General features: G+C 47.6%; 10 protein-coding genes and 1 long non-coding RNA gene across 28 annotated transcripts; 5 read left to right on the forward strand and 6 right to left on the reverse strand.

Annotated features, from left to right (window-relative positions):
* Positions 1–2,157: 2,157 nt before the first annotated feature.
* Mapk8ip3 (mitogen-activated protein kinase 8 interacting protein 3) lies at positions 2,158–40,204 on the forward strand. Of its 7 annotated transcripts, none has more exons than XM_029471686.2 (33): positions 2,158–2,605; positions 9,640–9,760; positions 13,342–13,412; positions 13,655–13,746; positions 17,189–17,212; positions 19,561–19,705; positions 23,101–23,347; positions 24,183–24,285; positions 24,938–25,056; positions 28,494–28,505; positions 29,228–29,245; positions 30,282–30,339; positions 30,707–30,859; positions 31,421–31,502; positions 32,345–32,475; positions 32,680–32,736; positions 32,824–32,994; positions 33,597–33,723; positions 34,266–34,361; positions 34,488–34,646; positions 35,207–35,372; positions 35,941–36,123; positions 36,210–36,399; positions 36,514–36,633; positions 36,720–36,800; positions 36,884–36,951; positions 37,093–37,241; positions 37,406–37,577; positions 37,790–37,903; positions 38,025–38,063; positions 38,163–38,342; positions 38,445–38,594; positions 38,670–40,204. In XM_029471686.2, the coding sequence occupies exons 1-33, from the start codon at positions 2,288–2,290 to the stop codon at positions 38,789–38,791; spliced, it is 4,038 nt and encodes a 1,345-aa protein (XP_029327546.1). In that variant the 5' UTR covers positions 2,158–2,287; the 3' UTR covers positions 38,792–40,204. The 7 variants fall into 7 exon arrangements, with proteins under 7 accessions (XP_029327546.1, XP_029327556.1, XP_029327550.1 ...); XM_029471696.2 differs by having other exon boundaries at positions 19,561–19,612; XM_029471690.2 differs by lacking the exon at positions 17,189–17,212.
* A 10-nt stretch (positions 40,205–40,214) lies between these two features.
* Nme3 (NME/NM23 nucleoside diphosphate kinase 3) lies at positions 40,215–41,252 on the reverse strand. The gene is made up of 5 exons (XM_021149372.3): positions 41,165–41,252; positions 40,966–41,096; positions 40,771–40,872; positions 40,584–40,696; positions 40,215–40,511 (listed from the first exon to the last, which is right to left on the reverse strand). Exons 1-5 carry the CDS (start codon positions 41,208–41,210, stop codon positions 40,394–40,396), a joined length of 510 nt encoding a protein of 169 aa, XP_021005031.1. The 5' UTR covers positions 41,211–41,252; the 3' UTR covers positions 40,215–40,393.
* Positions 41,253–41,441: 189 nt separating this feature from the next.
* Mrps34 (mitochondrial ribosomal protein S34) lies at positions 41,442–42,629 on the reverse strand. The gene is made up of 3 exons (XM_021150105.3): positions 42,241–42,629; positions 42,027–42,069; positions 41,442–41,943 (listed from the first exon to the last, which is right to left on the reverse strand). The coding sequence occupies exons 1-3, from the start codon at positions 42,559–42,561 to the stop codon at positions 41,651–41,653; spliced, it is 657 nt and encodes a 218-aa protein (XP_021005764.1). The 5' UTR covers positions 42,562–42,629; the 3' UTR covers positions 41,442–41,650.
* Eme2 (essential meiotic structure-specific endonuclease subunit 2) lies at positions 42,008–45,616 on the forward strand. The gene is made up of 9 exons (XM_021150101.3): positions 42,008–42,125; positions 42,583–42,908; positions 43,023–43,159; positions 43,506–43,598; positions 44,092–44,183; positions 44,336–44,429; positions 44,580–44,695; positions 44,790–44,979; positions 45,051–45,616. Exons 2-9 carry the CDS (start codon positions 42,680–42,682, stop codon positions 45,219–45,221), a joined length of 1,122 nt encoding a protein of 373 aa, XP_021005760.2. The 5' UTR covers positions 42,008–42,125; positions 42,583–42,679; the 3' UTR covers positions 45,222–45,616.
* A 2-nt stretch (positions 45,617–45,618) lies between these two features.
* Positions 45,619–50,965, reverse strand: Spsb3 (splA/ryanodine receptor domain and SOCS box containing 3). 6 transcript variants are annotated; one of them, XM_085833324.1, is made up of 8 exons: positions 50,868–50,965; positions 49,708–49,845; positions 48,614–48,760; positions 47,296–47,473; positions 47,001–47,188; positions 46,821–46,923; positions 46,620–46,745; positions 45,619–46,393 (listed from the first exon to the last, which is right to left on the reverse strand). In XM_085833324.1, exons 1-8 carry the CDS (start codon positions 50,946–50,948, stop codon positions 46,050–46,052), a joined length of 1,305 nt encoding a protein of 434 aa, XP_085689450.1. In that variant the 5' UTR covers positions 50,949–50,965; the 3' UTR covers positions 45,619–46,049. The 6 variants fall into 6 exon arrangements, with proteins under 6 accessions (XP_085689450.1, XP_021005758.1, XP_021005755.1 ...); XM_021150099.3 differs by lacking the exon at positions 48,614–48,760; XM_021150096.3 differs by lacking the exon at positions 48,614–48,760 and having other exon boundaries at positions 50,523–50,963.
* A 101-nt stretch (positions 50,966–51,066) lies between these two features.
* Positions 51,067–54,959, forward strand: Nubp2 (NUBP iron-sulfur cluster assembly factor 2, cytosolic). 3 transcript variants are annotated; one of them, XM_021150104.3, is made up of 7 exons: positions 51,067–51,358; positions 51,786–51,904; positions 51,988–52,203; positions 53,036–53,190; positions 53,364–53,474; positions 53,705–53,774; positions 54,264–54,959. In XM_021150104.3, exons 3-7 carry the CDS (start codon positions 52,050–52,052, stop codon positions 54,407–54,409), a joined length of 636 nt encoding a protein of 211 aa, XP_021005763.1. In that variant the 5' UTR covers positions 51,067–51,358; positions 51,786–51,904; positions 51,988–52,049; the 3' UTR covers positions 54,410–54,959. The 3 variants fall into 3 exon arrangements, with proteins under 3 accessions (XP_021005763.1, XP_021005761.2, XP_085689453.1); XM_021150102.3 differs by having other exon boundaries at positions 52,005–52,203; XM_085833327.1 differs by having other exon boundaries at positions 51,151–51,346; positions 52,005–52,203.
* Positions 54,960–55,575: 616 nt separating this feature from the next.
* Igfals (insulin like growth factor binding protein acid labile subunit) lies at positions 55,576–59,677 on the reverse strand. 3 transcript variants are annotated; one of them, XM_029471706.2, is made up of 2 exons: positions 59,594–59,677; positions 55,576–57,628 (listed from the first exon to the last, which is right to left on the reverse strand). In XM_029471706.2, exons 1-2 carry the CDS (start codon positions 59,607–59,609, stop codon positions 55,833–55,835), a joined length of 1,812 nt encoding a protein of 603 aa, XP_029327566.1. In that variant the 5' UTR covers positions 59,610–59,677; the 3' UTR covers positions 55,576–55,832. The 3 variants fall into 3 exon arrangements, with proteins under 3 accessions (XP_029327566.1, XP_029327567.1, XP_021042121.1); XM_029471707.2 differs by lacking the exon at positions 59,594–59,677 and adding an exon at positions 59,122–59,331; XM_021186462.3 differs by lacking the exon at positions 59,594–59,677 and adding an exon at positions 58,699–58,933.
* On the forward strand, positions 59,468–60,762 carry LOC147000471 (uncharacterized). Its single transcript, XR_015045876.1, has 2 exons — positions 59,468–59,520; positions 60,308–60,762. It is a non-coding gene; the product is annotated as an uncharacterized LOC147000471 (long non-coding RNA).
* A 10,813-nt stretch (positions 60,763–71,575) lies between these two features.
* On the reverse strand, positions 71,576–85,583 carry Hagh (hydroxyacylglutathione hydrolase). Of its 2 annotated transcripts, none has more exons than XM_021186152.2 (9): positions 85,302–85,583; positions 82,897–83,072; positions 82,142–82,206; positions 79,178–79,295; positions 78,731–78,839; positions 75,225–75,328; positions 74,852–74,953; positions 72,271–72,350; positions 71,576–71,833 (listed from the first exon to the last, which is right to left on the reverse strand). In XM_021186152.2, the coding sequence occupies exons 1-9, from the start codon at positions 85,375–85,377 to the stop codon at positions 71,734–71,736; spliced, it is 930 nt and encodes a 309-aa protein (XP_021041811.1). In that variant the 5' UTR covers positions 85,378–85,583; the 3' UTR covers positions 71,576–71,733. The 2 variants fall into 2 exon arrangements, with proteins under 2 accessions (XP_021041811.1, XP_021041812.1); XM_021186153.2 differs by lacking the exon at positions 85,302–85,583 and adding an exon at positions 85,215–85,264.
* Positions 85,584–85,622: 39 nt separating this feature from the next.
* Fahd1 (FAH domain containing oxaloacetate decarboxylase 1) lies at positions 85,623–87,092 on the forward strand. The gene has a single exon (XM_021186154.3). The coding sequence runs from the start codon at positions 85,871–85,873 to the stop codon at positions 86,552–86,554; it is 684 nt and encodes a 227-aa protein (XP_021041813.1). The 5' UTR covers positions 85,623–85,870; the 3' UTR covers positions 86,555–87,092.
* Positions 87,093–96,676: 9,584 nt separating this feature from the next.
* On the reverse strand, positions 96,677–124,890 carry Meiob (meiosis specific with OB-fold). Of its 2 annotated transcripts, XM_021149016.3 has the most exons (14): positions 124,651–124,890; positions 118,056–118,137; positions 116,636–116,693; positions 114,827–114,958; positions 113,323–113,395; positions 109,540–109,735; positions 108,560–108,660; positions 107,612–107,664; positions 107,431–107,526; positions 104,102–104,200; positions 102,595–102,748; positions 101,468–101,651; positions 99,905–99,991; positions 96,677–97,039 (listed from the first exon to the last, which is right to left on the reverse strand). In XM_021149016.3, the coding sequence occupies exons 2-14, from the start codon at positions 118,122–118,124 to the stop codon at positions 96,929–96,931; spliced, it is 1,413 nt and encodes a 470-aa protein (XP_021004675.1). In that variant the 5' UTR covers positions 118,125–118,137; positions 124,651–124,890; the 3' UTR covers positions 96,677–96,928. The 2 variants fall into 2 exon arrangements, with proteins under 2 accessions (XP_021004675.1, XP_029327539.1); XM_029471679.2 differs by lacking the exon at positions 104,102–104,200.
* Positions 124,891–137,662: the final 12,772 nt, after the last annotated feature.

A 137,662-nucleotide genomic window follows, 5' to 3' on the forward strand; every position in this document is an offset into this window, starting at 1 on the left:
TAAAATTGCTGAGACCCTAAAACAAAATACTCAGATAACCCCTAAACACAATCTGTTTACCAGGGGCCTGGAGAGATGGCTCGGTGCTTAAGAGAACTTGCTATGATAGCAGAGGACCTGGGTTCAGTTCTCAGGACCCACATGGTGACTCACAAACTGTAATTCCAGTTTTGGGAGATCCAATGATTCTGGCCTCTATGGGCACTAGGCATCCATGTGATATATACATAGGCAGGCAAAACACTCGTACCATACAAAGTTAATCTCTCTAAAAAAATTCTTAAAGAATTAATCATTTTATCAATTTGTTCTGATTCCTAATTTGGGCAATTTAAAACTAACTCAGGTGGGACTGGACCTGTGGGGAGACCACTGGCTGCTCTAACAGAGGATCTAGGTGCTATTTCCAGAGCCCACGTGACACTCAAAACCCCTAGTTAACTCCAGCTCCAGAGCGTCCAGCACCCTCTTCTGGTTTCTGTGGGCACAGGGCACATACAAATGAAATGCCATCTACAGTAAATACTAATAGCTGGCCTGGGTCACAGTCACTGCAAGTGCTACTGCAGTATTGCCCCTTTCACGCTAGCCCGCTTCCCTAGTTGGTTGATAATATAATACGTAGGCTCATTTTTGCAGGCCTGAAAAATTAAATCAGTATCAAAATTCAGGCAACCTGAAAATGTTGTGGGGTGTTCACCGTGGAAGAATGCGCTGACATAGTTTTAAGCCAATAGGAAAGACTTTATTAGCTGGCTGGTGAGTACACTGGGTGTTTAGGATCTCAAACAAGAAAGGCCTTGAGCCTTTCTCAGGATGAGCTTTTAAGGGCAAAGCCATGTTCTGGGTTGGCATGCTTCAGTTAACAAGAACAGGTAGTCAGAGGCAGAACTACAGAAGCCAAAAAGCAAAGTTAGGAATTTAGAGACTTTCTCAGAACTATCCACACTGAGGGATTGGGTCTGTTTTCATTCTTTTGGCAGGTGGTGCTATCTACATGCCGAGTTTTACAGCCTGAATTGGACTTCCATCATGGAGTGAGTTGTGCTAAGGTCTGAGGCACGTTACAAAACAATCTCTTAGAGTAGGTATTTGTCTATGTGTTTGGAAAGATGAGGGAAGTATAGCCCCAGGTAATGGTGTATACTGAGTGGCAGAAGCCAGGCATAGCAAGTTCCAGGTCAGCCAGTGCTACACAGTAAGACTTTGTACATGAAATTGTGAGGAATGGTTTAAGTGTTCTGGACTTCAGCTACAAGAAGGACTGTGTTGGTTAAGAGTAAGATCTGGTGGCTTGAGAGAGCTCAGCAGTTGAGAGTACTTGCTCTTAGTACTTCCTCTGTTCAGTTCTGGCCATCCATATGGCTGCTCACAACTGACCTTAACTCCAATTCAGATGCCCTCTTCTGGCCTTCACAGGCACCAGGAATGTGTGTGATGCACAAGTCTACATACAACCAAACACATACACATAAAATAACAAGTAACTTTTTAAGAGGATGTGAATCTGAGCTGCCCCGGAAGGCTTTGGGGACCGGGAAAACCACGTTAGCAAGAAAGTAGTGCAAGGGCTGGAGAGATGGCTCAGTGGTTAAGAGCACTACTGGCTGTTGTTCCAGAAGACCTAGGTTCAATTCCCAGCAACCACATGTTGGCTCACAACCATCTGCAATGGGTTCTGACGCCCTCTTCTGGTGTGTCTGAAGAGAGCAACGGTGAATACATTAAATCTTTTTTTAAAAGAAAAAAAAGCAAGCAAGCAGTTCAAAGTCAGGTTCATGGTCTCCCCAGCAAATGTCCACATATAGATCGACTCGATTTATATTTCTGTCTCAAAGTACCGCCACACATAAGGATCTTCGAACCTGGCGTCCTGTGCAAAATGAAGCACTGCATGGAACTAAGCGACCAGCAGAGCGGGAAACAACCAGAAACAGGGCAAGCGACACATGTCGCGTGAACGTTGAGGGTGGCCAGAGTATGTATGACAAAGGTCTGAAGACAAACAGGACAGAGATAGAGAAGCATCCAGGTCACTCCAATCAGACTGAGCTACGTCCTCAAGAGCCACCAGCAACGCAGCCGGAAACGTTCCTTTAGCGTCAAGGCGCTCGGGGCGGGGCTGGACGGGGCTCCACCCCGGCAGCCAGGCGGGACTTCCGGCAAGGGAGTGACGGGCGCGGCCTGGGCGGCGGCACATCCTAAAGTAGCGGCTGCCTGAGGTGACAGCGGCCCGTGGATTCGGGCCCCGGAACGAGCCGCGCTGGCGGCGGCGGCGGTAGCCGCGATGATGGAGATCCAGATGGACGAGGGAGGAGGTGTGGTGGTGTACCAAGACGACTACTGCTCGGGCTCGGTCATGTCGGAGCGTGTGTCGGGCCTGGCGGGCTCCATCTACCGCGAGTTCGAGCGCCTCATTCACTGCTATGACGAGGAGGTGGTCAAGGAGCTCATGCCGCTGGTGGTGAACGTGCTGGAGAACCTTGACTCGGTGCTGAGCGAGAACCAGGAGCACGAAGTGGAGCTGGAGCTCCTACGCGAGGACAACGAGCAGCTGCTCACGCAATACGAGCGCGAGAAGGCGCTGCGCAAACAGGCCGAGGAGGTGCGTGGGCCCCGGCCGCCGCGGAGAGGGACGGTGTGGGTAGCGTGGAGCAGCCCGCTCGGCTCAGCCGGCAGTATGATGCTGATGCTGATGCTGATGCTGCTGGGAAGTGCCACTTTCTCCATCCAATTGGGACCCAGAGCACAGCCTGTGCAGAGTCCGGGAGACATGGGCCCCCATTCCTGCTGTCCTCTGACCTTGGCTGCCGCCTGCTGGCTCTGGGTTTTATTCCTTCCCGTCTTTGGAGCAAGTTGCCCTAGAATCACAAAGCCCAGAATTCTACAATTCTAGAAATAAATGCTCTTCGGTTTATGATGGGAAGTGCCTTCTTATATGAGGTTAAATTCCATTTAGGTGAAGTTGACTTGACACAGTCTTAGAGACTACTATTGAAAATAAGAGTCGATCTTGATATTTTGGCTTCTTATTAAATTAGTGACCCCGTAGCACGGTTAGGATAAAAGCTTTGCTTATCTTGAATCATTCCCACTTCCTGTGGTGTGCCTTTTGATTGTCAAGATTTTGCTGTGAATGCACGGGCACCACATGACTGGCTTCATCAAGTTCTCTACATATGGGGGGATTCAAAAGCTCTTAGGATGTGAGGAGGGCTCTAGGTGACCTCAGAAATAGGGAACTGGCTCCAGAAACTGTCTGGGCTAGATCAAGGTCACACACTGACCACAGACAAAAGGACAGGCCAAGTTACAGGGTAGACCTTGGCAACAGCTTAAGCCTTACCTTCTGGGGTCATATTGCTGCCTAGTGGGGCAGTACCCCAGAAGTCTGCAGTGTTTGGTCCTTCTAGACCTGCCCTGGAGTTGTGTCTTGTGCCTGATACCACTCTCCATAGCCCTGACTCTCTGGGGACTTTTGATACATTGACAAAGGATTGGGTGTTATTTCTTCCCCTTACCTCCATACTTACATAGTCAAGATCACTAATGTGGAGGGAAAGAAAAAAATGAAGGTGAACCGTGGTAAGGCAGAGTTACAACCTTGTAACTTAAAATGGGCTCTGTCTTAAATGGTTTCTGCTTGATGTGTTGACACTGCCCCCGGGGAGGATGCCTCTGCCTTCCAGCTTAATAACAAGCTGGACGGAGCAGTGAGTGTACTTGGGGCTTAGGTTGTGCAGAAGACCCAGCTTTTGAAAGAAGCTGAGCAATGCAATAAGTAAATAGATGCCGAACTGGCCCAGTGGAAGCCGGGGTTAAATGCCCATTTATGCCCTTGGAGGGACCTCCAGTGAGGGTAAAGCTGAAGGGGGACTAAACACTGTAAACAGCATTCTAGCTCCTGTGGGAAGACCTTCATGCTTATCTTCAGTTCTGTAAAAAGACTACAGTTTCCTTTTCTAAACGGGGATGGGCGATGAGATGGTGTAATCGCCCGGAGCGATGCATCTCTGCATGCAGAGTTGTGCTGCAGAATTGCTGTCCCAGGCACTTTGCTTGTTTAAGCTTAGTCAGAGATGGGTAATCTGAGCTGCCAGCAGCTTTCTGGGAAGACAGAATCTTAGGTTTTTTAAAATTTTTAAATAGAGACAACATCACAGCCCTTTCCTTCTTTCCTGATACCAGTATGTTTTAATACCAGGTGGTTCCCTCTCTGGGACTCAGAACCTGAGAGGAGGGGCTCAGCTGTAGTGTTTACAGAAACCAGCCTGGCCGTCCTGCCCCCAGGGACCACACACCTTACCCAGCCTCTCCCTCTTTCTCTCAGACCTTCAGTTGTGGCTGTTTTATAAAATGAGTGGGTTGCCAAAAGTAGTGAATCAGGCCCACTACAAGTATCACTGTTGACCACTGGTTACCTAGAAAGAAAACTGTGGCAAGGTGGATTTAGAAGCGAGGGCAGGGTCCCTAACGTTTCAGCTCAGACTTGGGCCTTGTAATCTGTTGAGTTGTTACCGATTGGTACTGTTCTAATGTAAAGTGATTTTTATCCCTTGGTCATTTTCCTCTGGAAGAGAAAAGGACTAGAAAGAGGCAGCTAACTGTCCTAGCCTTTTTCCTTCCAAGCACTTAGATCAAGAAGAAAGACAGGGTATTGGCGTTACTGTTGCCGTTATCTTTCTTAGCCCTAAGGATGTGGTGGAAGCGCCCTTCAGGTTATCTCAAGACACTCCAGTGGGTTCTCTGGACATTTGCTGATGCTGTGGCATTTGCTGCTACACAAACAGAATCCAAACGCAGAATATGACCCAAGATTTATTTTTTCCTGAAAGACCCAGTATGATACCCTTTTCTCACATTTCTACTTGAAGTGGTTAGAGGCCCATTCTTCTATACTCAAATGCCCTCCTACCTTCCCAAGTGCCACTTCTATTGCTTTGTCCTGGAAAGGTTTATCAGGCTACTTCTGTCCCCCAACCTCAACTTCTAGCATACAACCATGTACTAAAGGGAGCACGAATGATCCTTACCACGCAGGAGCTCTGAAGAGTTTAGTATCTTTTGGCTTGCTACACCCAGAGTTATTCTCTTTTCCCTGCTGGTACCCGCAAAGAGATTCTAGCTGGTGTGATGAGAAGGGAAGCTGGCTTTTTGTTTCTCTGCACATCTATCCACACTGATGCTTCAGTTCCTGAGGCCCAAGGACCCCCTTTGGAGCAACCATTCTGCCCAGTGAACTTTGTGTGACAATGGGCCTGCTCTGTTTTATACTATCTAGTTCAGTAGCTGCTGGGTACAGTGGCCTTTAAGCATTTTCACTGTCGCCCATGAATTTGTGGAAATAGGACTTTGTTTTTCCTTTTTCCTTCTCTAGTGCTGGCAATGAAAACCAGAGTCTCAGAACATGCTAGGCAAGTTTTCACCACTGAGCCACGATCTCAGCCTCTGCTTTTCATGTCGTTTAATACATGTGGCCAGGACAACCATGCCAGTGCATCTGTCTATGTGAGCAGTCTGGCTGAGTTGATTTTATATAAAAGCAGGTGACTGATATTTTTAAATTAACATCAGGCAAGAAAGGAAAATGCTTAGAACATAGGCTTGCATTTTTCAGTGGACATTTTCCAGTTAGAGGGAGCTACCTCAGGCAGTTAAGGAGGAGACCTGGCGGAAGAAAACACTGTGGTGATGGGAGGAGGGGTGCCAGCTGTCTAGGAAACAGTACAGGAGGTGAGGAATTCTCACTGGGCTGAGAAGAGGACAGCTGGGAAATCCCTAGTGCCCGGAAGTCAGCTGTGCTGTTGGCCACAGGACTGAACCTTCAATCCTGACCCTCATCTTTTAGTCTTTCCTTCTGGGGGGAAAGGGGTACCAAGGTCTCATTGGTGTACACAGACTGCACATGCTTAGTGTCACATGCTCATGTAAGCCCCGGAAGCCTTGCCCCTGCTTTGGAGTTCTCACAGAGTGATCTTGTTCTCTGCTTTTCTCTGCCTCATCCCCAGGTGACTGTTCTTTTTAACTTTCATCTTCTAGAACTTTAACTAAGCCGGGCACTAATCCCAGCACTTGGGAGACAGAGGCAGGGAGATTTCTGAGTTCCAGGACAGCCAGGGCTACATCCTGGCTGAGAAACCCTGTCTTGAAAAAAAAAAAAAGAACTTTAACTAAATGGAATTATTCCGGGTATACTACTATCTAGCTTTTCACTGAGCTTCGTGATTTTGAGATTTGTTGAGGTTGTTGTCTGTGACACTTTGAGTATTTTGTATATAGACAAGAGACATGGGGGCTAACGAGTTAAATATGAACCAACTGTGACAGATTCAAAACTGTGCCTATTATGAAAATGTTTGGCACATTCTTTCTCACCAAGCCTCTTAGGTAGTGTTACCTCTTCCATTCTCTGCCTCCTTTGGGACTCTTGCCCGGTTTTGTCCTAGCTAACCTTTGTCTTACCTAGCCTCCCTCTCAGCAAATACCCAGAAAAGCACACACTTCTACAGACACACACTTAGCCAAGGCTCTGTCTCGCTCATATTTAGAATGCTGCCAATTTTTAAATGCGTTTTGGGGTGGGCAGTTATATCTGGTTAGAAGTCTCTTATTAGGATAAACCTTAATTCAGATGTTGATGTCATGTCATTTTGTGACCTGAACTAAAGTACCATCTATCTGTCCACAAGATGTGTGTGTGTTTGTGTGTGTGTGTGTAAATGAATGAATGAATGAGGTTTTTATGAGGGTGGGTAAGTATGTACCACGCAAGGCATGCATGTAGGTCAGACAGTTTTCCAGAGATGCTTTCACCATCTACCTGTTGAGCGAGGGTCTCTCTTATTCCTACTGCTGTCTTACATATTCAGGATGGCCAGTGCAACAGCTTTCAGGACACTCTCCTGTTTGTGTCTCACATCTCACCTGAGATGCATACCATAATATCCAGCTTACTAATGGGTTACAGGGATCGAACCCAGGTGGTGTTGGGCTTTTATGAGTAGTGCGTTACCCATGAGCCATCTCTCTGGCTCTAAAATGCAGAGACCTGTGTCAACTGAGGTACTGTAACATCTTCCTAGTAGGTCATCACACATTTTTATTTTGGAAAGTCTTTCCCTTTCTTTTCCCCTATCAATAATGCAAAAGAACCTGATTTTTTGATTCCTCTTGGTGGTGACTTCTAACAAACTAGCTGAGTTCCTATGGCCATTCCTGGCCATAAAACTGTGAGAGAAGAGGTTTACCTTCCGGTAAAGCACGCTTGGTTAGGAAGCTCTAACAGCCCCGTGAGTCCACTGGACGAGATTACATAGCCAGCACTCTGCATCCAGGGTCCTGGATCCTGACCCCCATTGTTACCTTTTTTAATTAATTAATTTTTTTTTTTTTTTTTTTTTGGTTTTTTGAGACAGGGTTTCTCTGTATAGCCCTGGCTGTCCTGGAACTCACTTTGTAGACCAGGCTGGCCTCGAACTCAGAAATCCACCTGCCTCTGCCTCCCGAGTGCTGGGATTAAAGGCATGCGCCACCACACCTGGCTCCATTGTTACCTTTTATGTTGACAAGTTTATAACGTTGACTTTTTCACTTTATATTTTATGTGAAATGGGAAGAGTCATCTCATTCCATGAAATTCCCTTAAAAAGGCTGACTGATCCATATGTAGTCTTCGTGTGGTAATTGTGTCTAGTTGATTCAGAATCACTTGTTTTCATTGTACATCTGCATATACACACAAAACCTCCTGCATTTTGCTGGCTCTAGGGTATTCTTACTTGAGTGCAGTGTCTTTAATCCTGTATAGATTTCCTTCTGGCTGCAGTCTCTTCCCTCCCAACTTATCCCCACCCCAACACTCACACACACCCTGGGGTATTCCCCTCCTGCTGCCTAGACAGGATGAGTCAGCCTTTCATCCTTCCCTGGAGCTCTGTGCTCCAGCACGAAGACCTTGGACAGGCTGCAGCAGGAGGGACTGCTGGGGAGTGGGTGGAGGTGGGTTACTATATGAAGCATGGCCCTAGCCAGAAACTGCAGTCTGAAGCCCGCTGTTGCCACCTGTGAAAAGCTTTTTATGCCTTTAAAGTCCACCTTGTGTTCATGTTTCCTACAGATGGGATTTCCTGTCACATTCCAGCTTCCTGTTCAGTACTTGCGCACACTTCCTTCCTCAACTCTTACTACTGTAGGGATTACAAAACGTCACTCACTTAGCTTGACCTTCTGCTGCAGAGGCAATGTCTATACCCAGGGTCCACACCATGGGTGCTGCCTCCTCTCTCGGCCTCATTAGTGTCTGTTTTGCAGAGTGATTTCTTTTCACTTGGTTTGATGATGATCATTTTGCTCAGAAACTTTCCCAGCTGGGGCTTTTCAGAGACAGTGCTTGTAGTTTTTAGTCTAGTAATAATGGATCTTGAGCTAAGAGGTGACTGAAATGCAGATTAGTGGGGATGGAGAGATAGCACAGTGGTTAAGAACACTGGCTGCTCTTCCAGAGGACCAGGGTTCGATTCCCAGCAACCACATGGCAGCTCACAACCACCTGTAACTCCAGTTCTGCAGAATATGATGCCCTCTTCTGCTCAGCACATCCTGCATGCCTGTGGGACTTGTAAACTCACACAACCATGCACACTTATAAAAATAAAAGCGACAACACACGTGGGAAGCAGAGACAGAGTGATCTATGTGAGTTCCAGGCCAGCCTGGTCTGTAGTGAGTTCCACAAGAGGGAGTTTTTTCCCTGTCTCGAAAAACCAAGCGTACCGGGCGTGGTGGCGCACGCCTTTAATCCCAGCACTAGGGAGGCAGAGGCAGGCGGATTTCTGAGTTCGAGGCCAGCCTGGTCTACAAAGTGAGTTCCAGGACAGCCAGAGCTATACAGAGAAACCCTGTCTTGAAAAAGCAAAACAAAAACAAAAACAAAAAAAAAAAAAGAAAAAACAAGCAATGGAAAATAAACAGTGAAGTAGAGATAAGGAGAGGCATTGTCTTCCTTCATCCCGTGTTTAGTACTGACAGGGGTAATCTGTAGTCTATTGCAAGTAACATGATCCACATCATTGTGGATCCCAATTAACTGATCACGGACGGGCCTTCCTACTGCTCTTGAGGCCCTGGAAAGGTATGTGAAAGCTGAGTTCACAGGCCATCAGGAATGGTATCAGTTAGCCAAAGGTTTGGTTCGCTAATTCTTGGACTAGTTGTGTATATGTGTGTCTTTTTTTTTTTTTTTTTTTTTTTTTTTTGGTTTTTCGAGACAGATTTCTCTATGTAGTCCTAGCTGTCCTGGAACTCACTCTGTAGACCAGGCTGGCCTCGAACTCAGAAATCTGTCTGACTCTGCCTTCCAAGTGCTGGGATTAAAGGTGTGCGCCACCACGCCCGGCAGACTATTCTCGTATTATTACCAGGGTTTATCTGCAGTGTCTCTTTATAGATGGGGAAGGGCAGGTAGTAGCATGAAGGGAAAGGAACCGAGGACCTAGTGGAGACCCTAGCTCTGGTGCTGGCTTGTGGCCTTAAGGTGTCTGGATTCTTGGGCTCTTGAACTTGTGCTTTTCCTTATGAAAGGCTGCTGTCAAACCTTCTGACCAACACACACCAAGCTTATCTTTATCCTTCCATGCATAGAAATTCATCGAATTTGAAGATGCCTTGGAACAAGAGAAGAAAGAACTCCAGATCCAGGTAGAACATTATGAGTTTCAGACACGCCAGCTGGAGCTAAAGGCCAAGAACTATGCAGATCAGAGTAAGTAGCTAGCAGAAGCCATACGTTGGGATTGCATGTATTGTCTACAACTGATCTGGGGAGGAGGACATAAGTTGTTGATCAAAGGGAGTGGGTGATTCTCAACTACTTGTTCTGTCTCGTCACACAACTGTGTATTTCCATGGTGAGCTTTGGGTGGAAATAAAGTCCTGTGGCACAGCACACTTTACTTCATAATCTGACTATAAGATAGCAAACCCTCAAACCCTCAGGCCTGCTGTGCTTCTAGGGAAAAGTGCCATGGCCTTGAGTCCTGCCTGACCTTTGTGGAGCTCACTGTTTTAGTTTCTAGGAGATCTTTAGGTTTTCTTCTTGTTTGCAAATACTAGTCATTTGTCTACTACTCACCTCAAACATTGATCCTCAGCATAAGAGTCCCTAAGTTTCAGCCTTACAGTAAGTCAGGACCAACTTATTAAGCCAGTTTTCCCCTTTCCAGAATCCTGGCCAGCTGTATCTGTAGGGAAAGGTAAAAAGGTGCTTTTGAAAATTAAGAAATAGGGACTGGAAAGATGGCTCAGTGATAAAGAACACTGGCTGCTCTTCAAGAGGAACAAGGTTCAATTCCCAGCAACCACATGGTGGCTCACAACCACCTATTATGGGATCTGATGCCCTCTTCTGTCATACATGTGTGCATACAGATAGAGTAGTCATATACGTAAATCTTTTGAAAAATTTGTGCAAAAATTAAAAATAAATATGCCAGTTGTGGTAGTTCACACCTTTTATTTCAGCACTGTGGAGACAGAAATAGGTAGGTCTCTGTGAGTTCAAGGCCAGCCTAGACTACAGAGTGTATTCTAGGACAGTCAGGGCTACACAGAGAAACCCTATCTTGGAAAACTAGATGATAATAATAATAATAACAGTAACAATTATAGAAACATAGCTTGTAAGGCTGTGCCTAAGGGACTGGAGATTAGCTAAGAACATGTATGGTCCTTCAGAGGACTGAGTGGTTCCCAGGCAGCTCACAACTGCCTGTAACTCAAGCTGCAGCAGGCTCTGCTGTCCAGCTTCCTCAGGCCCCTGCACTAGTGTACACAGCCCACCCACCCCACCCCACCCACTCATAATTTAAAATAATACAAATAAATCTTTAAACTGTACTTAAACTATAGTGTTGCTGTTACAGCTATCATTCGATTTTTTGTTTTTATGCTTTAGTATTTCAGTAACTAAAACACATTTGTCACTTTATGTGGTTACCTTGAGAAATAGCTACCTTCATCACCTTCCTGCTGAGGACCGGGGTCTGAGGGTGAGCAGTGGGCAGGGGCTTCTGTATGTGCTAGTATTGCAAACAAGAAGCAAACCTCAATGCCTGTTACGGTTTTTTGTTTGTTTGGTTTTGGCTTTTTTTTTTTTTTTTTTTTTTTTTTTTTGGTTTTTCTGAGACAGGGTTTCTCTGTGTTGCCCTGGCTGTCCTGGAACTCACTCTGTAGACCAGGCTGGCCTCGAACTCAGAAATCCGCCTGCCTCTGCCTCCCAAGTGCTGGGATTAAAGCCGTGAGCCAACACTGCTCAGCAGTGCCTGTTTTAATATAAATAAATATATATAATGTATATATATATATGTATATATATATGTATATATAATAAACCTCATTTTATACAGGTACTGTGACTTACTGGCTCTTTTCTTAGACAGGAAAAAAATGCAAAATAAGATTACTGACTGGTGAATCTCCAGGCTAGCTTGAAGCTGAAGCCTGAGGGCCCATTGGGAAGCTCTCAGTGAGGCAGTACCTGTACATGCACCCAAGCAGTGGCCTGTAGGGAGGCCCTCACTAACCCTGGCTCCTCCAGGTACACGTGGACAGCCAAAAGACAGCCTTCCCAAGGGACAGATAGGCTGAGTTTGAACACACCTGACATGGGTAGACTTGTTGTTTCTTGGGCAGCCACATAAGTGTGTGCTATTTTAGTTTGTGAAGTCATGCATATAGTGCGCCAATGCCTATAACTCAAGTATATAAGTCACATGTGTTCTGTGTTTTATACACATGTATAAGTCATGTGTAGGTTGGGAACTAGTATCTATAAGTCACATGTGTGCTAGCTACTAAAGTCTTGTAAGTTATGGGCTTTGGATGTTGGTATCTGTGTTGGGTGCTAGTGTCCCTAGGTCCCATCTTTGTTGAGTTTTGGTGTCCCTAGGCCCCATATGCAATGGGTACTGCTATTCTTGGGCTCCATGTGTGGTGTGTCCTGGTGCCCCTGGTTCCATGTGCATTGGGTACTTGTTTCTTTGGGTCTAGTGTTCGTTAGCTGCTGGTGTCTATGCTTTAAACTCCTTCAAGAAAAAAAAAAATGCAGCTGATTTTGCCTTGCACTGATGCTTATACTGAGCTTCAAAAAAGGGTTCCTACACTACTCCCAGTTGTCGGATACAGGATGAGCAGCAGTGGTCTCCACAGATCCTACCTGGCCCTTTTCCAGAACAGAGAGCCCAGCGTGGTCTGAGATGAGGTGTAGAGCCATGTAATTTGTTAGATCAGTCTAGAGAAGACATCGGGAGACCACGAGGAGCTGAGGGAAGCCTCTCACTGAGGACAGATGAAAACAAGTGAAGAACCATACCACCTAGTGTCCAGGACACACGACTTGTACATGTCCTGCCTTGCTTTGTTCATCATCGTCACTCAGTGGGCTACAGAGATAGAGGTACAGAGGGAGGCACACAGGGCAGTGGCATGCTGGCTCCATTAGCAGGACCCAGGAGCAGGCTGCCTGGCCAGTATTGCCATTTAGCTTGTTTTAGACAGGAACAGCCATGGATGGGACCGCTCTAGGTGTCAACAGGGACTACCAGTTTTGGGTGGTAGCCTAGAGAGAACAATTTCAGCTCTTGATGTATATAAGGAGTGCAGCGATTCACTTCATCGATTGCTTCTGAGCTCGGTCAATATTTTTGTTTTGTTTTGTTTTGTTTTTGAGACAGGGTTTCTCTGTGTAGCCCTGGCTGTCATAGAACTCACTCTGTAGACCAGGCTGGCCTCGAACTCAGAAACCCGCCTGCCTCTGCTTCCCAGGTGCTGGGATTAAAGGCATGTGCCACCACTGCCCGGCTTGGTCAGTCTGCCCGGCTTGGTCATGACTCAGATTATTTACTTGAATTTTCTCTTTTCATGAGCTTCTCACTTCTTTTGTTTAAAATTTTTTATTTAGTTATTTATTTGTTTTATGGGTTTGGAGGATGGAGCCCAAAGCCATGTTCATCATACTAGGCAAGTGGTCTGCCACTGAGTCCTCACCTCCATTTTCTGTCAGTACATGCTATGAGACTTGCCTGAGTTTGGAAGCTTCTGGCTACCCTGAGCAGATGATTCTGTCAGTCCCACCCATCCTGGGTTCTCTTACATCAGGATTGAGCATTCTCACATGTGACGCTCACACCATGTGCACATGCCACTCACCTTCTCCATCTAGTGCTCTCATCTTTCTGAGCAGAGTGCTGCTCTGCTGTACCGTGTGTCAGGGCTGTTACAGTCCAGAGCACATGGACTGAGCAGCAGAAGGTAGACTGCAGCTGACACGGTGGTTGTGTTTTCTAGTTTCCCGACTGGAGGAACGAGAATCGGAGATGAAGAAGGAATACAATGCCCTGCACCAGCGGCACACAGAGGTAGGTGCTGGCGGGTACCCTGCAGGCCTGAGAGTGGGTGGTAACTGCTACAGCTACACTTTACCATTTGCTGCTGATCTTTGGTCACTTGTTCTCATACCTTCGTTGTTTAATAGAAAGCTGTCTGCCATGTTCTTTAGATGCTTGGTCCCTAAAAGAATTGTCTTATCCAGGCACACCACTTCAGAATTGTAGCATTGAATGTTTAGTGGGTGACACTAACAGGGAACCCCTCTTGACAGATGATCCAGACCTATGTGGAACACATTGAAAGATCTAAGATGCAGCAAGTCGGGGGTAGCGGCCAAACAGAAAGCAGCCTGCCCGGGCGGAGGTAGGTGGGTTTGGTGGGTAGGGCCTGGTGGGCAGGAAGGGGAAGTGGTAGGGACACTGAGCAGGAATGTGCATGAAAGTGGATTTGACTTTGCTGTAACTGCTTTGCCTTCTGCTCTGAGGCTCTGGGAAATTGTGTACAGTCTGTCCTTGTTCTATATGGATTCTAATTTTGCAAAATTTACTACTTATTAAAATATATTTGAAACTTTGCCAGTCAGTATTCACGGTGCTTTCATAGCTATATGAGCATATTGTGGGGGTGTGGCGTTTAAACCAAAGGCTCTTGACCAAGATTTTACCCAGTGGTGCTCTAATTCCCCATCTGAACCCCTACCTAGATGCCAATGGGAGGGGCAGGAGGATCTGCACAGCAGTCTGACAGAAAGAAGTACATGGAGGCCTTGGCCCAATAAGACGGCTTTGAAGCAAATGGGACTTGAATCAGTCACCCAACCTTTTTTTTTTCTTCAGTCACCCAACCTTATTTGACCTTATTTTCTTGTTTATACTGAGTGTATATGTATCATCTGGTAGGGTCAGTTCAGATGAGCTGTGGGATCTAAAACTGAGATCTTTGTAAAATATGTACAGATCCCAACTTGGGGCAGTAGCTTAATGTTCTTCATCTGTGTTCTAAAACTGGCACTTCTAGTCTTTGGTCCATAGATCACATGGGTGCTAAGATAGCTATGTATGCAGTCCAACACATTAGAGATAACAGTGTCAAAGAGTTGGACACCTCTACTCTATGACCGGCCTCCTTGCACAGCCCCATCCCTGTACCTCATGCAGGGAAGGATGAGGTCCAGACCCCTAGGTCCCTGTTAATGGCCATGTTCAGGATTTGGTGCTAGTTTTGCTCAAACATCAAGAAGAACCCTGCTGAGCATGGTTCTGTACCACTTTGTGTCTGAGTCAGGGTATCTAGAGAGCAAGTATCAGAGGTCTCATGGGGTGTCATCACCAGCTCTAGAGATGAGCGATTAGAGACATTAGTCAAGTGTGTGGAGGGTAGGAGACAGACACACAGCCACATATTTTTGAATCAGGCATCACCTTATTGCTTTGTGGTTCCAAATTCCTGCAACTAAGCCTTTTGAAGTCAGGTCTGGACCAGAAAAAGCCTCAGGCTGCTGTATGATAAGGCTGCATATTCCTCCTCCTTGCTGTTCTGTACACTGTATCTACAAATGGAATGGTTCAGGATAGACAGCTCTGGGCTGAGTGTGGCAAAGCTATCCTCTTCGGCATGCCAGAATCTTTGACATGAAAATAAGATGCATGCCTGAGGAAGGTAGGGAGGGTCTGGGGGTGTGCTCAGGCATGGTGCTGCTGCTTGTAGCAGGAAGTAGGCAGCATACACGACTCTGAAGAGATCCCAAGCACTATAAGAACTAGCAAGACAATATGGATTGTTTTGGTGAGCTGTGACACTGAGTTCACTATAGCTGTCAGCTGCTGGCACAGGAAGACTCCTTCCTTGCACACTGTGATGTTGTTCCCTTAGAGGATCTCCAAATGACCAGGCTGATCTTGTAATCAGTGATCTTTAAGGAGGTATTTGAGTCTTGTGTAGAGGTTGGGGGTGGGGGGGAGTTGACATCTTCAGCATTCTAGAACCTTCTAGCAATCTCCTGCCAGCATATCCTTCAGGAGAACATTTTGGAGCAAGACATGATGGCTCAAGTCTGTAATCTGGGCACTTAAGAGTTGAGGTAGGAGGAAAACCCACAGATTTTTCCATACAGCTAGAACTACATAGTAAGTTCCTGGGTAGCTTAGGCTACAGAATATAAAAACGCTGTCTTAGAGAGGGAGAATTCCTTAGCAGCTTTGTAGTTGAAAATGTGGGAGAAGCCGGGCGTGGTGGCACACGCCTTTAATCCCAGCACTCGGGAGGCAGAGGCCAGCCTGGTCTACAGAGTGAGTTCCAGGACAGCCAGGGCTATACAGAGAAACCCTGTCTCGGAAAAAAAAAAGAAAGAAAGAAAGAAAATGTGGGAGAAACATGCCTAACATATCACAGGAGCCCGGGCAGTGTAACCTAAACCCAGGATTGCAGATAGCGTGTACCCAATCTCTTGTGTCACAGGCGGATACTCCAGGCCCTGCGGTGCTGAAGAAATAGATAATCTAGGATCCTCTGAGCTAAGCCAGAACCAAAGCTGGGTTGGGTTCAGAACCGTGTAGGCTGTGAAGCTTACCTCTGATGGCTCTGATCATCACCATGAGCCAAGTTAGGTTACCTGCTTTTCCTTGGAAAAGCAACACCTCATCTTCAGGCAGGATGTGCTCTTCTACGGTATCCGCTTAGTGAAGGGATGGAGGCCCGTCCAGGAGCTTGCTACCAAGGTATTCCTGTGGGCTCCATAGTTTTACACCTGCAAGGTATCCAGAGCCTCTACTTCTACCTCGGTTTTTCTCCTACTCTTAGATTTTTTTCTCCATCTCCAGGCAACCAGGCTGTAGGAAGCATGCTTCCTACCTGAAAGGAGTTTAGGGCCCTTAGTCTGGTGCTGCCTCCTATCTTCTCTTCCCTAAGAGAACCAGTATGCCCTTGACATGTTTCATGAGAAGTGGATCTATGAGTGTCCTCAGCCCATACACTCCATTCTCCCTGCCATTATTGAGTAGTTAAATAGAAACTAGTTTGTCTCTCATGGTCTAAACCAAGCTGACAACAAGGTAGCACAGAGCCCCTGGCACGAACAGCAACTGTTTTGACCCAAAATAGTGGGCTAATTGAGGTGAAGAAAGAACCCTTCCTCCATCCCAAGTGTGTGCACTATCACAAGTAGGGACTATACTTCAGCATCGCTGATGCTCTGCCCTTGGAATGAGGTAGAAGGAAGCTGTGCCCTTTAGGTCAGATGTTTAAGTTGGTCCACTCAGAGCTCACACTTTGTCAGTTCCCCACAAGAACTTTATAAAGGCTTTCTTCCTCATGAGCCTGAGCTGCTGGCCACATGGAAAGCACGTGGCCTTTTCCTGCACTCCTTGCGTGGTTTTCAGAATCTGTATGTCTGGAATGAACTCAGTGAATGCTCCAACACTTACTGTTCTTAAGCCATTGCTGCAGATGTGCATGGGAGCTGTGTGTCTCTGTGCTCTTGTCCTATGTGCACATGGTATTTGTGATAAGTCCTGTGTTCGCCCACCTACCTGTTCAGTAGGCCACATCCTAGGGTCTTTTGTCAAAGCCATAAGGATCTGTACCTCATGTGTCTGTTCCTGTAGGTATTGTGTATAGCTACTGTTTGTGTAGAGGGGAAAACATGATGGGGTCCAGATAGCTCAACGTCATCATGCACACGCTTTCTCTGTGAGCACATGCATAGATAACAGCCAGTGTGCCCTTCATTCTCTAACGTGGTCTTCTTGTCCTGTCCTCTGTGCTGTCGCTGCTATATGCTGGCCATTGTGTCTGTTGCTGCTTGCAGTCCTCGCCAGTCGTGGAGGAAAAGGTAAAGCCTGCTGGTCTTTGTCCACTGCAGTGTTAAGGTCACTGTGAGGATTGGGGTTGTCTGAGGGAAGAATTAGGAGCGATTGCTTTGATTGAAACCACAGTTTTCTTGATGACCTTCTTCACAAGACTGAGAAGGTACAGACTTGTCACACCCTAGCATAGCCACATAGTAGTTGGCAGAGTTCCTTGAGTTTTTCAGGTTCCAGGTTCTACCCCACACTGAAGAACTGTCTGCCCTCATCACAGATGGAATCATGCCATTGACTGCAGTCACTGAGAGCAGCGTGTGGCTGAAGTTCCATTTCACCCTGACTTGGGTAGTAGGCCAGCAGAAACCTCTCAGCTGTGGATGTGATCAGCAGTGTGTGTGTCATTCCATCCTTTGAAACAAGAGCCACCTCTCCTTGTCATCCTGTAGCATCTGCAGGAGAGGAGCGGGAGCCGCATCATTGGCTTAGGGCCTAGGAACACATTATGTGCTTCCCACCCAGGTCAGGAGTAAAAGTGCTTAACGGGGTCAGAACTAGGCCCAAGGGGCTTCCCAATTGGAGGCAAAATGTGGTCAAGGAGGCTAGGAGCCTGCTGGGGCAGGCAGGGCTAGTGAGCTCTGCTGCCTTCTCAGTCCTTGGCTATGTTGCCCTCTCAGTGGCCCAGAGACTGGGCACTTGTGGGATTGTCAATACAGCTGAGCTAGGGAAGTTCAAGTAGACAAACTCTCCAACTCTTTTTAGGACGATACATCTGAATTATTTCTACTTGATGCTAAAAGGCCAAGTAAACCCTATCTATGTGAAGGAATGATGCAAGCCAGACACTGGAGAGTGCCTTCCAGAGAGGCCTCCGCCCTGAGCATTCCTCCACTAGCCCAATCAACCTATAGTCCCCACATGAAACACCCAGCTTCTTTGATTCTATCCTTGCCATGACAAGCCAGTAAGAAAGCAAACTCAAGTCCCAGCAAGTGTGAGGGGTCTTACTGCAGGAGACATTGTTGTTTTGGGCAGGACAGACTAATTGCTGGATTTCTACCAAGAGATCCTTGCCCAGACTCATGCTTTGTCAAGGTAAACTACTACCCTACAGGCAGTTCCTGAGTGTACTGCTACCCTCAGCCTTCCTCCTCACCCTTTGCATTCTTCATGAAGTAAGGAGAGAACGCACATTGCCTGCCTTCAGAGTCTGTGTGCTAGCCTCTGCACGTGATGCCTTGGCACTTCCACTCCCATGTCGCTAGGGGCTGAACACTTAGTGTTAGAACTATGGCAAAAACAGCTTGATCTGAACAGCTGTTGACATTTTAGACAGTCCAGGGATGGTGGTGTTGCCTAGACCTGTGTGTGGAAAAACCTGCTTGATTGGCAGCCTCTAGTTCTAGACCTGCCTTCTGTCAGCTATGACTGGGGAGATCTACAGATAGAAACATTGTCCTTTAACAGTCACAACAGCAGTGTTCACTGTTTTGACCATGTCCTGTTAAGAAGGATGAGGAGATGGTTCAGTGGAGTCAGATTCCAAAGAGCTTGCTGGCCAGGTAGTCTAGCCAATGAGTACATTCAATACAAGACCCTGTCTCAAAAGACAAGGTGAAGAGTCTCACACAAACCCAAGAGATCCGAGAGAACTGGTTGGTGAATGAAGAATAAAGGGTCTTGTTGAGGCTGGAGAAATGGCTCAGCAGTTAAGAGTACTTACTAGCCTTCCAGAGGACCTGAGTTCCGTTCTGAGCACATGCATGAGGCAGCTCACAGCTGCCTGTGCCTCTAGAATCTGACTCCCTTCTGGACTCAGGTGGCACCTATACTCACTCACGTACACCTGTCCATACACTACACACATATATTCAGAATTTAAAAACAATAAATATTGAAAAAGCTCTTGTTGGCATTGCTTTAGGATTACCAGCTCTGACACTGTTTCTGTTTAAAATAGGCAAGCTGGAGAGATGGCTGATAGGTTAAGAGTACTGTCTACTCTTAAGAGGACCTGGATTTGATTCCTAGTACCCACATGGTAGCTCACAACCATCTGTAACTCTAGTATCAGGGAATCCAGTGCCTTCTGACCTCTATTGCACCAGGCATGCATGTACACAGATGTACAGATAGGCAAAACTAATCATACACATAAAATTAAATTAAAATGTTAAATTAGAATATGATAGAAAGGGAAAATACATAAATCCTAGTTAAGGAACATTTCCTTAAATGTGTAGAGAATGATACTTAGTGGCTGGGTACAGGATGCTACTTTGAAGCATAGACAGTATCTCTGTGTCAGGAAATGGACTCTGACTCTCATAGCACCATCTAACCATGCCCTCTTGTGCTTACCTCTCTTCTTCTGCAGCAGGAAGGAGCGTCCTACCTCTCTGAATGTCTTCCCCCTGGCTGATGGCATGGTACGTGCACAGATGGGGGGCAAGCTCGTGCCTGCGGGGGACCACTGGCACCTGAGTGACCTCGGCCAGCTACAGTCCAGCTCCAGCTATCAGGTTTTGTAGCCGTGTGTGTAGTGAAGGTCCCCAAACTACTGGTGTCCCATGTCCACACAGGGGACTCCGTCCAGTCTTTGCTATTTTCCCTGAGTTAGTCTACCATCCCCTGACATGAGACAGAAACAGAGCTGGGATGTCAGAATGCATGAGCTGCCTGCTCTGTTTGACCTCACACTAGCACCTGTGAGTTTAGGATAGCCCCCTTAGTTTCCCAGGCCACTCTGCAGCCAAGGAAGTTGCCTATTAAGGCTGAACGACCAGAACTTATTCTCAAATAAATGCCTATCTCTGACTAGATGCCAGCTAGAATGCATTGAGTATCTAGAGTCTGAGACTTCTGTTTGGCAGAGGCATAGATAATGTGATGGCTCTTGCCTTGGACTCTTCTATTTGTCTTTGTAGTGGGCCTGATTCACTACTTTTGGCAACCCACTCATTTTATAAAACAGCCACAAGCTGAGAAGGGAGATACCACCACCCACAGATATGCTCCCTAGACATGGAACCCAGAAGAGGCCAGATCATTTGTTCAGGACTCTAGGTCACTTCCTGTACGGTGGGGGAGGGGTTGTACTTAGCTGCCTAGAAGCAGCTGCAGTATTGTCAGGTAAGGCAGACTGCCTTCCTGGGGTGGAGGAGATGCCCTTTGGTCTGTTGAAAACTTCCTCACAGAGAGAACTGGGGGGACATGCTTTTGAGCCTCTGGATGATCTTAAAGGACATGGGGTCCAGGACTTCTGAAATGTCCTGCTGTTGTTCTTGGCTTACTCTCCTTGCTGTGTCCAGCTTGCCTACATGGGCTGTTGTGTGTTGCGGGCTGCATCAGAAGGTGACGCACTACTTCTACTCTTGTTGTAGGCAATGAGTGTATCTCAAGACAGAGGTGCGGGTGCCTTGTCTCACTGTACTGCCAGTGTATGTGCCCTAAGAAGAAGGCACCAAGCTGCTCCTATCCCTGGCCATCTAGATATGGCCTTGCCGTTATGCCAGCTTTTCATGTTTGCTCGCTCAGTCTCCCTCACACCAGGCCTGTGAGAAGGCTTCCCTTTAAGCCATTTGTAGAGGCTACAAGAACTTGAGAATGCCATGGGAGCCTGTGCCTCACCCACCCTGGCTCTAGGCACCTACTTGGGCCCTTGCTTTATCAGCTTTTCTTCTTACCATGTCTTTTCTGTCGCTACTATGTTGTCTGAAATCGGCTTTTCCTCTCTTAAACCATGATGTTTTGTGTTTTAGTTTGTTGTATGTTTTATTTGACTTTTCTTATTTTTAAAAAGTAATTACACATTAAGTTCTTTTTATTTCATGTTTCATATTTTAAGGTTTTCCTAATTTCTTAATTTTTGTTTGTTTTTTGTTTTGTTTTTTGTTTTTATATACTGTAGTGTTTTAACCAAACAGTTGTGGCTACTCATGGTGAGGAATGACCGCTAAGAGTGTGGGTTCTTTGCAATACATTTGGAGGTCACTGCTCCCCGTTGATGTTTAGGAGGTTGAGAGGTTTGCCCTAGGTAAGTGGTGGCCAGGGGGGTGTCTCCCCTGGGTAAGTGTGGCCCTGTAGGATAACAGAGCTGGGGCACTGGGGGAGGCACAGCCAGAGGGCAAAATGCCCCCATTTTACCAAAGGGTCACGATAGGCAGCAGAACGTGAAGAGGTGTGGAAGTGAGTGGGACTCATACCCCTGGCTCCTTCCTGGCCTGCTTGGAATTTCTTTTTTGCCCTTTACTGGGTGGCAGCAGCAGACGTCTACATCTGGAAGGCACCTGGGTGACTCTGAAGAGAGGCAAACACAAGTGTTTTGAGAGCTACATCTCAAAGGCTCCATGTGAACCATGCTTGCCTCTTTTGGCACTCACAAGGAAAAGAAGAAAAAAATGTTTCTCCCTTGTCATACTGGGCAGAAGCTGCATCCAGATACAGAGCTACAATTTTGTTACAGAGCTGTTTTCAAGATGTCTGGACTGTGTGATGGTGTAAGAGTTCTTGCCTCTGCCTTGCTGGCTAGGACTGAATTGTGTTTGGCTATGGGCCATTGTGGCCACTGTAGGATACAGAGCTGCATCCTTGAGCTGCACTCACTTGATGCCAGGAACACCATCGAGTTCTGACAAGAAAGCTGTCCTTTGCCAAGCATCCCTGCACAATTGTTTATTTAGAAATAAAGCAGCTTGGTAGATGAAGCCAGAACCTTGTCCTTTGAAGACATGACTATGTCCAGTATTGAGAGACTCATGCTAGGGCCTGGCATCCACAGAACCAGTTCTGACCTCTGAGACCCAAGTGCACACTGTTGACTTGATAGTTCTGCATTTCCCCAGCTCTATACAGAGCCATGTGCTTCTTTTCCTCACTCCACCCTGGTGAACATCCTCAGCCACAGAGCTCGTCTGAAGGCATGCCTTCGCTCTGAAAGACAAAACTCTAGAAGCCAGGACAGTGCATATGTGAGATGTTTAGTCATTTTCCTCGACCTTCACAACAGAGAAGCAAAAGGACCTGAAGGGCAGCTGTTGCCTGGTATAACCAGGGCACCTCCTCAGAGTCACATGTCCTATACATGTGTCAATAGTAATTAATAGAGGGATGTTTGGGGACAGTTTTTATTGCGACTGTCTAGCTTTATCCGGAAAGGGCACAAGAATAAAATGTGTGCTTCTTGTTTTACACTCTTCAGTTGAGTGCCTTTTTTCTACTCACAAGATTTATAAGGTTAGCAGCTGGCTGCTCTAAGAGTCTAGATTTCCTCCAGAACACTTCCCATTTTATTAAAGCAGAATTTGCATTGCTGTTCAGGACTAACCTTTGGTTTTGTCGATGTGTGAAAGAAGCATTCAGGATCTCCTTAAGGGGGTCTCAGCCATAGAATCAGAGAAACACTGTCCCTCTCTACCACTGTCCTCAGCCAGGGTGGAGCGTTTGTGTCCTAGAAATGGTAAGAGGTGGCAGTAGTAAAGTAGCTTAGTATACAGCGCACCTGGCCACCCAGTGCCAGATAGCAACTTCCTGGGTAGAGCCCTTTGCCCCATGCTAGTCTGCCATTGGTTTCTGACTAGCCTACAACTGCAAAGGTCACCCACTGTGTCTTCCACCATGTCCTATGTGTAGCATCATGTCACTCACCATTGTGCTGGACTGTCCTATGGCAGGTGTAAGCTGAAAATTCCATTCTGTGAGGTGGTGGCTGCTTCTGGGAAGTCAGGCAGCTATGGGTGAGCATCATTGTTCAGAAGTAATTAGACCAAAAAGAGAGTGCCTGCCTCTACAGGTGGGCACAGTGCTGTTTGTTTGTAACTGTGTAGCAGAGACACAGAGCCATGGGGCCTCCCTTAGCAGCCTCTAACCATGGCACTGTGGCCTGCTGTGATATTCTTCCTTCTTTGTTTGGCTCTAGTGTCCAAACGATGAGATGTCTGAGTCAGGCCAGTCCTCAGCAGCTGCAACACCCAGTACCACAGGTACCAAGTCCAACACACCCACGTCCTCCGTGCCCTCAGCAGCGGTCACGCCACTCAACGAGAGCCTACAGCCCCTGGGAGACTATGGCAGTGTCACAAAGAACAACAAGCAGGCCCGAGAGAAGCGCAATAGCCGTAACATGGAGGTCCAGGTCACCCAAGAGATGCGGAACGTCAGTATCGGTGTGTAGTCTGTCCAGTGCCCTACCAACCATCGCATCCCTGGGGAGAGGCCATGTACCTGCTGCTCACTAGCGCCTCTCCTCTCCACACCTGAGAGGTGCTTCTTCCTCAGTGGATTTTAGCTTGAGCAGATACAATAGCTAAGGCTTCTAAGCAAGTACCACAGGTAGGTAGTTTAAATAGCTGTCTTGAAGATAGGAAGACAAGGACCAAGGTGCAGGAAGTCTCTCCTGAGGTCTTTCTTGCTGGGCTTATAGAGAGCCAACTCCCTGTCTTCTTACAGTTAGCCTGTGTTCTAATCTCATAGGGACCTCTGTAGAGTGAGGTGAGCCACATGGCCTCATTTTACTTGATCACTTCCTTAAAGACCATACTCCAAGCTGGTCATGGTGGTATACATCTATAATTTCCAGCTCTTAGGAGGTAGAGGCAGGAGGAAGAAGGAATTCAAGGAGTTCAAGGCTAGCCTAGGGTGTATGAGACTATCGAGAGAGACAAACAGACAGACAGACAGATAGATAGATAGACACAGAGAGAGAGACAGAGACAGACCCAGTTACCAAAAGAAAAAACCCAGTTTTGAAACTTACACAGGGCCACAGGGAGTGGGATCTCCCCTCAGCAGTGCATACCTATTTGTTATAGGCCTTCCTCCCTAGACTCCCATAGTACTGGAGTCTCCATCCACCTGGCCAATATGGAGAGAACTCTTTTGACAGTCATATCTGGTGGAAGCTAGTGTGGAGTCTATAGATGCAGGCCCTGGGAAGCCTTTGTGAATAGGGCAGGTTTTCAGGCTGTCTGCTGACACCAGGTTTCCTGTGTTCTGTACTAGGCATGGGCAGCAGTGACGAGTGGTCCGATGTTCAGGACATTATCGACTCCACCCCAGAGCTGGATGTGTGTCCTGAAACCCGTCTGGACCGCACAGGAAGCAGGTGCTCATTCAGCCAAGCTCTGGATGAGGGGTTCAGTGTGCTTTGTGCAGGGGGTGTATCACTGTCATACCCCAGCCATGTCTGTACCCACATTGCAGGGTTGTCACTGAACAGCTCCCTATCCCTGTGAAAAAATACCTGAAATCATCCATTAAAAAGTAAGATTAGCTAGACAGTAGTGACTCGAGCCTTTAATCACAGCTCTCGGGAGACAGAGGCAGGCGGTCTCTGAGTTCAAGACTACACAGAGAAACCCTGTCTCAAAAAACCTAAATAAATAAATATAAACAAATAGTAATGATAAAGAGGGGGGGTGGTTTCGACTCACAACTCTAGAAGTTTCAAGGCTTTAGCCTTTGGGCATGTGTTAACATGGAATATCATGAAGGAAGCAGATGGTGAGAGGATTGCTTACTTCATGGAGTTCCAGAACTGAGAAAGGGCTCGGGGCCTACTAGTACCTCTAAATGCATACCCTCTGCAACCTCCTTTCTCCCACTTAGGCCCACTTCCTAAAGTTGTACCATATGCTTTTAGTATCGGGGCTTTTGGAGACATTTCAGTTGCAGACCTCAACACAAGCCTGGAGGGCTGCTGTCGGGTAGGACAGCAGTGCTGTTCCTAACTGCTCTTTATGTATGCATGCCAACAGCCCAACCCAGGGAATTGTAAACAAAGCTTTTGGAATCAACACTGACTCCTTGTATCACGAACTCTCTACGGCGGGATCTGAGGTCATCGGGGATGTGGATGAGGGAGCTGATCTCCTAGGTAAGCACAACCCATGACTCTTGGACACTTGGACTCTGTGGTCTTTTTATTTAATTAGTTGTGATGAAGGAGAGGTTTTATGCTCCTTTGGGCCAAGGACTTTGATTTCATAGTATTACTAAAGTAAATTCTTCCTTTTTTGAACTTTCCCTAAAGTTTCCAGTTTACATTTTTAAATTTATTCACAGAGATACACTGCTAGCACTTGGTATCCACTGGGTGTCCCTTGTGGGCAGCTAAGTGCTAGAAGTAGGGCTCACACAGTGCTCTGGGAAAAGCTCTGGATTTTGAGCTGGTTCTAGCATACACCTATGGCAGCCATTCCTGGGTTTCTCCAGGGCCACAGCTCTACTTGCTGAGGAAAGGGTCAGGCTTCTCCCACAAGCCTCCATATTCAGTCATAAGCAGAATGCTGTAGTACTCTACTACTTCTTCTCATTGGTCCACAGGTCAAGTAGGGCAAGATCATCATCAAGTAAGTGAAGGGTGGGCAGGTTCAGATACACAGGAGCACAGGATGGCCTGTGAGGTGCCTTTAGTGTCTAGGTTATGAGTTTATGTGGCTGACACCACCGCTGCAGACAGGCAGTGATGGAGTATGTTCTGGGGAAATGAACATTAGAGTCATATTCTGGCACAACAAAGATGAATCCCTCTCTGTGTGTTGCTTTGCTATCATTTCTGTGGAACAGTGACCACCCTGAGCTAAGGTTACCATGAGACCCAGTCTTGGTAGCAGGTGTTCTAGGGCCCTTTTTTTTTTTTTTTTTTTTGGTGTGTGTGTGTGTGTGTGTGTGTGTGTGTGTGTGTGTGTGTGTGTGTGTGTATGTAAATAGGAAGTCAGATGGCCATAAGGAACTCAGGCAGGACCCACTACTATACAATCTGTGAATACAGTGACAAGTGACTTATTGTGGTGACCAAGTTCTGGAGCCATGAGCTGGGGTCTGTCTCCTCTGCTTAGATAGATGCCCACCTAAGGGCCCTGCTGCACTGTGGCCACAGCCACTCATGTGGTTGTAAAGATGATACGGCACAGACAGCAGGATACAGTGAGGAAGCACACCTGAGCAACCTGTGTAGATGTAGACATGAACACCTCATGGGCAGGAGAGAGAGAGAGAGAGAGAGATGCTGTATCCTCACAAGCACAGTCTTAAGTCAGGAGTGATCATGAGCTACAATTACAGTGGTGAGCCCCCTTCCCAGAAGACTTGGTTTTCAGCTTCACGTATCTCGAGAAGCTGTGACGGAAGTAAGAGGCATCTGCCCTTCACACAATGTATATATCAAACATTAGACACCAGCAAGAGCAGCATACGCTGTTTTAAGAAGCTCAGCTACAAAAGAGAGAGAAGTGGTGGAGAGAGCCTGGGAGGAGAGGGAGACGGGGAGGGCCAGCTACGGTGGGATGTGAAAGAACTAGGTAAGTGAATAAATTGCCAGTTATTGCACCCATGTAAGGCTTCAGAAATACTGAGGAAAACACACATTACAGAGTGGATGTTTTAGGAGTAGCAAGTATCATGCCTACCTCTGCCTGCACTGTCTGCTGGGAATGTCAGAGCACGCACCGGTGCTAAGGCAGTGTTCCCATGTTCAAGTAAGGAAGCGGATCCTCAAGAGAATCAAGCAGCTCCCTTGCTTGGGAGAATACAGACTGTGACATACAGATCCAACCTGTGTCACTAGGCAGTAGTTCACAGTAGACTGCTCCATGGAGTAACCAGTTCTAGATGTCTAGAGAAGACCTCCTTGAGAAGGAGGCACACTTGTGTACAAGGCTGATAAGTCAGAGCTGTCTGCACAAAAATGAGCTTCAGTCTATAGTGTAATAGGATGGTTGCTTGGTCGGTTTGTTTGTTTGTTTTTCGAGACAGGGTTTCTCTGTATAGTCCTGGCTGTCCTGGAACTCACTCTGTAGACCAGGCTGGCCTCGAACTCAGAGATCTGCTTGCCTCTGCCTCCCGAGGGCTGGGATTAAAGGCGTGCGCCACCACACCCGGCTTGGTTGCTTGATCTTAGAAAATAGAAATTAATTCTAGGTTGATCCAATATTTAAACAAAATTACAAGGGGAATGGAGCTGAGGAAGAATATTAAAGGATATTCCCATAAGCTGGGTCTCTACATTACCAAAACCATCAAAGAAAAATCCATACACATGACTGTGATAATTAATGAGTATGTGTGTGCTCTTAGTGTGTAGTTCAGTAGTAGAATTGTGCTTAGCAGAAGTCAGTTTGATCCCCAGAACTCAGAACCAAAGAAAAAGACAAGTATGTATGTGGGTGTTCTTTACCATTGAAGCAAATTGAGTACAATAGAAACCCAGCAAAGGATAAAGTAGAAAAGCGCAGATGCTACCTCCAACACATAAGAACCACTCAGCTTCATGGCTCATGAGGAGTGAGTGTGAAATGAGGCATCAGGCTGGCGTGCCTGCCCCCTCTGTGGAGCTCTGCAAGGGTCTCGGGTGGTCTGTAGAATAGGGGTAGATGGTGATGAGCAGTTACATACAGCACCCAAGGTGTTTAGAGTCCTGGTTACCAAGCTAGCTGCCTGGGAGGACGGATAGGATGCGTGCTCTCCAGAGGTGTGAGCAGAGGGGCGGGAGCTGCTCTGAGCTGTTGCTCTGCTTTACGAGGCTTTCCATGACAAACATTATTTTCTTATTTAAATCAAACGGGTTCTCATGCTGCTCTTCTTCCTGGGAAGCATACAGGCAAAACGGAATTCTTTCCTCTAACTTACTGGAGACAAAGTGTTTCCTTACTTTAGTCCCATTTTTTTCCCTAGCAGTCTGTACTAAAGAGGCCTATACCCAGTGAGATCTGTTCATAGCCCTCCATGTCCCCAGCCCCCACTACCTTTTGATTTATTTCTCTTCAGAGTAGAGTCCTTATTCCCTTCTTATTGTCTCCGTGTCCCTCACTCAGGTTATGTCCTCCTTCCCTGGACTCCCGTAAGTGCTGGGATGAACAAGAGACCCCTGAACCCATCTCCAGGTGCATATCTGTGACACGTTAGGGCCTCTTTGTATGCACTGCCATCATAGCTAGTTCACTCTGGAGGGCCTCCTTGGTATCGTTTGCTCACCAACACACACACACCCTTCTTTTTACAGGAATTGTTGAGGTCTGTTGGGCACAAGCCTACCACTGAGTGCTACAGATGTCTGTCAGAGCTTAACAAAAACTGGGTACTCTAGGACCCTTGGAGAGGAAGGAAGGGGCTCTCCCTTTAAGGTTATTGTATCCATGGGATGTGATGTATCCTGGACCTGCTGACGTGTTTTGGTTTTTGTGACCATCAACATAAGAATGGCTGAATCATTGTTGCTTATTTTTTTTTAATAATAATTTATTTGTTGGTTCCAGTCACTGATTGATCTTTGTTGCTTCCTTTCCTGTCTCTGCTTCACTGGACCTGGCCCAGGGGAGTTTTCAGGTGTGTATCTCTCCTATCTGTCTCCATGTGGTCCCCTCTTTCTACTATGGAAAGCAACTGAAGCAGGGAGTGGGACTCTTCCCTGCTGCTGACCATCACCAAGGGCTGTTCATTCTGACCACTGATTTCTGTCTAGCTGCTCTGGGCCACTTAACCCCTATAGCCATGTGCTTTGCTCCCAAGCTGCTACTGCCAAAAATGCCCAGATGGGATTGCTCCACTGACCACTGTCAGGCTCTTAATATATGACCCCCATCTTCAAGCCTAAAAAGGCCCCTGAGGGCCATTTCTGAAGGATCTACAGAGCCATGAGGAACATAAGACAGCACACCCCAGAAGTTAAAAGTGCCTTGAGGCCCCTGTCAGTTGTAGTCCACCTGGGTAGCCAGGCTGAACTGCTGTGCACAGAAGGCCTTGAGGCCCACCTCTGCCCGTATAATTATGGCACTTTAGTGTGTTCAATGGCAGCCAAGCCCCTGGGCACAGCTTCTCGTTGTGTGATTTCCTCTGACTGCGCTGTCGCCCACAGATAAAATTTCACAGGAATCTCTGGCTTTATCCCACCTTCTGCCCTTCTGTCCCCTCTGTTGCCAACTCTAACCCAACCAGAAGTGGCCCCCAATAGTCCCTACTTTGCTGTCTACATAGGCTTAACACGCTTCTTTTCTCTCCCTCCTCCTGCCCCGTTGCCCGTCTCCTGTGGGACTGGGATGCTCCCGTAGTGCGCGATGATTTTTTTGGTAAGGCCAAGGCCCTGCTTAAGTGTCTGTTTTTCCTCTTTCTGGCCTCTTCTCTCTATCCAACATCTTCTCATGCTTCATGAGCCCTTTGCTTTGTGGGCCAGTGGCAGTGAGTGGGGCTTCAGGGTTTCCAGGTACCTCAGGCCTAGGGTGAGGTGCCATCTTTCCATTCTGTTTCAGCTGGGGTGGGAGGTGGCCTTTCCTCCAAGCTGCTGGTCACCATGGATAAACCACTGTTAGTCGCTGAGAGAATCCACAGGCCCAGTACAGACCACACACCTGGTGTTCCGTCTTAGCTCACCAGGGAAAAGCAGGTCCTTGTTTGAAGCAAAGGAGGTCAAAGTGGGCATCAGGATGAACTGTGCCTTGGCTGTTTCAGGCAAAAATACAGATGAAGGCTACCCTGAGGATTCAATTTTGTACTTCGGAGATTATAAGAGAGAACTTAGTCTTTGCAGAGGGTCTGGTCAGTTCCCCATGAAAAGCTCCTGTCCTCACATCCACTCCCTCTACATACTTCCTGATCACACTCCAAGACCAGGTCCTACCAAACCCATTTGTAACCTCATGGTGGGCTGCAACTGCAATAACTCATCCTTGGGGCAAAGGTTCTCTCTGTGTCATCTCTGTCCTTTGTCACAGTGCCAGGATGGCATTGAAAGGCCTTGGCTCACCGTGAGGAAACCATAGAGCAGGAGTAAGGACATTGTTAAGGGTAGGGAGTGAAGTGGCTTCACAGGGCCTACTCCAGGGCCTGCTAGAAGGCTAAAATCTGTTGGAATTGAAAGGAATATTCTAGGCCTCTGAATGTGAACCCAGGGAAACACAGGGCTTCAATGAGACCAGGGACCTCTCCCAGTCTGACTGCCTCTCCTTTTGCAGCCAAGTATCCTGCAGGTGGGAGTACCAGACCCTCATCCCTTCCCATCTCAAGGCACAGGGCCAGGAAGGTTGCTACTCTCTGGCAAAGGCAGGTTCAATAGAACACAGTCCACTTAGAGAGGCTAAAGGGAAACTTCCCTACCTTTCGTTTCAGGAATGGGCAAAGAAGTGGGGAACCTGCTGCTGGAGAACTCACAGCTTCTAGAGACAAAGTAAGTGTCCTCTGTACCAGCAGGGCCCAACCCAGGCTTGGATGGCCCCTAAAACATGACTGTTACTATTGCTTGTAGTAGGAACCCATAGGACTCCTGAGTGGTTCCTCCAAAAGGAACCTTCCACCAGCATGACTACTCCATTCAATGCCCAGGTTAAACAGGCGTTCCCATTCTCGGCCAGGATGTACCTGCCAGGGTGTGTCTCGGGCCTGTACTCTTCATATTCAGAAGACAGACACAGAAGTACAAGTTTGAAGTTAGCTACGTAGCAAAGCTCTGTCTCACAATAAAACAAATAGAAGTCCTTGTCAAAAAAGTATGCACATTGGCTCTCGTTAAGCCCTCATCTTTCTTCCCTTTAAAGAAATGCTTTAAATGTAGTGAAGAATGACCTCATTGCTAAGGTTGACCAACTGTCAGGAGAACAGGAGGTGCTGAAGGGTGAGCTGGAAGCAGCCAAGCAAGCCAAAGTCAAGCTGGAGAACCGAATCAAAGAGCTTGAAGAAGAACTGAAGAGGTAAGAACACCAGAGACTTGGGCTTTGCACTGGGTGTCCAACCTGCCACCTCACTTCTCTGTCTTTAAGAAAGCCAGCCTCTACTTCTGACATCTAAGAGCCCCTGTTTCCCCTAGTAGCCAGCCACTAGGTAGGTCCGTTGTCTGACCGCCCTCTTGTCTCCTCTCAAGTCCTCTGTGCCCTTGCCAGGTACAGGGTCCTGCTTTATCTGTCCTTCTGGGAATGGTGGTGCCTCCTCAGCTACAGCTCTCACCCCATTGTTCACTCAGGAGTGCTGGGCTGATCAGGTACCTCTGATTACTTGAGCATCCCATACCTCTGCTCCTCAGCCCTCTGATCAGCCAAGGTCAAAGCCACAAGGTCTGATTCTAGCCCCTCTGAGATGGGAGGGGCAGTGTAGGGAAGGCCTGTGGAAACTGCCTGCTTGGACTTGCCTACCCACCAGGATAGCCCTCTTAGGCTTGGATCACCCTCATTTTGGTTAGAGCAGCCAAATGTCTGGGCTGTGAAGCACATTTGGCAGGGCTCTTACCCTGCCTGTTTTTCCCCCAAATCCTATAGAGTCAAGTCAGAGGCAGTAACTGCCCGCCGTGAGCCCAGAGAAGAGGTGGAGGATGTAAGCAGCTATCTCTGTACAGAATTGGTATATCCACTATTAACCTGTGGGCATGGGTGGGCTGGCATGGCGGGGCTTCCTAGACTTGCTTATTCTTCTGGGCCCTCCTTACCTTTCACTTGTGACCTCTAAAGCTACTGCATGTTCTCCCATTCCATCAAGTGACTTAACGGCATCAGACCACTCCTTTGGCAGATCCTTCCTCCCCCCACCCCCCACCCCCCACCTCCCAAACTGAGGAAGGGTCACATTTGTTCCCCTTCTTACTGATGCCTTCTGCAGTCCCAGCAGGGGTATTTTGTTACCAAAGAGGCTGCAGAAGCAGCACCAGATGTTACTGGTATGCACCTGCAGCCTGGGCAGTGCAGCCAAACCCTGAGCCTGCACTTCCTCTCACTTCCCAAAATGAGGTCTGGGCAGCACAGTTTGTCCCTCTGTACCAGAATAACTTAGAACATACTGGGTCCTTTGTGACAGCAGCAATCTGTTCAGTCCCTGGGACATAGTGTAGAGATTCCATAGTGTAGGATAGTCTAGCAGAGGTGGGAATGTGGATTGTGGCTTTCAGGCCTCCACCTTCTTTACTGTACATTGGCAGAAGCAGATTCCAGGTAGGTGAGGCCAGTGAGGCCGTGTGCACCCGTGCCCTGTGCACTTTCTCCCAACTCCCTTAAGCTCATTCTGTTCAGGCTTTGGAGAGAAGAGTGGCAAACCCCACGTGGGCTCCCCTGACACTCTAACCTGCCATTCCACCATCATTTGTCTCAACTATATCCCCACCTAGGTGGTAGACACCTCAGAAGGAAGCCACGTATGCTTGACTGTCCTCCTGTTTCTCATTGGAGGAACCACATTTCCCCCCTCTGCAGGACAAAATCCCCATGGCCCAGCGCCGACGCTTCACAAGGGTGGAGATGGCCCGAGTGCTCATGGAACGCAACCAGTACAAGGAACGCCTCATGGAGCTGCAGGAGGCTGTGAGGTGGACGGAGATGATCAGGTGTGCCCCTCTGCATTTCCTCTGACAGTTCTGAGCAAGTTCATGGCTCTGATTAGATCTATTTTTCCTGAGCTGGGGTTGTAGAATTTTAGCAGGCCTTGGGATTTGACTGCCCTCCACCACACTTCCTTTCCTCCATGTGTTGGCATGGTTTGGAGGCTCCAGGGTCACCTGGCACAGCGCCTCCTATACTCTTCCCTGCAGAGCATCAAGGGAACACCCGTCTGTCCAGGAGAAGAAGAAGTCCACCATCTGGCAGTTGTGAGTATGGTGCTCTATGGAAGGAGAGGCTTTCATCAGCCTGCTACTGTTCCACACTTGGCTCACTTATCTGTGTTTCCATGGCAGCTTTAGTCGCCTCTTCAGCTCCTCATCTAGCCCCCCTCCGGCCAAACGATCCTACCCATCTGTGAACATTCACTACAAGTCACCCACTGCGGCTGGCTTTAGCCAGCGTCGCAGCCATGCTTTGTGCCAGATCTCAGCTGGCAGCCGACCTCTGGAGTTCTTCCCTGATGAGTAAGTATCCCTAGCCCCAAGTGTCCTGAGTCTGTCCACTCTAGGCTTGAAGTTGGAGCAGACTTTTCATATACTGTACTGCGGGACAGAGGTTATCACGAGCAGGAAGGATGGCACCTTCTCTCTAGGTCCACTACCCACAGCAAAAACTAGTCCTCAGGTTCTGTCTGAATGCCTTTTAGCAGGGACTGCAGTTCCAAGAAACCATTCTCTTAGAGTTTGAAGACTGTGCTGGGTCCCACCATACTCTTCCCTCCTGTGTCTGACCTTAGGGTCTGAGCACTGCCCCAAACACTTAGTTAAGCTTCTTGGGGCCACTTTTGTGAGAACTCCTGGTATGCTCACCTAGGTTACATAGTTGCTGTCCAGCAAGAGAGCAGGCCCCAGAACATCTGGAAATGACCTCTTAAGCACTGGGTCACACCCCAGACATAATTGGGAAAAGCCACCTTCTGTCAAATAGTCCCAGAAAAGGCAAGGGTAAAATCAGGCAGGCTCTGAGGCACGGCACTCTACCAGGAAGACCACTGAGAGTCTGGGTGCCCCAGCCTCACCCAGACAGCTCACCTTGAACAGATGTAACCTGTCATTCTCTCACCCAGTGACTGCACCTCTTCTGCCCGGCGGGAGCAGAAGCGGGAGCAGTACCGCCAGGTTCGTGAACACGTGCGCAATGATGACGGGAGGCTGCAGGCCTGTGGGTGGAGCCTGCCTGCCAAGTATAAGCAGGTACTTGAGGCAGGGGGTGGTGTCTGGGTATGGAGAGGATCTTGTGAGAAGGGCACAGTGGTAGTGCAGAGCCAGGAGGCACCCATCTCCTACCTGGTGTTGGTGGATCTGTAACTCTGAGGGTATTCTAGTTTGCTTTCTGTTGCTATGATAAACACTGACCAGACCAGCCTGGGTGAAGAATGGGATTATTTGACTTAACTTCCATCATGAAGGGAAACTGAAGCAGAAATCACTGAGGAATATTATTTACTGGCTTGTTTTCCACTGCATATGCAACGTGCTTTCTTACACATCCCAGGATCACCTCCCACATACATGCCTATGGACCAGTCTGATGGAGGCAGTTCCTCAGTTGACGTTCCCTCTTCCCAGGTGGTTCTAGCTTATGTCATGTTGGCAAAAACTAACCAGCACAGAGGGCCAGCAGAGCCAGACCCAATGCACTGTGTACCAAAAGCCAACAGGCAACTAGTTGAGATTTCTGAAGGCTAAAGTATCTTCCTCGACCTCATACCACAGAACTTTCCACTCTGTTGCAGCTGAGCCCCAATGGAGGCCAGGAAGACACCCGGATGAAAAATGTGCCTGTCCCTGTGTACTGCCGCCCTCTGGTGGAGAAGGACCCTTCAACAAAGGTGAGCACCAAGGACCCTGCTCAGAGGCCCCCAAGGAAACCCTGGACAAAGGGTAGTCTCTACTGTAGCCCCTGGGAGGCCCCAGAGAAGCTGATGCACTGAGACCTCACAGCCCTGTCCCCGCAGCTGTGGTGTGCTGCTGGTGTCAATCTGAGTGGGTGGAAGCCACATGAAGAGGACTCTAGCAATGGACCCAAGCCTGTACCAGGTCGAGACCCTCTGACCTGCGACCGGGAAGGAGAAGGCGAACCCAAGAGCACACACCCGTCACCTGAGAAGAAGAAGGTCAGTATGCTGGTCAAGAGTGTGGCTTTATCCTACATAAAGTCTCTAGATAGTTTCCTGCAGGTTCTGGCAGTAAGTGACCGCACCCTGGTGACAGTGCATCTCTTTTCCCTATCAATCTGAGACAGGAGCAGGTGCTGCAGCATCTAAGATACCACTGCTGCCTCTCTATAGTCCAGGTTTCCTCCTGGCCTGTGGAGTGATGGGACTGTCTACTGCCCTTGGTAACAGAGGGCTTGGGAGAACCAGGCATACCTTTTATCATGTAGTAAATTAGGCAGCAGGAGGACTGCTCATAGGAGAGGCCCAGTGATTTGCCATGAATCCCAGAGCACAGTCACAGCTTGATTTATAGGCCATGAGAGTTGCCTCTCCAAGTTTGTAGTTTCCTCTTAGGAATGAACTATCATGATATGGATCTGCGGGCTATAGGGGAGGATAACTATCCATTGATGCCATATTCAAAGCTAGATCTTAGGAAGTCCTGGATACTCCCTGATTCATGTTGACACCAAGTTCAGGCACCGGCTTTGATTTCCCCCTGATATGCTCTGAAACAGGCAAAGGAAACCCCTGAGGCAGACGCTACCTCCAGTCGGGTATGGATCCTCACCAGCACCCTGACAACCAGCAAGGTGGTGATCATTGATGCCAACCAGCCAGGCACAATTGTGGATCAGTTCACAGTCTGCAATGCCCACGTCCTGTGTATCTCCAGCATTCCTGGTGAGCCGGGGCTCCCACTGCCAGGTGCTGTCCAACAGCAGGCACTGCTGCCTGTGGACTGCCCTGCAAAGCTGGTGCTCGAGGCGGGTAGCTCTTCCTTTTTAGCCAGGTAGGACTGACATGTGGAATAAGTAGGAATAAGTAGGGATTGGAGACCTGCTAGGAATGTAATCCAGAAGGAAGCTCTTCAGGGTACCGGCAAAGGCCCCCTGGCTTCACCCCTCAACAGCAGCCTCATGACCTTTTAGCCCAGCCCCAGGATAGCACTAAGAGCCATACATGTCTCTGCTTTGAAACCTATTTGCTGGGATAGCCTCTACTCCTTGAAATCTATTTGCTGGGATGGCCTCTACTCCTTGGAATCTATTTGCTGGGATGGCCTCTACTCCTTGGAGTTCTTCAGGACCTTTTGTATGATAGAGCAGAGCATTACTTCTTAGTTTCTTTTTGACCTATAAGCTTGACCCTAGGCCTGAGCGTCGCAGGCATGGCTGTGTGTGACCTCCCTGCCTTCACTGAGATGGAGCTTTGTGGTGTTGGACTGATGGACTGGAAATTTTTCCCGCAGCGGCCAGTGACAGTGACTATCCCCCTGGGGAGATGTTCCTAGACAGTGATGTGAACCCTGAAGATTCGGGTGCTGATGGTGTGCTGGCTGGCATCACCCTGGTGGGGTGTGCTACCCGCTGCAATGTTCCACGTAGCAACTGTTCCTCACGAGGAGACACCCCAGTACTGGACAAGGGGCAGGGTGAGTCCTGGATCATCATCTCCCTACTCCACACTCCTCTTCTTCCACTTACCAGGCTTACCCCAGGCTTACCCCTCTCTCCGCAGGGGATGTGGCGACCACTGCCAATGGGAAGGTCAACCCGTCCCAATCCACAGAAGAAGCCACAGAAGCCACAGAGGTGCCAGACCCTGGTCCCAGCGAGTCAGAAGCAACGACAGTCCGGCCGGGGCCTCTCACAGAGCATGTCTTTACTGACCCAGCACCCACCCCATCCTCCAGCACCCAGCCTGCCAGGTAGGCTCTCCTAGGCTGGGTTAGTTGAGTGAAGAGAAGGATGGTGAGGTGAACAGGAATCAGCATATGCTTCCATGACTTACTCTGCAGCTACAGCTACCATTCTTCTTGCAGTGAGAATGGGTCAGAGTCCAATGGCACCATTGTACAGCCTCAGGTGGAGCCCAGTGGGGAGCCCTCAGCAACAACCAGTAGTGCTGCACCCACCATGTGGCTAGGAGCCCAGAATGGCTGGTAGGTAAAGCCAAAGACACAAGACATGGGATGTGCTGGGAGGGCTCACTGAACCATGTAAGCTCAGCCCACCTGCCCTCTTGCAGGCTCTATGTGCATTCAGCAGTAGCCAACTGGAAGAAGTGTCTGCACTCCATCAAGCTAAAAGACTCTGTGCTGAGCCTGGTGTATGTGTTCCCCACTGAGGGGTGGGGTTAGGGACCCAAGGGCCCAGCAACCCCATCCTGCCTCACTGACTTAACCATTCCAGGCATGTCAAAGGCCGAGTGCTGGTAGCTCTTGCAGATGGGACCCTGGCTATCTTCCATCGTGGAGAGGGTAAGGCCTAGTGGCCCTTGCAGAGACAGGACTAGGGGCTCTTGGGTCCATCCTGAGCCTAGCAATGGGTCCTCCATACCAACCCTGTGAACAGAGATAGATCCTAGCCAGACCTGAACAGGTGTCCTGGACTCTTTCTAGATGGCCAGTGGGACCTGAGCAACTACCACCTAATGGACCTGGGCCACCCACACCACTCCATCCGCTGCATGGCTGTTGTGAATGACCGAGTTTGGTGTGGCTACAAGAACAAGGTGCATGTTATCCAGCCCAAGACAATGCAGATTGAGGCAAGTGCTAGCCAATAACCTCCAGAGTAGGGTGGGGCTTTTGCTAGATTAGAGATTGGGACAGGCTGTGTGCCGTTAAGGTGGAACCTGCATGAAATCACAGCAAGCACATGTCCCTTACTTTTTCATTACCCACCCGTTGACTGGCTGCCCTTACCTCACAGAAATCATTTGATGCCCACCCAAGGCGGGAAAGCCAGGTGCGTCAGCTGGCCTGGATCGGTGATGGAGTGTGGGTCTCTATTCGCTTGGATTCTACCCTTCGGCTCTACCATGCTCACACCCACCAGCACCTGCAGGATGTGGACATTGAGCCCTATGTTAGCAAGATGCTAGGTGAGTTGGACATGGTGCCACACGCCTGTGCTCTCAGCACTTGGGAGGTGGAAGCAGGAGGCTCATCTTTAGCTCCATAAAGGGTCTGAGTCAGCCCTTGGCTATATGAGAGCTTATCTCAATATAAATTAAATAAAGATGTAATGTTAGGGGATGTGCCAAGCAAAAGCACCCATCACTGACTGCACTGACCCTCTTCCTGTCCCACCCAGGAACCGGCAAGCTGGGCTTCTCCTTCGTGCGCATCACAGCCTTACTCATTGCAGGCAACCGTCTGTGGGTGGGCACTGGCAATGGGGTTGTCATCTCCATCCCCTTGACTGAGAGTAAGTTTCCAACCCTAGAGGGCACCTCTCAAGAAAGCAGCAGTTGTGCTAGACTCCCCGAGTAAGTGTACTGGGGAGCCGCCTGTCTGGACAAGCTCACCCTTCCTTTTTTCTTCCCCAGCTGTGGTCCTGCATAGAGGCCAGCTCCTAGGGCTCCGAGGTAAGTGCTGGGTACTTGCCCACTGGTGCCCCCAGTACTCACCATCTCCAGCTGCCTACTGAAAATAATGTGGTCCAATCTTCCTGTCTGTTTTCCCAGCCAACAAGACATCCCCAACATCTGGGGAGGGGACCCGCCCAGGGGGCATCATCCATGTGTATGGGGACGACAGCAGTGACAAGGCCGCCAGTAGTTTCATCCCCTATTGCTCCATGGCACAGGCTCAGCTTTGCTTCCACGGGCACCGTGATGCTGTCAAATTCTTTGTCTCTGTGCCAGGTACACAGCTGATCTTAACCCACTTTGCCCACTGTGCTACAGTGGCATAGCTTATGACCTTTTCAGGATGCCACAGTTCTGAGATTTCTCTGCCCGTAACAGGAAATGTGCTGGCCACTCTCAATGGTAGTGTGCTAGACAGCCCATCAGAGGGCCCTGGGCCTGCTGCACCCGCTGCGGATGCTGAGGGCCAGAAGTTGAAGAATGCACTGGTGCTGAGTGGTGGTGAAGGTTACATTGACTTCCGTATCGGTAAGTAGGCGTAGACTAGAGGCTGGCCCTGGTGTGGGCATGTGGGAGTCCTCCTCATGGCTGCCAATTCTCCAGGAGACGGAGAGGATGATGAAAGTGAGGAGTGTGCCGGGGACGTGAACCAGACAAAGCCCTCATTGTCCAAGGCTGAGCGCAGCCACATCATCGTGTGGCAGGTGTCCTACACCCCTGAGTGAGACCCTGTCCTACCTGATGCCAACTGTACATAGGACCCTACCTGCCTGCCTCCCCGCCTGTTCCCTGGGGCAGCCAGGTTTGTCCATCCCCTTTTACCTCTCAACTTGCAGCTTTTGCCTGAGGTCCAGCCCCTAGCTGTTAGAGGGGTGAAGCAGGGTGTGGGGAGTGAGGCAGGAACAGATGTCTTTCCCATCAGGGAGGAGAGAGCCTCTGAGACAATCTCTCCAGCAGCCCCTGGTCTTGACCCAATATGAAGTCCCAGGGGGCCCTCAGGGCAAGGCAGGACCAAAATGACTGGGCAGCCCCTACAGGTGGCCCTGGCTCCACTCCATCCTCACCAGTCCTGGCAGGAGCAAGAGCCTCATACTGCCAGTCTTCCCCAAGTCTACTTGCTTTGCATGCAGCCCTGAGGAAGGGATTCCTGATTTCCAACCCTTTGCTCTCTCTGAGAGACCCAGGCCTAGCCACCATCCTCTGCCCAGAAGCAAGGTTAGGACTACCCTGGTTCCTGGGGCCCCAGGCAGCCTTCTCTGGGCTTCCCCGTCTCCAAACTTACATTCCCTTGGCCCCTAGCCTGGGTCTTACCTGGGAACCTGGCATGAAAGCTCAGGGCCAGCCTCCCAAGGGCAGCTGCTTCAAAAGATGACAAATACCCGTCAACCCAAGGGAGCCCAAGATTGTCCAGCCCCTCACAGACCAGTTTCCCTAGGCTCTTCCTGGACACAGATTCACCTTGGAGGAGCAAGTGCCCTGCCCCTCCCAGAAGCCCCAAGGGTAGAATTTCTCAGGCTGCCAGGGCAGGCACAGGCCTCAGGAAGAAGGGTGGCCCTGGTCTCCCCAGAGTCAGTCCTAGATGCAGGCTTAGCCTCAGGTTAATGGACGATGGTGTGCTCCAAGGGCCTGCCTCCTGCACACGTACTAAGTGCCTAGGGTTGCCGGCTGTGGCCTGCTCCCTTGGAGAGCAGCTGACAAGAGGCTTCCAGGCAGAAGCTAGAAGAGCTGAGGACCAGCCAGGATGGGCACAATTCTAAGCAAGTGTGTGGGAGCAGGTGCTGCCCTGGCTCTGGCCTTGCTCTTCAGGGGCACTGGTAAGAGTCAGTTGGCCTCTACTGCACTCTTCCCACCAGAGAAGCACAGATCCAGGGGCACTGCCCCTGAGCCTGTCTGGCCACAACAAGCTGCAGCAATGTGCAGCTGCAGGCTTCTCCCCACCACCCTGCCACCTCTCCACTGTGATGTATGTCCCTTGTCTGTTCCCACATGAGTGTGACGGGACCGGGGTTAGTTGGGAGGGTGCAACTGGAGGGAAGGGGCCAGTGCAGCTTTCCTCAGGCTTTGGCCTTGCAAGTGAACTCACATATCTGCTCTGTATGTAATAAATGTCTTCACACTACTTTTGTCTTGGAAATGCACCAGCGCACAAAGGTTTTCTGCACTTTTATTATGAAAGGCAACACGGGGTGGGATGTGGGAATGGTTGTCCCTGGACCGACTAGGTTGGGTGGACCTGCACTCACACAGCACTGTCACTGCTGCTGAGCTCTGTGAAGATCACAGAAGACCAACAACCTCCAGATTGGTAATGCTGACTGCAATAACATCTACTCATATAGCCAATGTCCGGCGCTGTCCTCCCAGCACAGAAGCTCGGCCTCACGGAACCAAAGAGCGATTTCTCTGTGAGCACTTTCCACCGAGTCGCTGCCATGAATCACATTCCTGTGCGGGAATGGCAAGTGAGCAGGGGGAGGAGAAGAATGAGGGGTGGCCAGGGAAGATGGTAAGACTTACTTGCCAACCTCCACGCAGAAATCCCCACGGATCGTACCGGGCATGGCGTCCCCTGGGTCAGTGGCCCCTATGAGGGCTCGCGAAGCATGCACGACATCCAGCCCTTGCCACACCTGTAGAGGCTACTGTAAGCAATATAAGAGCTCCCAAGGCCTTGCTCTCCCCTTGCAGGTCATCGGAAACTTACCATGGCCACCACGGGACCAGAACTCATGTATTTAACTAGTCGGCTGTAGAAGGGTTTCTCGCGCAGCTCGACATAATGCTCCCGCAGTAGCTCTTCGGAGGCCTACGGGGAGGAGTAGCGACCTATACCAGGGCCCCAACCCTAGACCGTCCCGATTCCCTTCCCGGACCCACCTGCCCCTTTGTGCGCCCACACCTGCACTAGCTTCAGTGCCACCAGCTTGAAGCCCTTCCTCTCAAAGCGACGCACGATCTCGCCCACCAGCCGCCGCTGCACGCCGTCCGGCTTCACTGCCAAGAACGTGCGCTCGTTCACGCCGCTGTAGGCTGCGGGAGTAATGGCTTCAGGCATGCCCCACCGGGCGACCCCAGCCCGGCCCCGCCCGGGTGCTCACCTGAGGGGAAGAGGTTAGCGAAGATGGTCAGCACCAGACAGATCATGGCGGCGGATGGGGCGGGCCAAGCGGCAAGGGGGCGGGGCCTCCCTTAAAGGACCTCTCGGCGCGGGCTCTCCTGGGGCTCTGCAATCCCAGCACATTTGAGCCCAAAGCGCAGTCCAGGAGCCCAAGTCCTGCCTGAGTGTGCGGGAGCACCAGGTGCTCTGCTCCATACTGCCACCTGCCACCTTCCCTCCCTTGTCCTGCGGTACAAATGTAATGAAACCACAACACAGGCTGTTTCATGGCGTTTATTTCCAGACCGAGGAATCAGAGAGGGTCCCGCCTGAAAATGACACCAAGCAGCCTGTCATCTGCCCCATTATTCATTGCCTGATGTGTCAGGGCTGTAGGATATAACTCGATACCAAAGTGAAGATCTAGCACAGTCAAAGGCATTCGTCCATCAAATGACTCACAGGACCTCTCTACCAGTCCTGGCAGTTAGACTGGGGTGCCCTTGGCCCTCCCTTTCGTCTCCTGTTTTGCAGGGTAGTCCCAGGGGCGCATTCGAGTCCTCTCCAGGTTCAGGAGCGGCTCCTGGACGCTGGTATCCCCGTTTTTCTGCCGTTCAGCGAGAATCATGGCTCGCAGCAGAGGTGGGTAGGGGACAGAGTTCAATCTGTCCTCTGGTTTCGCAGTGAACGCAGTGAAGGCCTCCTCCTCGTGCTTGGGTACCAAACGCCAATCGTGGTACATGACTTGCTCGATTTCCCGAGCCTTATCCTCACTCTTCCCTGAAGGAAAGAAGACAAGCTGACTGCCTGCTGGCTGGATGATATGCGAACCATCCCAGGCTCCAACCAGCATCCAGCCTTACCTTTGAAAGTCAGGATGCCCCAGGCCCTCCCGTGGTCCAAGTTCTGCAGAACAAGAGGGAGGATTGTCAACATGCAGCCCCTGCCACTAAGTTACGTGGGTAAGGGAGACATACATGCCCAGGTGGCTCAGGGTGGGTGAAACCAGCCGATGTAGTCCAGGGTGGGCAAAATGAAAGTGTAAACAAGAACGGGCAGTACAGGAAGCTAGCGCACCTGCGCCGTGTAGTCGGGCCTCACACTCGTGAGGCGCCAGTAGCAAGGCTCGTCGTGCTGCCACAACCAGGACTTGCGGGTAACCAGACGGCCCAGGCCGAACAAGGGGAGGCGGGCGAGCAGCTGTAGGAGGCGGCTCTCGCGACGCACGTCGGCCCAGGCGCGTACCGGCAGCCGGCGACCGGAGTGCGGCCGGGTCAGCGTCTCGTAGTCTAGGGCGTAGAGCTGCGAATCTCGCGGCTGGTTCCGCTGCTCGCGCAAGGCGCGCACGCGGCGAGCCAGCTCAGCGATCAGCCGGGGTCTTACTTTCTTCCGCGCCATGTCGGTGTCCTTACTCCACAGGAAATCTGCGCTTCAGGAGCTCTCCCGTTCCGGAAGCGGCCGGTGTCCTGAACAAAAGCATCCGGGTACGTCCGGAAGCTTTAGGAACGGAGGACTTATGGCGGAGGTAGGTCTCGGGAAAGCTACGGTCTCGCGTCTCGGTCGGGGTCTGCGTCTCGGCCATCGGCGACCTCAAACCTGGGAGATCTCCGACTCCGACGGTGAAGGTGTCCCCGCTAGGGAGGTCGGCACGCAAGCCCCGAGTACAGCAGGAGAGCGCAGAGCTGCAGCCAAGGCTTTACGGGCAGATCAGGTTCTGGGGCGACTGGTGGTGTGCGTGGACCCAGGTGAGGGGACGGGGGCTGGGAATCTGGGGCCAGCCACCAGACAGGGTAGCGTTGTCACCCACTAGTCTGCACTGGAGATGGTGGAATAACTCAATGTTGCCTGCTGGGGCCCAGCTGTCCTGGAAGATGCAGGCTCCGACATCCTGATGGAGGCGCTGGGCACGCTAGGCTGTGAATGCCGCATCGAACCGCAGCACCAGACCCGCAGCCTGCGGTGGAACGTTGTGAGGCCCGACCCGGCCCCCAGCAATGTGAGTGTCTCCCTATGACCAGCCCAGTGCCAGTCCTAATCCATGTTTCACTTTTCCTTTGGCTAGCGAGGTAGCACAGGAGGCGAAAAAAACTGAAGGATGCCTAAGTCGAATTTCTTAACACAAGAAACCTGAACTCAGCTGCTGCCAGAGAACCTCCTGTTGGCAATGAGAATGGGAGTTGGGCTAGTTTTTGTATTCGGGGACTTCTAGGGAACAGTCCCAACTGGCCTGAACTTCACGGGAGCTGGAGGGTTATTGAAGTGCCTGGTGACTGATTGGCCAGCACTGGGAGAAGCCCTGGGCTCACTCTGGTGGTTAGCAGGGCAGGTGATATCCCCTCTAGGTGCCTCTGGAGGTGAAGGCTGAAAATGAGCAGGAACAATTGCTGCTGCTGGAACCCCAGGAATTTCTTCAGGGTGCTGCGCAGCTGACCCAGGTAATGGGGAAAAGCCCTCTCTTTATTTGGTGGGTCTCCTTTCCCAGTCTGGGATGGGGCTGGAGCTTCTGTCGAGGATCATCAAGGTGTGGAGGGTGAGATGAGGAAGGAAGCCTGCTTCGTACTCCAGACATCAGAGCGTTGAAGAGCCTTTAGGAGAATAATGACCTGACTGCAAACCGGCCAGACGTGGAGTAGGAACCGAGAATTCTAGCTGATAGTGTCTGTATAATGTAGGCGCTGGCTGTGGGCTCTGTCTACAAAAGCTAATAATCCCTCACTTGGCTGCTTATATTCCCTAGACTTAAAGGAAACAATGCCCAACTGGTATTTGCCTAGAGCACAGTTCCACTAAACGCTTTACAGGTGTCGCTGTCCAAGGGCCAACGTTTGTCAAACACATGCTGGGTAACATTCCCCTGGTACAACAGTGGCTATAGGCCTGCCGTCAAAGCCCTCCTGTGAACAAGTATGGGGATATTCTTGCTTTCAGATCACAGATCCACCTTGCTCCATCCCCTGGCTTTCTCCCAAGAGTCTCACCTGCTCCCATCTGGCTGTCATTGGACTGGACTCGTACTTGTGGTACCACTTAACCTCAGTAGGGCTGGCTTGGGTGGGATTCCAGGAAAGTGGCTTGCCTCTGGTGGCTCTGTCACAGCTAACCCCACTGGGCCTGAGTTGGCTCTGCAGAGGTAGGAGACTTGGGAGCCCAAAAGATCGTCCCCTCTGTTCAGGTCTCACCAGCTCAGTTCTCAGAAGACGTGGCAACTAAAGAAGTCAAAGGAGGCCCATACCAGGGGAGCCATCAGCTGGGCTGAGGTGGAGGAGGTGAGGGCTGCGTGGAGTTGTTAGGTACCTTGCCTTTGTCTCTGCACTTGGCTGTAGGCTGGCCTGTCAGAACTGGCCTTCGTTCCCAGGATCACTGGGCTGGCATTCCCCAGAGGTCATGTGGTCCATGCCCACTCTCACACTCCCCAGATCCTGGTGCTGCTGCAGCTCCATGCAAACCTGGATGTGCTGCTGATGGCCTCATGGCAGGAGCTGAGTCAGTACGTGTGCGCCTTCACCAGGGCCCTCTCACAGCTCCCCTCCAAGTATGCACCTCTGCAGGGGCCAAGTAGACACAGGCCAGGGCCGGAGGGCTGCACAGATGGGGTTCTCAAAGCGTCTGTCTGGGTGTCATTTCAGGCAGCTCCGGGACTCCCAGGCCTTTTCTTTCTGCACAGCAGGGCACTGGGCCTCAGGCCAGCAAGTGACCAGAGATGGCTCTGGGCTCAGAGGAGTGTGGTGGCGACAAATCAGACAGTTCAACCGGGTCAGCTCAGCTGTGGCTGACGCTGTTGTTACTGCCTTCCCATCACCCCGCCTTTTGCAACAGGTGAGTCCCCTAAATCCCTCCTTCCAGGACCAGGACTTACCGTCCACCACTCACACTTGTGCCTACTCCAGGCTCTCCTGGACTGCAGCACAGAGCAGGAACGCCTGAGCCTCCTAGCTGATCTCCCTGTGAAGACCCACAAAGGCAAGCAACCTCGCAGAGTGGGGCCTGACCTCTCACGCAGAATCTGTATCTTCTTGACAACCACCAACCCTGACCTCCTGCTGGACCTGAGCTCTTGACCTGTGCCATCCTGGGGTCACCTCCTGCCCATCAGTACAACAGGACAAGTCTGACCAAGAATCTAATTATCCTGAGGGGCAGGCAAGGAGGTTTGGGTCCAGCCCATACCTTTTTCAGACTGTGGTAGATAGACTCTGTTGCCTGATGGTCAAATGGAAATACCATGGGAGGTGGGGGAGAGGGTAAGGGAAGCTGAGGTGAATGGAAGAGTGGAGGGTAGTGGCCACAAGGGCCCTAGGGTGACTGGGGTCTCAAGTGGCTTTGGCCTAGCCACTTGTTGCAGGAAGCTTAGTAGCGGGTCTGAGTGCCCACCCTCAGAGAGAGGTACTCAGAGATCCAAGCCAGGCTCTCTCAAAGCTGCTGGACAGAGACAGATAAACAATAGACACAGGCAGCTTGGGCATTTGTGAAGGCTCTTTTAATGATATAACATAGAGGGACAAGACAAAACCCCTTCACAGGGCACCCACTGCCATCTCTGCAGCAGGAGCTGACAACATGCAGTGCAAGTCAGGAAAGCCCCATGGCCCCGTGGGTGGGGACTGGGATATGAATGCACTCCCCTTCGTCGGCCAGCCTCCCGGGCTTGGAATCTAGGTTCACACGTGTCTAGCTGCAGTTCCCAAGACACATGGCAACTCAAAGGACAAACAGGAGTACGGCCTCCCTACCAGCACAGGCAGTAGAATGACCTTCACTCCATGGTCAACGGAGAAGACTGTCCTGGCCTCAGGGAAATAGGGAAAAGCCTAGACCTCAGTTCTTCCCTCTCCTGCTGCCCTGGAAGGGCGAAAAAGAGGAAGGTATCTGCGTTCCCAGGGGAGAAGTCAGCTTCTTCGGCAGCGCTTCCTCTGACAGGGCCTGGTCTCGAGACTCTCGGCACCAGGTGTAGCTGTGCCAGGAGGGGGCACAGGGGATTTCCAGTGGTTGCAGTTCATGCTCAGAACCCAGCCCAGCTTGTTATGCAGCACTTGCTTGAGGCCAGGTGGCAAGGGCAGGCCCTCAAGGGTGTCCCCTGAATTTGGCCGCAGTTGGCGCAGGCGGTAGCAGCATAGGTACTGCAGGGATGTGGAGCTGGCACAGGAGCGGATGACTTTCATGCTGCTCTTGGCAGCCGTGGAGCAAACCATCGGGTAGAACCTTCTGTTTTGAAGCCGAGTAGCAGCCACTCCTGGAAGGAAGGCTTAGCCTGAGTGCCATGTGGGTTGGGAGCCAGGAAGCTCCTCCCACAAGGTACCACAGTGAGCAGCTCAAATAGTCTGAACACAGAAAACAGACTCTGGTCTGGCCTGGTAACCCCAATCTGGCTTCAGGCCTGCCCACCCTCCCTCATCTGTCAGGAGCCTCAAGTCAGACTGCCTGGCCCCACCCCTAAAGGCTCTACAAAGGCATCTCACCTATGCACTTCCTGTTCTTGAAGAAAGTCAGTGTCCCATGCCAGGTGTCCAAGTGCACACCAATAATGGAGCCCTGGCCAAAGCGTGAAGAGAAGCTCGTCTTGTCACCTTTGTGGTGGAGGAGCCCTGTGAGGAGCAATGGGGTGATCCTGGGAGGTCTGCTGTACTGCCAGCCCCACCCATGACCCAGGCAACACCTACCAGTGTAGGAGAGCCCCCAGCTGTCCTCATCCCTGCCCAGCAGGCTGCAGAACGTGTGGTGGTACTTGTCCAGGTCTACATCCGACGTCCCAATGCCCACCATCTGTAAACAGTGGGGCTGGACAGTTAGATGCCTAGCAGCAGGGCCCATGGCATCTACCCTCTTGCTTGGCCATTTACCATGTCAGTGCCATACACAGGAGAGGTCATCTTGATTTCCCAGAAGTGTTGGCCATCCCCTAGCTCCTTGGTGCCCCGAATGGCTGCAGTGCCACAGCTATACTCCATGTGAAAGCTGACCTTGCGATTATCACAGCTCAGCAAGGTGGCTGAGGACTTGTTCAGGTCATCCCAGACCCAATCAAAATCTGTAAGACAGAGGGCCTAAACTAGGGAGGGCTATAGCAAAAAGGTGCCTGCCTGGTCCCAGAGAACCTGCCCAGCCCTCCACACGTCCCAGTGGCAAGACACGCACCCTCATCCTCCTCACCACACCGGCAGTCCTTGCCACGGTGTGCTGTGTGCAGACTGTTGCAGAAGGTAGCCTCATTCTGGCTCTCGCAGTTACAGAAGGACTCTCCTGTCACAGGCACAGCACTGGGGATGGATGGTGGCAGGGAGGAGTACTCAGGGTCAGAGTCGGAGTCGCTGTGCTGGGAGGGAGGGAAAGGGCAGGTCCCTCTGTTTATGACAAAACCCTTCTCAAATCCACCAGAGAAGAAGCCAGACACCTGGCGCTCTCCAGTGCTCAACATCATCAACCTGAGTGCTAAGACTCCTTGGCTGAAAGACAACGAGATGGGAGGCGGCCCTAGGGGAGTGGCCTCTCACTTGGCTTCCTCTGCCCCATTTCCCCCCAGAAGGCCTGGCTGCCATAGGCCACACAGTGTCCGCCACCTGTCTTCCCTGGGTAGTTCATGGTCTCCTAAAGCCCAGGGCTGCTGCTGTCAACAAGGTCTAACATCTGGCTCCACTCAGGCTAAGACGTGGGATGTGTGTCTCTATCCCCTGCAAGGGCACTGGAAGAGGAGTTCCAACCACTGACTGACCAATCAACTCTTGCTATTCTGCTGCTCTGCAGGCCCTTGGATCCCTGTTTTGGTGCTAGGGTTCAGGCTAGCTGACTTGACAGTCCTTGAAGTTTTGTCCTCTACCTCCTGAGCTGCCTGCCCTGCTGTGCTCCACACAGTGAGTGGTCCAGGAGCCCCTATAATGGCAAGCACATCACAGTTCTGACACCCACCCTGAAGTCAGATCTATTTACAGCCATATAGCCGTCCTGCATTCAACCAAGAGGAGCTTGGACCACCCTCACTCTGTATTCTTTCTCTTCACAATACTCAGGGTGTCCACCATTCTGGTCTCTGATGCTTTTTCAAGTTCACCGGCTCCTCAGGAAGGGCCTCAAAAAGTCTAGAGATGGAGAACCATCATGGTGGATGTACAATATCATGAGAGGTGAGGAAATGTCCAGCAATAGGCAGCTGAGTCAGGACTGAAAACCAACATCCAATTCTGGGTACTGTGTGCTGAAATAGGGGCGTATAACCCACAAGGAGCCAGCCCCAGTTTGGTTAGTCAACGTTAACTAAGGCCACTCCGAAGCCAAACAGACTAGCTCCTTTGCCTGGAGGAAAGGCTCATACCTCAGAGCAGACCTTGTACCCCACTGGCAAAGATGGGATCTTCTAAAGCCAAGGCAGATCCACTGAGCAAGAAGCCAATCTGCCTAGGACAGGAGGGAGGGAGGAGGCTGCTCAACCCAACCCAGGCCCAGGAACACCCACAACTACCTGCCACATGACGGAGAGCAGGCATGCGTGTGTCACTGTGATGACTGAGGCTGTTTCGGGTGCATCATTAGGAACTGGAGGTGTAGCTGAAAATTTGGGCTGACTCAAACTCAAAAGCCCCCAAGAAGGGCCTGGGACACTGCTGACCTAGTAAGTAAATCAAGTTTTCTTTATAATCTGGTGATCCAATGGGCTTCTAGAAGGGAGCCTAACTGTAACCCTAACCTGGTTTCAGAGAGCTGTGACATCAGAGTAGAGGCAGTACAGGGCAGAGCCAGAACACCAGTCTGGCACCAGCAAGTCAGCAGCCACCTACCCCCAGGAGCCGAGTCAGGCACACTGGGCTGCGTATCTACCCTGTGTTCAGAGTCTCCAACAAAGGAAGTCTTAGGACATTTGAACTTCAAGAACTATAAATATCATAAAGAAAAAGCATGTACTGATGACCCCGGGGTGTCACATAGTAGAGAACTGACTCCAGCGACTCCTGACCTCTACACGTGTGCCCGCACACAATCAACTGCCTCAAGTCCAAGGTCTGCCTGTGTTACAGTGTGAGACCATTTCTGAAAATAAAACCAGCAGGGATAGTGACACATGCCTTTGATCCCAGCACTTGGGCAGATCTCTTGAGTACAAAGCCAGCCAGGGCTACACAGAGAAACCCTGTCTCAAAACCCCAAAAAAGATCACAGATCCTATCATATACAACACACATGAAATACAGCATTTGTGTGGCAAAAGAAACATCCAGGGTGATCCAAATGGCTCAGCATATGTATGTGTGCTACTGCACGTCACGGACAACCTAAGCTTGCTCCCCGGATACCAAATAAAGGTGGAAGATAGAACACACACACAAGGCTCCTGACATCCACCCATTCACTGTGGCACACTATAATAAAATTGGCAGGCCTGGTGAACAAGCACTATCCAGAACTTTCGATCCCCGTCTCTGTCCTGAGGCCTGACACACCTCAGGCTTTACCAGACCAAAAAGCACCACATACCAGGACACAGTTCAGCTGCCTGGCTCAGTGTCTTTTTCACCCAACATAGACACTGGTTATCCCCACCTTGCAACTGCGACCTACCTGCCCATCAGAGTCATAGCCCCAGTTAGAGCTGCCTGCCAGAGCCACAGCCCTGGCATCTGTATCTCGGCGGGCTGCGCTCAGGACGAAATGCCATGCCCTGCTACTCCGTGTACGCCGGGCCATAGTGAAGAGAACCTGGGAAAAAAAAAAAAAAACTGTGACTTTAAAGACATGTAATGTGTCAATGTCCAATCAAGGCCCAAATCTACACCCCACAACTCTGTCCCCTGCCACTTCTACCTGGCACCCTAAGCCATGGATCCACCAAAGGCTGGGGACTCCAAGCCCTCAACACTGAGCTCTGAGCTCCAGAAACTCCCACAACCTCGTACCTGGCTCGAGTATCTGAGCACCTCAATCAAGCCCAGGGCGATGGTGTGAAACACAACCCAGATACCCATGGCTTTGGAGGTGTCCCAGCCCATCTCTGCATTCTGTTCAGGAGCTGTTGCCCCTCAGGCATTTGACACCTAACTAGCTCCTCCTCCGCGGTCCACTTTGGCAAATGGCATCCACAGCATCCAGTTCCTCATGCCAGAAACACCGCTGTCATCCACTACTGACACCCCTCCTTGTCGTTGGAGACCCACCGCTTCCTGCACCACACAACTCCCTCTCACCCATCCCGCTCTGCACACAACAAACTCAGTCTTTGATACAACCTTAAACTCACTGGCTTGACATCGTTCTTGGGACAAAATGAAAGGCTTTGAGAGGTCTGGATCTCCTCTCCCGAGTGAACTGTCTTAGTCTAATAGTCGACTCTGTCCTAGCTGCCTCCTGTCCCCTGTAGACCCACTGTACTACCCTACCTCGCCCCGGCCATCCACAAAGAAGCCGGGCGGGGCCGCGCACAGCACTCCACAGCAGTTGGGTTGGCTGAGCGCCGTATAAGAGCACACAGTAGGAACCCAATGAATGAACCAGAGATGTCCCTGGACGTAGCCACGCTCGGCCTCCACGGGGCTGGAGGTTGCTTCCCTCGCCAGAGGCTCGCGGATCTCGCCACGGCGTTGCCGTCCCTGACGCCTGACTCCGAGGCCCCCGCCCAGACTCCCGAGCGCCACCGCCAGAGAACAACGGGTGGCCGGCTTGACCGCCTGCAAGGTCAACCCGCCGCCCGCCGGGCCTGACCGGGCTGGGCCGGCGCGGCTCACCTGCGGCCAAAAAGCTCCCCCGGCGCTGACCCACTTTCCGTTCCGGCCGCGACGCAAACAATCCCCGCCCCCGCCCTGCATTGGCCCGGCAGCCGAAGGCGGGCTCTATGGCAGCTTCGCGCGGGGGCGGGTCTCGCGAGACAGGACTGCTATCAAGAGGCTTGCACAAACTGTCAATCCTGAACCAAAGTTCCTATTGGTCCTCGCTAGAGCGGTCAAAAAAAAAAAAAAAAAAAAAAACTTTCGCATGACCATTGGACAAATATGAGGAAGTGTGTCCATGCCCGTGGCGTCATCATCAGTTGCCAGGATCGGGACCTCTTTGGGTGATCTGATTGGCTGGACGGTGAATGACTAACCTCTCAAAATGAGTAAGGGGCGGGCTCTTGTCGCCATTGGTTCAAAGGCTGCGAAAGTTTGGAGAGGAAGCGGAAGAGAGCCGCGAAAAGCAACTAGTAGCGGAATGGAGGCTGCTGCCGGTGAGCGTGCAGGTCGGTCAAACGTGAGGGGTTGGGAAAGTCTGAAGGCGAACCGCGTGCAGGCCCCCATGTCCCCTTGTTTACCGAGCCAGCCGAGTGTCGCGATGCACACATCGGCGGTTATATCTGCTCTAAGTCCTCAGCCTCACGCCTTTCCGAGAACTGGGGGCCCTGCTTCCCTAGAACTGGAAGTCTCTAGTGTGGAGTCTGCGTTTGTGCGCGGGTGTCGCTTAGCTGTCATCACCTACTCTGTTAGTTTCCTCTGTGTTTGTTAAAATTAACTGGCAGTTTGAAGTGAGCGTTCACGTGTGAACGTGCCTTCCTTGCTCCACTTCAGACAGAAGTGAGGCCGAGACAGGTCTGGGGCTTCTAGAAGACCTACCCGCGTGCCTTTGTCTTTGTCGCTCTCTCAGACACCCCAACTCCTGTTTCTCACCAGAGCCCGGGAACCTGGCCGGGGTGCGACACATCATCCTTGTTCTTTCTGGAAAGGGTGGCGTTGGGAAAAGCACCATCTCCACGGAGTTGGCCCTGGCTCTGCGCCACCAGGGCAAGAAGGTGAGGCCTGGACCAGGGTTGACACCTGTTTCATTGTTGTCCCTAGCTCCCAACAGGCTTGCAGACTTCTCTCCACCCCTCAGCATCCTCCTCCTTGCAGGTGGGAATCCTAGATGTGGACCTTTGCGGTCCCAGCATACCACACATGCTCCGTGCACAAGGCAAGGCCGTGCACCAGTGTGACAATGGCTGGGTGCCTGTCTTTGTGGATCAGGAGCAGAGCATCTCCCTTATGTCTGTGGGGTTCCTGCTGGAAAACCCTGATGAGGCCGTGGTGTGGAGAGGTCCCAAGAAACATGGTAAGAACTTAGTGAGAAGCAGTGCTCCCTCCCTTCCGCCAACTCCTCAGTGCCTCTTTACTGAGGCCGCTTTCCCCCATCTCGTGCCCACTGCCATTGGATAAAGCCAGAAGCTGGTCCTGGCCTGTATTGGAGTCTCTGTCCCATTGGAACGCTTCTAATGTGCATAGATGTCCACCCTTCAGGATATATATACCTCTGGGTTTCTCCCAGCCTCTGGATGGAGAGTATCTGACATGAGACCAAGATCAAGGGAGAAGCTGTGCTCTGCATTTGTTGTGAAGCCATCGGGCACTCCTTAGATAGGAAGGGATCTCTTCTGAGACCCCTCCCCACGGGCCCTCACTGAAGCCAAGGGTCTAAGGCCGCACAGTGTGCAGTGGATCCCAGTGCTGAGCTTTAAGTGGGCAGCATTAAACCATCCTAGCCACCATGAGAGACTGCCTGGGAAGAATAACACACTTAGATTTAATGGCTAGCTGTCCTGTACTGTCAAGGTGTTCGAGCCAGGGCATTTTCTCTGGGCTTGAGGGCACAGAGGCCCTTAGAGTTGCATCCTCACCTGGGGCCTCAATGGGAGTTGGCTACAACCCGCCAGGTGGAGTGTGCAGACAGTTGAGTGCTAGCAGGTGGTAAGGCTGCTGGCAAGCAGGGCGAGCTTGTGGGACCCCAGAAGATCAGCGGGCCCTGGCTGCCCTGTGTGGCACATGTCCCCAGGGTTCCCTGGGAGCCGCCCAGAAGCAACTGATGGAGACCCTGGGCTGGACAAGATGGGCCTTTCCTTTCCTAACCCTTTCTCAGGGATTACTGCTGGGCTTTGGGGTCTTTGCAGCACTGATAAAGCAGTTTGTGTCTGACGTGGCCTGGGGGCAGCTGGATTATCTGGTTGTGGACACACCTCCAGGGACCTCTGATGAGCACATGGCCACTATGGAAGCCCTGCGCCCTTACAGGCCCCTTGGGGCTCTTGTAGTCACCACACCACAGGTACTACTGGCATCTCTTACAACCCTACCTGGGCATGTGTGTGTGTGTGTGTGTCAGTGTGTGTGTTTCTGTCCACCCTGGTTGAGCTTGGAATGGACTATAGTGGGTCATGTTCCCTGCTTGATTCTCGCCTGATCTGTGGCTGACTGGCCCCTCCTCGCTCTGATCCACAGGCGGTGTCTATTGGGGATGTGAGGCGGGAGCTGACCTTCTGTAAGAAGACTGGGCTGCAGGTGATAGGGGTCATAGAGAACATGAGTGGCTTCACCTGCCCACACTGCGCTGTGAGTCTTAGAAGATGGGTGGGCATCTTTCAAGGTCTGAGGGAGGACAAGACAGGTCAGGTAGTCAGGGACTTTGAGAAAGTAGGTCTCTTGTCCCCAGGTCCCAGTGTCAGGTAAGTAACTTTGTGGATAGAGAAGACATTCTTACTGGGCATTCTTCCTGGACCACTTGTGGGTCTTACCCTAGCTACGGGTCTGCGAGCAGGACCCTCACAGCACTTGTCTTCTAGGAGTGCACCAATGTCTTCTCCAGCGGCAGTGGGGAGGAGCTGGCCCGGCTGGCTGGAGTTCCCTTTTTAGGTGAGTGTCAGGAGCAGGCCATCTGGGGCCCCAACTTCCACCTACGGGGCTTCTCCGTGAGTCTTGACTGGCGTGGTGGGCCTCCCTTCTATATAAATGCCCAATCTGAGGTTTCTCTGGGCTGCCCAACACCCAGCTACATTTCTGGGAGTGTGTGTATGTGTGTCAGGGATACCAGGCTCCTACCACTTGTCCCACATTGTTCCCTCTCCGAGGTCATGGAGAGCCAAGCTTGAGTTTCTGACAAATGAGTGGTCAGCTGACACTCCTTACCTGCTGCAGGCTCTTGCTAGGCCTCCTCTTGTTTGTGCACTGAGGAAGGGGTTATGGGTGTGCACATGCACAGTGTCCATGGGGAGATGAGATTGCGAGGTCTGCTATCTCCTACCATGTAGGTCCTGGATATGGAACCTGGCTTATCACACTTGGCCGAAGCACCTTTACCCAGTGAGCCATTTGTCAGCCTTTTCCTGGCCTTTGTCATTGCAGGTTCTGTCCCCCTGGATTCCCAGCTTACCAGGAGCTTGGAGGAAGGGCGTGACTTCATCCAGGAATTTCCCAAAAGCACTGCATATTCCGCACTCACGTCCATAGCCCAGAGAGTTGTGCACAGGATGTCTGCCCTGTGCTCCTGACCGCCTGGCAGCCTTCTGGCGCTGCGTGCCTGTAGGACCTTTGGGAGCAGAGGCCCTCAGGACTGTTTTGGGACCTGTAGTTGCTGGCCTGGGCAATGGCTTGACTATGCGATTACATCCATGCAGAGATCTGCAGGCCCCCATGTCCTTAGCTGACACTAGCTTCACCAAACTAGTCTATAGCTGAGGGGATAGCCTGCATCCTGATTCCTTGAGATAATAGCAGCCTTAACCTTTAGCCTATAGGCTTTCGTCCAGCCCTAGTCACTTCTGCCCCAGGTCAACAGGCTGCTCTCATAGCCACACCACACAGGAGCTGGCCAGTGCTTTCTTATCGAGACTGACCCACACATACTGTGTTGTGTGCCTTTTGTGACCCTGTGATTTACAGGCACATCTGGTAACTTTACAGAACTCTGCTATTAAACATACCGCCCCGTCTTATGAAGGACCCAGCATCCAAGCCCTTGTTCTCAGTGAGGTGACTCTTGATTCCCCTACATTTCATGTCTGGAGCAAGCAGTATTAGTAAAGATTATAAAGGGCCTGACGATGTGGTCAAGGTGTCTGTCTTGTTTGGGGGAATGGGGTTGGCACATTGTGTTTTTGGAAACCCGTGGATCTGCTAGCAAATGGCTGAGACCATTGGAAGCAGAAGGCTGAACGTACAAGTGTGAGCTGAGGCACAGAGGCCCTACTTCCCTCCTTCCTAGAGAGGTCACGGGGGGGGGGGAGGCGGGGAGGGGGATTCCTGGGCAAAGCTGAAGTCTTCAAGGGATATGGGGTCCTGGGGAATGTGCAAGGGGGTGATTCCTGTAGTCAGATGGCAGTCTTCAACTCCCAACTGCCCCCATCCCCAATGAAGTAGTGAGCAGGTGGTGACCTCACACCTGGGCGCTGATGACTTGGGACCTGGACACCTGCAGGAACCCAACCTGGCCCCAGTGTAGTGCCCTGAGCGGGGATGCAGGGCCTGTAGGAGACGGGGTAAGTGCCTAAGAAGCCCAAGAGGAAATGGGCCAGATCCGGTGCAAAAGAAGTGGGACACATGTTCTCCACACCAGCAAGGCTCAGACTGGGCCTTGACTGCAGAACTAAGACAAGAGACATGGGGCAGGGACAGAGGACTGGGAGACCTTGCCAAGTTCACACTCTAGGTCACAAGCTATGCTTCGCATTTGCTTTAATTGCTGCCAGCAGGGTGTGCTGCTGAGCACCTCCCCTCCCTTGGGCCCTCGGGCACTTGGCCTGTGCCCACCCTATTTAGGCCACATCGCTTCAGGTACTGCCCTGCATCCAGGAAGTGAGCAGCCATGACCTATCCCCTAGAGCTGGGTAAGTATTCCAGAGCCAGCTTATTCTGTGAGACACTATCCTGGCCATAAGGCAGTGTTCAGCCAGACCAGGCCAGTAAGTAGCAGGGTCAGCAGTGCATGAAGAGCGTTTCACTGATGTCTCGAAGGTCGAGGCCTGAGACTGTGGCGGGGCCGGCACAAGTGATGTTGTTGTAAGTGTACACCGGCCGGCAGTCATCTCCCTCACAGACAGTCTGAACAAAGCGGGGGACAACGCCAGGGTTCTGTAGAGCAAAGTCACGAAGCGCCTTGAGGGGACAGCTGCAGTCCCAGGGGTTGGCATCAAGCCACAGGCGCTCCAAGCCAGGCTGCGGCACAAAAGTCTGCAAGGAGTTGTTCCTGAGGTTGAGGTAGCGAAGCCGCCCCAGAGATGAGAAAAGGCCTTCAGCCAGGGTCTCAAGGTGGTTGTGTGAGAGGTCCAGCCAGAAGGCCCGCTGCAGAGGGCCCAGGACATCCTCAGAGAGCTGTGTCAGTTGATTGTTGGAGAGAAGCAGATATTCCAGTTGGCCAAGGCCCTGAAAAAGCTGGCGGGGCAGATGCGTGAGCTGGTTGGCGGTAAGATCGAGTTCCAGGAGCTCCGAGAGCCCTGCCAGGCTCTGTTCTTCGATGCTAGAGATGCTGTTGTCCCGGAGGAAGAGCCTGCGTAGCCCTGAGAGGCCAGCAAAAGTGTGCAGGCGGATGCGGCCCAGGCAGCTGTGCTCCAGGTGCAGGCTGTGCAGCTTGCCCAGCCCTTGGAACACACGCTCGGGGAGGCTCCTCAGACAGTTGCCGGAGAGATTCATAACAGCCACATTGAAGAGGCCAAAGAAGGCGCCCACCTTGACCTCATGGATCTGATTGTCATTGAGCGTCAGTACCTCCAGCTGTCCCAGGCCCTCAAATGTCTTCTCACCTAACTGCCTGATACGATTGTGGCTGAGCTGCAGTTCCTCCAGGAAGTGTAGATCTTTGAAAGTACGCGGCCGCAAGCTAGTGATGGCGTTGTGTGCCAGGCGCAAGACATGCAGACCCAGCAGGCCAGGGAAGGTGTCCTCCAGGAGGCCAGCCACACGGTTGTGTGACAGGTCCAGCCAACGCAGTGCCTTCATGCCCAGGAAGGCACGGGGGGCCACAGCTGTGATGAGGTTGCGGTCCAGGTAGAGCTTCTGCAGCCGGGGCAGATGTATAAAGACGTTAGCTTTGACGCTGCGAAGGGCGTTCCTGCTCAGATCCAGCTCCCGCAGCTCGTCCAAGCCACACAAGAGCGCAGGCTGCAGGTAAGTCAGTTTGTTGCCAGCAAGCACCAGCTCGTGGAGGTTGCCCAGGCCCTGGAACACCGTGTCAGGCAGGACCACGAGGCTATTCCAACCCAGGTTGAGGTCCCAAAGGTGACTGAGGCCCCGGAACAGCCCTTCTTCCAGCCGGCCCAGGAGGTTGTTGCCCAAACTGAGTGAAGCCAGACTTGGTGTGTGTCTGAACAAGCCTGCAGCTAGGCTCCGGAGCAGGTTCCGTTCCAGGTGCAGATGGTAGAGATTCTGCAGGCCCAGCAGTGCCTGTGGCTCCAGGCTCCTCAGCCAGCTGCCCTGCAGGTTGAGGAAGTCCAGGCTGGACAGGTTCTGGAAGGCCGCCGAAGGGATGGAGGACAGGTTGTTCCCGTCAAGCCACAGGGCCCTGGTGCTGACTGGGATGCCATCGGGCAGCTGAGTGAGGTTCCTTGAACTGCAAAAGACGCTGAGCTCATCTGTGTAGTCATCATAGCTGCAGGTACAGGTGACAGGGCACTGGGGGCCCTCGGCATCTGCTGATGCTCCAGGATCTGTCCCCTGCAGGTAACAGGGGCCCAGTGCCACCCAGAAAGCCAGAATCACCACCAGGGCTGGGCTTCCTGTGGGGAGAAGGGTTGGCAAGGAGGTGCCCAGAAGACTGTGCCCCAGGATATGAACCAAACCCTGGGCTTCCCTAACCCTCAGCCATCGTAAGAGAGGGATGCCATCCCACTTTGACACTGAGCAAACACTGGTGACAGCCAGGTCCTATCTTTTGAAGCCACTTCAATTTCCCAGACCCTGGAACCAGCAAGTGGTGATCCCCGTCGCACTGCAAGGACACAGAGGGCCTGGGTCTCCCACATCACCCTGCTTTATAGGCAACCTAGGTGGGCTGTGTCCTCTGGGGTATATACAACAGCCAGGCTGAGAAACAGAATCGAGGTGCAGTCCAAGATCTGACTCTTGCAGAATACTTGGGGATATAGACCCAGGTAGCATATTCATTTGTGGTCCTCAGTGGCTAGACAGCAAGCTGGGCATTCCCTGCCTGTTGGGCCCTCATATGGGTGAAGCGTACCTTATTTGCTCCCATTATATGAAGGCTATAACCCTTACTGGTGGGGGTCTAGAAAACCCCAAACTGTCCATTCAACCAGGTGTCAAATCACATGAACCCGGCCAGCACCCCACTCTAATCTACCTCGGGTGTATGCTGAGAACCCCAGATCAAGTTGGGCAGAACGACACTGTTCCGCACCTGCGCAGTTTGTATCTGGCGTGAGCACGCCAATGGCAGACGAGGAAGAAGACATTTTCCCGTTCACCCAGGGCCAAGCCTTTAAGAGGAACGGTAGCCAGAAGGACCTCAGGCTGTGTGCAGCATACCATCTCAGCAAGCTATGAGACCGGAATATGGGGAGCAATGAGCCCCATTTCTGCACCTTGAGCCCAGGAGTGAGGTACTTGTTTCTTCTGCCTACCCTGCCTTCCTCTGGCCCTTTCCCACAGTGCCGCCACCAAGGGGAAAAGTAACCGAGACCCTCCGGTGCCAGGAATTGTAATCAAGACCCAACCCAGGATTCCCACCAGCCCACCCTGAGTTAAGCCTACTGCGGCTTCTCCCAGAGGGCTCTGGCTGAGGACCAGCTACCCTCAGAGCAAGTGGCAGGGGAGACAAATTCCTCACCTGTCCTCAAAGCCATTGTTCCTTGTACAGAGCTGGCCGCAGGCAGGCAGTGAGCAAGGGCCGTCTACAGCACAGGCTGCTGCCCAGTGGATTTCCCCACTGCCTGTAGCTGGCAGCCCTCAGCTGGCCCTGCCCCACACTCTGGCTCCTTTAACCCTCTAGGGCTGGGCAACAAGTCTCAACAGAAGCTCCTCTGGATGCGGGTGGTGCAGGGGAGGGGCACTTTGTCTGCCCCACAGTCTGGGGTGGCGGGGGGGGGGGGGGGGGGGGAATTGGAAGCCACCTCTGCTGGTGTTGGAGGTAGAGGCTTGGTGGAGTAGCCCTACGGGATTGGTGCTCAAGGTAGGTGTAGGGGGCCCTGTCTCCCAGTAGGTTCAACTAAGGTGAGGGAGCTCGGGGGTTCCTGGGAATCCCCCCACTCACCTCTATACAGAGCAGATGACTTAAACAGTTTTGCCCTGTTTCCTAAGGCCTTGCCTATACTTCTCGAATGCTCTCTGACCTGGGATTTCTTAGGCCTAAGTGGGCCCACCATTTGTGCCTCCCAGTCCAGGGGTTTGTCTAAGGCCCAGTCTCAGTCTTCCTATGACCTATAGGTCAGCTGACGGCTGGCTACCGCCCCTCCCCCAGGGCCTCTTCTAGGAACACCTGGCAGAGCCACCAGCTACCTCGTGTTTGCTCTCCCCAGCACAGTCCTCCTAGGAAAGGGTTGGCAGGAAGACAGTGGGGCACTGCAGCCTCAGGGGCAGAGCCAGCTTCTGCTGGCCTCAACAGTATGGAGGGCCTAACAACCTACTACTTCCTTGTGTGCAAAGACCCCAGGTAAACATGCTGCCCCAGGGGGAGGCAGGAGGGCCACGTGTGGGGCCCTCAACCTGGCCCTGGCTCCACTCACCCTGCCGGAGCCACATCTCAGCTTCCTCCTCCAGGGCCTGAGACCTATGACCTGACGGACACTCCAGCCTGTCCTGCCTGAGCTCTGTCCCTTTGCCCTGCCCGGGATGGGGGGAATGCACACGGGAGGGGCCAGGCAAGGCAGTGCTGGGTTTCAGAAAGGATAGCTTCTCAGGGGCTTGGGGGACATTGGGAACCATCTCTAAGCAAGCAGAGGAAGTAGGCAGGGCTGGGAGGGTCAGGGTCTGTGGCTCCCACCATGCCGCCCCATGTCTAGGGCATTTTCCATGTTATTCCTCAGCCTCTTTTCTGAGAAATTATAGATCGGCAGGGAGCGAGTCTCCGCCCAGAGCCACAGAGCAGTTTACACAGCAAAAGTGCGGTCTCAGCAGAGCTGCGGGGCCAGTAGCCAGCCTCTGCTGAGAGCAGGGGCCAGCAGCAGTGCCTGAGTCCCTGTGGGCCCTGCTGGACTAGGATCTCTTCCTGTCTCCAAGCCCTGCTTCATGTGGTGTGGAAGCCTTACCAGCCTTGCTTCCCCCAAGTGAAGTGCTGCCACCACACCACACCACACCACACAGGAACACAAGGCTCAGCCACTGAAGAGCCGTAATCCCTGACAACCCCACTACTCTATCCAGGGTTACCTCCTGGTGCCTTCCCTGGGCCCTGTGTCTAGCCTGGAATATGCCAACAGACAGAGCCTATGTTTCTTCAGGCATCATCCAAGTGAAATGCAGCCATCATGGTACAATCGTCCTGGCTGGACACTCAGCGCCTCCCTCCTGGACCACACCCAGTGAAGCTGTGAATGGTGACTTTTGAGGCCTGAAGGGCCTGTGAGTGTTTCTGTGGGGGCAGCACTTGAGTGTCCACAGGGAAGTGTACACCCTCCCTAACACTTTTGTCCCTGTACCTCGCTGCTGACTGGTAGATGCCTGCCTGTCCATTGTTCATTGTTTTCTGGATTTCTGGTGAGGCCAAACACCCTGAAGCTGTCCAGCTACCAGACACAGAGACTGTGGATATTTATTGGCTCTTCAAGATAGGGTTTCTCTGTGTAACATCCCTAGGTATCTCGAAACTCACTTTGTAGACCAGGCTGGCCTCAAAATCACACATATCCTCCTGCTTCTGCCCTCCAAGTGCTGGGATTAAAGGCGTGTACTACTACTTGGCTTTCTTTTTCTTTTCTTTTCTTTTTTTCCTTTTTTTTTTTTTTTTTTTTTGATAAGGTCTCAAGTAGACCAAACTAGCCTTGAACTTGAAATATTGTAAAGGATGGCCTTAAACTCTTGCTTTTCCTGCTTCTACTTCCCAAGTGCTAGGATCACAGCCTGTGTCACCTTGCTGAGGCTGATTTTACATTTCTGTGACAAGATCTCACTGCGTAGTCCAGACTGGGCTCAAATTCAGGATGATCCTTTTGGCCCAGTCCTCAGCACACTGGGCTCATAGCCATCCACCACCCCGGCTAACCCTTCACAGCTTTGAAATGTCGTTTGATTGATCAAACTAGAGTTTTGAGTCCTGTTTACATTTGGACCTAAACATGTTCCCTTTAGGTACTTTTATAATCTTTTATGTCGCTTTCCACAATTCACATTGTACCATCTGCCACACTCAGGGAGAGCTCAGCTTTCATTCTTTCCCTGCCTCAGCACCAGGATCAGATGCACCAGGCTCTCCTAGCCCAGTCACTGCTGCTCCCACCTGAGTCCTCAGAGCTGGGACTTTCCATTGTCTTCTGTGCAGCTGCTGGTTTTACAGGCGTTACCATACATGCGGACATCTAGGTGGTGGGGTAAAGAACCCAGTGAGTAACCTGCTTGACTTCTCCAGACTGAATCCAGTATGTGGTGTCTTCAGTGACGGGGCCTTACTGTCAAGCTCTGGATGGTAGCAAAGGGTATTGGCAATAGCATAGAATGCTTGGGTATCTTTGGGGGAGTTCTCTGTCTCTCTCTCTGTCTCTTGGTTTTGTTGTTTTTTCCAAGACGGGGTTTCTCTGTGTAGTTACGGCTGTCCTGAAACTCACTCTGTAGACCAGGCTGGCCTTAAACTCACAGAGATCCATCTGCCTCTGTCTCCCAAGTGCTGGGCTATGGGGCCTTATTGGTCAACAACCCACAAACGCATCCCTGGTACTGGAGTTTTCATTTGCTAGCAAACAGTATCTAGTTGGGGTGTTGTGCCCTTTAATGGGCAGCTCCATTAAAACTAATTGTTTTAATTTATGTGTGTGAGTGTTTTGCCTGTAGATATGTCTGTGCAGCAAAGTGCATGCCTGGTGCCTGTGGAGGCCAGAAAATGGCAGCTGTTATCCTAAAACTGAAGTTGAGACAGTTGTGAAGTGCCAGGTAGGTGCTGGCAATGAACCCTCTGGGGAGAAGTCAGCACTCCAACTGCTGAGCTATAGCCAGTACTCTGTATATATTTCAGGAATCTTCTATGGCAGTAGGGTTCCATGTGGCTTTTTCAAGAGGTCTGTTGTGGGGCTGTGGAGTGTGGGGGAAAGAGAGGGGAGGGAGAGAATGCCCATGTCCAGCCAGAGTTCCTGTGCTCTGGGCAGGCAGATGTGGGAGGACTGCCGGACACTTTCCACTTGGCCTCGGGTGGGCATCTGGCTGTGTGAAGCCACTGGACCCCACTCGACAGGGGGAGGCATGGGGGGTGGACAAGGGACAGCTCTGATACCAGGGGCCCCAGGGCAACACTCTCAGCCCTGGAGAGAGGGCAGAGGGAGAGAGGTTCCCATGCAGGCGAGAGTCCTAAGTCTGATCCATGGCTGGAGTGTAGGAAGACCTGATGGGAGATTAGGCACAGCTCATTAAGAGAAAGCCTATCCCATCATCCAAGCACAGCTGGCCTTGAACAGAGACAGTCTATGGTTTTAGAACTTTATTGTAGAAAGGCAGGGGGAAAGGAGAAAAGGTAGAAAGAAAGAGAGAGAGCGGCCATGGCCAAGAGGAGGGAAGGGGGAAAGAGAGGGAAAGAGGAAAGGCTAGAGAGTAAGAGGTTAGAGAGAGAGAGGATGAGGAGAGAGTGAGGTGGGGCCAAGCAGCCCCTCTTATAGTGGGCTTGTATCTTGCTGTTGCTAGGTAACTGGGAGGAGTCTAGGAGGTCAGAAGCTTGGGACATTGTGTACGTGAGCTTCTCCTGTGGGGGCTGTGGGAGCAGTAACTTCGACAGGAGCCAGGGGTCCAGGAGACATGAGGGAACTCCTTCCATTCCATGTAGGTGAGAATTACCACCATTGGGTTTCACCGGGGTTCCACCTCTCAACTCGACTGGAAACGAGGAACATAGACTAGGTACATAGCCCATTGCCCCAAAGCCTCTAGGGTTAGTTCCCCCTCCCTATAGTCTCTTCTTTACTTCCCATTCCTCACCCTGATTCATCCCTTTGTGGTGGTTTGAATATGCATCTCCCAGGGAGTGGCACTTTTAGGAGGTGTGGTCTTGTTATAGGAAGTGTGTCACTGCGGGTGTGGGCAAAGAGACCCTCCTCCTAGCTACCTGGAAGTCAGTCTTCTCTCCTGGCTACAGTCAGAACAAGATGCAGAACTCTTTTTTTTTTTTTTTTTCGAGACAGGGTTTCTCTTTATAGCTCTGGCTGTCCTGGAGCTCACTTTGTAGACCAGGCTGGCCTCGAACTCAGAAATCCGCCTGCCTCTGCCTCCCGAGTGCTGGGATTAAAGGCGTGTGCCACCACGCCCGGCAGAAGATGCAGAACTCTTATCAGCTCCTTCTCTAACACCATGTCTGCCTGCACACTGCCATGCTTCCCACCATGATGATAAGACTAAACCTCTGAAACTGTAAGCCAGCCCCAGCGATTCTGTTCTGTGCCCTCCCCCCAGCCTTGAGCGGGCTGAACCAGACCTTGCTTGCCACAGTTGCCAGCCCACCTAGGGTGGGGTCTTCTGACCTAGGTGCAGTCTATTGTCTGCCACATCTGCAGCTTCCTGCAAGAAGCCACGACCTGCTGAGCAGCTGAGCTTGTTTTCCTGATGAGATCCTGGCAAAGTGGGGGGATGGGTCCCCCCCCTTTAAATTCAGACCCTAGAATTAAAACATTGAGCCTTGATCAGAGAACTTTGTCTTGGTTTGTTATTTCTCTCGCCGTCCTTCCCATCCATCCCCAGCTTTCCTTTCAGGAATCCAGTAACCCGTGGATGCTGGTTGCTACACTCTTCCTTCTTCCTCCCTTTGTCCCTAGTATAGTAAATCTAAAAGTCCCTCCTCCATTTCCCTGCCCAGCCATTGGCTGTTAATAACTTTATTGACCAATCAAAAACAATTGGGGACAGGGACCCTTCAGCATCTGGACAGTAGATTCCTGTGTGACTTGGGGAGCTGAATGAGGACAAACCATTAGAACCAGTCCCCAACAGAGACTCTGCTTATTTCATTATCCCCCTTCAACCTTGTGAACCATTTTGTCTTCTCCAAAGCTTGAAGTCCCCTCTGAGGCCTTTAATAACTTCCTGAGTTCTGCAAACACTCCAGGTCAGCACACACATCTGAAGATTCAAAGCTAACGTCCCCAAGTGAGAGAAAACATGGCGTCTGTCTTTCCAAATCCAGGGTACCGTGCTCAGAATGGTTTCTTGTTTGTTTTTGGGTGGAGGCCTGTTAAACCTAGCAGTTAAAGCCCAGAATGTTTCTAATTCCATCCATTTGCCTGCAAATTTCTTTGTTTCTTTCTCTCTTTCTCTTTCCTTCCTTCCTTCATTTCTTTTTTCCAAGACAGAGTTTCTCTGTGTAGCCCTGGCTGTCCTGGAACTCACTCTGTAAGCCAGGGTAGCCTCACATTCACAGAGATCTGACGGCCTCTGCCTCCCGAGTACCATGTTTAAAGGTGTGCATCACCATTACCCAGCTGCCTGTGAAGTTCTTGATCAGTTTAAAAAAAACAACAACTTGTAAAATGTATATGTGTAGGCCACATGTGTGCTGGTGGCCTCAGAGGCCAGAGGATTATCTCTTGGAACTGCAGTTACAGGTGGTCCTGCCCCACCTCATGTGGCTGCTGGGACCCAAACCTGGGTCCTCTGGAAGAACAGCAAGTGTCGTCTCTCCAGCTCCAGTTTATTTGTCACAAGCTGAATAATGTTCTGCTGTGTAAATGGGCCACATCTTCACTATCCGTGCATCAGCTGATGGACACCTAGGTGTTTCTGTTTTGTGACTGTTGGGAACGGTACAGCAAGCAGTGTCTCTACCGTTAGTCTCTGGGTATCTGCCCAGGCATGAGAGAGCTACGTCACAGGGCAAAGCTCTTTCTAGCTCTCTGAGGAACTTCTCCTCTGACTGACATCCCGTGTACTGGGGTTTGGGGGTTTTCTTTATCTCACTGGGATTCAAATGGCTCGGTTTCCCACCAGCGAGTGCCTCGCTTTCCCCACATGGATGCTGACATCTGCTTTTGTTTGTTTGTTCGTTTTCTTAAATCTTGGCCCCTCTGACTCAGTTAAGATGAAATCTTGAAGTAGTTTTGGTTTGCCTTTTCCTAGTGTCTAGAGATGGTGAGCAAGCTTTTCCGCTGTCTCTCAGCCATGCGCGTCTTGTCCTCTGGGATACATTTACTTCTCTGCCCTATTTCCTAGCTGGGTTGCTTATTTTCTGGCTGTGTTCAGGGTTTGCTGTTGTCGTCTGTAGATTCTAGATGCTAACCCTGCCGATGTGGAGCTGGTGATGCGCTCTCTCTGCAGCACGTCTCTTTACACACATGACAGTGTGTTTTTCTGATCATGAACTTTTTAGTTTTAGGTGGTCCCGTTTGTCAGTTGTTGGTTTTAATGCCTGTGCCATCAGGGGCCTGTTCTGAAAATCCTTTCCCAGGCCTGAAAGTTAACGTGTATTCCCTGTCTACTTTGTCCTCTGATTCGAGGGCTCGGTCTTAGGTGGAGATCCTCGTTCCATCTAGAGGCTGTGCAGGATAAGGAGTAAGAATCATGTTTCATGTGAGTATCTGACCACTGTTTACTGGTGATGCTGTATTGTTTAAAGGTGTAGTTCTGGCTTTATGAAAAAAAAAAATCAGGCAGTCGTAGCTATGTGGACTTATGTTTGGGTGTTCATTTCTACTCCATTGATAAATATGTCTGTTTTATGCCAGTACCATGGTGTTGATATTATTGTTTGGTAATATAACTTAAAAATCAGGATGGTTCATATTTTTGTGTGATGTGTGTATGCAAATATGTGGAAGCCATCAGTTAGCATTTTTCTGACATTTTTTGAAGCAAGGTCTTAAACTGAACCCGTGGCCCACTCTTTGTCTAGTCTGGCTGACCAGGAAACCAGAGAGCTTGGTGTGTGTGCATGACCGTGCCCCGGTGCTGCTGCTATAGACATGCATGGCCACAAACAGCATCCATGTGGGCGAGGGGTCCACCCTCAGACCCTTATGTCTGCAGGGTGAGTACATCACTGCACAGCTCTCCAACCCCTCTCGTGTACCTTACTGGCCATTCTAACATCTCTTCTGAAAAAGTATATTTTGCTTTTTTTTTAATTGATTGGCTGGTTTAGTTTTCAAGACAGGATTTGTGGGGGTAGAAGGGTGGGGGGCTGACTGTCCTGGAACTAGTTCTGTAGACCAGGCTGGCCTCAAGTCGACAGAGATCCACTGGCCTCTGCATCCTAAGTGCTGGGATTAAAGGTGTGCACCATCTCTCAGCCTTAATTGTTTTTTTAAAAAATGTCTGAGTATTTGCCTGAATGTATGTATACACACTACATGCAAACCTGGTGCCTGCTGAAGCCAGAAGAGAGCCCTGGAGCCCTGGAACTGGAGGCAGGGACAGCTGTGAGGCACCTTTAGGTTCTGGGGAGTGAACCAAGGTCCTCTGTAAAAGCAGTCAGGGCTCTGAAGCACAGGACCACCTCTCCAGCCCTGGGCTAAGGTCGTTGTTTTTCTAAGACTTCGTATGGACGTGAGACTAGATGTCACTAGATATTACCAGATGTATACTTTGTAAATTTTCCCTGTCTGAAACTTGTCTATTTCTTTTTAGAATGTCTTTTTATTGCAAGTTTCGGAATATCTGATATTCTGAAGAATATCAATTTGTTTCTCCTCTGGCTCAAGACTTGCATGTCACATCCAAGAACACTGCCTAACCCAGGAACCTATATTTTGTACTACTCCTTTCTCCAAATTTCAGTCCAGAGCTCTTTAGTTCTCCATTTACACGTTATGTGCGTTCATTCATGTTTCCTCTGAACAAGCCCAAGTGGCCCAGCCCATCTGTCGGAAAGACTGCTCTTGGCATCCAACAAAGGAAAATCCAACGGGGCACAAGCGTAACGGTCTATTCTTCACTCAGCTTCCGAGCCTGGTGTCAGCCCTGTCCTCGCACACACTGCACGTCATGGCCGTGCTTTCTAGTTTTAGGTGGCCACGGGTCCTGGAACCTTGCTCTTTTCCAACGTTGTTTTGGATCATCTGGAGTCTTTGAGCCCTATGTAATTTTAAAGCCTGCTTGTCACTTTCTCAAACATGTTTTTGTGTGGATTTTTCTGGGGGCTGCACTTTATCTGTGGATCAGCTTGTGGAGAGCCAGCCTCTTAGTGAGTGGTCTCATCCATGAGCCTGACCATCCTGCCCACTGCCTTTGCTTGTTCATTTCCCTTAACATTGCCATCGTCCCTGTGTAAACTTTACACTTTGATAAAGTGCTTCCTTGGTATTTTATGAGTTTGATGCTCTTGAGAGAAGAACTGCTTTTATTTCACTCTTGGATTACTAACTAGTATGTAGGGACGCAATGAGTTTACTTTCCTCTTACAACCCAAGGATTCTGAACACCTTAAGTCCAGTGGGAAACAGGACTCCTTAGGATTTGCTGTGTGGGGCTGTGCCGTTCGCTTACCTTCTTCTAGTTTTTTTATAAAACCCTGGCAAGCCTTTTAATGACTTATTGCAGTGCCCTACGGCACGGCAATAGTGGATGTCTCTCCCTTGCCCGCGTGGGAAAGATTAAGCCATACACCATTAACTCTGGTGCTGGGTGCACCATTTTCACAAATTCTAGAAGGTGATATAATAAATAAGAGATGCCCATGTCCTGATCCCTAGAACCCATGACTGCCACGAGTGGCGGTGACCTTTACGCGGCAGAGGGAATTGACCTTAGTGAGAGCTCCCGGGTGAGACCAAGGGAAACTTGGGGTCCTGGAGAGGAAGAAGGATTAGGAAGGTGATGGGGAGGCTGAATCAGGACTCAACCAGGGTCTCCAGCTTTGCAGGCAGAGAAAGGGGCTGTGAGCTGGAAATACAGGAGGCTTCTAAGAAGTGGGACAGGTCAAGGACACGTTCCTAGAACCTTCAGGAGTGCAGCCCTGCTGACACCCCATGAGAGCCATGTCAGCTGCCAACCTCCAAACTGTAAGATGGTAAACTGTGTGGTCTGATGTCGCTAGGGCTGTGGGTCTCTCGTGGCCACAGGTTAAGCACACAGGGGCATTCTGTCAGCAAAGAAAGCTCCCAACGGTATTTGTGGAGCTATTCTGTAAATTAATGGTGGACTATGCCATCATTCTTCTGAGATCCTGTACGTGTTGCTCTCTAGTCACACAGTCCACTAGCTATCCTGGCTGATGTTCAACCTTACACTGCTGAGGGAGATCCCACAGGGCCATGGCATATAATGTTGCTGAACTTGAATCTGGGTTGGTGATATCAAGGATTTTTTTGTCTTGTGATATCTTTCCTGGCCCTTTGTAGCAGAGAAATATTCACCTGGTAAGTGGGTTGGGAGCAGTACCTCTGTATTCTGAAACATTCGTGTGTCTGATGTAACTGACAGAATACACCGATGAAGCTCTATGGCCTCTGCTCTCCATGGAAGACTTCAGTTGGTATAGATGTGTTCCAAATCCAATCTTATGCGGATACAAATGATCAGGAGTTTGAAACCAGTCTCAACTACAGAGACCTAGTGTCAATCAAATAACCCCACCCCCACATCTGGCTGTGTTGCCCACGATGGCCTCAAGCAATTTGCAGCCTCCCAAGGAGTTGAGAAGCACATAAACACCACCCCAGCTCATTATTTTCTAGCCAGTTGCAGTGATTCATGTCTTTCTAAGGATTTATCCATTCCAGTTTCAGTTTCTCCTAGAACGTCCTCATAAACAAAGCCTGGTGACTTCCATACAAGCAAGAGTGATTTCTGTCTGTGTGACTTTTGTAATTTATATCTTTAAGTTTGATCCAGGGTAGGTCAGAGTTTTGTTCATCCCTTCAAAGAGCTTTTTTTTCTGTTTTATGAATTTCCACTCTCTCTTGAGACAGGTATTACTCTGTAGCCCAGTGTATCCCTGAATTCACTCTGTACCTGAGGCTGGCCCCAAACCTAAGCAATGCTTCTCCTTAGCCTTTGCCATGATGCGATTGTGGACCAGAGCACTGAGTTGACTTAAACGCCCATTCACTGAGGATGGGCTGAGCCTTGCACATGCTCAGTAAGTGTCTGTCTCTGAGGATGGGCTGAGCCTTGCACATGCTCAGTAAGTGTCTATCTCTGAGGATGGGCTGAGCCTTGCACATGCTCAGTAAGTGTCTATCTCTGAGGATGGGCTGAGCCTTGCACATGCTCAGTAAGTGTCTATCTCTGAGCTCTGTACCCCAGCCTTTCCTTCTGGTCATTCGAGTTTCACTTGTTTTCTTGTTAAGGTACAGCCTGCATTTTTGAGACTTTTTGTTTTCTCAAGTAGGTGCTTAAAGCTATAAAACTGTTAGGGCTAAAAGTAAACCTTACGGGTAGAATAATTGCCTGGGGTGTGTGAGGCCCTAGATTCACTCCCAGTGCCTTCCCCGGCTGCCCTGCCTCCCTATAATATATATATACATATACATGAGATATAAATATATATTCTATATAAAGATGTCTCTCCACCCAGCATGGTGCTTGTTGCTTTGTGTACCCCCTTCTCTTCCTGACTCTCTTAGTGTTGGAAATGCTCACTGCGCCCGGTTCTCTAACTGTACTTGGTTAGAGAGCACACTAAATACTTTAGGCTCTGTGAGTTGGCATATGAGACATGATCTGTCCCAAAGAGCGTTTGTCACGTGGAGTGGTGATTCTGATTCAGTCGGATGACAGTGTCATCTCCAGTTACTGTGGCTGGTGAGTCTTTGAGCACCAGGCACTGGGCCCTGTCTTCTACCCATGCCCAGGGTATGGCAGGAGACTGATGACTGGTGACAAACGGGGGTGGGGAGGCAGAGCCTACAGGGCTGCAGCCAGGGTAGGTGTTCAGAGCAGACAGACTCTGAGCTGTGGAGCTGAGGGGTAGGAAGAGGAAAGCAATGTCTTCTTCCACGCCCAGCGTGTCAGCTGCTCTCACGCAGACCATAAATCGGAGGGCAGAGATGGGTCTCCTGCCTCTGACACTCACACAGAGGGATGGGCCCTAGGACAGAAAGAGCTGGCTACCCCTGAGCAGGTTAGGTTCTAGTGCTGTCCCCACCCCCACCCTGTGCCACCCATCCAATTCTTTATTCTCACCCTGGCCTCTGTTTCCCTTGAAGGCACACATCTACACTGGTAGGTAGACCAGAAGCCTGCCTCTTCCAGCTGGACAGACACCAGTGACTAGAAGCTCAGATCACGAGGGATAGGAACACAGAACACAGTATACCAGGTGCCAACCAGCTGGGACTCTTAGACTAAGTTAGATTCTCCTGCCTCTGCTTCCCAGATGCTGAGATTAAAACATATGCTACCATGCCCAGCTTTTGTTCTCTTTTATAATAAAGTTCTCCTAAGTGCCGTGAGGCCCTAGGAATCTAGGAGAATGGCTGGGGGAGAAAAAGTCCTGAGTCCAGAGCCAGTTGGTCAGAAGAGGTGAGGGCACGTTGTGTCCTAAACCTTGGACTCTGTCTGCTCAGGCTGCAGCCGTCAGGACTACAGAGCAGCAATGCAATGCAAGGCAGCTGGACAGACAGCGTGGCTGGGTAATGGTGGGTGCCATGCTGTAGCTGCCTCTCCCCCACCAGAGCTGCACCTCCAAATTCAATCCCAGAGTTCCCCATTCTGATGTGAATGGATGCCAGGATGCTCTGGACTCTGTCTCCCTGGCAACGAATAACTATAAAACTAAAGTAACGGCTTGTGGGGCTGGCATAGGACAGCAAGCTGGCCATCAAAGCATGGACACAGGATGGTCTACTGAAGCAAGCCACCAGACTCCAGGAATAAGGGAAACACTTTACAGGAATACGGTCTGGGTGTGTGAAGGAAAAGAAAAGCCTTGGAGAGGCAGGAGGGGAGCAGAAGAGGAAAAGCTGTAATGCGGGGACAGAGGCAGAGCCACGGCGGGTGGCAGCTTCCCAGGACAGCCACACTGGTTCAACTCAGCAAATGCAGAGATCCAACCTCTCCCAGGAGGAGACAGGACAAGGTGGAGGCCAACAGGGACTATTGACACGCTTAATGACAGGCTCCAGGCTGCTCAGGGCAGGGGTGCCAGAGTAACTCTTGCTGAGAATTCACAACGCTGAGCACAGCCTCCATGGTGGCCAACCCAGAAGCAGTCTGACCCAAAGAAGGGCCTTGGCAAACGGCCAGCTTCACACACATCAGAAGCCTGCCTCGCTGAGGCCAGGCTTCAGGCCTCTGACAGGGCAACCTGAGATCCAGGCTGTGCCCCAACTTGCTCTCAAAGACTCAAGTCCATTCACACTGACACAGAAGCATCTCATGAAAATGTCAACACAGACACACACAGGTACTAATTCCTGGAAGTAGTCGCTACCCGTGAGGCTTAGTCGAAAAGGGAGGAAAAGCCCAGAGAGGTGCCAGTCATCTCCTTCCCAAAGAGCCAGGATGTCAAGAGGCCTACCCAGGCTCAGTCCCTCCCAGAGCAAGCACCTCTAACAAACTGGGGCAAACTGGATGTCATGTGACCACAGGACCCTGAGGTTATAGACCAGGAGAGCCAGAGGTAATATAGAGTCCATAAGCAGAGGTTATGGGAATAAATACTTTAAACCTTTTTTCTCTTATAAATATGCATTAGAACATTTGATAACACAAGCTAAGGGCTCTGAATTAACTGAAAAGTAGACCGTCCTGCATTAGCAGCAGGCCACTCGGTTAAAAGTCCCTGTCCCGGCATGGGTGTGCCTCAGTCCCGAGGCACCTTGAACTGGTCCTTCTCCCTGCGGATGGCCCTCATGGTGGTCACAGGGTCTGTCTCACCAGCATGCTGCTGCACAGTCTTCTCCCTGGGACGGCGAAAGAAGAGAACAGGCTGCAGGCAACACACAAACAGCCCGTTCCCAGAGCCTGGGACGACCGCAGGAAGAAAACTGCTGGGATTAAGCAAGCCTAGCAGGCGCTCCCAGCAAAACACAAATGGAAGCCGCCAGCTCTACACTGCCTACCTAGCCCAGAGGCCCAGAGCTTCACCAATCCTTAAAGAAGCCCTCCAAAGCCACTTCCCAAATGGGTCCTGGGTCCCTCACATCCTTGCAAGATGCTAAGAAAAGCATATCATATTTATGGGACAAAGCCTGCCTCTTGGGTACTCTTAATAAAGCTGGGGTATGAGGGTCAGGCCCACACACTTCAGGATGGGCTCAGCCCTGGTTCATCTCGTGTCATAAGGCATGAGCTACCACAGGAGGGGTGCGGTCAAGAGAGAGCCCCACTACCGTCTTACTTCACTCTCATGAAGGGGTTGTAGGTGAACTCTTCTGCCAGGGTGGATGGCACCGTGGGCTCCCCGATGGCATACTTCTCCTGTAAAAGATACCACTGTCGCTTAGGGCTCAATGAGTCTCACCTTTCAAATATCTCAATGATCTAGAAACTCAAGTGTATCCCAGATGGCACAGCAAGAGTGGCCAGGGCAGACAGCTCATGTGAGGGACCAGCAGTGGTCTTGATGTCCCCGAGGGTCAACTGCTGCCCTACTATGCCAGTCCTGTCTCTATGCTGCCTCCAAGGGGCAGGTTAGTCCTGTCTTTATTACTGTGAGCTTTGTGTTCCACACAATGAAAACAAAAGCAAAGAGAGCAAGGCCCCCAACAAGAGAAGCAGCGTGGCAGGGGGCAGTGGGTGACTTGGGCTCCCAGCACAGTGTCAGGAGCTCCCAGACAGTACCTGAGGAGCACCGAGCAGTGGATTGCCAGAGGGCACTGGCCACCACCTCACATGGATAGCCTTGCTCCTGAGTAGCGCAGAGATGATGCTAACAGAGCTAAACCAAAGCTGAGGAGTTCATACACGCAGGGCTCTCCATGTAGCTCTTGTCCAACTATTGCTGGCTAACATGGAGGCCTGAGGGACAGAGCTGCGACAAGAGCTGCAGCCACCCACGTGAATCTTCCTCATGGCCAGGACACACAAAACCAGGGGTTATAAAAAGACTGCTAACACTAATGCTCCGTCACCACGCAAAGCATCAGGAACTACAGTCGTCAAGAGGGAAGCATTAAACAGCGGGATCCGTTTTCCAACTTTGAAAACCAGTCTGAGGGTTAAACATGCACTTGGCTGTATGGCTCAGCAAGTCCAGTTTTAAACACAGTCCCAAAGGCGGGAACAAACAACAAAGCATGAATAAAATGACACGCACAAGCAGGCACAGCAGCTGCACTCGTGACTCAGGAAGCACAGCTAACAGATGAACTCCCGGACCGAGCCATGTGACACAGACTGAGCAGGAGCTAGAGAGGCGAGAAGAGCTCATGGTTTTGTTATAGGACCCTCTAGAGAAGGGCAGCTGCCAACACAAGGTGCTGAGAGTCAAGGGTGCCTTGTTGGGGGAGAGGCTGGAAAGGTGGCTCAGTGGTTAGGAGCGCTGGCTGCTCTTGCAAAGGACGTATGTTCGGTTCCCAGCACCCACGTGGGAACCTTCAGCTACCTGTAACTCCAGTTTCAGGGGCTCTGATGATCTCTTCTGGCCTCCATGGGTATGAGTCATGCATGTGACACTTATAGGTACATGCAGGTCAAACATTCATATATGAAAAATCAAAGCTTTTTAAAAAGTGCCTTCCCGAGGGGATCCGGCAGTGTGGTCTAGCTCAGGTATGGCAGGGATACGTGGGTGTGTGCTGTCTAAAGCTCATCTAACTACAGGTTTCATCCAAGACACTCGCATGCGTGTGAATTACCCTCAAAGTTGCTGGTCTGGCATTGTGAGGCCCTGCTTTTGATCCCCAGCACCAAGGGGAAATAAAGGAGTAAAATAAGTTGCCGGGCAGTATTATGGTATGGACAGTGTACACACAGTGTGGCCTTTATGAGAATACTAAATGCATCCTCTTAAGATGAATATGATTAACTAATTATGAGGGTTGACGTTTTTTTCTGAGGGGATGGCTTTGATGCACTTCGCTGCCCAGGTCGGCCTTAAACTTGTAGCCTCTTTTTTTTTTTTTTTTTTTCCTGTTTGTTTGTTTGTGTTTTTGTTTTTGAGACAGGGTTTCTCTGTGTAGCCCTGGCTGTCCTGGAACTCACTTTGTAGAACAGGCTGGCCTCGAACTCAGAAATCCGCCTGCCTCTGCCTCCCAAGTGCTGGGATTAAAGGCGTGTGCCGCTACTGCCCAGCGAACTTGCAGCCTCTTAAGTAGATTAGATGTGTGCCACTGCACCTGACTCAGCATCTGAATTGTTGTTTTTCTGAGATAGTCTCATGTAGCCCAGGCTAGCTAAGAACACACAAAGTAGCTGAGACTAGTCTAACTCCTGACTCTCTCTCACCAGGCAGCTTTCCAAGTGCTGGGACTGCAGGTATGGGGAACTTTCTAGTGTTACTTTGTAACCCGCTTCGCTATTTGGAAAAGATGCTGGATAGAGTGTTTATTTTAAATAATGGCACAGGACATCTATGCAGGGAAGCACCACTTCCTGAACTTGGCAGAGAAAGCTGCACCTCCCAGGTGTGCACAGCTCACCATAACATCTGTAGTGAACCACAGGAAGGCAGAGCCTGGTTTCCAACAAAGCTCTTGCCACTGCCTTGGGCTCACTGGTGCCTAAACCACTTCAGATGAGGATCAACTGGCTCAGTGTGTGTGGAACAAGGCTGGACCCTGTAGCTTGGGCCCCTTCTGCTAAGATGCAGAGTCTAAGGCCTGCACTGTGTGTGTCCTCCAGTTAGATTTTACTGCAGTGACAAGCACTGAGCTGGTGACACCTAGCTTCCACCTGCTGTCTGGACTGTGCTGTGTGTCAACATCCAGGCCCTTGGAGAGGCCCTGTGCCATGACAAGACCTAAGCCATGCTCACTCACCTTGGCCCAGGCTAGTTTCTCTTGAATGGCAGCATTTCCGGGCTCCACGTGGCGTGCAAACTTAAGGTTGTTTACGGTGTATTCATGACCACAGTAGACTTTCTGAAGAAAAAGACAACACAGGACCATGTCATGTCTCAGCCTGACTTGGCAGCCCACACAGTGTGTGCACTAGAGGATACTACGAGCTGTTAAGGCTATGGCTCTGCCCACTTCTCCCCTCAGCTTAGAGTTGAGGCTGCTCAGAGGATCCACCACACACAGGCCAGCCGGGGAAGCAGAGACAGTTTGGGGGCCTGAAGGGTGGGCCCAGCATGCAGTAGCTATGCTCCTAGAGCATGCGGGTCCTTTGGGCAAGGGAGGCACTGCCTACTGTGTCTGGAGGAAGCCGGCCCAAGACTTCAAGCAGCGCCTTGTACATCTCATCTGCAGTTCCCTCATAGAACTTCCCACAGCCAGCAACAAACAATGTGTCACCTGAAAAACACAGCGACAGTGTCTCACAGTCAGCTCATACACCGCCCTGCTGCACCTAGAGCTAAGCCCCAACCTATGGACAGGCAACAGGACATAACCCTCAGGCCCCTAGTCCCCCAGCCCCCCAACTGGCACCCATACACCAAAAGGCATCTTCAGCCAACATGGCACAAGGCTGTCCACAACAATCCATCCTGTCAGCTTCAACCACAGCCACTAAGCCACTGTTTGGGCCTGGAACCCAGGGTCCCCTGACCTTAGCTGAAATCACCACAAGCCCAGTCCACGCCCATCTCGCAGCAGCCCTCCCTAGATCCTCGGATGCCCCGCTCCTCCTGGCATCCATGTTTGACACTCTCTCTTTGTTGCTGAGAACATCTGAGGCATTCTTCCTCCATATCCAGACTAGCATTGCTCTTGGCCTTGCCCAGCATTGGTGGGACAACCTGACTGATTCTGTTCCCTACAGACCCCTGGATTTTCCACTGTGGCTAGCTCAGTGGGCTCTCATGGTGCCAGGCACCACACTCCTCCTGGGCGCCACAAGGAGGGATTCCAAATCTGAAGCTCTAAACACCTCAGTCCCCAGTACTATCCCCTGTTGCCTCTCAGTGCCCAGTCTACCTCTCTCTGCCTGGCAGGCTTTATCCTAGACTACAGCTGCAGATGTCTGGCCCTCCCTCCCACCACACCTTCTAAGGCTGTGCCCGCCTCCACTCTCCACTCCAGCTCCCATCAGGTCAGCTGGAGTGGCAGCTGGCTCAACTTTTGTGGGCTACTGAGCAGTACATGCCTCACCACCGGCCCTCACTGTTGATGCCAGAGCGCGCCCCAGCGTACCTCGCTATGATGAAACCTTGCATCACAGGCCAGGTGCTGCCCACCAACAGTCATGGGAAGGGCAGGACATCACGGGCCCTACATCCTGTGGCACTCACCATGACACCGAGTACCTTCTGTCAGGAGAGAGTCATGAGGGACCCAGCCCTAAGCTCAGCTGGGGCTGGGACGCAGAACCTGCCTGACACATGGGCCTTGGACTCCATCCAGTGTCAACATAGAACGGGGCTGAGGAGATTGGCTAGCTGGAAAATGCTTGCCTTCAGGCCTCAGGAACTGAGCCTCATGCCCAGAACTCATGTAAGAACCCAGGCATGCTAGCTAGTTCACCCTGCCTGGTAACCTTCTCCATCTTACAGCTCCCATGAAGGGGCAGGAACCTGGAAGCAGGAACTGAAGCCAAGACCACAGAGGATGACTGCTTACTGGCTTGCTCAGTTTGCTTCCTTATAGAACCCGGGACACATCTGCCCAGGGGCAGCACTGCCCACAGAAGACTGGGCCCTCCCACAATTATTAATCAAGAAAATTCCCCACAGACTTGCCAACCTAATGGAGGCCTTTTTCTCAAGCTTTTTTTTTCTTCCCAGAAGACTCTAATTTGTATCAAGTTGACAAAAAATTAACCATTACAGTGTACCTGGGGAATGACAGCCAAAACACACACACACACACACACACACACACCTTCTCCCAAGGCTGGCATGTCCTGATGTGGCTTCCTGTTATCAGTCCATGACAGCTTGAAAGAGAGGGGCTGCCATCTGCTCTCACAGACACTGGCACAGAGCCTGTCGCAGGGCACACACACAGCCATGCCCACAGAGGTGGGCCAGCTGAGTCTACACCTCGATTAACCTTGGTGGTCACAAGCTGAGGGCCGGATGCTTATCACCATTTCACCACAGCAGCACTGCAGTTCAGAAAACCCCAGCCAAAGCCACCAATCACAACTGAGCAGGCGCGCTCAGAGGTGCTGTCCTGTTCCATGCTACAGCGCTCAACTTTATAGAGCAGTTTTCAACCTGTAGGTCACAACTTCTTTACAGGGGCTGCATATCATATATCCTGCATATTAGATATTTATACTGAGATTCATAAGAGCTGCAAGTTACAGTTATGAAGTAGCAATGAAAATAATCTTATGGTTGGGGGTCACCACACATGAGGACCTGTATTAAAGGGTCGCAGCATTAGGAAGGTTGAGAACCAGTGCTAGGCAGGGTGGAGGTGAGCCCAGGGCCTGAGCATGAACTACACAATGCCATGATGGAGACAGGAAATTTTCAAGTCAGGTGTGCTGGCTCTCACCTGTAACCCACACACCCAGAAGGCTAAGGCAGACGACTGCCACAAGTTCCAGGCCAGCTTGGGCTACAGAGACCCTGTCTAAAACCAAAATCCGGGCTGGTGAGATGGCTCAGTGGGTAAGAGCACCCGACTGCTCTTCTGAAGGTCCAGAGTTCAAATCCCAGCAACCACATGGTGGCTCACAACCATCCGTAATGAGATCTGACACCCTCTTCTGGTCTGTCTGAAGACAGCTACAGTACACTTACATATAATAAATAAATAAATCTTTAAAAAATAAAAAAAAAACCAAAATCCAACACAAAAACCCTTCTGTATCATGTTTAAAAACAAGCTGGGGTTCCTGGGCAATTTCATGTTTCCCAAAGGAGATCTAAGCCTCCACCCCACTTCTCCCGCCTGAAAGCCCTACTAGGACCTCTTTAAGGACAAGCGGACCTGCCCTCCAGCCAGGCTCAGAGCCCCAGTAACTGTCATGGGATGGCAGCCCATCTTCATGGACCGCATCACAACTGGAGGAGGCCCCCACACGGTCTCGGCCCCCACACGGTCCCCTGCACACACTGGCCCCTGCTCCCAGTGGTTAGGAGGCCCCCTGTACATGCCGGGCCCCTGCACACGCCAGTCCCAGCGGTCAGGAGGCCCAGGCTGCTCAGCACTGTTGTCCCGAGGTTGCTCTGCTTCACGGGCTCCCAGTCAGCACCAGTGAGGATTCCATTTTTTCTTCAAATGTGGAAAATTCCTCTGACTTCTGGACAAACCTACTGTGGACTGAGTTGAGCTGCACACATTAACCCAGGGTTTGGCTCGGTCTCATGAACCGCCCACAGAAAAGTTAGGCTTCTGGCTCTGCAGGGGCCATTGGGTTCACGTCACCCAAGCCGGGGAAGCAGGTACTGCCTTGTGCTGGCCTCGCCCAGATCCCAAGCCTCTCTGCAAGGCTGAAGGAAGGACCACGCCCATCAGTTGGCTGCTACAGGGCAGGGGTGGAGTTTGCAGAGGGGTGACCACCACAAATGGAGCTGTCCCCTTCAGGCCCCCGGGGCAGCAGCCCACACACAACTCAGACTCCTTTGCATTTCCTTATGTGGGATGTGGGGCTGGAGAAGATGCAGCCCCTGCTAGGTCTGACAGGGAAACCCCTGCTTCTCTGCACAGGAGTTTTCCTCACACAGCCAATGCAGAGTCTACACACACACACACACACACACACACACACACACACACACACCCCTCCCAGCCCCCACTCACCTGTGAACACAGCAGAAGGCTCTGAGCTCCCAGGCTTGCTCACAAAGTAACAGATGTGTCCCGAAGTATGGCAGGGTGTTGACAGACATTTGACACTGAGAGACCCCACCTGAAATAGAGGTCCTGGGATGAGCTGGACCATCGCAAGTGGCAGCACTGTTGGCTCCTATGACCCTCCCCTTGCTGACCACCTGGATGTGCTCAGTCCTGGATCTATCTGCATTCTAGACACCTGCAGAGCCATCCAGGCTTTGTAGCCTCAGGACACACACGGAGGGGCCAATGCTTTCTGCTAGGGGATGGCCCTAGCAGGTGCAGATGCTTCAGGGGGGTGTGCTCAAGGAAAAAACCCAAACCGGCCTATTTTGGTTTTGCCTCCATAACTGAGTCAAATTGAAACCAGGCACTTCTCTATAAAAGATACTTCTTTTCTGGCTTAGTGTGTACCTGCAGTGTGGAGAGGTGTGTGACCTTGTGAGTCAAGGCCCCGATGCGGTCATCACCTCCATAAACCCTCAGCCCAGGCTCCAGCTTCACCAGCTTCTCGTTCCCACCAGCATGGTCCCTAGAAGTCAGACAGGAGGCCTGGGGTAACATGTTCAAATGGAGCAGGCTGCTTGCTTGCCCTCAACCCTTGACCAAATGGACTTTTCACTTTGCCTATACATCTTCCAGTAGAAACAGGCAACCTGGGACCACTGTTTACGCGCCATTTGTTGGCATTGAAAACAACTTCCTCAGGTGCCCAGCACACCCCTGGACAGAGAAATCAGAACCTATACAGAGTCCCAGGCCTGGTGTCACATGATGTGGGGCACAGGAAATCACCTGGAGAGCTCCCAGGTACACAGAAGCACAGGGAGGGCTCCCCCAGGCAATCCTAATGTACAGCCCAGTCTGGGCCAGCGCTTGGCAAAGGCTATGCTGGGAACTTGTAGCGCAGCACTGCCCACCTGGGGAGATTGGCATGCAGAGTGCAGGCCAGCCAGGGTGGAGGCACCTCCCAGACAGACACCAGGGAGCCCTTTCACCTTTAAGACAGCAGCAGAGAGCAGGGCCATGATTTCAGGTACAGCTAGGAATATCCCCACACTGTGAGTCACACTGTGAGTCACCCTCAGCTCCAAGATGAGGAATGGAAAAACCTATGTCCTGTCAGCCCCTTGGCTACTTTACTCCAAAACAACTCACGAAGCAGCAGGCTTCTCTCTCCTTAACAGGAAGGAACATGTGACTCGGCCCTCTGCTCCACTGCCTCCAGGACAGTGGTCACACAGGCCAGGATGACCCATGGCCTCATCACCTTGTCACCACCAAGAAGTAAGAACACAATTTGATAGTCCTGTGGGCCACAGGCCAAACCTGAGGTCCAGCCATAAACCTAATGGTGGCATTGAGAGAAGGTGATAGAAAAATCCAGAACCCTCCACGTTATCAGGAAAGAGGCATCGGAAATAATAGTTACTGAGGTGGAAGAGAAAAGGCAAAGTGTGGGAAGGGCTTGGGGGCTGTGAGGCAGCTCCTACAAGATCCCCAAAGGGATAAGTGACAGCCACAGGGAGCCCCGGGGAAGGAGCCTGAAAAACAGCAGCCATGCTGTGAGGCACAGGCCAAGACTAAGGCTAAACTCCCCATCCCCAAGGAGCCTCAGGCCTCAGAGGCCTGGCCATGAGACCCTGATAAGCCCGCCACAAAGACAGAGTGACAGGGAGGCACAGGTTAGCCTTACATCACTGAAATCACTGGGAGTTCCCAGGACAGGGTCAAAGAGAGAGGCTCTGGCTTTCTTCATGGCATCGTTTAGAAAAGAAAACAAGAGGCAAGCAAACACCTCTTCTACCTCTAAAGACCCAAGGCGAGTTCTAGGCCAGCCAGGGACCCTGGGTCAAAACACAAGCAAAAACTAAAAAACGAAAGAAGGAAACAAAGGAAGGAAGAAAGAAAAGAATAAAAGTCGGAGTAGGGCTTCTTTGAGCAACATTATCCCAAAGTCACAAGTTCAATGCCAGCCTGTGTCAGAGTGAAATCCTATTTCAAAACACCAAACCAACCAAACAACAGAAGCCAATCCACCACACCTCTCACAGCCTGGAGCTCACTATAGAGATTACAGTCTATACAATGACCACAGTCATTATATTCACAGAGCTCCACCTGCCTCTGTCTTCCCATTTTGTTGGTTTTTGGTTTTACTTATTAAGAAAATAATGATGCCTACCTACTCTTTCTCTCTGATGTGGATGACATGTTTCTCTCTCTCTCTCTCTCTCTCTCTCTCTCTCTCTCTCTCTCTCTCTCTCTCTCTCGTCATTCACTTTACATCCCAATCCCTGCCCCTTCTGGTACCCCCCCCCCTTCTCTTTACTTTTTGTGAGCCTAAGTATGTGAAGGCGGCCATCGGGGGGTCCTCCTGTGACCAGAGAAGCCTGGCTTTATGGAGACTGCAGTGGACACTTGTGTCTAAGGGTGCTAGTCACACCCTCTGCTCTTCACAGGTCACAAGTACCTTCCCTGGAAGTTGCCGCATTAGTGGAACCCAGAGGTCACTGGCCCAAGAGGAAGAAGGCAGGTGTAGTGAAATTTTTGGTTTCTTTTGAAAAACACAAATACTGTAAGACTGTGTTTTTGTCTTAATCCCAGGTGTCAGATACAGGGCTGCTTCAGACTGTTCACAGAGGGTGACTAGGATTGTCTCGTGCTCTATCAAAGGCATGATTTTCCCGCAGCAGTTTCTATGAGTGGGTAATGTTTGGGATTCTGGGAACTTTTCAGAGAGTGTATAAATGTTTGGGGGGATTGCTGCTGGTAGGTGGTTTGTTGGCTGCTGTTGGTCATGGGTTTTTTTTTTTTTAAAGATTTATTTATTTTATGTATATGAGTACACTCTAGCTGTCTTTAGACACACCAGAAGAGGGCATTGGATCCCATTACAGATGGTTGTAAGCCACCATGTGGTTGCTGGGAATTGAACTCAGGACCTCTAGAAGAGCAGTCGGTGCTCTAAACCTCTGAGCCATCTCTCCAGCCCTGGTCATGGTTTGTTAAGTAGTCACATGGAAAGACGAAACAACAAGAAGATGAAATTAGATATTCTGTAGGCTAAGAGATCAAACTTGCCCCAGGAACTCGATGCCCCTAATCAGCAGGAAGCAGTCTAGCAACAACTTCACCCTCTGCCCCTTTACCCTTTCTCTCTCCTACCTAGTGTCAGGGAGTTGAAAGGGTGGAAGAAAAGGTGAAGGGTGGTAGAAAGAAGAACTCACAAAATAGCCAAAAGATGAGCTACAGGCAGGAGCTTTGGTGTATTCTCAGAATCCTTCCTGCTCAAGGGTCTGCTCCATCTAAGTCCAGCAACTTCGCAGGTGAATGCCAGGCCCCACCCGCAGGCATCTCTGCAGGCTGAGCACTTACCAGTGGTGGTGAGTGGTAAGCACTGTGGTCAGTCTCACACGGTGCTTTTTCACAGCTTCCACAACCTATAGCCATGGGGAAGGTGGAATAGAGGCCGGTCACACTTCTGGGCCTGGCTCACCTGCCTGCAGAGTGGGTGCCCAGCCCCCAGGCAGCCACCTCTGCTGACCGACCACGCTCCAGGCACAAAGGTTTTTCCTTTCTCTGTCAACTTATATCACCTAAAACCTACCCACCCCCAGCGGCTCCGAACGAGGCTCCCACAGCACTGGGCAGATGCATGGAAGAGAAGCCTGATCTAAGGACTCACATTCGTTCCGACAGAGGTTTAACAGTGGGTGTCTGGGTTGCCAAAGCAGCCTGAGGTCTCTAGTGCCCTTCTCACTACCACATTTACTACAGGCTAGACAACTTTGTTTTCTCTTGTTTTGTTTTTGCTTTTGTTTGTTTGGGTTTAGGGATTTTTTTCTTTTCTTTTTTTCTTCCTTTTTTTGGGCAGGGTTTCTCTGTGTAGCCTTGGTTGTCCTAGAACTTGCTCTGTTGACCAGGCTGGCCAGACCTCTGAGCTCCAGCTGTCTCTGCCTCCTGAGTGCTGGGATTAAAGGCACACACCACCACTGCCAGCTGACAACTTTGTTTTGGATAAATTAATTTCCACCTAGCTTCCACAAAGCCATAAAGACTGTGGTCGTAACCCAGTGGATGAACACTGAACTAGGTGACAGGGGGCAGGGGGCAGGAAGAGCGGCACCCACCTTCTGTGGTTGCACTGGGTCCACAATGGCAGCCTCGTGGGTGTCCTCATCAATGATCAGGTACATGTAGTTGTCAGTCAGGGCAGGCAGGAGTTCAACCTTCATTATGTCTTGCTGCACAGTCAGATTCTTCCTGAAGTCTGTGTGACACAGAGATAGTCCCAGCAGGGCCTGACCTGAAGCAACACACAGGAGGAACCTCAGACACCTCACCAAGACTTCAGAACGGCCAGACCCCTCGTACCCAGTGGCTCAACAGCTGGCTTTCTGAAGTTCTGGCGAGGGAATATCCTTTCACTCCATCTTTCAGGAAAGCAGAGACCACGTAAGTCAGCCTCTCACAGGTACAGAATTGTTAGTTTGGGTGTTTTTTGGGGGGTACTTTTTAGGTTTGGGGTTTGATTGATTGATATTTTTAGGTTTGTTTATTTATTTTTATGTATATGAGTACACTGTAGCTGTCTTCAGACACACCAGAAGAGTGCCCTTTATCCCATTACTGATGGTTGTGAGCCACCTTGTGGTTGCTGGGAATCGAACTCAGGACCTCTGGAAGAGCAGTCAGTGCTCTCAGCCGCTGAGCCATCTTTCCAGCCTGATTGGTTGATTTTTTTTTAATTTATTTATTTATTATATGTAAGTACACTGTAGCTGTCTTCAGACACTCCAGAAGACAGAGTCAGATCTTGTTACAAATGGTTGTGAGCCACCATGTGGTTGCTGGGATTTGAACTCCGGACCTTTGGAAGAGCAGTCGGGTGCTCTTACCCACTGAGCCATCTCACCAGCCCCGGTTGATTTTTTTTTAAATAGATCTTGTTCTGTATCCCTTTCTAGACCAAAATTCACTGTGTAGTCCAGGCTGGCTTTCAATTCAGGAATCCTTCTGTCTCCATCTCTTTCCTTTGTTTTTTTTTTTTTTTTTTTTTTTTTTTTGCAGGGGAAGGGACAGAACTCCAGGGGCTCCTACTCGAAACTTGAAAGATCTACACCTCACCCTAGACTTGGGAGCTTGGTATTTCTTCTCAAGAGTTCCTACAGGCTGTGCTACCTGCCTGTGGTATGACTCAGGCCTAAAGATGGCAGGACAAGGCACCAGAGCATGGCTGCTCACTTTCCAGTCATGGCATCTGCACTAACGGAGTTAAATTCTCTAAGCTTTCAGCCCTTCTCAGGCCTCCAGCCCAAGGAGAGAACAGTATTTTCTCAGCTATGGCCAGCATAATGGAAAACACACAGTGCAAGCTCCTGAAAAGAAGAAACTGCTGCTTGGGACTCAAGCATGAGGGGCAGAGAACTTATCACCGAAGGACTGTCCTGGAGTGGGCCAAGGAGGCAGCCAAGGAGGGACTCCGCTGTACTTTTGTCTGAATTTGTGGTGCTGGGGCTTTAAGCATTCTAGGGAAGTGCTCTGTCACAACCCTGATCCCCATTTCTCCTTTTTTGGCACAACAGCTGGGCACTTTCCAGACCCCCTTCTCATGTTCAGCAAAATAAGCATTTCTGTAAGATCAGGTTTCTGTAATATTTGAATTCCTCTAAGCCCTAGCACTATCCACACCGATGGACAGCGGAGGGTGAGAAACAGGTGAATAGGAGCCCTTTTATGTACTTCCTGGCAAAACACAACAAACCTGCATGGATAAAGATCATGTTATTACCAGTGCTCAACCCACTCTAGGTCGGAAGAGAGCCTGACTGCTCTGAAGAAGATGCGATCACTCCTATGGAAGGAATTCATCGCTCCCAGCTCCTTAGTTTGCAACTAGGGACATTCTGTTTGAATTGAGGTCAAATCCACAGACACGTTTTAATTTGCTCAGACGTCAAAAAACGTTTCAGAGTTTCCTCTTCTCACCAGAAGGGCTTCTGCGGCACCAAAAGCTGAGCGGCTGCTCAGTAGTAATTGTACCTAGCTCTTAAATCGCCTAGCTCTTAAACAGCCTTCCGCAGCGACACTAAGGGGTATCCCTTAAATGGAGACCCATACTTCTGTTCTCAACGAGCGGGCTTCTTAATAAAGATGGTCCACAGACTTTCAATCACGATTGTTCCAAAGTTCCTGGCTAGCTGAATTCAGGCTGGCCAGCTCCGGGGCTTTGGCAACCCACTGTCGCCACATCAGACGTTAAGAGGAAAAGTCGACTTAGAAACTGAAGTCGCAACCCCAAAACTGGAGTCGGACTCTGGCCAGGAGGGAGCGGGTGCCAGCCCTCTGCCTCGATCCCGGGCCACGAACCCCTCCAGTGCCAGATGCCTATTCCAAGGCCCTCAACACGCCCGGCCCCGCTTCTCGCCCGCCCGGCGGCGCTCAGCACCTGCGCCTGGAGACAGCAAGGGCTCGCCCAACCGACGATCGGCCTCCGGCACCCGGCCGCGCCGCGTCAGTGCCTAGACACACTTACCCAGACCACGGCGCGCGCAGGTGGCTCCCAGCGCTGACAGGCTCCGGAGACACAGCGACCCGCGACCCAGCACCATGACCCACGGGGTGCACAGCCGGGTCGCGGAGTCCGCAACACCAGCGTCGTGGGCATCAACACTGGCGTTGGCGACTGCAACCAATCAGTGTCGTCCTCCTACTGCTCCCAACCAACCAACTCCTGCTCTTTACCAAAATGCCACGCCCTCAATCCATCAGTGACCGCCCATAGAGTTCACAGCCAACCAGTGCCTGTCTCGCACCGCCGCGCCGTCCCTAGCCAATCAGTAGTAGCTTCTGCCCCCCCAAAATGTTCCCTAGCTGCCCTAGCAGCCTTGGCCTGGAGACTCGGTCTGGAAGTGGGTGTAGGAGGAGGTGGGAGGCTGAGCGTGAGCCTCCTCGTCTCTCTGGGGCAGTCGCCTGTACGTAGAGACCTTTCGCTGACCTCAGCGTCCCGCTGCTGCGCAAGGAAGGGCGGGGCCCCTCCGGCCTGGACAGCATCCGAAGCCAGTCCTCTGGAGGCCGCCGTAGTCCGAGGTAGTCGGTGGTCACATGACCCAAGGCTGTACTATGGCTTCCACCAAGCCGCTGTCTCGTTTCTGGGAGTGGGGCAAGAATATCGTCTGCGTGGGGAGGAACTACGCAGATCACGTCAAAGAGATGCGCAGCACCGTGCTGAGTGAGCCTGTGCTTTTCCTGAAGCCGTCCACCGCGTACGCTCCCGAGGGCTCACCGGTGTTAATGCCCGCTTACTGCCGCAACCTCCACCACGAGGTGGAGTTGGGAGTGCTTCTGGGCAAGCGTGGTGAAGCGATCCCGGAGGCTGCAGCCATGGACTACGTGGCCGGCTATGCCCTGTGCCTGGACATGACTGCCAGAGATGTGCAGGAGGAGTGCAAGAAGAAGGGGCTGCCGTGGACCCTGGCCAAGAGCTTTACGTCCTCCTGCCCTGTCAGTGCCTTCGTGCCCAAGGAGAAGATTCCTGACCCTCATGCCCTAAGACTGTGGCTCAAGGTCAACGGAGAGCTCAGGCAGGAGGGCAAAACATCATCTATGATCTTTTCCATCCCCTACATCATCAGCTATGTTTCCAAGATAATAACCTTGGAAGAAGGAGATCTTATCTTGACCGGGACTCCAAAGGGAGTTGGGCCAGTTAAAGAAAACGATGAGATCGAGGCCGGCATAGACGGGGTGGTTAGTATGAGGTTCAAGGTGAAAAGGTCAGAATACTGAGTGTAGAGTGCCAAAGGGGAAGGGAGACAGAAGCAAGGGAAATAAATGACACTCATAATGAAAATCTAAAAACTATGCCATCAGATTGCTAGACATGTCAAAAAAGATGAATCCTTAAAAAATAACGTGATCTAAAAGAGCTGGGTCAGAAATAGAAATAGGAGCAACGAAGCTAAAGGCTATAGAATGCTTCCCAAGAGGGCAATGTTAAACTAAACTTTGAGAAGTTGTAGTTTTCTTTTCGAAAACTGAACTGAATAAGACTTTCAGTAAATCATTCTGAAGTCTGTACCTCGAGACTTAAAAGTGCAAAGGAAGTGATTCATTAATGCTTTTGGCCTTTAGGAAACCTGTTTGTACAGAGCACTCCAGTTGATTTTTACTTGGGAAAGTCCTCCACCTCAAAGCCAGAGAAGAATTTTGTTAAGTGAGCTATTGCTGCAGCCCTGCCTTGTTTACTTTGGGTGTGGCTTCTGAGTTTGGAAGATAATTTTGAAATTGTTTTCCAAATAAAGACCATTTCTTGTGTGACTGAAAAGTGCACTTTCTTTTCCCAGGGTGGGGAGCACTTCTTCCTCTGGGACTTAGGACCCTGACCTTTGGTTTCCTGAGCACTATGCCTCTTTAATTTATTAACCACACATAAAGCAATACTTCCACCTCAAAGACACAGGCCCTAGGGAACTGACAAGCTTGGAGATGCTGTGTGTGTTCATGCTTGCACCCCTCCCTGATAAAATGCCTGTCAGGATGCACAGCACAGTTGTCAGGGCCTAGTGGAGTCTTGTAGAATTAGATAGTGGCTTTTGCTGAGAGGGTACATAGGAGCCTGTTGGTCCCTTTAAGAAGGCATGTTACATCTTGTTAGTAGTTTATCATTACTGTAAAGCAATATGCCAACCATAGTTCATTCCATATTTCTGTGTATTCTGGGTTTTTTGTTTGTTTTGTTTTGTTTTTGTTTTTGCAAAGCTATGCCACTGGCATTATTATTATTTCTGATGACAATGCAGACTTAGAAGATAGAACTGAAGTAGAGCCAAGTTGTAATGAAATTGTCACAAGCTCAGAACCTGAAGTTTTAACTACAGCATAGGTAGTGTCATATAAGTAGATATATAAGAACATTTAAGCATTTAGGTATTCTGTGAGCCCCATGCTTAATTATTTATTATGAGGTCCCATAATGCTATTTAATAAATATGAAATATGATTTTTAAGAGTCTCACTATTGTAGCTCAGGTTGACCTTGAACTCATAAACCACCTGACCTAAGTTTTCCATTTTTTTTATCCTCTAGTGTTTATTGAATTACTTAGCAATCAATGTTTATTATAGATGAGTGAGGAATTTTAGGTGGGAAAGGAACAAAACACCTACGGTTCATCTACTCAGGGACAGTCGAAGTTAAACATTTGATATAAATTCTTCCAAGTCTATATAAATATTGTTTTAAGATAATTTGCTTCCACATTTTTTTTTAAAGACAGGGTCTCACTGTGTAGCTCAGGCTTGCCTGTAACTCATGATCCTCTCCCTGTCTGCCTGACTGCTGCTGAAAGAAGAGCTAAGTACTACATCATACCATTGTCCTCCCTGATGCTTATCCTAGCTATTGTGACTTCCACATCCGTCAGCGCCTCTGCAATATGATTTTCATTGATCATGAGGGATTCCAGGTTAGCCCTCTGATTTTAGACATTAGGATTTGCTTGTGGAATCAACACGCTGTTAATTTCTAACTGCTGTGGCTGGGTTCCCAAAGTCAAAGGGTGTGTTCATATTGCAATGTACTGTTAGTCTAGCTAGCAAGTGCAAGGTTGAGCTGAGATAGCTACCAAGTTAACAGATGAATTGAGCAATCTGAGGGCACAAGCTAGTGCCCAGAATGCACAATGGCCACGGGGCAATGTCCATCAAGCAGCAGAATGAGCTTTGGAACACACATCTGACATCAGCATTACACAAAGCCTTGGATGCAGGAATCAAATCCAATCCAGTTCTCAATTCCTGCTAAAATAACAGTAACCCCAACACAAGAAGGTACATATCCCTTCTACTTGTTTTAAACAGATATGACCTATGAAACAGCTAAAAGATACAGTCAGTGAAGTCAAACTACCCTTCAGTAGATTCAATATCTGTAATTTTCAGATATGGAGAAATGGCCCAGAGGTTAAGAACACTGTCTGCTCTTCCAGAAGATCCAAGTTCAACCCCAGCAACCACGTGGCTCCTCACAACTGCCTAACTCCAAGGGAATCCAACACCCTGTGATCTCTGTGGGCACTGCATGAACATGGTGCACAGACATATTGGCAGACAAAACACCCATGAACATAAAATGAAAATTAAAAACAACAAATTGTTGGCCAGTCATAGTGGTACACACCTTTAATCCCAGCACTCTGTAGTGTGGTCTATACACATTTCAGGACACCCAATAATATAATTTGCTAATCACATATGAAAATAACTTCATAATGTTAGTCTAGCCAGAATATTTCTTCATACCTGTTACAGATATTTGTTTTTGCTTTAATGTATTGGAGTGCATACCTTTAATCTCAGCACTCAAGAGGCAGGAACAGGTAAACCTCTGTGTGTTCAAGGCCAATCTGGTCTACAAAGGGAGTTCCAGACCAACCAGAGCTACATAGTGACATCCTTTCTTAAATAAACTTTTCACTGGGTGTCTATAAAAAGTGAGGGAATTCCAGATCAGCTAGAGCTACATAGTAAGACCCTGACTCAAATAGGTGGGTAGGAAAATAGGTAGGCAGGTAGGTAGGTAGGTAGGTAGGTAGGTAGGTAGATAGGTAGATAGATAGATGATAGATAGATAGATAGATAGATAGATAGATAGATAGATAGATAGATAGATAGATATTTCATTGGGCATCTATAAAAAGTGAGCAATAGGCCAGTCCCAGTCTCACAGGCCTATAATTATAGCTGCCTTGGATTTGATCCCAGAATCCTATAAACAGATCATCAGGAACAGAAAGGGCAGAGAGCAACACCTATAAAGCAAGTGGGAGAGAGCTGGAGTGAGACCCAGTGGGGAGAGACTCCAACTGGAGGGAGAATTAAGGGAGTCTGCAATCATGGTGAACTCTGCCTCCTTCAGGGCCTTATCAGACTTCCCTGCTCCTCACAGAAGCTAGGAGACCCCTGCAAACTTGTGGTCCAAGTTTCAGACAACATTCTCCACAGGTTTTATTTCTGATGCTTAAACTGTTAGGAGGCAACAAGGGAAAGAACAAGCTTTCATACACAACATGGAACAGTTACTCATTTCGGGGGGCGGGGGACGGGGTTCAAGAAAGGGTTTCTCTGTGTAGCCCTGGCTGTCCTGGCAATCACTTTGTAGACCAGGCTGGCCTCAAACTCAGTAATCTGCCTGCCTCCTGAGTGCTGGGATTAAAGGGGTGAGACCACAGCGGGCTTCATTTTTTCTAAGGGAAAAACATGGCTATGAAACATTAGTTGCTTACACTTAAAAGTTTTAGGTACATTTTGTTAACTTGTGTATGAAAAAGAATATACAAATTTGTACTTAACAAGTATTATGTAGCAATTTCCTCCAAGAAAGACCATTCCATCTCTCTGGAAGACAAAGGATGTGCTGAAGAGAATGGAAACATTTAGTCCTTCGGAGAAGCTAGTTAAACTCTCAGGAAATAAACAGCTCAACAGTTTCAGGAAGTTCTGATGGTCTAAGCCCCTCCTTTCCCAAGCTTATAAAAACAGTAAGGACCACTACGAGATAGACTTAGACAGCTGAGTTGCTTAGAAGAGTCTCAGACAAGCTGAACTGCCTGGAAGAGGCAGGGGCCCCTCTGGCCCCATTAGTTCCAACTTTGAAGGGATTTTTTTCTGTAAGGGGCAGTGTTGTTTGAGAAGGTCCTGAAGGAGGCAGGCAGAACTGCCTGGCAAGAGACTCAGACTAATTCAGTTGCCTGTAAGATACAGTCTCCAACCAGTCAAACTGTCTACAAGTTTTGCAGTGAATTCTGAGGTCCCAGCTTTCATGCAACTTCACCTATGTTGGGATGGGCTTTTGGTGATAGAGCTGTTTGACTCATTTATGCTCTGATAAGTACTTTCATACCTGCACTCCTATAAGAAACCCCAGTAAAACTCAGTGGTTCAAGTTAGATTCTGGTGATATACCCTATTTTGGTCTGTCATTGGTTTCTCTGACAGGAATAGATGTTTGAGGAGTGAGTGTAACACAACTTAAATGTTTCAAAATGTCTCTCCCAAAGCTACAAATTCTAGCCAAGGTCAAGTACCACGGCTAGGGTGACAGTTTGCATCTCTTTAAATAGCTCTCTGAAAGCTGGGTGGTGATAGTGTTATGCCCCGACTCTTCAGAAAACCCAGGGGAGGGCTGGAGAGATGGCTCAGCGGTTAAGAGCACTGACTGCTCTTCTGAAGGTCCTGAGTTCAATTCCGGCAACCACATGATGGCTCACAACCATCTGTAACAAGATCTGGCGCCCTCTTCTGGAGTGTCTGAAGACAGCTACAGTGTACTTACATATGATAAATAAATCTTAAAAAATAAAAAAGAAAGAAAGAAAGAAAATAAAAAAAGAAAGAAAGAAAGAAAGAAAGAAAGGAAACCCAGGGGAGCTCAGGAACTGCACAGTCCGATGAGATCCTGCATAAAAGTCTTTTTATTTTCAAGTCAGACTCGGATCGCAAACCTTCTCACAACTCGGGACAGGAGTGCGACCCCGAGCTTGGAAGGCTTGGCATTTACATACAGCGTCGTTAGAGATTCTTTGAATGCGTAGGGTGATGGGGGAGGCGGATGAGGCAAGTCATAATGCAAACACGATACCATTGGTAGGGCGGGATTGTGAGGCTGAGAGGGGGATTCTTCCGACCTAAGGATTATCTTTATGGGGCTCTCAGGAACTAGTTATATGACTGGCCATAACTGTCTATGACCTCTGATCACCTTCCTTCTATGCTTTAAACATGGGACCCTAATCTCCTTTTTCCAAGGACAGGCACCAGCTGCACCTGGGAAGTGCCCAGCCAGTTATTACAGACAGTGCTAGCCTCGGAGACACAGAGGCAAGGGGGACTGTCATCTGTCTTGCTCAAGCTGGCATTTGTGGCTTCTCACAGTTCTCTCAGAACGGCCAGGGAGAGGGAGGAAGCCTCGAACTTGCTGCAGGAGGGAGCAGGGGTTGGGGAAAGTGGAACATCTGCAGGAAAGCCAGAAGCAAGCTGCCTGTGCACCCCACAAAGCTTGCTGTGGGAGAGAACCGTAGAGTGGGGGAAAGGGAATTTCTTCGAGAAAGTGCAGAAGCAAGCTGTCTGTGCATTTCAATAGCACATGCCTTTAATCCTAGCACTGTGGAGGCAGAGGCATGCAGATCTCTATGAATTTGAGACCAGCCTGGTCTACAGAGTTAGTTCCAGGAAAATCTGGGCTACACAGAGAAATCCTGGCTCAAAAAATCCAAACCAACCAAACAAACAAAAACCATAAATAGCTATCTGCTACATCATGCAAATTATATTGTAGCAATTAGGTTGTCAGGTTGGTTTTATATTTCCTTTCAGTAAGAACACCAATCAAATGTACTAAAACTTTAGTCTGTTCTAAAGGGAAAGGAAAATGTAATTATAAGTGTCCCTCAGGCCTCAGGGAGCTATACAAAAGACTGTAAAAGCCAGAGTGGATGGATGAGACCAAGGAAAGAGTATCTTCCAAAAACAATAGTACTGATGCAGATATAAACTCAGTGTGGCAGTATCCATGGGTCCTTCCAGGTTTAAGTCAGACAGTGTCCCAGTCCTCAGAGGGGGAAGTGGACACAGGCTTCCATCCCTAACTGAGGGATCCTCTCTCTATTTGACAGCTGCTTGCAAAACAAAAATTATTTAATCCAATGGAGTATTACTTTTTTCGAGACAGGGTTTCTCTGTGTATCCCTGGCTGCCCTGGAACCCACTCTGTAGACCAGGCTGGCCTCAAACTCAGAAATCCACCTGCCTTTGCCTCCCAAGTGCTGGGATTAAAGGCATGTGCCACCACTGCCTGGCTCTGTCTTTCTTTTTAAATTTTGGCTTATTTGGTATTTTTGTTTGCCTGTTTGGAGTTAGGTGAGTAAGGAGGTGGGGAAGGTCTAGGAGGCATTGGGAAATGGGAAAATATGATCAGAATATATTATGTGAAAAAATATTTTCAACAAAATATTATATTCTATTTTAAAAGTAACTATAAATGTCATATACTAGAAATTTTTCATACAACAAAATATTACTAAAAATATTACCAACAAGTGATAAGGACACAAAGATAGTTGGTACTTGCTAATCATAGACTAAGCTTATAAGTCTATGTATTTTGCATGAATTAACCCCTAGCTTTCCCAATTGCTATGAGAATTTGGAATTAAGAGTCACAAAAGCAGAAACTTAGAACAGGAGGCCTGGGAACCCCAGATGGAGCTTGAACCTGCAGCCACAGAGTCTGCCCACTCAGCTACCTTTGTTCCAGCCTCTGTCTGAGCCTTTATATGCCATCTGGGAAATGGACAAAATAATGCCCCTCATACATATGAGATGATACCAGTAAAAGGCTATTTCTAAGTTACATGAGAAAGATTGAGTACTGTCAGCTATTAATGTTATACCAACGTATGGGGCTAGAGAGATGGCTCAGTGTTTACAGCATTGGAGAAGACTGAGTTAGGTTTCCAGTACCCAGTTCCAGTTCCAGGGGATCTGATGCCCTCTTCTGGCCTCTGCAGGCACCAGGCACATGGGGCACAAATATACGTGCAGGAAAAACACCCATAGACTAGACATAAAATAATAAAATATTAAAATATTAAAATATAGCAATATATGAACTGAGCATGGTGGTGCGTGCTTATCGCCCTAGTACATGGAAAGTGGAGGCAGGAGGATCATGAGTTCAAGGACAGCCTAAGGTGTATAGTGAATTTGAGGCCAGCTTGATGCACAGAACAACAACAAAATACATAAGCATACACACACATACACACTTAATATCTAGAAAGCTAATATCTAGAAATGTATCTCAAGGCAATGAGTAAGAAGATGTATAAATGTTTCCTTGTTGTTTGTAACAGCTTAAAGTAGAAAAACTCCTTTGTTGTTATTTTGTTTTGTTTTATTTGGAGACAAGGTTTTTCTATGTACCTTTGGCTGTCCTGGAACTCACTATGAGACCAGGCTGGCCTCAAACTCACAGAAATACTTTCTCCTCTACCTGCCAAGTACTGGAATTTAAGGTGTGTGCCACCATACCCCATTAATAAACACATACTTTACAAGTAATTCACACCATAATATGCTTCATACTTGGTGAACTTCAAAATCATATGACATGGGTGAACTTAAAAAAAAATCATTGTACTAAGTGAAGTCACAAGGACAAATACTGTGAGACCCCTCAGGCAGGGAGAGCCTAATTCACAGACATGAACTGTAGACCAGAACTTACCTGAGCTGTGGGAAGGGAAGAAGGGTGAATGGTCAAATGGTAAAGTTGTGGTTTTCAAGGAAGTAAAGGATTTTGGAAAGGTCATAAGCACACAACATTATAAATGTGACTAATTTCAATGAATGATATATGTAAAAATGGTTAAGATATGAATTTGAAGGGGGGTCCAAGACAGGGCTCTCTGTGTAACCCTGGCTATCCTGGAACTCATTCTGTAGACCAAGCTGGTCTTGAACTCACAGACATCCACCTGCCTCTGCCTCCCGGGTGCTGGGATTGAAGCTGTGCACCTGGTGCTATTATGTTTTATCAGGATATAAAACAAAAATACATTTAAAAACATGACTCCAGTTTTAAAATGTAAGAGATTACAGTTATGTTCTGATGTGTATTATTTTCTATGAGAAATATAAAGTCATGCAGGATTCCTCGGGGTAATGCATCACACGTACATGAATGTATTATGTGCATATACACACACATACATGAATGTATTATGTACACACATACATACATGAATGTATTATATACATACACACACATACATGAATGTATTATGTACATACACACATACATGAATGTATTATGTACATACACACATACATGAATGTATTATGTACATACACACACATACATGAATGTATTATGTACACACACACACATACATGAATGTATTATGTACATACACACACATACATGAATGTATTATGTACACACACACATACATGAATGTATTATGTACACACACACATACATGAATGTATTATGTACATACACACACATACAGGAATGCATTATGTACAGGACAAAGCATAGTCTACAAAGAAAAAGTCGTCTCATCACCCAGACTGAACCCAAAACTTGGCAGAAACCAATTCCAGGAATTGGTTAACATAAATGTGTTAAGTTAAACTTTGAAACATACCTTTGATTTGGTGTCACTGGCCCTTTCTGATTCCTATGCCACCAGCAAAAACCCGAGAGATAAGCTCACCTGGGTTGTGAGCAGGTAATTTAGAGCCCTCTGCTGGCCACACTGATCCTCAGCTGTGCCAGGGAACAGCATTGTCAGGGCAGCCACCAGGAGGATCTCTCTATTATGTGGTAGAAAGTAGTGGTGAGACTATTGGCACAGCTGAAGACCCTTGGCACAGGAACCAGGCTGGTGCTCACAGACCTGCCCTGACCCAGCAGTCCTGACATGCCAGAGTGGGATCCAGTGAGGGCGCATCATTGTGGTTTGCGTCAAAGCTGTTTGGTTGCCTGGATCAAGAAAGCTCTGACATCACCAATGGATTAGTTCATTGAAGGGCTGTTGGGAGTCATGTGAAATAAAGACATACCCAGGCATGGTGATGCACCTTTCTAATCCTAGCACCTGGGAGGTAGAGACAGGAGCATTAAGGAATGAACCTTCAGTACATAGTAAGTTCTAATATTATCCCTATGATGTCAGTACTTAGGAGGCTGAAGCAAAAGGATTATAAAGTTCAAGGCCAGCTGCCACAGAGGAAAACCCTGTTGAATACAGAGAAAAAGAGGAACTAGGAGGTGGGACCGAGAGAAGGAAGGGGTCCTTGGGACATATGTTGTTCGTGGGAAACTTATCCTCTCTCTGCTGCCTAGTCTTTATGAGGTCACAGCTTTGCTCTGCCATGTGCTGCCAGTCATGATATTCAGCCTCAAGTAAAAGTGATGGGCAAGGGACAATGTCTGATATCACGAGCCAAACTAAATCTCTCTCCCTTTAAGTGTATTTCACCTGGAGTTTTATTACAACAGAAAGCTAACAAGCCCATATGCACTCTCAGCTACCAGCAACTGTTATCCTGCCCTGACCCAGGCAGGCAGCTCCAACTCTTTATCTCCTTCCTGTCACCATGATGACTCATCTTGCTTACATGATCCATCTCTCCCTCCTCAAGGAGAATGGGAGGAGGCCCTGTATCTATTCCATCTTGCTTGTCTAAATCAAGTCCCTCACTATCTCATTTACTAGCTCACTTTGGACATACCAGGATCACCTGGCAAGTCTGCACAACTGTACATATAGTAAAACCATAGAAAACATTGGATAACACACATGTCCCTTCCAACACCAGCTTCATATGAAAGCTCAGTATACTCACTTTTCTGTCTTGTGTCCTGCCCTCTGCAGGACAATGGATCAGATTTGAGGTTCACAATTGGTGCCAAACTAGGGTGGGTCTTGTAGAGGGGCCGGTGCCTGGAACAAGTAGCTCAGATCTGTGTGGGGCTGAGCATTGTGCTCACCCTGTGCTGCTGCAGGGAGCAGTGGGCTGAGAAACAGCTGCCACGCCAATGTCTTGAGAAAATTCCCTCTTCAAAGTTCCTGAGGCTCACACATCACTCCCATAGCTCTTGAAGTTGGTCCCCTCCCTGCTGATTCATACGTGCCAAGCCTGCATCAGCAAGCCTTAGCCTGCACCAGGTAGCTCCAGCTTGTCATCACCAAAGCCAGACCAGATCCTGCGCGGCCTTGCCTTCTCTCCAATATCAGGAACCTTTCACTGGGTCCTGTCAAGTGATATCTGCCACCACACTACGGAGAGGACATTTTGGGGGCTTCTAACCTTCTTCCAGAGACAAAGAAACCATTCATATCTGGGAGGAAGACCAAGCATGTTTATTTCTGTACATAAGCAAACATTTCCCCATGTGAGAGAAGACAGGGTAAGGCTAATAGAAATGGTATTCCAGGGGCTGAGCTAACTCTAGAAGGAAACAGTGACAATCTAAGAAATACTTTTACCACATTTAGGCAAAATGTAATTTTACACATAATTCTCAAGCTAACATTCCATCGTAAGAGTTAAATGTCTATATTTTCCCAGAATTTGGAGCAAAATCTGGTTTTAAGTATGTCCTTGTCTAGCCAGGTTCCTGCTTGCCTCAGTAGGATCTGCAAGCTTACAGGAGAGTATGGTGACTTTCAGTCCACCCCTTGCTCTGTGTGATAAAATCAACTGAAGGAGAAAAAGAGACAGAGGTTGGAGTTAAATATTACCTCGTACACCAAGCTGAAAACCAGTGACCACAAAGGAAGAACTGCAAGGGTTTTTGTTGTTGGTGTTGTTTGGTTGTTTGTGCTTTTCTGAAACAGGGCCCTGCTGTGTGACTCTTGCTGACTGTAAACTCATGGTCCTCCTACCGCAATGTCATGACTGCTGAACTACAGGTGTACGCAGCTGGGCCCAGCTTGGAGTCACTCTGAGTACCAATTCTTTTTACTTCAGATATGAGAATTATAGAAAGTGTTTTGTCTTTATAGACAGAGATTTATTTTGGATTTTTAAAAAGTAGAATCTCATCAAACACTTGAGAATAAACAAGAACTTCTGGCATTTCTGCTGCCACCACCCAGGGGCTAAGATTATTTAGCTGGCATCTTTGACCAAACTTCTCAGGTAATATAAACTCTCATATTCAGTTTCTGCTTGTCTGAGGCAGAGTCTTGTGATTTTCCATTCACATGCTGCTGCTGTCCAACTCCTGACCTCCTGCTGTACCTTACCAAGTAGATACAGGTTTAAGTCACTAGACCTGGCTCACAAGCTCTGGTTTCTGTCCAAGATCTTTCATGAATAAACTTAAATATCTTTTAGTGTCTAGGTATGTGGCTCACTGGTAGAGTCTTAACTAGGGAATTCCATCACTAATCCATACACACACAAAAGTTCATGCTTGTAATCCCAGTACTTAGAAGACTGAGGCAGGGGCTGGCAAGATGGCTCAGCAGGTAAGAGCACTGACTGCTCTTCTGAAGGTCCTGAGTTCAAATCCCAGCACCACATGGTGGCTCACAACCATCCATAATGAGACCTGACGCCCTCTTCTGGCGTGTCTGAAGACAGCTACAGTGTACTTATTTATAATAATAAATAAATCTTTGGGCCGGAGTGAGCGGGGCCGACCAGAGCGAGCAGGATCGACCAGAGCCCAACAACCACATGAAGGATCACAACCATCTGTACAGCTACAGTGTACTTACATACATAAATAAATAAATCTAAAAAAGAAAAAGAGACTGAGGCAGGAGGATAGCCTTGATTTAAAACCAGCCAATAGTGATGTCCAAGCCCAGAGGGAAACCCTATCTCAAAAGAAACAAAACAAAATAGATGTTTTACACAAACATGGGTGTTTTGCCTGCATACATGCTTGTACATCACCTGCATGTCTGGTGCCCTCGGACCAGAAAAGGAAATTGGATCCCCTGCAACTGGAGTTAAAAGACTACTGTTAGCCCCGTGTGGGTGCTAGGAATGAACTCAGGTCCTCTGAAAGAGCAGCCAGTGCTCTTAAGAGCCTAGGCATATCCTCAGCATTAACCCCACCCTACCCCAAACACAATCTTCTAAGCATATGTTTGGAAACATCCAATATGCTTGTACCTGAGGACAATTTGTTGTACGTGTGTAAAACTTTATACACGTTTCCATGAATGTAAAGGACTAGAGGGATGGCTTGGCGATTAAGAATACTTGCTGCTGTTGCAGAAGTCCCTAGTTCACTAGCCAGCACTCATGTGGTAGCTCACAACTATCTGTAATTCCAGGCCCATGGGATCAGATGCCCTTTTCTGGTCTCTGAAAGCACTGCACACACATGCTACATAGATATATGAGCAGGTAGAACACCCACACATATAAGTTGTTTAAAATTATCAAGCTCATTAGCAAGGTCATGTGTGTTCTTATGATGATGGAACAGAACATTTTGTGGGTTCACACAGATATAGGAGAAGCAGCGTATGACTAACTTTTCTCCAAGGGCCTGGTATCCATGGTTACTACAACCTCAAACCCAGGTTCTAGAAATATTGGTGAGGCCATTACTGTCTCCATGTCTGCAATCTATTCAGATATATCTTGAGGTGCCTAGAAAAGACCATTTGGAACTATTACAGCCTCTATGAGGCTGTGGTGAAGTAGAAACAGCATTCACAAGACCACAGAAGGAGTCCTCATAGTTATATCAAAGTGTGGACATTTCTACTCCCATTCTCTGTCATTTGTAGAGTATGAGAGGATGTTATTGCTCTGACTACTAATGGCGTGTGGGCTCATGAACATCTTTGTTCAATATGAAATTCTAATAGAATAAATATCAGCAAATAGAAACTGGAGCTCAGTAACCTCTAAGATTACAAGAGAAAGCACTACAAGGCATGGCAGGAAGGAAGGAACCCTAGCGGTTGTCCTCTCACCAGTGACCTGGGCAAGGAGCCAAGAGTTTGCCCTCCCCTGCCCTCCACAGCTTCAATATTAAGATTCTTTGATTCTCTAACACTAGATAATGTCTCAGGAGACGGTGCTGACCCTTCACATAACTATACAGGCTGAGTGAAGTGAACTCATATCCAGTGGTTGCATGGGCTGAGAACAGGTGAAGCTGTTCTCACACCACATCTATTTCATCCGAGACATAAGACACTGAACTCTGTTTTACAACTTCTCACTCATCAAAGCACAGTGCCAAACAGGCAGGCAGGACTGGGGACAGCCCCGTTTTTACTGTGATGTCTCTTGCTTTGTCTTGAAGTTTTCATTAAAGGGAAGTTTCTTGACATTATTAAGCATCACTGGTAACTGACTCCCTTTATTCTATGGCTATTTCCATTGTTTCTTTGGCAGACCCGACCTTCTGTACATCTGGAATTGACACTGTTAATGACAACCCATTCCTAAGCTGGGTACTGCTTGGTGGCAGAGCAGCTGCTTAGCGTATGAGAGGCCCTTGGTTCTCTCCTCAGTTCTGAAAAAGAATCTCCTATGAAGATTTTTTTATTACTTGAAATAATAAAATAATACTACTCTAATTACACTCACTTTTAAATAAATTTTGCTTCTTTCCAAAAGAAGTTGCCACTTCAGCTTTGTTTTCTGTTCACTTGTCATTGCGAGAAACTCATTTATCTGGTTAAAAACAAAAGATCAAGTAAGTGTTTGTGAAATAAACAGAGTTGTGACTCATTTGACAACCCTGTGAAGCACTTGCTTATTAGAGATACAAGTTTACTCATATCATTACAGCTCAATTCCTCTGACAGGGAAGATGAACCATGAAAAACTATCACCAGAATCATTAGTTAGTCAAGGATTCAAAAGGGAAAATTCCCCACAATAAATTGGCTCAGAATTCTGAGCCAACATTTAATAGTAACTTTTATAATCTTTGTTTTTCTTTTTCTTTTCTTTTCCTTTTTTTTTTTTTTTTTGAGATGGGATTCATATAGGCCAGGCTGTCCTACAGATTTACTGTGTTCCCAAAGATGCCCTTGATCTCATGATCCCCTTGCCTATACCTTGCAAGTGCTAGGATTATAGATATGTGCCACTACGCTCAGCTGTGACCTAGTTTTAACAAGGATGTGCCAATCTACATGTATCTGCTGCTGTTCTATAGCTGCATAGCAGACAAAATGTGAACCTACTATACAGCTGGGTAGGAGAGATATGGCCAATACAGACTTCTAGAACAGCCAGTGCATGCCTGACCAATATCCCCACTATGTTTTATCCATTATACTTGACTATATAAAATGTCATATTTAATCTGGGTGGTGTGGGCACATGCATTTAATCCCAGTTCTCAGGAGGCAAAGGCTGGCAGATCTCTAAATTCAGCAGGGCTACACAGATAAACTCTATCTTAACAAACAAAGAAAAGACCAGTCTGAGCTATAGGACAGGAGATTGTCCTAAAATGTCATATTTAGTCCTCTGTTTTGCTGAGGACTAAATTACTCATGATAGTCAAACTGAAATAGATAGATCATATGTTCATTAAAATTAGGTTATGTTTAAGGCTGGTGAGATGGGTCAGTGATTAAAAGCTTGTTCTAGAAGTCTGTATTGGCCATATCTCTCCTACCCAGCTGTATAGCAGGTTCACATTTTGTCTGCTATGCAGCTATAGAACAGCAGCAGAAACATTTAGATTGGCACATGCTTGTTAAAACTAGGTCACAGCTGAGTGTAGTGGCACATATCTATAATCCTAGCACTTGCAAGGTATAGGCAAGGGGATCATGAGATCAAGGGCATCTTTGGAACTTGCTCCTCTTGCAGAGACTATTAAGATTAGTTCCCAGCACTTACATGGCAGCTCATAACCATCTTTAACTCCAATTCCAGAAGGTTAGATAGATGCCTTCTTCTGGCCTCTGTAGGCACCAGGCAGGCATGTAATACACAAATATACATGCAGGTAAAATCCACACACATAAAATACAACATTTAAAAGGGAAAACATTTAAATATGTATTTTAAACCAAGATGGCTTTTCCTAAGATCTCTTCAGATGGTCAACAAAATAATCTATAGTTTTGAGGAAGAATATTCAAGAATACCAGAAATATTGCTAGCTATTTTTTCCTTTCTGCTATTTACCGTGCAGCCCAAAGTTTCCTCAGCAATACTTCCTGAGAGACTGCAGGAATGGAGTGTTCCAGTGTGGTCAGTAAGATCAACTAGCACATCAAAACTGAGAAAAAAAGATTTAAATCTGGAAGAATCTTGGTTGCAAATTGTACAAGTATCGGAGGCTTCATTTACAATATAACCACAGCTGGAACTGAAAAGAAACAAATGTTATTCAAAAGATAATGAGCCTCAGTGACAAATTTGATATCTAGAGAATTATCCCATAACATTCTAATAATATTCTAAGATGTTCTAAAATACCACAGGTTATTTATCTTTACCATGAAACTAGATCTACAAACCCACTCTGTGAAAATCTAGAGCATAGACACACAAATGACTCTGTGTATATCTGGGGGGCGTGGCTAAGAGGATCAGACTGATGAGCTCACGGTCCTGACCTGCTGTGCAGGAAGGCATCATCCCTTACAGAAGGTGGCTTCCAGGGTGCATTGGACAAAGGATAAGAAAGATTTCTCTGTTCCCTGGTTTGTGTTGATTGAGAATTGTTTGGCGTTTTATGTTTGTTTGAATCTGTCTTAGAGTTTCTAGTGCTATGACAAATACTATATAACTAAAGAGCAAGTTGGGGAGGAAAGGTTTTACCCGGCTTTTTCTTATACACTGTAGTCCCTCATTAAAGGAAACTAGAACAGGAACTCAGAGGAGAAAGAGACCCATACGCAGACACTGATACAGGTCATGGAGGGTGCTGCTTACTGCCTTGCTCCTCATGGCTTGCTTCAGCCTGCTTTCTTATAGAACCCAGGACCAGCAGCCCGGGGATGGCCCCACCCACAGTGGACTGGGCCCTCCCCATTAATGACTAGTTAAGAAAATGTCTGATCTTATATAGGAATTTTCTCATTTGAGGTTCTCTCCTTTCAGAAAACTCTACCTTGTCAAGTTGACATAAAACTGTACAGCACAGAACATAAATATTTTGTCACAGAAACATTTAACTATGGCTTATTTATATAAAATCTTCTTTCATACAACCACTGTTAAGACAAAGAACAGCTGTAACTACTATAGAGCTTGACTTTATTAACTAATTATTTTTCATGAATTTGTTGAAAATAATGTTTACTTACCATCTATTTTTAACTACTTTGGTAGTTTCGTCATCAATGTTCAATGTAGAAATGTAAGCATAAAGGATGCCATAGAAAGGATCTGCTTTTCCTTCACTTTTCAAAGCTTTTACTTTTAGCTGTTCCACTGTATAGACATTAACTATTGTGTTTACTAAAAATAAAAATAATAAAAACAAGTATTATAATTTCATATATGTTCTAAGATAGAGGAAAGGCTTACATCCCAATAGACAAGCAGGTGATGGGAGCAGATGCAGAGAGCCACACCCCAACACTAAGCCGGCCTCAGGGAACCCTTCAGAAGAGGGGAGGAAGGACTATAGGAGCCAGAGAGGTTTAGAACACAGGAGAACACGGCCCACAATATCAACTAAGCAGGGAGCTCATAGAGACGGAGGTGGCAGTCACAGAGCCTGATTGCCTGCCTGCATGGGTCTACGCTGGATCCTCTGCACATGTGCTGTGATGACTTAGCATGGGGTTTTTGTGGGATTCCTAACAGGAGGAGTAGGAGTGTCTGACTCTTTGCCTGGTCTTGGCAACTCTTTCTTCCTAATGGGTTGCCTCACCCAGCCTTGCTATGAGGGGTTGTGCCTAGTCTTATTGCATCTAGCTATGGGTTTGGTTAATATCACTGGGAGCCTGCCCTTTTCTGAAGGGAAATGGAGGAGAAGTGGATCTGAGAGAGAGGGGAGGTTTGGAGGATGATGAGAGGAGAGGATGGAGAGAGGGTGTGGTCAGGATGAATGTATGAGAGAAGAATAAATAAAAAGAATTTTAAAATAATTAAAGGTAGGAAGGCTAGGGTGTGCAAAAGACTCATGGAGAACATCTGAAATACGCATATGGACTAAACTCAGGGCCTCGTGTATCTAATACTTCTGTCAAATTCTGTGAACACTGTACTTGCCTGAGGAAAGAGTTGTTACTTCTCTCAGATTGGTCATTATTAATATGAGTTCCCCCATTAAAAAATGGGGGCTAGAGAGATGGCTCAGTGGCTAAGAGACATAGGTTCAGTTCTCAGTTCCCACATGGTGGCTTACAACCATCTGCAAGTCCAGTTCTAGGGAATTCAATGCCCTCTTGGGTTTCCACAGGTACACAAGGTACAAAGATATACATGCAGACAAAACTTCATATATATATATAATAAATTTAAAAAATTAAAGCCAGGTGTAGTGGCTCACAGTTTTAATCCTAGCACTGGGAGGCAGAGGCAGGAAAATCTGTGAGTTCAAGGCCAGCCTGGTTTAAATAGTGAGTTACAGACCAGCCAGAGCTACATAGTAAAACCTTGTCTCAAAAAAAACAAAAACAAAAAAAGCAAAAATAACAACAACAAAAAAATTCTAAAAAATGCAACAAAAGAAATCAAAAGAGGAGCTAAGGATATAACTCAAAGAAACAACTTCTGCTTAGAATGCATGATATCCTGGGCTTGATGCCCCAACCATGAAAAATAATCTCTCTCCAACCTCCCTCTCTCACCCATGTCACTTACAGTTTACGGATTCTTTCAAATAACTGTCAATTTCATCAGCTACATTTGTCTCTTTATTTTCTCTTATATAATTCAGTAGGATATTGGCTTCTGGTGTATCTTAAATTGAAAATGCATAATAAGGAAAAAGCCAAGTAATTATCTTTTAAATTACTTCAAAACATCTAGAATTATCTTAATTGTAAAACAAAACACCACAAAAGAACACAATTCAACGAATTATCATTAAACCATTAACATGTGAGTCAAGGTGAATCAACATGGAGAGATGTTATAGTGAGGAGCAGCTTTAGAAAACCGTGTGCTCTAAGACTCTTTTGTTTTGTTTTGTTTTGTTTTGTTTTGTTTTGTTTTGTTTCAAGACAGGGTTTCTCTGTGTAGCCCTGGCTGTCCTGGAACTCACTTTGTAGACCAGGCTGGCCTGGAACTCAGAAATCTGCCTGCCTCTGCCTCCCAAATGCTGGTATTAAAGGCGTGTGCCACCACACCTGGCTGTGGTCTAAGACTCTAAAACTGAAAAACATGAATATGTAAAGCTACCTGGAAGAATAGATGTGGGGAAATATTATTTCTAGGTGATACAATTATAACGTATTTTATGTTTTTCATTTTTTCATCATTTTATTCATTTCCTTAATTAAAAAGAATAATTTTAGGAGCCCAACACATGACTCAGTGGTTAAGAATGCTTGCTACTCTTGTAGAGACCCAAGTTTGTTTCCTGGAATCCAAGTGGTGGCTCACACCAACTGTAACTCCAGTTCCGTGATCCAATGCCATCTTCTGGTCTCTGAGGACAACAGATACATGTGTGGTATACATACATTTATGCAGGCAAAGCACTAATAAAATAATAAATAAATGTAAAACATAATTGTATGTATTTATTGCTCTCACTACAGTGTGCGGGTGTCTATCACACAAGGTGGGGGTGGCACAAAGCCACTACTCTCCTGTACAAGTAAGAGGACAGTGTTGCTCAGTTGGTCCTCTCCTATTTTCTCAGGTTCTAGAGATAGAATTCAGGTTACCAGACTTGACCAGCAAACTTTTTTGAATATTATATTCATTTCTTTTCTCTTTTTATTTACTGTAAAAATTGTATTTGTTAGGGTGGTGATGACACACACCTTTAATCCCAGCACTAGTGAGGCAGAGGCAAGTGGATCTCTGAGTCTGAGGCTAGCCTGGTCTACAGAGCTAGTTCCAGGACAACCAGGGCTATATAGAGAAACCCTGCTTTGAAAAAATAAAATAAATAAATATATTGTAAACTCAGAATCCTTCTCTGTCAAACTCCCAAGTGTTGGGATTATAGACATGTATAACCATGGCTAGCTTATTTTTGTTGTTGTTGTTGGTTTTTTGTTATGTTTTGGTTTTTGCCTTTTTGGTATTTTTCAAGACAGGGTCTCACTATGTAGCTCTGGCTATCCAGGAACTCACTATGTAGACTAGGCTGGCCTTGAGCTCACAGAGATCTACCTGCCTCTGCCTCCCAAGTACTGGAATTAAAGGTGTGAACTTCCAGGCTCCGTGGCTAGCTTTAGAAATGGTTTTTAAATGTTATTTTAAAGCTTTGTTCCTCAAATTAGAACATGAGTTTCCCCAGGAGTAGTTAGGTGGCATACTGTAAGGCAAGAATGTCACCTAGAAGGCTCCTCACAGGAGTCTAAAGCCCTTCAATCCTAAGCTCCCCGCCTCCAACACAGCTGTCTTTAGTTGTAGTTCCTACTTGAACACTCCACTACTTGTTGTGATAGTGTCTACATTCCTCCGCCTCCCTTGGGCAAGTAGAGGAGGTTTTCTCCTGCTCCCGTCACATGTGTCCTATCAATGTGCTTTCTCGGAAGGAGGATGGATCCTCGAGAACAAAGACTGTGCTTTTGCATCCTGTGTTCCAATATCCAACATCATGGCTCCCCTTACATCCATTGGCCTTCCACAGTCTCCTGTCTTGTTCTAGAAAAGATTGAAGATTGTCTTGTTCTAGAATACACTGTTGGTGTATATAAAGCATTCTGTGAAGACTTGTAAATTCATGGGCAAATGAAGGAATGTTTTTGATGTCCTAATAGAACTGCTAGACAATCAAGGGAGCAATTGCTAAAAGGGCTGCAGCAAGCAAATCAGTCAGCACCTCAAAGTCCATGGCCCAGACTGTCTGCAGGAGGATGGAATTCCCTCCTACTCTAATCAATACTCTCAAGGCAGGAGAAGCATCAGGAAAAAGGTAATGTGCTACTTGTGATAAATATCTATGCCATTTAGGTTCTTCATTTCTACAAGGTAGGTAAGAAATTAAAACCCATTTGATTTAAAACAAGCAGCCAAGTTTAAACAGCTTTATAAATAATCTACTAAATTTATGTCCTTAACAAAATAAATTTAAAAACTCTGTTGTACAATATGGGTCTATAGCTAATAATAATACCATGTAATAGGATACTATCCTATATCCAGTTCTTTAAAAGGATTTCTTTTGTACACCATTAATCCTAGCATTTGAGAGGCAGAGGCAGGTGGATCTTTGTCCCAGGCTAGTGAGTGCTGCACAGTACGACTTTGTCTCAAAAAAGGTGTGTGGGGGTGCCTAGTCTTACTGCAACTTGATATGCCATGTGGGAGTGATAGCCATAGAAGGCCTGTCCTTTTCTGAGGAGAAACTGAGGGGAAGTGGATGCAGGGGCAGAGGGGAAGTTTGGAGAGGGAGTGGGAGGAGACAATGGAGGAGAAACTGTGGTCAGGATATAATAGAAATAAAATACTACTAACATTTAATTATATGCACGTATGAGTGTCTGTGCAAAGGTATATGCATATTGATGTAGGTGACTACAGAGGTCAGAAGAGGGCGTCACAGCCCCTGGGAGTTGCCTGCTGTGTGTGCTGGGAACCACACTGAGCAGTACACTCTCCTCGATGCTGAGCCTCTGGGCTGTGCTCCTAAACAGCACTAAAAGTGTAGCTTTTTAAGTGTTTTCATCACAAAAAGGTGAATATTGAGATATAAAATTGCCTAAAGCCTCATTTGTTGCAGGATTGGTCCCAGGCTGGTGACATTATTGAGAAGTTATTAGTTCATAAGAGCACTGGCCTTATCAATGCATTCCTCTATTGATGAAATCTTAGCTTACTGGGCCACTAGGTGCTGGTTAGAGGAAGTCGTTAGGGGTGAATCTCCCACCTTACCTCTTTGCTCCTCAGCCACCACCAAGCAAAAGGATTCTAAAACATTAACCCACAGTTTGATTCTTAAAAACATTGTACAAATATTGGCGTGTGTTTATGATCACTTCCAAAAGAATGAGAAATACAAAGCATTTTACCTGGATTCACCGTGATAATGGTCTTTGAGATTACAGTTGCTGCCATGCAGTTCTGAAATTTGTTAAAATTTATTCTCACATCAGAGGCAAATATTACTGTTTGGGGGAAAGCCATTTTAAAAGTTAATACATGAGGAATGAAAATGACAAATATTTTTAACACAGTCATAAATGGTAAGACCTGTTTCTCGCGCCATCCAGCTCTGTGCAAGTAGAATGGATTCATTATCCCAACTGTATTGGTTTAAAAAGAAGTGAAACAAAGTGAATACATTAGAAAATCCATCAGTGACAAATTTATACCTCCCCTCAAGGAACCCACAAAACAGAAAAAACAAAAACTGCAATTTCCAGGGAACCAAAGCAGTTAAGACTTTATATTTTAATTTAATTTACTAATACTCTGTATGCACACAACACACACACACACACACACACACACACACACACACATTTACAGTCAGGCCACAACACATGCATAGAGGTCAGAGGACAACTTTGTGAAGTCAGTTTTCTTCTTCTAGCTATGGCTCCGGGATCACACTTGGGTTGCCAGGCTTGCATGGGAAGTGTCTTCACTGATTAGGTATGATTACTTAACACCTTTGTGAAAGCTGTTTTTCAGAATGTACTAATCTCTAGTATCTGCTCTACGAGTCCTTTATCTGCCCAGTACTACTTAGAACTGAATAATTAATTAAGGCCTAACATCTTTAAAGCCAAAGCATAAAGCCATTACAGTTGAGTGTCTCAAATGGATACATGGCTCAGAGCGCTTGACTGGCAGATGGCACTTGCAGGCATCAGGAGCCATAATCTTCAGGACTTTAGAGTATAGCTTATTCTCCAAGGTGCTAGTGAATTTCAAAAATTTTGACTTATCCCTCATCAGTAGACTTCAATAAAACACTATTTGCTATGAAGCATAATAATAAAACTTGTCACAATGAAGTACTCTAAGTGATTCTATGCCATCCAAGGTTGCATACAGAAAAATCTCAACCTTCAAGAGAGTTCATTTTTTCAAGTGTTATTATTATACCTGATATGATATTTTTGATACAATAAAGTGTTCTGTCTCTGTAATGAGAGTAGCACATCACAGTTAAAGACAAATGTGGAAGAGTACCATGTCATTGTGAAAGAAGGCTCTGTTTCATCAAAGAGTTTAACTTCACATCTCTGGCCTTTCCTTCGGTCTGAGGTTGTAAAGTATTTTGGTTCTCCAACCTAAGAAATTGAAGGAAATTCTTATTCCTCTTCTACAGATGTGAAGGCACTTAAATATAATCAAATAGTTTCTTTTTGAACATGAACTTCTAAATATAAGCAAGGAAAGAATGACTGATAAATATCTCATTATTCGAATGTACTTTCGAATACACAAGTTATCCTCTTCTCTGTTCTCAAAGTCCCTCTGAGAACACAGATACAAAAGTTATTCCTTGACTTATTTAAAGAATATTATGGCTGTTCACGCCAGTCAGCTTATCCTTTCTATTTATGTCTTTGTTTAACCCAGCTTTTATATAGATAATGGAACATTTTTAAGTACAATAGTGCCTGCTGCAATTAGCAATCAGGAATGATTTTATTGTGTTAGTGACCCACAGATAAAATGCTAATTTCCTTTTAATGAGAAGTGTTATTTTCTTCTTTCTTTCTTTCTTTCTTTCTTTCTTTCTTTCTTTCTTTCTTTCTTTCCTTCCTTCCTTCCTTCTTTCCTTCTTTTCTTTCTTTCTTTCTTTCTTTCTTTCTTTCTTTCTTTCTTTCTTTCTTTCTTTCTTTCTTTCTTTGGTTTTTCGAGACAGAGTTTCTCTGTGTAGCCCTGGCTGTCCTGGAACTCACTCTGTAGACCAGGCTGGCCTTGAACTCAGAAATCTGCCTGCCTCCACCTCCCAAGTGCTGAGTGCTGGGATTACAGGCATGCGCCACCACTGCCCTGCTTGAGAAGTGTTATTTTCTTAATTCAATTTACTACCAAGATAAAGAGGGATAATGTCCCAGCTGGTGTTTATGGCATTCTAACACAAGTCAGGTGACAGAGGGTGCCATGCCAAATTGTAGGGAGCTTTGCTACGGTTTTAATTTACTGATTTCCTGACTTACCGATCTCACAGCTGCAAGCACATTAATAATCCTCCCATCAAGACTGTGTCCATTTGCAACAATGTCAGCCAATGAATAATAATCTCGAGATTCTTTAACAGGCAAGTGTATCAAAGAAAGTAACTTGGTATCCACTTCATAAGGCGAACAAACTTTTACCATTGAGTGATTCTCACTGAGCAATAGTTTATAGTTGCTAAATGAGGAAAACACAACAAGTCAGCATATTATTATTAATAAAAAATACTTTGGTTCACATTCAATTATATATCTATGTGTGGTGGCTCACTCTTATCATCCCAGCATTTGGCAAACATATGAAGTACTGACACATATTCAAGGTCACCAATGTATAGGTAAGGAATTTCAGACTACCCTGAGTTATAATACCATTTAAAAAACCAAAACAAAAATCATATTCAATTACTTTTCCTGTAATTTAGACTGTATTAAGAAATATATATATATATTTTAAAAAGATTTATTTATTTATTTATTTATTTTGTGTATATGAGTACATTGCTGCTCTCTTCAGACACACCAGAAGAGGGAGTTACAGATGGTTTGAGACACCATGTGGATGCTGGGAATTGAACTCGGGACCTCTGGAAGAGCAGTCAGTGCTCTTAACCACTGAGCCATCTCTCTAGCCCAGAAAGTTATATTTTTAATATTAAATTTTTGTACAATATTCATTTTCTGTGTATGAAGGTTTTGCCTAAATCTATGCCTGTGTACAATATGAATGTCGTGCCTGTAGAGTCCCAAAAATAGCATCAGATCCCTTGGAGCTAGAGTTACAAATGCCTGTGAGCTGGGAATTGGACCTGGGACCTCAAGAAGAGCTGAGCCATCTTTCCAGCCCCTATATTTTTTACTCTTAAAACATCAAATAATGGTATAAAATGTTTTTCTCCATAATGAATTTTACATCAGTCTTTAAATATTTCTTCATTGAAATAATGTTCTTTTAATTAAGAACATGTATTGAGAACTTTTTTCTGTGAGTTCTAATCATACTAGTTGTAGGTTCTTGCCCAAGACCTGAAGCTGTAGTCTTCTTTTCTGTTAAATAGGGCATGAAAATACTCTAAAACTTCAGATTATAAAAGACAGAGGTCCCATTGTTTCTTTTTTTAAATTTATTTATTTTATTTTGTGTGTATATATTTTTTGGCCTGCCTATCTGTGTACCTCATGTGTGCCTTCTACCAGTAGAATTCAGAAAAGAGTATCAGACTCTGTGAACTGGAAGTGCATGGCTGTGAGCCCAATGCAGGATCTGGGAACTGAACTCAGGTCTTCTGAAACCAGTTCCCTTAACCACTGAGCCATCTGTCGAGCCCCATATGAAGGCCTTGACCTTGGCATTATTAACACCGGGTTTCTGACCATTGTTATTTCTTCTATGATGCTGATTGCTTTATCTATGTGCCTCAAGTCAAGAACTCTGTTTGCTTACTTTTGTATCGCTAATACCTGAAGCAGATTCAGAGTTTTAGAGTGTGGAGGACTCCAGTGATGCTCCCCTTTCCCGGTAGCCAATCCTCTCACAAACCTCCTTCACAGAGCTCTTTGCCTTAGTTATTCACGATGTCATGCCTCCAGTCCTGGCCCTGGTCCCCTGACTCATCTCCTCAGGGACTCATCCTTCACATTACAGCCAACTTGGTCTTCCTAAGCAGGATATTATTTTCCAGCTAAAAGACTTCCTGTTCCTACTTCTCCCTGAGAAGTGAACATCACTAAGAAGTGTCTCTGCTTCTCCCTTTCCTCACTGCTCTGTAGTCCCGCTATGCCAGGTTATTAGGCTATGAAATTGCTATTTTAGGTGAATGTTTGTTAAATGTCAGCAGTGTGCTGTTGCTCAACCTAAAAGTTAATTATTCAAGATATTCTGGAAAATGCCAAGAGGTTTCACATTTGTTGGGTCTCCCAAACATGTCCCTCCCACCTCCCATACATATTTACTAAAAATCAATCAATTATGTGACTGTCTCTAATCTAGGCATGGGTAGAACATGATACAAAATACACTTAATCTCATAAGCTCATATATGTGAGCAGGAATCATAAAAAAATCATCTCATCTCAGAATGTGATCTGGATTCCAACACTAAGAGTAGGGAGAAAGTCCTGCTGAGTGACTGGAAGGGTTAAATGAGTTAACATTCAACCTGAAGAATCACACATTCAGGTAGATAGGAGAGTGTTCTGTGCAGAGGGACTAGAAAGCAGAATGTATCTTAGGGCAGAGTGAGTCCAGGTGTTCATTAAAAGGAAAATTCTCAGTGGCTGCAAAGAGTCAAGAGCCATTTATAGACCAGCATGGAGTTAGCTGGCACAGAATTGCCCCTGTACAGAATCACCTTGGAAGTAAGGCTTCCTCTCTCATTCCCTACCCCATCCTGATAAGAAATGAACTACAGGCAATGGATAATTCAGGATACAAAAGCTCTGACCCTCTGCATAAGGTTATGCTCCAAGAAGAGCACACTCCAGAGCTTGCTTCCTCCTGAGCTCCAGCAGCAGCCGATCCCCAACCCCATCCTTGCAGGGTTCTCCTAAGAGCCCTCCCTCAATAGGCCACTCGGAAAGAATTTTTCTATCAAGTTCTCCCTCCAGGGAACCTGACCTAAGACAAAGGGCATATGAGAGGATTAAGAGCGGGATACAATATTATATACTGCCAGTGTTTATCTTTGTTTAGAGATTTTTTAAAATATTTATTTTTGTGTGTATTTGTTTTCATCTATGGAAGTCTATGCCATTTGTTTTTGTGGTGTGCAGAAAGACCAGAAGAGGGTGTGAGCTTCCCTGGACCTATCTGCCTAATAGGAATGCTAGAACTGGATGCAGGTCTTCTGCAAGGGCAGCAAGTGCTCTTAATTGCTGAGCCATCTTTCCAGCCCTTCTAATTGCTTAGTTTTATTCTAACTAGAGTCTTGTTTTTACAAACCTAAGCATTCAGACTCCATATCTGAAAATTCTGCATCCACAAACCCAAACAATCATGTATCAAATTTAAAAAAAACACTATAACTAATACAAATATAGCATAACTACTCACATGGCACTTATATGACATTAGGTGTAACAATGATTTCAAATATAGAGGAAGTTGTGTTTAAGTTGTGTGTAAGGGATTTGAACACCCATGGATTTTGGTAGCCTGGGAGACTTTTTGATTTAACCCTACACAGATACCAAGAGAAAATTAGCTTTTTGTGATTATAAAAATTATAAATTATGTAATTATCTTAAAGATAAATATTCTGGGCTGGTGAGATGGCTCAGCGGGTAAGAGCACTGACTGCTCTTCCAGAGGCCCTGAGTTCAAATCCCAGCAACCACATGGTGGCTCAAAACCATCTGTAATGAGATCTGATACCCTTTTTTGGTATGTCTGGAGACAGCTACAGTGTACTTATGAATAATAATAAATAAATCTTTGGGCCAGAGCAAGCAGGGAATGAACGAGCAGAGTTGACCAGAGTGAGCAGAGGTCCTAAAAAAAAATTAAATTTCCAACAACCACATGAAGGCTCACAACCATCTGTGCAGCTACAGTGTACTCATATACATTAAATAAATAAATAAATAAATAAATAAATAAATAAATAAATCTCTTTTTTTTAAAGATAAAGATTCCAAGAAAGAATTCATCAACTCTTTTCAAATTGAAATAGGGCAACTTCTGAAAGTTTTCTGCTAATTTGATATAAAATTATTAATATCATTCTAGCACAAAAATTTTTGTTCTCTGGGTGGACAGATATTTACCTAGGAGTTGCAGGGCTAAACTTTTCTTCTCTTTCTGTGTCCTTTCTTTGGATCAGGGGATTTTCAATTATCACTAAAACAGAGGGCAAAGTATAGTAACATCACAAAAATCACCAGAAGATTAATCAGAGCTAAGTATACAAAACAACGACCTTCACTCTGGGGGTTCCATCCTCCACAGGCATCTTTTCATGTCACTGTGAGAAGAGGGATCCTGGAATGTAGTCATCAGTTAGCACCACATAGCATTTGCAGGGCATTGCGTTTTAAGTCCCAACATGTGACCTATACTATTACTTTATTGACTTTCTTTCATCCAACATTTGATTTGGTTACAACACAACCTTCAGAAAAACCAATGTTTACCTGACCTTTACCCCACATCTAACTTCACAAACAATTCTTTATTTATTCTCACAGCCATCAACCTATAACATTTTAATACTTAAATTTCTCTGTACACTGGATGTTCTGGCATTCATTCAAAGAATATTTATAACTGTACTAGGCTGGTGAAGTTTTCAAGGTTTTCTGTCTTTATAGGTCACATGTTTGGCAACATTATTCATTTCACATCCCTGGGGCATACATGGTACAATGGTTGAGTACACATTACTGGATACTGTTACCTGCCATGTGCAGTGTGTTTGGCACTGCAGCATTGGAGATGAGTGGTCTGACTCCCTACCCCCTCTTCCCTCTTTTTTTCTGTCATAAGGGAAAACTGGAACACAGGCCTCTTATTCCTTGTCTAAGCTGAAATTGTCATCTATTGTGAACTTGTATACTTTATACTAGTACTCTTTCCTTAACAGTCACAAAAAAACTAATGGGTCTTATTTCATGGGTGAAAACCAACAAGACTTTGTTCTTAGAGCCACAGTGTAAGTAACTACTAACCCTAATATATGTCTATAGAAAGATACAGAGTTATAATAGCAATGATGGGGCTTAGGCCAGCTGGAACATGAAATAAACAAAAGGTGGCAAAATATCTAATTAGAGTGCCACTTCTGTACCAGGAAACGTGGAAGGCAGCATGGCGTGGTGCACTGTTCCGTCAATGCTGGCTTTCTTTGATAGGCATCAGAATAACTGCGTGTTACTTTGTTATGACTGCACTCAGCCACAAACTTATCACAAGAACAGTACTGTAAAAGGAATACTTTTTAAGTGCTGCTAGGCATGAGAGGACAGGCCTGTGATCTCAGCACTTGGGAGGCCGAGGCAAGAGAGCTACCACTTCAAAGGAAGTTACCTAGCAAGTCTCATTTGGTCTCTGTCTGTCTCTCTGTCTCTATCTCTATTGCTGTCTCTCCGCCCCCCCAGTTTTGTTTGTTTGTTTGTTTGTTTTTGAGATAGGGTTTTACTATATAAGAGTGGCTGGATTGAAACTGGTTATGTGGACTAGGCTGGCCTCAAGCTCATAGAGACCTACCTACCTCTGTCTCCCAAGTGCTGGGATTTAAGAAATCAAACAAACAAAAGAATCCTGCCCGCTTACCACACTCAGCAACCCTGAAGCTCTCGGACATCGAGCGGATGTAGTCCTCACTGCCCCAGGAGGACACATTCACAAAGTGACATGGTGAGTCACGAATGGTGAAACTGAAAGTGTATCTTTCTGATCCAATATCTGAGGAAAACCAACGTTTTTATATTCCAGATGAATATGATTTTGAACAAATCATTACTTAAAAATAATCAGTTATTATCATTATTATGATAAAATACTTAGACTACTGAAACACATGGTAGACATTTCCTATGTTTACTTTGTTTTATTTAGTTTTGGTTTTGCATGTTTCATTTTTGCTTTGTTTTTCAGACAGGGTAGAGCAAGTCAGTCGTGGACTTTTGATGACTAGCAACTAACACATTCCCTAATATACATTACACTGCACTGTGCTTCCATGCACTTCCAAGTACAGTGGAGCAAAGGGCCACGGTAGCTAGATCTCACTACGGCCCTTATCTCCCAGAGCTGTGTATTCAAAACAAAGTGACATTCAGCCCGGAATAGTCCAGCTGTTAGCTTACATTTCCTATTTTTCAATTATTATACTCACAAAAACCTAATTTGGTATGAATTATTTCATAGGTAAGGCCCAACAAGATTAAGAAATGCTTTCCCCAAAGTCATAATTCATACCTAAATAGTTGTTTCAAAACAACTTGTATGCAACTAAGGGACCACTAGAGGTCAGCAAGTGTACTTTTTTCCAGAATGAAATTTTTCTGTTGCTTTTGTTAATTTAAAAAGTAATACAAGGGGTATGGGGAGGGTATGGGGGACTTTTGGGATAGCATTTGAAATGTAAATGAAGAAAATACCTAATAAAAATATTTTAAAAAGAGAAAAAAGTAATACAAGGGTTTAAAAAAAAAGTAATACAAGGGGCTGGAAAGGTGGCTCAGCATTTAAGAGCACTGACTGCTCTTCCGGAGGTCCTGAGTTCCAGCACCCACATGGTAGCTCACAACCATCTGTAATGGGATCTGATGCCCTCTTCTGGTGTGTCTGAAGATAGCTACAGTGTACTCATATACATAAAATAAAGAATTCTTTTAAAAAGAAAGGTGAGGGGGAGAGAGAGAATGAATTATCAAACTCTTATATCAGTTGAATTCCCTCTTCATAGGTGCACGTAAGAAAGATCTTAGAAGCCAGGGAGTGTTGATGCATACCTTTAACCCCAGCACTCAGGCAGAGGCAGAGAGGCAGAGAGGCAGAGAGGCAGAGAGGCAGAGAGGCAGAGAGGCAGAGAGGCAGAGAGGCAGAGAGGCAGAGAGGCAGAGAGGCAGAGAGGCAGAGAGGCAGAGAGGCAGAGGATCTCTGAATTTGAGGCCAGCCTGGTCTACAAAGCAGTTCCAGGATAGCCAGGGACACACAGATACAGAAAAACCCCATCTCAACAGAGAGAGAGAGAGAGAGAGAGAGAGAGATTGAGAGATTTTAGATCACTTAGTGACTAAGGCCAGTAAATCTAGTTGGAAATTCATACTCTCATACTCTTAGACACTATTGTATCTGATGATATGAAACTACAAATTAATGAATTGATAAATTTGATTAACTATTTGTTAAAGCCTTTAAAATATAGTTGGAGACTATGATATTATATCACTGAAAACACTGTGTCTTCATATTACACTCTTGAATGGAGTGTGATCATACACACATATGTAGGAGGCCTGGCCTTTGCCCTTCAGATATTAAACACACTAGAATTTTAGTCAGTTAAATGTAATTTTTTTGCAGTAATAAGCCACACTTAATGAAAAATTAAGAAAGAGTTAAATAGAACTCAGCTTTTTCTGTCTGGAAAGCCTTTGACATCTGTTTTCCCAATAACTATTCCGATTATTTTCTGAAAAACAAAAGAATAATAGAAGACCAATATTAAACACAGATGTAGATGGCAAATTTAATTTCATGGACTTGTTGTATTTTACTAGCTTTAACAAACATTTTTGACTAGGAAATATTTAAATGCATTTATTCCAGACAAACAGCTAACAATCTTCATAAATATTTAGTTCTCCAAGGAATAATACAAAGTAATGAGACAGTTAACTACTATTACAAATATAATCATTTACTTAACATGTTTTTACTTTATTTTCAATCAGTAGAGGGAGCTATCAATCCTTACAGAACTCATCCAAAACACATGTATAATGAAATTTAACTTGCCATAGTCTTCAAAGCTTTCCTTTACATAGGGCTTTCGAACATAAAACTGCTTAGCTTCTTAATCCAAATATGCTGGGCAATAACATATACTGTAACAAACTTAGATTTTAAAGTTCTAGACCTTAAATCTTGGAGATACTAACATCTCAAAAGTTTTAACGCTCTCTTCTGTGAAGGCCAAAGAAAAAATAAATATTAAAAATATGCCTTAAAAATAAAAGTACCCTAGAAAAACAAACAAAGAAGAAACAAAAGTATCTTTCTGAAAAGAAAACAATGAAACTCTAATGAAGATTCCTAGCAACTGTTTTCAACCTTGCAATAATTTGTGACATTTAAAATACATTTAAAATACAGTCAGGGGACCAGGTGGGTGACTGATAGCCACGCACCTTTCCAGTGGGGGCTGTGGGGGTGGTAATTCAACAGGAGCCAGGGGTCCAGGAGATATGATTGAATGCCTTTTGTCCCATGTAGGTAAAAATTACCACCCACCAGGTCCCTCCAGGGTTCAAGACCTAAGCTCAACTGGAGACCTGGCTGTCTTTGCATAGCCTGTTGCCCCACACCTGGGGAGCTCTAATGGCCAGACACAGCAGCTCCCACCCCACCCCATCTCTAGACTTTGGCAGTAAAGGCCCTCAAGGCAGGAAAGTGGCCAGCCACTGCCCTAAAAATAAAATCTCACCAATCCCTGAGATTGTGGCAGGATCGGTTCATAGTCTCTCCAATACAGGCCACCCTGGAAAGCTCTGCCGGCCCTCCCCAGAAACCCTATTTACACCTTGTGTTCTGCCCAGTTCTCTGCTGCTACTCTCCTGAGCAAAGGCTGCCACCCTCTTGGGTTTTTCCCTCGCAGTAAATATTTTGTGTGAGGTTTGTTGTGTGATGTGACTTTGTGATATTCCTTGGTTCCTGACTTCCAGGATACCTTTCTACCCAAGCTGTAACACTAATGGTGATATAATATAATGTTGTCACACAAAATTTCACGAGCAAATACTTAAATATCAGTAAGATAGTTGTGAAAACCTACCAGATTAGCCATATTTGGATGAAGATCGGAAAGTGCAGTGAAGTTCTGCAATGCAAAGAACTTTGCCATGCTTTAAATCTGTCTTAAAAATATAATTTATATATATATAAATTAAATATTGAAAACAAATAGTTAAAAAATAAATCCCAAACATAAAATTAACCAAGGAAGCACTAGATATTATCTCCTGAAAATTTTTGAAACAGTGAAATATAACTAATTCAGATTTAACCTGTAGAAGACAGGTCCCCAGGCACTAATGAGATGGTTCATTGGAGAAAGCACCTCACAAGCTTTACACTTGAGTTAGATCTCTGGAACCCATTGAAAAAAGTAACGGGTGGTGGGTCACATATGCAGTCCCAACAGTCCTGGGTAAGATGGGAGCCTGAGACAGGAGAACCACCTAGAAGTTCCAGGCTGCCCTGGAGTACTTAGCTAGGGAGAAACAAAAGAAATCCTACCTCAAAAAAGGTGAAAAGAGAAAACTGACTCTCAAAAATTGCCTTTGAACTTCACATATGCACCCATTCCAATACACACATCTTAGACATACATACACACTCATGTGCAAGAGAAAAAGGAGAAGGAGGAGGAAGAAGAGGAGGAGGAGGAGGAAGAGGAGGAAGAGGAGGAAGTGGAGGAGTGCCAGCAACAGGACCACTGAACAACTGGTTTGTCAGATAAAAGGGCGGGGGGAGGACTTGCTCTCCAGCCTGATAATCTGCGCTCATCCTCAGGACCCCATATAATGGAAGGAGAAAGCCAATTACAGTGGGTTGTCCTGTAACTTCAACACCTGTGCTATAAAGGCCATGCCACTACCTCACTTCACAAAATAAACTTTAATTATCATTTGGAATTTTTTAAAAACAGTAGAAAACATGTCCAAGCTAGGTATGGTGGCTCATTTCTTTAACTCCACCACTTGGGAACTTAGGACAGGATGATTAACATAAATTCAAGATCCACTGGGCTCTAGTACAGGCCAACCTGTAAAAGACAGTGAGAACCTGTCTCAAAAACAAACAAAGCAACCACAAAACCCAGGCATGGGGACTGGAAAGATAATAGGCCAGAAATTAAGATCACTTGTTGTTCTTCCAGAGGACCCAAATTTTGTTCCAGCACTCACGTGACAATCATTTATAATTTAATTTCCAGAGGATCAGATACCTTCTTCTGGCCTCTACAGGCACAGTACACAGGTGATGCACAAACACACAAGTAGACAAAACACCCATACACATAAAATAAAAATAGATCTTAAATTTTTAAATAAAGCTGGGCATGGTGGCACAGCCTTAAAGGATGATCAGGAGTTCCACCCTCCATCTGACATATAACATCTCCCAGGGCAGGCTGTGGGACATGAGACCACCTCAAAAAATAAAGCTGACTGTGCAGGTACATACCTACAGTCCCAGCACTTGGGAGGCAGAGGCAGGTGAGTCTCTATGATTTTGAGGGTATCCTGGTCTATGTATTGAGCTCCAGGACAGCCAAGGCTACATAGTGAGAACCTGTCTCAAAAGAAATAAGGGAACCCTGTTCAAGTGCAAAGCATTCTTTTAGAATGACAAAGGTAACCCTGGGCAAATTGGCACATTCTTATTTTAGCTGCTTTGCAGCTCAAGAAACAGAGTTCCAGAACAGCCTGACAGACATAACAAAGGCCTTGCCCAAGATTTTTTGAGCTTAAGGCAACCTCCTGCCTCAGACTCCATAGTATCTGGATGGCAGTTAAGAGCACTTGATCTTCCAGAGCACCATGATAAGCCCACATGGCAACTTACAACCGTCTAGAACTCCAGCTGCAGGGATCCATTGCCTTATTCTGGCCTCCACAGGCCCCAGACACACAACTGATGCACAAACATATAAGCAGGCAAAACACCAATACACATAAAATATTTTTAAGTGACTGTCCTTATTGTGGTTGTTTGAAGGAGAATAGCCCCCACAGGCTTCAAAAGCTCTCACTAGGCCTAGTTTTTGTCTTTCCGGTCTCAGTCTCTCTGTCTGTCTCTCAGTCTCTGTCTGTTTGCTTGTCTGTCTATCTACCTACCTATCTTTCTATCCATCCATTCATAGCTTGCCCGCCCACTTTTTCCCTGTTCTCCCTATCCTCTCTCTCTTTCTGCTTCCTGTGTGGATGTTAGAAATGTTCCTGCTCCTACTGCCATACCATGCTTCCTTCACCATGATGTATTGTTTATCTCTTTCTTCCTCATGTTGCATTTTTATGATAATAAATCACAGCAACAGGACAGTAACCAATTCTGAATCTTTAATGCTATGACTGTCCTCATGTCCTGGCTACATTCAGTACCAGGAAGTAACCCCAACACTTGCAGGGAGCTTGGAATTCAGGAAGCTTGTAGACTTAATAAAAAGAAATATTTTGCATCCCAGCACCACTAGTTTGTGGCCATGTATTTTGACATTACTTTAATTTCCTGATCATTAAAATGTGATTACTATCTACCTTGTACATAATAAGAATTAGAAACTGTGTACAGTGTGTCTAGATGTTCACAGGTTCTCAAGGAATGACATCACTTCTTTTCAATAATATCCAAGGTTTTTGCATCCTAGGCCTTCCAATCCCAGAAGAAACTATTAGCAATTAAAGTGTTAAATTTCTTACGCCTTTTTGTTTTTTGTTTTGTTTTGTTTTTTAATTTCTTATGCTTTTGACTGGTCTGTGCTAATTTATTATGCAATTTCACTTTTTGAAATCCTTGCCATTCACTTATCCATCATCTGAGACTGTCGGTCAGCTCTTGAACTCATGATTTTCTAATTTTGAGGCTAGAACAAATTCTGAGAAATGTAGTTACTTGGATTAAGTGAGTGAACTGAGTGGAGTGGTAGAGTAGAAATAAGGAAGAGCTTTGCTGCATTTATCATGCTAGTGAGCCCAAGCATGTTCATGCTGTGCATGTGCGTGTGCACGAGTACACTAATGCCTTTCTGGACTGCTTGCACTTTTCAGTGTCATGACTGTCCTCCAGGCTAAAAACTAGGAGCTACACTGATGCCTTAGAACTACCTCAGACTTTGCGACCAAAAAGTTCCATTCCCTTTCACTTCATTGCTAACATTTCTATCCCTTTGTGGGATCACTGTGGTGTGCACCTTTGATATCAACATTTGAGAAGTAGAAGCAAGAGAACAAGGAGTTCAAGGCCAGTCTTAGAAATAGCAACCCTTGCCCCCAAATATATACACACCAAATTCTGGCCATATATCCTAGGCTGACTTTGGTTTGTTTTTTTGTTTGTTTGTTTGTTTGTTTGTTTTTTAGGGGGGGTTGTTTTTGGTTTTGGTTTTTCGAGACAAAGTTTCCCTGTGTAGTCTTGGTTATCCTGGAACTCACTCTGTAGACCAGGCTGGCCTCGAACTCAGAAATCCATCTGCCTCTGCCTCCCAAGTGCTGGGATTAAAGGCGTACACCACCATGCCCGGCTGACTTTGGGTTTTTAAAAAAATTATATTTATTTCCTTACTAGAAGGTGGAAGTCAGAGGACAACTGGTGGGAATCAGTTCTCTCCATCTACCACGTGGATTTGAGGGATTGAACTCAAGTCACCAGGCTCCACAGCAAGCATCTTTATCCACTTAGCCATCTCTATACACCCAACTCTATCTACCCAACCCCAACAACCTCAGCCTCTAGAATGGAATTGAGGAATGTGACGCTATGCCCAGCTTTTAAAAAAATGTTTATGGGCGTTTTGCTACACATATGTCTGTGTAACACTTGTGTGTCTGGTGCCAAAGGAGACCAGAAGTGTCAGATCTCCTGGAACTAGAGTTATAGATGGTTGTGAAACACCCTGAGAATCAAACCTAGGTCATCTGGAGGAGCAGCAAGTGATCTTAACCATTGAGCCATCTCTCTAGCCCATTATGCCCAATACTCGGCTTCTGTTCTGATCTTCTCCATCTGTCTGTCTCTTTTCCACATGACAAACCATCTTTTAGATCATGTCACTTCCTTGCTTTATAAACCTTTCCAGAGCATTGAGAACAAAGTCTAAACTTGCTATAGCCTGCAGTGTGAAGAGCCTTTACTGTCTCCACCTCTCTTCAAACCACCCTCCAGTGCCTTACTCCCCTAGACCAGAGAAGATGTGGGATTAGGCAAAAAGCAGCTGCCTTTTTCTTTTTTTTCCCCCAGTCACACCACCTTCCAATCTTCCAAGGACAGGCTCTTCTATATTAGTCCCAAGATGAGGCCTTTCCTGCTACTCATTCTCTGTGTCTGCCTCCTCCTTATAAGGCTGCTTCATTAGATCAGAGCTGTACCTTGTCTCTTCCTCTAATGTAACCACAAAGGACTAGGTACTTCAGGGTATCACACATAGTTGCTACTGTTTGTAGACTGGATTAAATGAAGTCCTAAACAAAAATCATTTTATATTTTGAAGATAATATTGTTACGGCTAACTTTTTAGATAAATATGAATTCTAGTTGAAGAACAGGTGTGGTTTATAGCTTGCTATTCTAGGTAAAGGAAGCTTTCAGACTTTGGAAATGACTTTCCTCTGTTCTCTGTTTTATTCTACAGATCTATGCTAAGGAAGAGTTCTCCATGATGTTATTTCTATACAGGGCATCTTTGCAACCTCTCACCACAAACCACAAGTTTTGTAACAATGTTTTATAAGACTAGGATTTGTTTCTCTTAGTGCAACAAGTCTCCTTTCTTCCAAACACTCTTGAGTTGTCCATTAGAAAGCTGACCTCCTGGCTACCACACTGGAGACAGAAGAAAGTGTTAGTAACTTTCTATGGTAGTACCTAGCACTGCTTTTGTCAAAAAAATAAATAAATAAAAATTTTAAACGTAAAAATTTAGGGGGTGGTCAATAAGATGGCTCACTGAGTAAGGGCTCTTGCTACCAAGACTGGCAACCTGAATCTGATCACCAGAAATCACATGATGCAAGGAGAGAATCAGCTCCCAAAACTTGTCCTCTGACCTCTACACATCCATCATGGCACCTGACATCTTTACATCATCATCATGTGCGGTATGTATAGTTTACATGCACATGTGTGTACATGAATGTACACAAAGGCCAGAGGAAGAAGCCAGTTCTATTTCTCTTTGCCTTATTTCTTTGAAACAGAGCCTCTCACTGAAACTAAAGCCAGACGGGCTAAAGGCTAGGAAGTACCAGTGATCTCTTATCTCCAACCCCCAGAAGTGCAGCCATGCCCCACTTTTATGTGGGTGCTAGGATCCAAATTCATCACATCTGCATCCCTTTGGAATAAGCATTCATCCCTTGAGTCATCTTTCCATTCCCACCCACTCAGTATTTTAACATGTTTCTGATTATTCCAACTGTGTGTCATTCTGGAAAAGGCAAAATCCTGGATATAATGTGGTAACCAGGGGGTGTTATAGGTAGAAGTAAGGGGAAACAAGTGGAACATGAGGTCAGGAAAAGTAATTGTAGGAATATAGGTATTATATGTTTTACTCGTTTTATATAGCTGTTTTAACATATAATATATATATATAACATTATATATATATATGTGTATATACATATATATATAATACATACTCTATCCTCCAGGATCCTATATGATATACATGCATACTGCATGTAGGCTTCTGATATATCCTGTCCCTATCCTTGAGAACCTGACAGGCTCCCTTCCTCCTTAAAACCTCTCTCCCAGTTAGATATGGTGACATAAACCTGCAATCTCAGCATTTGGAAAGTGAAGGTAGGAGAATCAAGAGTTCAAGGCTAACCTCAGCTACACAGTGAATTTTGAAGCCACCCTGGGCTACCTGAGTCCCTGTCTCAAGAAGGGAGGGAGGGAGGAAGGATTTGAAAGGAAAGAAAGAACCAGACAATTCCGGGAAGGTGAAAAGGAAGGAGGAAGGGAGAAAGAAAGGAAGAGAAAGGTAAGCAGGGAGAGGCGAAAGGGAGAAAGAGAACATTTTTCTCCATTTCCTCTGATGCTTGGAGTGGTGCTGGCTTGTAATCCAAACACAGGAGGCAGAGGCAGGTGAATCACAAGTTCAAGGTTAACCTGAGCTACATAGGAAGAGCCTGTTTCAACAAACAAACTAAATAAATAAATAAATAACTAAAAAGGCCTGTCTCTGGAATTTTGTTTTGTTTGTTTTGTTTTTTTCGAAACAGGGATTCTCTGTGTTGCTCTGGCGGCCCTGGAACTCGCTGGTTTGCAACTCTGCGATCTGCCTGCCTTTGCCTCCCCTCTTGCATGCCTGGGGTTAAAGGCGTCCACCACCCCTGCCTGCCTACGGGATTCATTCTTGTCCTGGGGAGGCTGACAGGGTGAGGATGTGGAGCGAAAGCAACTCCATGGGAGCCATCTGCCGCAATGGAACCTGACAGTACGGCTCTGACCTCGAGAGACACGGTGACCTGGGACACTAACAACCTGGGACCGCGACAGCGAGAAACCTGACAGGAAATGGACGGGCTGGGAGGGAGCTGACAGGAGAGGACAGGCAGGGTAGAACCTGACTAGAAGCAACCCCGCAGGGCAGAAGAGACCCGAATGAGTGAGTCTTGACTGGAAGGGACCTGACAGACCGAGGGCCGCGCGCTCCGCGGTGAGCCTTGGGGACGTCGGCGCGTGCGACCCCGCGCGAGTTTCCCCTTCAGCTCAGGCACCAGCTCTCAGAACCGGAGCGCGGTCCCGCGCCGCCGGCCGGATGCCGCAACAGGCAGTCTGGGTCGCGGCTCACCGGATACTTCCGGGCCAGCTAGGTGACCCACGGGGTTCCACCTGAGGCCGGTCACGCTCTAGGCCTTCCCACAGCCCGGTGGGCGAACCGCCTGGTGTCCCCGACCGTTAGCACGAGCCCCGCCCCCGCCGCCTACTGACCGCGCCCCCACTGACTCCGCCCCCAGCGCTTGTGGACTCCGCCCCTGCCGCACGCTGACTCCGCCCCTGTGGCCGCGGGTCTCACGCACGCGTTCACAGTTAAGGGAGAGGCACTACCCCTTCCTTGAAGTGGAGAACTTCGTTAGGACTCAGGTGGTTGAGGGCAACTCGGCCGTAGGTACTGACCCAGAAAAGCCAATTTCGGGGTCACTCGAAGACAGGGGCGGCGACCACGCACCGCACAGGAGCGAGTAAAAGGGGGACGTCTCTAAGGAAGCAGGCTAGGCATTTGCAGCAGTTCTCTGGTTGGGATCCTGACTAGGGTCTCAGGCTGTCCCTACTGAGCAACCCTCATAAATGTCTCATAATTGCACACGTCTCCGTGAAAGCACAAAATTACCTTAAGTGAAATATTCTTAATTTAGAGCAGAAAGTGAACTGAAGAAAGACACGGATATAAAAACCGATAGGGTTGTGGAAGAGGAAATGGCCAGATGCTATTATTAAAGGAGTTTCCCTGGTTTTACCACATACCATATATATCAGGAGGTACACATATAATATTATGTAAAATAATACTATTTGAAAATACCACAGTATTATATAAAATAGATAATACTATTTGGGGGCAGGGACGTTAAGACGGGGTCTTATGATGTCGTTCTGGCCGTCCTGGAACTCACTATGTAGATAGACCAGGCTGACCTTGAACTCTCAGAGGCCTGTGCCTTGAAGTTCTGTGATTAAAGACATGAGCCATTATGCTGAGCTTAAAATAGATAATACTAATTATTTTGTTGCTTTTGTTTTTTTTAAGACAGGGTTTCCAGGAGGAGGTGGTGGTGCACGCCTTTAATCCCAGCACTTGGGAGACAGAAGCCGGTGGATCTCTGAGTTCAAGGCTAGCCTTGTCTACAGAGTGAGTTCCAGGACAGCCAGGGCTACACAGAGAAACCCTGACTCGAAAAAACAAAACAACAACAACAAAAAAGACAGGGTTTCTCTGTGTAACAGCCCTGGTTGTCCTAGAACTTACTTTGTAAACCAGGCTGCCTAGAACTTCAGAGATTGAAGTAGGAGAATCATGTGTTTCAGGATCATGAGTAGCTCAGCTCATGAAGACCTTAAAAAAAGGAAAAAAGGCCAAGTTGGCTACCTAGACCCTGTCACAAACAAACAAAGTTACTACCATATATTACTCTGACTTCCATTAATGGAGTACTTATTGAGATAAGTTAAGGTCCTATCACTAAATCTATTAAATTTGTCAACATTTAGTATTTTTTTTTGGTTTCTCTGACAAAAATTAAGCAGCCATATGTTAACATATATTACAAAAGAAAACTGCATGTAAGCCAGGAGTGATAGCACATGCCCTCAATCCCGGTTCTAAGGAGGCAGACGAAAGCAGATCTCTGAGTTCGAGACCAAATCTGGTCTACATAGAGAGTTCCAGACCAGCCAGGCTACACAGTGAGACCCTGTCGAAAACAAAATTCAAATTTAAAAGCACCATTAGTGGCTGGAGAGATAGCTCAGCCGTTAAGAACACTTGTTACAGAGGGCCCAAGTTCAATTCCAGGCACCCATATGGTAGCTCACAGCCATCCATAACTCTAGTTCCAGAGAATCGAAAGTCCTGACTTCTGCTGGCACCAGGCATGCAGTGTGCATACATGCATGTGGAGAAAGCATTTATACACAGAAAAAAACCCCAAGAGTACAAAAACGCCATCGGAGTCAGGTTTCCTTCCATCTTCAAAATGTAATTTTTATTTTTCATTTAAAGAGATTCTCAAATGATAGCGGAAGGCAGAATGAAGTACTTCTCGCCACTTCAAACTTAATAATAGAAAAAGAACTTTAAGCAGAGTTAGTGTCCTGGGCCAGTGAAATGCCTCAGTGGGTAGAAACATTTGCCGTGCAAGTGTAGTCGTCTGAGTTCAATCGCTGGAGCCCACACGGTAGAAGTTGAGAACTGACTCTCGCAAGTCAAGTAGTCCTCTGACCTTCACACACATGTTGTGCGCGGTGCTGTAATATGTACACACATATACCATACATACATATATGTATGTAGCTGTGTTCAGACACATACCAGAAGAGTGCGTCAGATCCCATTGCAGATGGTTGTGAGCCACCATATAGTTGCTGGTAATTGAACTCAGGACCTCTGGAAGAGCAGTCAGTGGTGCTCTTACCCGCTGAGCCATTTCGCCAGCCCCCTAGAAACCCCAGTTTCTGAAATTCGAGAATAAACTGGATTTCTTGGGAGCGATCAAGTACGGTGGAAAGTGAAAGTCAGGCCTTGTCTGTTCAAAAGCTCAGCTTGGCCGCTAATTAGTGGTGTCACTCAGGACTCTGAACTTCATCTTCCTCACCTGTCAAATGGAAGGTTTGGGCAAATTCAGTGGAATGATAATTAGTCCAAAAGTGCACACCCTGCGGGAATTATGGTACGTGCACTTACTTCTGTCTTCAACATCCCTCTTCCTAGACTGGATGAAGCTTTTGAAATCAGAACCAACACCCAAATTGTGAATGTGGCACTTTGAGCCTCGCTGGAGTCTGCTGGGACAACAATTAACAAACGCATCGTAGGATGCTATCCTCTAGGCATTTGATGCGGAACAGCCATGATTTCCCTCACTCGTGAGCCCCTGGTAGGAGTGAGGGAGGACCATCGGAGCCTCACTCTGCCTTCGCCCCCACCCCCGCCCCCATCCCCACCCCCTCCCAGCTATCTGTAGTTCTGCCACAGCTGCGCTCCATCCTGAGCACGCAGAGTGTATGCTAGATGGAAGGGTAAAAGAAGCAGAGACTCTATGAAGCTTTCAGGAGGTTATTACCCATGCTGGGGTGAGACTTTTCCATGACACAGCCGATCTGAGGTCACCTACCCTCGAACCTCCTCACCCATGCTCCTATAAGCAGTCCAACAAACACGGGCTCACTGAGATGGAATTAGATGGAATTGTCACTTAGTCCGTTGTTGCTGCCCTATCTTGAGAGAACACTTGCTTGGGTCTCTCCAGGCAACATTAACACAACAAATTGAAAATAATTTTGGGCCATGTAGCACTAGACCAAGCTGTGCAGAGTGGAAGAGCACTCACTGTGAACGGAGTGCTGGGAGCCATGGTGAGAGCCAGACTGGAATGCACTCTACAGCTTGGCTTTCTCGCCTTTAGTTTGTTATATGATCATAGCAGATCCTTTTAACTTCTCCTGAGCCTTATCATGACCTGTAAAATGTAGATAAGCAGAGTCTTGGGTGTTCTGAAATGTGATGGATGGGAAAATAGGAAAAGCTCCGACCGGTGACAAGAGTCCCTGAAGTGTCATATGGCACCATATCTATTGACCTGGCTTCAGCAGTCTCATCTTTTAGAGAACATTTCCCTAAATTAAGTAGAGATTCCATAACACAAAAGAGGCAGAGAAGCGAGGCTGAGGACAGACCAGGTTCCCCTGGGAAGTTTGTCATCTTCCTGTGGAGATGGTGCAAAGCCCCACAGCCTGAACAGCATCCTGGGAGTGTCCCTAACTTCCACTCAGGAGACAAGAGCCAATTTTCTGATTTGGGCACTGATTTCCTGACCCTATTTCTTTTGGTGGGTGGGGGTAGAGTCTTGCTATGCAACCCAAGCTGGCCTTGACTTCTTAATCTTTCCCCAGTCTCGTGAGTGCTGAGATTTCACCATGCCCAGCCTTTTTCTGACACCTTAATTGCCATATTTTTCTCTTTACCTTTATTTTGTTCTCAGTTGTCTATTAAAAACCAGAAAGTTGCTGGGTAGTGGTGGTGGAGGTGGTGGTGGAGGTGGTGGTGATGGTGTTGTGGTGGCAACTGCAGCAGCAGCAGCAGTGGTGGCGCACGCCTTTAATCCCAACACTCGGGAGGCAGAGGCAGGCGGACTTCTGAGTTCGAGGCCAGCCTAGTGTACAGAGTGAGTTCCAGGACAGCCAGGGCTATACAGAGAAACCCTGTCTCAAAAAACCAAACCAAACCAAACCAAAACCCCATATCAGGCCTCATTGTTAGAAAACCGAGAGTCTAAGCTGGATACAGTGATACATGTTTATAATCCCAACACTTGGGAGATAAAGGTGGAAAGATCAGAATCCCGAGGTCAGCCTTGCTATTTATCCAGTATGAGGTGAAGATGGATTACCTGAGACCCGTATCAAAAGGGAAAGGTAAATAGACAAATCTCACTGGAGAGGAATGAAGTGGACAACTCTGGTTGTGTCACGTGATGCAGACTCACGTGGTGTTTTGCTGAAGCAAGACCCGTGAGAGGACACGTGATATTTGGAGGGAGTGTAAACAGGACTCAACAGAGCTGTGCAACACTTTGGTCTCCAGTCTTTGCTGATCTTCACATTGAGAGAGGCAGAGCAGAGAGCTTCTCCTGGTGTCCCAGCTGGTCTTGTTCACTCCTGCTGAATCGGGGGAGGCCTAGCAGTTTCTACTGGACCTTGCCACCACTGCTGATTCCAGTTTGGTATCCTGACACTACTGGACTGGACTGCTGGTATCCTGGCAAATGGAGACTGGAATCATGTCGAAGAACTACTTCTAAACAGGTCCACATCCCCTTGTCCTATCTACCATCTTTTCTCCCCTGGCTGTACACGGTGGGCTAGAGGGGTTGGGTCGAAGCATTTGAGGATCCTTATTAAAAGTAGTTTTTAAAATCATCTAAGCCTACAGAGGCATCTTGCAAACTTCCCTGCCAGAATTCCCCAAAAGCATTCAGGCCATCAAAAAGTCAGAATTGCTGAGTGGGTCAGCCAAGGGAGGCAAGGCAGGCTATGCAACCTGGATGCAACAGGAGCAGGATGCTGAGAAAGTCTAAGTCAGCTATGAACATTGTTTCGTGATAATCAATACGAAGTTCTTGTTTTTTAAAGATTTGGTTTTATTTATGTGGGTATGTGTACAGATGCCAATTGTGTGGAGTGCTTGCAGAAGCCAGAGAGGGCATTGGGTCCCCTAAGCAGAAGTTGTTACAGTGAGCTGCCTGGCCTGGATGCTGGGAACAGAACCAGGGTCCTTTGTTATTAATATAATACATGTCATAGTACCAAAGCAAGGCCTCAATAGCCGGGAGACAGGGAGTGAGGGGTGTGGCAACTCAGCTAGCTTCTCAAATTTTCTGTGACTTCTCTTTAAAATAACTTCTAGTTTTAAAAATTCTATTAGGCAATTACAATGTGAACTGTATGCATAGGGCCAAAAAAATTCTTATATCCTACATGTTTACATAAAAATGTATAACATACAATATGGTAGTTAATGGTGGCTCATGTCTGTAATTCCAACACATTTAAGACTGAGGCAGGAGGATTGTTGTGGATATCAAATATAACATGATGAATTTTCCCCAAGAGGAACATTTTCCCTCATGCAGCAAGGAACAGCCTCCAGTACCCCAAAATTCCCTTGTGCCTCTTCCTCACCCTGCAACCCCACCAGGCTTAATCACAATCCGGATTGCTAGCTCCAGGTCATAATTTCCCCAGTTTTTGAACTTCATATACATGAATCATAGCGTACTTCACATGACATTTGGGTGCAATGCTATTCTCAGTGCTAAGGTTTTTCATCACTTCCTGAGAGCTTACAGATGTGGGAAAAAATGGCATTATTTGACACTCCACAGTGTCAGACAGCCTCCAGGGAATTTCTGCATTGCTGAGAGCCAAGACTCATCTACGTTTGCTATGAATTGATGGGTGTGCATAAGGTCAGTCAGTTCTGCTTAGTATAATGAGAACTGAAAAGACAGAGGCTAGTGGGATGAGCCAGCAGGTAGGGCACTTGCCCTGTGAGCAATTCAGGTAGCCTGACACCCTTGGTGACCCCAGGCCCACGTGGAGGACCCCAGGCCTCCCTGAAGCATATGCAATGCACACTCACACACAATAGTAATATAAGAAAACGCAATTTTGGGCTGGTGAGATGGCTCAGTCATTAAGAGCACTGACTGCTCTTCCGAAGGTCCCGAGTTCAAATCCCAGAAACCACATGGTGGCTCACAACCATCCATAATGAAATCTGATGCCCTCTTCTGGAGTGTCTGAGGACAGCTACAGTGTACTTACATATAATAAATAAATAAATCTTAAAAAAAAAAAAAGCTGTCTTTTAAAAAGAAAAAAAAAAGAAGAAAACACAATTTTGTGTTGTCTCCAGCCTTCCTGAAAATATTATAAAAGGGCAGAAAGGATTCAACTCATTCCATGTGATGTTTTGAAATCCCCCCCCCCCAGTAGGTCTGAGCGCTATGCAGGTTGAGAGACCACCAAAGCCTGGAAGCTTCAGGCCTTTTCCTGTTTTTTAAGATCGACCTCAGTGATTGTCCAAAGCACAGCTAAGATCCCAGGGACGTGATCCTCTCTCCTCTCTCCTCCTCCTCCTGCATCTTGATGGAAACACCTGTTCTAGAACCTCTCTGCGTGCACTTTGTCAGATGTGTGACATGCCTGCCGTCCTATTCTTGCTTGCTCTCCTTCTACAAGTATTTCCTAGCGTGGAAGTTGTCACAAATGTGCGAATAGTACTTCTCAGGGATGGCCCAGGCCATCTTCACACTTTGGGAAGATGGTCTGTGTTGGCAGGTCCTGGTTAAAAAGAGAAATTAAAAGTTAAGGGGCAGAAAAACCAATCGTGTTTGCAAATAATTTTTTCTTACATTCTTTGAGTAAGCTCCTAGAATACATTCCTTTTTTTTTTTGTTTTCTTTTTCAAGACAGGGTTTCTCTGTATAGCCCTGGTTGTCCTGAATACATTCCTTTTTATAGAAATGAAATTCACTATGAAATGTGCCTCACCAGTATTCCAAATTTTGTACATATAGTATGGATATAGTATGGGAATGTTCTCTCAGTTCATGCTTGAAAGTTGAGATTGATGGAGCTGAAGAGATGGCTCAATGTTAGAACTCCTGCTGCTCTTGTAGACCTAAGTTCAGTTCCTAGGACTCTCTGCAGGTACCACGTAAAACTAATTGTCACGCCAGACCCAGAGAATCTGACACCCTCTTCTCTTCTGGACTTGACAGGTAACCATGTATATATGTGTACAACACACAAACACTCTCTCACACACTCATACACACACACTCATTCACACGCACACGTGCATACTCATACACACACTCATAACACATAATTTTAAAAATTAAGTGTTATTTTGATACATGAATCTTGAGTCATGGGGCTAGAAAACAGTTGGTAGCATGACTTCATTTACTGTTTTATAGAAAAATCTCTGATTTTTTTTCTTAACTTGTGAGTGTTTACATATTTTGACTCTAACTGCAAAAAGCTCACACCTATGCTAGGCGTGGTGGAGTACGCCTTTAATCCCAATACTCGGGAGGCAGAGGCAGGAGGATTTCTGAGTTCGAGGCCAGCCTGGGCTACAAAGTGAGTTCCAGGACAGCCAGGGCTATACAGAGAAACCCTGTCTCAAAAAAACAAAACAAAAACAAACAAACAAACAAACAAACAAAAAAGCTCACACCTTTAGTCCCAGAACTCGGGGGCAGAGGGTGGGGTGCAGAAGCAAGCAGATCTCTAAGTTTGAGGCCACCCTGGTCTACAGAGAGAGTTCTAGAATAATCAGGGCTACACAGAGAAACCCTGTCTCAAAAACAAACAAAGAAACAAACAAACAAAAGGCTGCAGAGTAGACTGTCATGACCTCACTATTTTCATTATCCTAGCTTATGATTTCAGATTCATTTGCTCACACGATCACGCAGCTTTAGAGCAGCCCACGCGAAGCCCAGAAGAAGAAAGCGGCCCATCCTCTCTGTTGCCATCAGAGCTGAGAATAAAGTAAGTCAGGGGACTCATTCACATTATAAAAGTGTTTTCCTCTCCAACGTCACCTTAGGAGTCAAGGTCACAGCTATGACAAAGTGTTATTGTTGCTTAGCAGATGGCTGGGTTCATGCCACATTACAAGATCTTTCATTTCCTCAATTAAATGAGTGGGAATGGACACCACGTGGCATTTTATGATGTCAGTAGAGCTCATTATAATTACACCAAGCTGTTGACAAATGGCTTGCCGAAGAGCCACGGATAATTTTAGGTCACCCGCTCACAGAATGCCAATGACAGATGAAATGGTTTCAAAGGCTTTTGGCCACTGGCTAATAAAGACCTCGGATGTCACCTGTTTTCATTCATGTTTCGCCAGCTCTTGAGTAAGTGAGATAGATTTATTGCCTTGTTCTCTTTGCATCTGTAAGGCAGTGGAGAAACCTGAAAATTAAAACCAAAACAATGATCTAGAGGCAGTGTTGTGAGCACAGCAAAGCCATTCACTCACAAATCCACTCTCTTCTTTTGTCTTTGTTTCTTTCTTTCTCTCCATCACCCCACCCTTGGCATCGTCTCCCAGAACTAGTCAAACTTCCTATGTACCCATGATGACCTTGAACCCCTGACCCTTCTACCTCCACATCTGGAGTGCTGGGGTTACAGATGTGTATCCATCAGTGGACACTACACTTGCCACAAACAGAGGATGACATTGAACCTCTGATCGTTCTGCCACCACCATTGGAGGACTGAGATTACACACAAGGACAGCCACACCCAGCGCAGGTAATGCTGGGAATCAAACCTATGGCCTTGTGTGTGCCAGGCGAGCCCTCTAAGTACCCAACTATATCACCAGCCAAAGTCAGTCCAGTTTTGGGAGGAGCCATGCTCTGAAGCGTGCTGTAAACCCATGCTTGCTCCCTATCCTACAACTAAGAAAATCCCCAGCAGAGGAAAGGAAGAACAGAGAAAAAGTTACATAGAGAAACTGGAAGAGAATATAATTCCCAGGCCAGGCAGTGGTGCCATGTGCCTCAATCCCGGCATTAGGGAAATGGGGCAAAGTTTGAGGCCAGCCTGGTCTACAGAGTGAGTTCTTGGATGGCCAGGGCCACACAGAGAAACCCTGTCTTGAAAAAACAAAACAAAGTAAAACAAAACAAAGATTATGTTAAATGAAATGAAAGGGCCTGCCATTTTATTTTATTGGGAGGCAACAATAAAAGCAAGAGATGGCAGAGTGTGAATTACAAAAAGAAAAGCAGAGCCGGGCATGGTGGCACATGCTTTTAGTCCCAGCACTTGGGAGGCAGAGGCAGGCAGATTTCTGAGTTCGAGGCCAGCCTGGTCTACAAAGTGAGTTCCAGGACAGCCAGGGCTACACAGAGAAACCCTATCTCGAAAAAAAGAAAAAAAAAAAAAAAAAAAAGAAAAAAGAAAAGAAAAGCAGAAGCTGGAGAAAGGACTCAGGGTTTAGAGCTGCTCTTCCAGAGGACCTGGGTTCAAGTCCCAGCACCTGATGGTCTCTCAAAACTGTATCCCCAGTACCAGGGGATCTAATACTCTCTCTTGGCCTCCTCTGGCACTGCACACATGAAGTTCACAAACATACATGCAGACAATATCCTCATACACATTGGAAAGAAATAAATTTGGGGCCAGGCATGGTAGTACACACCTTTAATGTCAGCACTTGGGTGGCAGAGGCAAGCAGATCTCGGTGAACTTGAGGCCAGCCTGGCTTACATGGTGAATTCCAGGAGATCCAGAACTATGGAGAGAGACCCTGGAGAGAGAGAGAAAGGAGGAGGAGGAGGAGGGGGGGGAGTTGATTTAGCCATAACAAATTCTCAAAAATAAAGGACAATCGAACATTCTTATTAAAAAAAAAAAAAAAAAAAACAAATTCAGGGGGCTGGTGAGACGGCTCAGCAGGTAAAAGCACTAACTGCTCTACTGAAGGTCCTGAGTTCAAATCCCAGCAACCACATGGTGGCTCACAACCACCCATAATGAGATTTGACACCCTCTTCTGGTTTGTCTGAAGACAGCTACAATGTACTTACATATAATAATAAATAAATCTTTGAGCTGGAGCAAGCAGAGCAGGGCTGACCAGAGCAAGCAGAGGTCCTAAAAATTCAATTCCCAATATGAAGGCTCACAACCATTTGTACATATACATAAAATAAAAAATAAATCTTAAAACAAAACAAAATTGTTGTGGATTGCCATTTGTATGCTCTGCTCCGTCAAGTGCCCATATTCAGGTGAAATCTTAAATAGTTCGATAAGGCTATAGCCTGTGATCGGGCAGTGGAAGAGAAGCTGGAAGTATGGAAAGGGGGACAGAGAGAGACAGAGGAGAGAGAAGGAGTCAAAGAGGAGACAAGATGAAACCTATAGGAGAGGATGATGAGCCAAAAGCACATGGTCCTAGGAGCCATAGTAATTGGTGATTTCTTAGATAGACGATTGAATGATGTAGGGCACATCTGTCCAATCTAGGAGTGCAGCTTGTATCTATGTCAATTGAGTTGTGAGTTCTTTGTGTGGGCACTTTGAGGGTTGAAGATTTACTGTTATAAATCCAGTTGATAAATTACTAGTCTCTCGAGTTGTCATTTCCTGGGTTACAGGGACTTGTGACAGCTAGCCACAGGGGGCAGTTGGCCTGGGAAGATGCAGGCGGCCCAGCAGCTGACTGTCCTCGGGAACCAAGGGGGCCGACAATACCCCTAGGGCTGGCGCCTAGCCGGCCGGCCGAGACATAAAATATCAACACAGAGTATCGCCACGTAGCTCTGGCAGGCCTGGAACCCACAGAGGTCAGCCTGCCTCCCCTTTTCTAGTGCTGGGATTAAAGGTGTATGCCACCATGCCTGGCAGTAACGGCTTCAAAGGTTAATGCCTAGAAACTCAATAGCTATATAAGCCACGTGTAATTTTCACTCTAACAATTCAAAACTCAATTGATATAGATACAAGCTGCACACCTAGATTGGACAGTTACTACTGGCTTCTTCACTGACCTTCTAGTTTTAGACTGATAGGTCTTGTGTGACACTGAAGACTATCAGGTCTACAAAACCTTGCAAGGAATCAAAGTTCCGTTCCTAGTACCCATTAGGAGACACACAACCAGCTGTAACTCCAGTTCTGAGTGTCTGGTGCCCTCTTCTGGCCTCTAGGAGCATTGCATGCATGTATGTATACACAAACACACATAAATAAAAAATATTTAAAAATAAACTATTGCCTAAAAGCATATGATCTAGTATCTAACAGTCATTAGCTCTGATTGGCTGCTAATCAGCAGTCATATGCTCTGATTGGCTGCTCTCATACATTCTGATTGGCTGCTCTTTACAACTTTAATTATAAAAGGATGGAGTGAAGGCGCAGACCAACCAAAGGCAGACTATGGTGATGGCGGGCAGACACGCAGTGGCCTGGTGGCAATGCTGACTGCTTGCAAGCTATCATCTCTGATGTTAACTACAATGGCACTGTTATCATTAAAATGGCTAATGTGTGATATGAATTACACCTCTATTTTATTTTATTTTTTATTTTAGAGACAGGGTCTCTCTACATAGCCCTGGCTGGCCTTGAATGTACAGAGATCCACCTGCCTTCCTAAATGCTAAGGCATGGACCACCTCAATTTTATTTTATTTTATTTTATTTATTTATTTATTTATTTATTTATTATATGTAAGTACACTGTAGCTGTCTTCAGACACTCCAGAAGAGGGCGCCAGATCTCGTTACGGATGGTTGTTAGCCACCATGTGGTTGCTGGGATTTGAACTCTGGACCTTTGGAAGAGCAGTCGGGTGCTGTCTTAGTCAGGGTTTCTATTCCTACACAAACATCATGACCAAGAAGCAAGTTGGGGAGGAAAGGGTTTATTCGGCTTACACTTCCATACTGCTGTTCATCACCAAAGGAAGTCAGGACTGGAACTCAAGCAGGTCAGAAAGCAGGAGCTGATGCAGAGGCCATGGAGGGATGTTCTTTACTGGCTTGCCTCCCCTGGCTTACTCAGCCTACTCTCTTATAGAACCAAGACTACCAGCCCAGGGATGGTCCCACCCACAAGAGGGGCCTTTCCCCCTTGATCACTAATTGAGAAAATGCCTTACAGTTGGATCTCATGGAGGCATTTCCTCAACTGAAGTTCTTTTCTCTGTGATAACTCCAGCTGTGTCAAGTTGACACAAAAATAGCCAGTACAGGTGCTCTTACCCACTGAGCCATCTCACCAGCCCTTATTTTATTTTTAAAATGGGCCAGCAAGATGTCTCCAGAGGGTAAAACCTCAAGCCTAACTACCTCAATTCAGTCCCTGGGACCCACATAGCAGGAGGGAACCAACCCTTGAAAGTTGTCCTCTCATGCAAGCTATGACTCGTTCATGAACAGACCTGAGAGCACACACAATAGATAGAAAGATGACAGACAGACAGACAGGCAAGCAGGCAGGCAGGCAGATAGATGTGTTTTAATTGCTTCAAAATAGAGGCTGGACATAGTGTTTTCCCAGTACTTGGGAAGTAGAGGCAGGAGGATTAAAAGCTAAGGCTGTCACCAGTTATATAATGAGTTCAAGGCCAGCCTGGACTATGTGAGACTATCTCCCTATCTATATTTTATTTTTGAAGTATAGTCTCACATGACCCAGGCTGGCCTTATCTCCCTATTTGTTTTTATTCTTTTTTTTTTTTTTTTTTTTTTTTGTGAGGCATAAAGTCAGTAAACTGCGGTGACCTATGACACTCCTGTAGCCTCTATCACTCTGAGCCTGACCTGTTTTATCAATTTGGTTTAAATAACATTTCCTTGCTCCTTTTTGCAAATCTGTGTGAG

The sequence above is a fragment of the Mus caroli genome, unplaced genomic scaffold, assembly GCF_978045245.1.
Source record: "Mus caroli unplaced genomic scaffold, Mus_caroli_1 scaffold_18, whole genome shotgun sequence".
Taxonomy (NCBI): Eukaryota; Metazoa; Chordata; class Mammalia; order Rodentia; family Muridae; genus Mus; species Mus caroli.

Bases quoted from the DNA above. Each gene is read 5' to 3' on its own strand.
- Mapk8ip3 (XM_029471686.2), top strand. From the start codon at position 2,288: ATGATGGAGATCCAGATGGACGAGGGAGGAGGTGTGGTGGTGTACCAA. The intron at 13,747-17,188 runs GTAGGTGGGTTT...TGCTGCTTGCAG, and splicing joins AGCAGCCTGCCCGGGCGGAG to TCCTCGCCAGTCGTGGAGGA. The intron at 36,801-36,883 runs GTATGTGTTCCC...TAACCATTCCAG, and splicing joins GACTCTGTGCTGAGCCTGGT to GCATGTCAAAGGCCGAGTGC.
- Nme3 (XM_021149372.3), bottom strand. From the start codon at position 41,210: ATGATCTGTCTGGTGCTGACCATCTTCGCTAACCTCTTCCCCTCAG. The intron at 41,097-41,164 runs GTGAGCACCCGG...TTACTCCCGCAG, and splicing joins CGCTAACCTCTTCCCCTCAG to CCTACAGCGGCGTGAACGAG. The intron at 40,873-40,965 runs GTGTGGGCGCAC...TCCTCCCCGTAG, and splicing joins TGGCACTGAAGCTAGTGCAG to GCCTCCGAAGAGCTACTGCG.
- Mrps34 (XM_021150105.3), bottom strand. From the start codon at position 42,561: ATGGCGCGGAAGAAAGTAAGACCCCGGCTGATCGCTGAGCTGGCTCGC. The intron at 42,070-42,240 runs GTGCGCTAGCTT...CTTGTTCTGCAG, and splicing joins GGCCCGACTACACGGCGCAG to AACTTGGACCACGGGAGGGC. The intron at 41,944-42,026 runs GTAAGGCTGGAT...TCTTTCCTTCAG, and splicing joins GGGCATCCTGACTTTCAAAG to GGAAGAGTGAGGATAAGGCT.
- Eme2 (XM_021150101.3), top strand. From the start codon at position 42,680: ATGGCGGAGGTAGGTCTCGGGAAAGCTACGGTCTCGCGTCTCGGTCGG. The intron at 43,599-44,091 runs GTAATGGGGAAA...TCTTGCTTTCAG, and splicing joins GTGCTGCGCAGCTGACCCAG to ATCACAGATCCACCTTGCTC. The intron at 44,696-44,789 runs GTATGCACCTCT...GTGTCATTTCAG, and splicing joins CTCTCACAGCTCCCCTCCAA to GCAGCTCCGGGACTCCCAGG.
- Spsb3 (XM_021150096.3), bottom strand. From the start codon at position 50,948: ATGCAGGGCGGGGGCGGGGATTGTTTGCGTCGCGGCCGGAACGGAAAG. The intron at 47,189-47,295 runs GTGCGTGTCTTG...TCTGTCTTACAG, and splicing joins GTGTGGTGAGGAGGATGAGG to ATTTTGATTGGGTCTGGGAT. The intron at 46,746-46,820 runs GTAGGTGTTGCC...TGCTCCTCACAG, and splicing joins CTGGGGGCTCTCCTACACTG to GGCTCCTCCACCACAAAGGT.
- Nubp2 (XM_021150102.3), top strand. From the start codon at position 51,235: ATGAGTAAGGGGCGGGCTCTTGTCGCCATTGGTTCAAAGGCTGCGAAA. The intron at 51,905-52,004 runs GTGAGGCCTGGA...TCCTCCTTGCAG, and splicing joins TGCGCCACCAGGGCAAGAAG to GTGGGAATCCTAGATGTGGA. The intron at 53,191-53,363 runs GTACTACTGGCA...TCTGATCCACAG, and splicing joins TTGTAGTCACCACACCACAG to GCGGTGTCTATTGGGGATGT.
- Igfals (XM_029471707.2), bottom strand. From the start codon at position 59,233: ATGGTGGGCCCACTTAGGCCTAAGAAATCCCAGGTCAGAGAGCATTCG. The intron at 57,629-59,121 runs GTGAGTGGGGGG...TTCTCCCCACAG, and splicing joins GTCATCTGCTCTGTATAGAG to GAAGCCCAGCCCTGGTGGTG.
- Hagh (XM_021186152.2), bottom strand. From the start codon at position 85,377: ATGGTGCTGGGTCGCGGGTCGCTGTGTCTCCGGAGCCTGTCAGCGCTG. The intron at 74,954-75,224 runs GTAGGCAGTGCC...CTTTTTCTTCAG, and splicing joins GCCGGCTTCCTCCAGACACA to AAAGTCTACTGTGGTCATGA. The intron at 71,834-72,270 runs GTAAGACGGTAG...TCGCCGTCCCAG, and splicing joins AACCCCTTCATGAGAGTGAA to GGAGAAGACTGTGCAGCAGC.
- Fahd1 (XM_021186154.3), top strand. From the start codon at position 85,871: ATGACCCAAGGCTGTACTATGGCTTCCACCAAGCCGCTGTCTCGTTTC.
- Meiob (XM_021149016.3), bottom strand. From the start codon at position 118,124: ATGGCAAAGTTCTTTGCATTGCAGAACTTCACTGCACTTTCCGATCTT. The intron at 116,694-118,055 runs GTAGGTTTTCAC...TTTGTTTTTCAG, and splicing joins ATCCAAATATGGCTAATCTG to AAAATAATCGGAATAGTTAT. The intron at 102,749-104,101 runs GTAAGTGACATG...TTTTATTTTTAG, and splicing joins TTTGAAAGAATCCGTAAACT to TAAACACAATAGTTAATGTC.